This window comes from Mustela erminea, chromosome 7 (genome assembly GCF_009829155.1).
Source record: "Mustela erminea isolate mMusErm1 chromosome 7, mMusErm1.Pri, whole genome shotgun sequence".
In the NCBI taxonomy this organism is placed as follows: Eukaryota; Metazoa; Chordata; class Mammalia; order Carnivora; family Mustelidae; genus Mustela; species Mustela erminea.
In genome coordinates, this window is record NC_045620.1 from 3,645,631 (window position 1) to 3,789,809 (window position 144,179).

Consider the following 144,179-nt stretch of genomic DNA (forward strand, 5'->3'; position numbering starts at 1 on the left):
GCGATGTAGAGTTTATGTTCTGCCGCGTTCACCAGTTTAAAGAAATAGGTTGTTTTTTGTTTTTGTTTTTGTTTTTGTTTTTGTTTTTAACAGAGGAGGGAAAAAAGCTCCCTTCCTTCCCCAAAACAAGTGCCTGCTGTCAGTAGTGCCCGAGTACGGTGTGGGAACCCTGTAGTCTAGACCAGGAGGGCCAAGCAGGAACTCCTGGGAGTCTTTGAACAAAGGAGTTAAGGCCCATCATTTCCTCTTCTCCCAGTCCCTCTACAAAGCTTAGCCGGTCTGCAGTGACCTACTCAAAGTCCTGCTCCCACCCACCCTGAAAGGGCAGTGAAGCCCAGTGTGGGACCGGGAGGGCTCCGAAACGCGATCCACGGCCCGCCGCCACTGTGATCTGGCCACAAGGTGCCCAGCGCAGGGTGGGACACTTGGAAGGGAACCGTAACCCTTGTGTGATGGATGGGCCTGGCTGGCGGCAGGTTCTTCCGAGGCCCCTTCATGGAGGTCAGAGTTAGGGGCTTCGAGAGAATGGAGGCTCTGCAGGAAAGAGATGCTCTGAATCCCTTACAACAAACCCCGGGAGAAAGAACCAGGAAGGGCGTCAGGCGACAATGTCATGGGCAGGCATGAGCCCCAGGGAGGCCGCAGGCTGCGTTCGGATCCAGAACCAGACAGCTAGCACCGGTGCTCCAGAAATGGGGTCGGAGGCCCAGACAGTCTGGATGACACAGTTTTTCTGTAAACTCTTCCTTCCTCTGGGCGGAGCATGGAAAGCCTGGATCATGGCTGGGTGAAGCTCGGAGGCTGCTTCCCTGGGAGGAGGGGGTCTCTCCGCACTGGGACGAGGGAGCGCTCCCATTGCCCCCCAGCCTTGAGAAGAGAAGCGTCTACGCCAGTTTGGGATGGAGACTCTCCCCTTCGTGTCTGGGGTCAAGCGAGCTACAGCTGCGATCTCGCCTGGCCTTTGAAGAGGATCAGGCTGTTTTGGACCAGTTTCCCTGCCGAGGGGAGTTTTGATGTCAGATCCCAACAGTCAGAAAAATGAAGGCTTCCATTTAGCCTGGGCTTTGTTTGGAAAGAAATGCATTATTTAATGACATTTTAGAAAATATTTCAAATTAAAGGATTCCTGTGATGTTCAGACAGAATAAAGAGTAAATTGCCCTACAAGGGTTGTCAGTGACAGGAAACAAGATTATTTGCTTGCGAAGGTTTTTTTGTTTGTTTGTTTGCCTTCAATATTTATTCTGTATCAGTCTCTTAGATTTTCTTTAAAAAATCGGTCTTCAGATCCGTGTTTACACGGCTTCATCCAGGCAGGACCTCGGAATCATCCATCGATTTGATCAAATCAGTTTAAAAACCTAGCATATTTTATTGGACAATTGGTCTTGCTTGGTTTTTTGTTTTCCTGCATTGGCTAATTAAATTGATTTGAATTCAACCTTCTTCTGTGTCAGTGAGGGCTATACAATTGTCTCCTCTTACTGCCTGACACAGTGACCACCTAGACCACCGCTGCCCTCCTGCCCCAAAGTCCGTGTGTTTGGGGACGGAGAGCAGTGGGAGGATCCCTGGAAACTTGTTTCAGGGGATTAAGGGGGAAAAAAATCAATCAGCAAAGCAGGGGTCGTGGAATTAAAGGCAAAACCGAGGCAGATCGCCATCCGCTATAAGATTCCTTGAACTGGGGGCGCCTGGGTGGCTCAGTGGGTTAAAGCCTCTGCCTTCTGCTCAGCTCATGATCTCAGGGTCCTGGGCTTGAGCCTCGCATCGGGCTCTCTGCTCAGCGGGGAGCCTGCTTCCCTCCCCCGACCCCCTCTCTCTGCCTGCCTCTCTGCCTACTTGTGATGTCTGTCAAATGAATAAATAAAAAATCTTTTAAAAAGATTCCTTGAATTGGTTTTTGCCGTGGGTGCATTTCCACAACAGAGTTAGGAAGTTTGACACTTTTTCTGGGAAACACTGCGGGGAGAGGTCCACTGATGGCGGCCTCTTACCTCTGATGAGGTCTCCTAGACTCCGGGCCTTTGTTCTGCATCACAATAGAGTCGTGAATGAGATTTCATGGTTAGAAGGAGCCCGTTAGAAGGAGCCCAAGTCACCCAGGGAAGCAGGCCATGGATGGGTCTCTGGAGAAAATACTTTTACATAAACCAAACGGGAGGCCAGAGGTTGTCTAAATAAGCTTTGGAAAAAAATAATTCTGAAATAAGCTGGGACCAATTCTGTGGTATAATGGATGTTCAAAGCGGTCCAGATTCAACAGAGGAGAAGACAGCATCATCAGGGCGCCCGAAGTTAGCAGCTGGGAGGCCATGGGGCCTGCCCACAGGCCCGGTCCCCTCAGGCTGATGCGCGCCAAAGCCTCACCTTACAAGACCATTCTGGAGACTTTTCACACCTGCAAACCAAAGGAAAAAGAAACATCCATTCTAGTGACAGAACCCGATTAATTACAGGCTCCGCTATAAACATTCAGCTGTGTAACTTTGACAGAAAGCAAATTTGTCATCTCGAGGGGAATCTGACATTGTAAATAAATAATCGTGATTAGGATGATAAGCAAACTTCTACCCACTTGAAACCCCTTCATTATGGAGAGAGAGAAAGACAGAGACAGGGTGTACATTTGAGCAAGACAGGAGTGTTCAGCAAGAAATTAAATGAGTCCCCAACAGACCAGTGGGTGAGCAGTGGTGACAAGCTGCCTCGGGCGAGAGACACCGATTTATCTCCCAGAACCTTCCGGAATGTAAATGGATTGGATGGGCTTCAGCACCTGCCTTTGGAGACTCCGAGGCTCTTCGAACACTTAAGTAACGTGTTTTTTCGTTTCATTTCACCTAATCTTATTTTACCGTTTGGTGTTCTCGCCCGATCCATGGGGTACTTTTTCTAGAATTCTTCAGAACAAGGTATTCCAGGTGTGCCGGCCACGGTGGTTCTCAGTTGGGAGAGATTTGCCTCCCTGGGGGACACCTGGCAGCGTCCGGACTTTTGATTGCCACAGGTTTGTGGGGGAGGGACGTTGGCTACCGGCATGGGGTCAGTGAAGCCCAGGGATATCCTCCAGGGCACAGAGCAGCCCCTACCAAGAAGCCAACACGCCAGGGCTGGGAAACCTTGACCCAGCAGACCGCACATTTGAAAGCTCTCGGTGGGTTGGACGACAACCCTCACTGAGCAAGCATTCCTTTGCACACCAGGTTCCGCCTTTAGAAATCTAAGGACTCTTTAGATTGTAAGAGGCAAAACCCAGCTCGGACACAGAACAGGCAGAACAGGCTCTGGTGACTCCGGTCTCCGGCTGGAACCTTTCCTGGACTGAGCGCAGCGGGTGCCTTCGCGCGAACTCTGATCAGACAGACCAGCACGCCTGCAAACCACACGTCGGGGCACAGTCTCTGCTCCTGCTTTATCCTTCCGAAGCACCTGCCTGACGCAGGTAGAGCTTCTGTTTCTCGTCAGTGGAGGTGGAGGAGAAGGGAGCCCGCAGACCTTTGATTTTCTGCTGTCTTCCAGACTTCCCATAGAACTAGTTGGCATCTCTCTGGGGGTCTGGACTCTTTCCTAGAAAAGAATGGTGGAAATCAATGTAATTTACACACAGCTGGAGCTTACACACATGCCTTGTGCAACATAACGCCCCCTCGAGATGTTTTCTGTGCAGCCTTGTCTGTCCGCACAGATACTGAGAGCATCTGGTGAGTTCTGGGGCATTTGTAAATCCTAAGGGACAAAGCTGAGACTTGAGCTAAGCTAGGATCTCCCCCTCGCCCTCAGAAAAAAACAAAAAAACAAAAGAACTTGTCTTCCTCAGTATCCATTTTTCACTCATGGTCTCAAAATTGCCATGAGTTCTTTAACAATTAGGTCAATACGATTAAAGTGTTCTGACAGTTGCAAAGAACAAAAGGCAAATCACACCCAAGCCCATCACTGCTTCTTCCTCAACCCAAAACTTAAAAACTCTTTTTAAAATTGCCTGTTTTCTGGTGAAAGATGGAGACTGTCCCTCATTGTGTGTGGCTGACCGCTCAGAGGCAAGGAACTTGCACAGCGCCGTGTTTTCTTTATTTCCAGAGATGACCCCCGCATCTGTGTCCCCAGCATGTGGGGCAAAGTGACAGATGAGGTCCTTCCAGCCTATAATTTAAGACCCTCACATCTGTGTTGAATTTCCTATTTAAAAATACCTGTGATGTGTTTTGTATCTTTGAGTCTCACAGTGTTCTCAGATGGGGCTTTTGGAGGACTGGAACTTTCTCGTCTTTCTGTCTTCGTGTGCCCAAGGCCGATCGGCTAAACTCAGGGTGAACCTGAGGAGAAAGGCCAGCCAACTGCTTCGATTCCCCTGTCATGTACAAGGAGGCCATCAGCGGGCCACTTTGAAGGGAGTATTCTGAGGTTACATGGGAAGTTCGTAGAAGAGCCACCGCAAGTGTTCCTTTTGGCCACGAGGTTCTCCTGGGAGCTCTTCAGAAAGAATCTCCCCCTTCTCGCCACGGCTCACTGTCCCCACTACATGCTGAGCTGTGGCTCTGTGAGCCTCTGTCCCTTTGTCTGTTGGGCTCTTCATCCTGGGCCAGAGACGGCTGTGCTGATTCATACTCCGGTTTCCCACAGACCCCAGCTGCCGGCAGCCACAGCCCTAATTCGGAAGCCGTGGAGCAAACCAAAGTGAACAAAGCGTTATGGATTGGGGGTAGAGGCCCCTGTCCACACCCCAGACTTGGGGCCCGGGGGAGCAGGAATCGGGGCTGATTTACCTTTGTGTGAGACAGACACACATCCTGACAAAGGGAATATCCTCAATAGCTACTCGCTCAGTTCATCCATGTGTCTAGTCGTCGTGAACCTGCCATGGCCTGGGATTCTCCTCAGCTTCCCACAGGCATATCATCAGATCCTCAGAATGACCCTGGGTGACCAAGGTACATGATGGTGTGCAGGGTACTTCAGCTCTGTGGTCTTCTTCCCTCAAACCCACCACTGCAGTTGAATCACGAGGAAAACATCAAATGAACCCAAACAGAGGAACCTTCACAAAACCCCTGGCCGGTCCTCCACCAGCTGCCAAGGTCATCAAAGCCAACTGGCATGAACCAGAGGAGCCTAGGAAGGCCACCAGATGGCCAGTGGCATCCTGGGTTGTGGGACCTGCAAAGGACACTGGGAGAAAAGTGCCAAGATCGGAGTGAACCGTGTGGTTTAGTTACTCGTAATGCACCAGCATGGGCAGTGTTGTCTTAGGTGCGTCGTGGAAAAGTAAGATGTTAAAAATCGGGAAAACTGGGTGGAAGGTTTACAGGAATTTTTGTACTCCCTCTGCAGCTTTTCTGTAAGTCTAAAACAAGTTTAAAATTAAAAAGTTACTTAAATTAGAGAACTGGCTACAAAAACCTAACCCTTGACTGTAGGCACTATTAATCGCCCCAGTTGGATGGGCAAAGGTATCGTCTAGAGCGGTTACAAATCACCGTCTCCTAACCTGATCACCATTCTTGCAACTTCTCAGACCCTGCTCTGGGCTCCCGTTTATACCGCAGCTCCTGAGAATTAGATCATGGGAGGGCATCTCCAGGGGATAGTTTCTCTGCTTGGACGCATGAGCAACCCGACTCGCTCTGAGGGGAAGCCAGTGAACGCTTCTGCACGGTCTGGGCACTGGGGGCTCGTGCAGTAATTGGATCGTTCGAGCACTCCCAAGGAAAAACCCTGCAAGATTGATTTAGAGGGATGCTCCGAGACCTCCTCAGAAACTCTCTAAGTCTTAGATGTCTGAGTGGTTGAAAAATAGTTCCAATTCAGCAGGGCCCGGGCAGCAGGAAATCATCTGGAGTAACCTCTAACACCAGCAAGATACCAAACTTTCTGCCTCTCTGCGGAGTCAAAGGCCCACAGCTGCTTCCAATCAGGAAAAACAAACTTTCCAACTTGGAGCACCACACTCTTGCGCATTCGCATTGCCGGCGCCTCAAAGCCCTGCTCCCTCACCGCAGTGCAAGGGAGGAAACACGCACCCTTTCGAGATCCAGACCCAGCGAGCGTTCCCTTCCTCCCGCTCTCCTCGAGAGCACCAGCTGCTTTGCTGAGTTCCAGTGGCCTCCAGCAACCCCCGCAGGGATTTTCCGGAAGGCACTCTTTCTTCCAGGCTTTTCCATCTACCACTGGATTTCCAACAACCCACAGGCATGTAGACTGCAACGGAGCCTGCTGGTTCCACCTTCCCAGCCCCCACAGTCCCTTTCTCCCAGATGATCACGGGCAGGGCTATGTCCCCAAACATTAGCTCTTGTCCTCGGGCTTCTGAAAGAAGAGGTCCCCACCTCCCTCATCCAGGCCTGGCTTCATCACGGCTGCAGTGAATGGCTGGCTCCAGGAAGGGAACACAGACCCAGGGGGCTTGACCTAAACTGTGTCTCCAGCAACAGAGAGTCCTGAGTGCTCTCCGTCATGGAGAACTGCTCCTGGGTGGTGCTCCAGGTGGCGCGCACCCCTTTACCCTTCTCCGCACCCACGTTGGCCAATTAGTTATAGGACTACGTTACTTATGGTGCCACCTGACCCCTGAGAAAGTCACCATCAACCATCTGAGCTATAATCCTCTATTTTCTTCTACATCCAACTCGAACAGTGCTGCCTCTTGTTTTTTCCCACAAATGCAAGCATCCCATCAACACGGTTACACCCCTTCCTTTTCGGACTCGGTCACCCTTCTCTGTCATACTTGTCCGTCTACACCTTCATTCCAACGCCGTGGAAATCCACCAAATGCTTGTACTACGGTGTGCTTCACACTGACCAGCCGATGGGTGTGAAGTTGTTCCCACTCTGTCGCTGCTGCAAACAGCACTGCCTTCTCTCATAAAAATGTCTCGGGCGGCCTCGTAAACGGGTTTTGGGGGGGGCAAATGTCTAGCAGTGGACACATTACTTGAAAGGGAATGTGTGTAATGAGCACGCCAAGGGCTCCTCCGTGGCCGCCACCTGAGCAGAGGGCTCATCTTTAGGGAGCACGTTCTGGGTGTTGCTCTCCATGGTCTACATGCATCTCTCAGCATGTAGAATTTTTCTGTGCATTGAACCCTGAGCAGGAGCAGTTCCTACCCCCACTTCACAGATGAGAAAACTGAATTTTGGCAAACGTAAGGAATTTGCCTAAAATTGCATAACTGATACGCACACAGAAAGTGCGGATTTGACTGCAATCCTGCCCAGCTCTGGAGCCTGTGCCTGTCACCCTCCCCGCTCCCTCCCAGTGGCTGTGTGTCTTGGAACTGGGAACATTTTCCTAGTCTGCCCTGCTTCCTGAACTCTGTTAATGCCATTTCCACAATAATCGATTAGAAATCAGGGCGATCAGGGTGGGGTTGGATATGAAGTTCTCTTCATCTGGTTTGAATTATTATGAAATCAGGATTATGTTGGTATTTTTCATGCTACATCCCGGAGGAGAGTGATTATTTTCTCTTATTCATTTATTTTCTTTTTCTATCAGCTTCAGTGACTAAATCCACCTCAGTATAACCTTCCAGATCTTCCCAAAATTGCACCGGATGAGGCGGCTTTACTGTGTCCTCAGCAAGTCTGCTCCTCAGGGTGGGTTAGGCGGCCCCACAGGCAGAACGGTGCTTCCAAGGTCTTTATCTTTTGGCCTATTTTGCCCATAAACTGTTGGTTTCTGCAGGGAAAAAACATTTCTTCAACACCCCATCAACAAGCCCACATAAACTCTTCCACACACGGAATGCATCAGAAGGCAAATGGAAATCAAGTTGTCTTCTGGAGCTGGGGCCACCATGTTCCTCGGCTGCTGGTGGGGCATAACACTGTGGGAAACAGCAGAAGACTCTGTGGACAAACTAGCTTTACTGTCCTCTCACTCTTGCTTCCCTCCCCATGGCTTCCTCCAAAGACTTCACTTAGAATTTCTAGGCTGCTGAGTGCCAGGCCAGAAGGGTGGGTCTCAATGGAATGACTGTGGGGTCACTGCAGTCACCAGTGCCACTTTTGTGTAGCTCAGAGGAGGTGAGTCTGTTAGGGGTGGGGGGAAGTAGTGAGGAAAGGAAGGTTCTACAACTAGAAAGGATGGCCACCTCTCCAAACAACACCTTGTCTATTGGGATGGAGGCACTGACAAGTTCAGCAAAGGCATCAGGGACATAACATATAAAAAGTTCACCTTGTGTAAGGGAGTATCTCAATGTGGTTTTGATTTGAATCTCCCTGATGGCTAGTGATGATGAACATTTTTTCATGTGTCAGATAACCCTTTGTATGTCTTCATTGAGATACCACCTTACACCAGTTGGAATGGCCAAAATTAACAAGACAGTAAACAATGTGTGTTGGAGAGGATGTAGAAAGGGGAACCCTCTTACACTGTTGGTGGGAATGCAAGTTGGTTCAGCCACTTTGGAAAACAGTGTGGAGTTCCTTAAGAAATTAAAAATAGAGCTTCCCTATGACCCTGCAATTGCACTACTGGGTATTGACCCCAAAGATACAGATGTGGTGAAAAGAAGGGCCATCTGTACCCCAATGTTCATAGCAGCAATGGCCACGGTAACCAAACCGTGGAAAGAACCAACATGCTCTTCAATGGACAAATGGATAAGGAAGATGTGGTCCATATACACTGTGGAGTATGATGCCTCCATGATGAATACCCAACTTTTGTATCAACATGGACGGGACTGGAAGAGATTGTGCTGAGTGAAATAAGTCAAGCAGAGATGGTCAATTATCATATGGTCTCACTTACTTGTGGAGCATAAGGAATAACATGGAGGACATTGGGAGATGGAGAGGAGAAGGGAGTTGGGGGAAATTGGAGGGGGAGATGAACCATGAGAGGCTGTGGACTCTAAGAAACAATCTGAGGGTTTTAGAGGGGAGGGGGGTAAGAGGTTGGGTGAGCCTGGTGGTGGGCATTGAGGAGGGCATGTACTGCGTGGAGCACTGAGTGTAGTACATAAACAATGAATTCTGGTACATTGAAAAGAAAAAAAAAGGTTAAAAAAAAAAGTTCACCTTGTAAACCCGCATCCTTCCACCCTGGGAGTTAAAACTTGACCTTCTGAGGTATCAGCTAAGAAACCCAGCACATTCCTATGCATAAAGACAATAGAGCCATTTACAACGCCGGCCCTGGGAGTTGAGTCAACCTAGAAGAGTGGGCAGGGATAGGCAGATGGGGCCATCCTGGTAAATAAATACGAGTTAAAAGTGATGGGTGCGGTGAATGCCTCGCAACACGGATGGATCGTAACAACAAAGGACTTCATTTTAAAAATGAAGCGATAGGACAAGATATATAGATCATTTATGCACATTGGAAATACATGCACCCCCAAATTTATTCACGGTAACAGAAGTTAGAATAGCGGTTCCCTTGGGATGCAGGGTGGGGAGCGGCGGACCGGGAAGAGCACGGGAGAGGCTTCTGGGTGTCGGAGGCCGCCTTCACCTCGCTCCGGGAGCCGCGTCCGAGTTACAGACGGGCGCGGGAGTCCCCTGAGCGGTATACACTTCCGGCCTCGTGTTTATATGTGTGTGTGCACATAAAATAATGATACATATTTTGCGAATAATACAGACGAAATGATTAACACCTCTGAATGTTGGGCCGTGGAGTCCAAAGAAAGGGGAGTGGAGGGGGCTAAGTGAGGATGAGTGGCTGGATGGACGGAGGGTGGGGCTTGAGAGAGGATTGAGAGAGAGGGATGGATGTGCGGACGGACGGACGGACGGGTGGGCGGGTGGGATAAGCTGACCTACGGCCAGCTGGTGGGGAGGTATAATGTCATCGCTCTGGATCCGCCACAGTAGGTGCAAGTAGCAGACACCCGAAGCTGACGCCAGCTAGCTTCAGCATTGAACAAATTGATCAGAAGGACATAGGTGAGGCCATAGACCCAGGAAATCGGGCTCAGAAAGCAGGCCAGCCCAAAGGGAGCTGAGAAGCCACAGAGGGCTTGCGACAGAGACAACCCGAACGCCGGGTCTCGAGCAGGCAGGCTTGAATCATCCTGGAGACGTCATGTGTCTCCTTCAAGACTCAGAGTCCCGGCGGAGAGCATACGGCTAGCCAAGCGAGAGCATGAGCCAGAGCCAGAGTCGCATGGGCTGGGGAAAAGGAACCAGCACCTCCATTGTCTTGTTGTCCCTGTAGTGATGGAGGGAGGCCACACTACGGGGACACTCCGGGGACTTCCCCCAGAGAGAACGTGTGTTCCCACGCCAAGCAGCCGCTCTGGCCTCTCTGCTCTAACACAGCAGAAGAAGCGGGGAGGCGAGAAGAGCAGTTCTCCAGGTTCAGGCGTGAGGCCAGTTCCAGCCATTAAGACCAAGGGCACTTGGGGAACACGAAGGTCTGAGCAAGCCACTGGCTGGAGCAAAACCAGAGACAGGAGAGGGCCGAGGGAGGCTCAGCATGCGCGCCTCTGTGTGGGACTGTCAAACGTAGGGCGCCCGGCTGAGCAGCTGTGCCCAGACCTGCGGGACGCAGCGGGGGGACCCTGGGCTTTCCGCACTCCCAACCGGAAAAGCCCAGGAGAAGCAGGACGAGGTGGTCCCCACGGCAAAGGCTCCATCAAGTTAGCACTGGGAGAACACGACTCCGCCTGGACCACTCACTCCCCAAAGCGGGGCCCGGGTGCCGGGCCCAGAACTTTTGGTTCTGGAAAGCAAGTTCTGAAAAGTTTTGTTGAGTTTCAAGATACAATAAAAAACATGTTAACTATTAATGACTTCCTCCGCCCCACTCCCGCCCCGCCTTGCAGGCGCTTTGATTGGATCTGGAGTGTTTCTCCGTGATTTGGGGCAGGACAGGAACGCAGTAAACCGCGTCCTCTCCCGCCGGCTCCACCCAGGGCAGACTCTCCGTTCCGCGCAGCTATCAGAGGGAAATCCGTGGGGTATATGACAGGGCCTCGTAAATTGTAAAGTATTATGCAAATGTAAGTAAGATATCATTATTATCCGGGGTTGTGAAAGTCCCTTGTGGTATTGATGATTTTTTATATGACAAAGATCTATGCTTTTTCTGTGCTGAATTAATAATTCACTTATGCTAATAAAACAAAGAAATCCAGTTGCCAGTGTCTCAAAAACAATCTTATTTCTTCCCATGAATTCTAATGTGGCTGGGTTTCTTCCCTCTCACCTTTTTTTTTTTTTTTTCCTAACTGGCCAATGGAAACAGGTGAGTTGCAAAGTCTTTAGGGTGTTTTCAGCCAAAAAGAGCAAATGGTCTGTGGATGTAAAAAAAGGGGGGAGTGAGGAACATTCCTCCGCATTTGCTTAACCTCAGAGCTGCCAGGGCTCCGGGCCCCCTCTCAGGGGCAAGCCCTTTGATCAACGACCCACCTTTTTGGTCCAAGCATGAGAGACCCTCGCTGCTGTGACATTTTGCTCCTGCCCATAAACGTGCCTGCCTCCTTGGCCCTCCACGAATGTGTGCTGTGGGCAGGCCCCGCCACCAGGTAAACCACAGTGGGAGCGAGCTGCTCGGTCACTGAGGATGTCTAAAACTTTCTAGATGATCTGACAGACTCTTCCTCTGTGACTTCTGGTTCCTGGAGATGTTCTGGAAGGGATTCAGGTATTTCGGAGGTGGTCAGAATCTTACTATTTTCCAAAGCCTCCCGTCTTGAGATTCCAGTGGCCTCACTAAGCCCGCTTCTCTGGGCGCGGAGATGAACGGCTCTTCGGGGATGGGGGGGGATCATCCCTGCCGGAGAAGAATGTCACATGCTTCAGGGCTGTCCCAGTGCCCCCATTTCCCTGGAGCAACGAGCGTCAGGCATTGCTTTGTGCTCTCTGCCCCAAGGTGGTAGTGCAAAGTCCCTGGGGGCAGAGAGCTGGGTGTAAATGCCAGCTTGCTGCTTCGCTTGTGTGGCATCGGTGAGGCCTCGGTTTCCTCATCTGTAGAATGGGAATGAAAATAGCCTCCGTCCTGGAGGGTTGCAGTGAAAATCTAATGACTTCCCACCTTGGTGCCCATGGTGTGGTCTGGGTCCCCTAGACCCTTTCAAGGGTCAAACTCTATTTTAACAAAAAGCCTCAGGGGCGCCTGGGTGGCTCGGTTTGCGTCTATCTTTGGCTCAGGTCAGGATCTCAGGGTCCTGGGATGGAGCGCCCAGTCGGGCTCCCTGCTCAGCGGGGCGTCTGCTCTCCCTCTGCCCCTCCCTGCCACTGCTCACGCGCATGCTCTCTCTCTCAAATAAATAAATAAATTTTTTTTAAATTAAAAAAAAAAGAGGGACGCCTGGGTGGCTCAGCTGGTTAAGCGGCTGCCTTCGGCTCAGGTCATGATCCCAGCATCCTGGGATCGAGTCCCACATCGGGCTCCTTGCTCGGCAGGGAGCCTGCTTCTCCCTCTGCCTCTAGCCTGCCACTCTGTCTGCCTGTGCTTGCGCTCTGTATCTCTCTCTCTCTCTATAACAAATAAATAAAAAAATCTTTAAAAAAAAAAAAAAAAAAAAAAAAAGATAAACAAAACTCAGATTCTGTCAGGACCACACAGGGGAGATTACATGGAGAGTGATATTGCAACAGACTTTAAAAGTGATGTGCAAAAATGATGAATAATGCCCTTCTTTTCCCTAAATACCCTGGAAAATATCACTGGTTTCCATTAAAAAATACATAATGAGTTTATTACTGCTATTTTTAAATGAGTTAATAAATTATTCTGCATGTGTTCAGTGTTAATTTATAACACAATAAATATCGATTGCTATGCTATAATAGAGATTTTGTAACAACAGCTCTTTAGGGTTCTCCATCATGTTTAAGAGTGTCGAGGAATCCTGAGGCCAGAACTGCTAATACAAGTAAAGCTCTTGCCGAATGTCACCAGTCTGAGTGGGGCTTCCTACTGTCCTTGTTTTAGAGAAAGGCAAACTGAGGCACAGAAATTCAGAGAAGAGGCCGACTCTAGCCCAGGTCCGTCTGAGTCCAAAGACTGTGTGTGTGGCCCGACATTGAGTTTACTCCCCTGCGGTCCTCTGTGCTATCTAGTGACTAGTCGACTATGCCCCGCACGCGGCTGGCACTCTGGAAAGGCCCATCGAGTGAGTGAATCCGTGACTTGAGCCTCCCAGCTTACACTATACAACTGGACACATCTTGGCCACCACATGCCAGCGTGTGCAGGGGCTAAGACAGGTTTCCCCAGAGCAGGAACAAGCCGGTCTTAATCTCTGAGTCTTCGATGTCTCACAACGGTGGGCTTATAGGAGCTACTTGCTATGCAAATTGGCAAGCCCAGGTGACTGTTGGGGGTCTGTTCTCCAGGGAAGCAAAAGACTTGTTAAAGGAAACCAGTGTCCATACTAGCAATGAACCCCACCACAAAAATTGTGTGGTTTTGTCTCAATACCAGAGGAAATCTCTGGAAGCTTAACAAAAGAGGGCCTTCTAAACTTGGATGCTAAAGAATTTAGATTAATTCAGAAAAGACTTCTTGTCTGTCCCTCATTTTATCTTGACATTAGTGAACTCCTGAAATATCCCTGAAATTTAGACACAATCCACCTTTTGTCTCTCTGACTTTCAGGGTAGAAAATGGCTGAATGTATCCAGAGGTTTTTCTTATTCAAGGCAGATCTGAAATCGATTCAGGCCAGGGCCACCGCAAGGGCTTTGCAGCAAGGGCTTTGCAGTAAGGAAAGTAACATGTGCCTCGACAGAGGGCTGGCAAGGTGGGGCCCTTACAGATAGGGGTTTTCGCCCCCACAGTGCTCATCCCCAATACCCTAACTGCATCATTTTATGGGGTGGCGTGGTTCTGCTCACACGCACACACACACGGGCTGCAGCCCCCGCCACGTGAATTCCCCTCTCTGGTACACCAGGTAGTCATTTGAAATTCACATGTATGTAATTGGAAGCTACGTTTCCTCCCGCAGCGCAGGAAACCACCAAGCAGTGACCACAGTGGTGATTAATAATATAGCCTCCCCCACCCCACCCCCCAAGCTCCGAGGTTTAGGGTAGAAGTCAATTAGATTTCCACCTTTAAGCTCCCTGCTGCTCTAAAGCATATTATTTTATTCAATCTGTCAGTAATTTCCCACAATCTGGTTATAAAATCAAGGTACAATCTGTAGGGCTTTTTTTCCCTCCATCCATCCACCTATAGGTTCTTTCTCCCCCAGATGAAATAGTGATGAAACCTGCACAATGGGGCTCTGATCCTTGGTCATACGCAGCCCTCGCCTGTTCCCAACGCTGCGGGCTTCTCCTGGCAGAGGACTCTTACTTCTCCGGCCCTGTTCATGTCTTGTGGCAGGTGTGTCCCCCAGGAGGGGACTGCAGCTTTACTTTTTTGGCCACTTGTGAAAATTGAGTTTTCACAGCATGAGGGGTCTACAGACGGTTCTAATCCTTCCTGCTGAGCAGCGTTTAGCTTTGGGTCAGTGGCACAGGCCAAGGCAGGTACTGGGACAGCTGGGACAATAAGCCCATCTCTGTGACCCAGGGGCTCCATGCCGCCTTTAAGCCACCGGTGGTTTAAGAAGTTAAATGGTCTTCATTCTCAACAGCTTCCTTAATTAAAGACCAACATGCATGTCTGTTCCTCGGCTTCCAGCCCTGATGTGGGATCTGACACTCTGAAGACAGCGCATTTTGAAGTGCTTTTCCCTGGTGCGCTCCTTGGTGGACATGGACCACTTTTGTAAGTGCCAAATAAAAGATGACTCATCTACCCTGACCCAGGAATTGGTTTTTTAATTGGATGATCTCCATGGGGGAGACCTCAGCTACTAATTGAAAAGGTTAAGCTTTTCAAACTTTATGTTAAATAAGGACTCAGCCTGCCGAAGGCAATAAAGCGCCCGGGAGCTGGGGGGGTGCACGCCCCGAGACAAGCCTGAGCAAGACCACAAACTCTTACAGCCTGCTCTTCCTCAAGCCCAAAATAGGTTGTTTTTCAAATGCTTCTCCGCCATTCTCTCTGGCTGAAGAGAGAATGAGGGACAGAGAGGGAGCCCCAGACTCCGAACATGAGTCCCTTCTGGAATTGTATCATTTTCTAATTGATTTTGATTCTGCTCCTACATTAAGTCAGAAGAGAAACCTCTTATTCCGTGAGTCCCACAAGGCACAGCACTGGATGGCAGACATCTAGAATCTTCTGGATGTTAAAGTGACCTTTTCCTTTCATCTTTTCAACCAGATGAACACAAAAATTGCAAGGCGATTCCAGCCACCTACTCCTTCATTACAAGCTTTACGGACCGCAGTTCTCAAATCCCACGGTCGACTAACCCTCTAAGTATTTTGTGTTATAGCTTAGATAATCCCCTGTAGATGGTCTGTTGTGAAAAAGTGGCCAGGTTCAGTGGGATGACAAAAACCTAACTAGCTCTGTATGAAATTTTGCACGGCTCTGCACAGTGCCCCCTTGCGCCACATTGAAAGAAGCTGATTTAATCTTAGGTTCGCTCCCATTCTCAAAAACTATAAACTTCCTTGGCAGGACCGCCATTCTTATTTTAAACCAATTTCCAGCTTTCCGGTCCCAGAACTTCCCTAGCTCCCCAAACATGGTGTGAAATTTTAGGTTGTACTGTTCAGGATAAAAGCACACTGCTTAACTCTGTCCACTGACTCCTCAGATCCAGCCTCACCCAGCAGTGTCATAGCCACTCCCCTGTGGCCCACAGGCCACCCCTGTCTGCTCCTCTCCAGCTCCGCGCTCCTTTACCGGGAGCACCATCACCCTCATCCCAGGTCAGCCTTCTGGGTCCAGCCCAAAGGCTCCCCGAGTCTATTGGTTTCCCCAGATTATTTTTTTCTTTTCTCACCTGGCATAGTCCCTTGTTAGCATTTGTTAAGTTGTAAGTAAATAATATATAATACTTTGTTCAATGACATCTTCTCTACCAGGCTATGCTGGGCAGATGGCAGATGCTCAGTGCATATTTGTTAGATAGGAAGGAAGGACGGACGGACAGAAGGGAGAGGAGGGACAGGAGGGAGAGGAGTGGACGGGGGTGGGGGGAGGGGAGAGGAGGAGAGCAGGGAGGGGCCGGAGGGAGGATGGGCCTGGAGTGGAAGCGCACTGGAGTAGATCCTGCGATGTCCCAGCCCAAACCCCCCAGGGAAGGGCCAGAGGGCTGTCTCCAGGCAGCAGTGGTCCCTCCAAGGCCCACTTGGGCCACAGAGAGCTGCTTCCCCCAGGGGCACAGCCCCTCTCCAACGCACCCCATGGGTTGGCCAAGGCTGTCTTTGTATTAGAGCTCAGCCACCTCCCTCTGCCCCTTCTGGTCCCCTGTGCTACTTTACACAGCTGCCCGTCGTCCCAAGGGCCCTCCCAAACCAATCTCCAACACTGAGTTCTGTCTCAGAGTCTGTTTCCAGAGAAAGCCGATCTGAAACTCTCACAAACCTCTCCTTGCGAATGGATGCTCTCTTAGGAGGAGTCAGCCAGCCCCTAAATCTCGGGTTCCAGTGGGGGAAAATACTAGGTGCTACTCCCCAGCTATACCTCTAAGATGAGCCCTAACAGTTTTGGCAAAAACCTTAGAAGAATGGCCTTTCTGGACCCACCACTGGAATCAGCAATGAGGCATCCAGAAGTTTCTTTCACCTGATTGAAAGTGATTTTAAAAGTAGAAAAAGTCACAGAAAGTATAGCCTGGTGCCTGGCAACATACCAAATACCCAATAAATGTTTGTTGAAACAATGAAAGCTGCTTTTTTTCCTTATTCTCTGTCTCTCCCCTAAGAATTTAAAACCAGAAAAAGATAATAAGACTAACACATTCAGCCCATGCAGTTATTTTCTTCAAATCACTTGTTTTTAGCACAAAAGGGATAACTACTTGTGATGTATTTTTCCATTATTTTCTTTGTGCAGGAGGTTTTTAAATTAATTTATTCTCTCTCTGCATCAGGTTGTCTTATAATTGAAGATGTGAAGTGTTTGTCTTCCACAGGCTTTCTGGTGATGTCTTTCTGCTGTTAGCGTCTTCTTTGTCTACGCTCGTGATCCCTGCCAAATTGCCCATGGAGCAGCAGCTCAAGTACATAAATTATAAGACCACATAGGCGCTGCTAACATCGCTGAGTCTAATGTCTTAGGACAGAAGTTTCCTTTTTGCAAAATAAACACAATCAAACCTTGGTTAACTAGAACAATTAGGAAATGGGATAGTCCGGGTAATTTCATTATCTGGGTAATTTCCAGTTAACTAGGAATTGATCAGTATTTTCAAACCCTGATGCAGAGAATCTTTATAAATAATGTATTGCTCTTCTTTGCACTTTTAGCAAGGATGGTAGAACAAAGTGGAACATTTCAGAGGCAGAAGGTGACCGTGTCATGGCAAGAATGTTGGACTTCAGGGCTGAAGCCCAAGTGTTAGTCATGGCTAACTCTGACTCAAGCCAGGACAAAATCCTCTGGTTCTCAGTTTCCCCTAAAAAGAAGAAAGCTCAAGCCAACAAGCTGGCTCAGCTCAGTCAAATCCAAAAGCTTCCCGGTACCGACATCAGTATCCATACTCTTTCCTTCCTTTTGGCTCCGGAGACCATCTGAGAGTTTGGGCTGCATTCACCCTCACAGGAAAATCCAAGCTTTTGATCTAGAAATATTTCCTGAATGTCTACTCAATACTCCACCTGTTCACATGGATTTACCTTCTCATGTCCTGGTTCGTTCTTCTCAAGGAGGAATGCAGAGTAGAAAAAGCAAATGAGATTCAGAGTAATCGGAACCATAACCAACAGATGGCCTCCTGTGTGCAGACTCTGGAAGCACATCCTCATGCACCTGTGATGCTGTGGAAAGTGTGCTGGCCTGGGATGTGGCGCCTGGACTCTACTTCGGGTCCAGTGTCATCACCATTATGAGGAGCAAGCTGTTTGTGGGTCTCTCATGGACTGTAACCTCACCTGAGTCCCAGGCGCTCAGCTTAGTACGGTGGACTGGACGTTTTTGTGCGGGGCCGGCCCATGCCCACCACAAGAGATGCACCACAGGATGTCGAGCAGCATCCCTGGCCTTCACCGCAGCACCCCTCACCCCAAGCTGAGATATCAAAACTGTCTTCAGACACTGTCCAATGTTCCCCTCTTGTCCAAGAACCCTCTTTTGAGAACCACTGCCTTTAAGGGTGATCGCTTAACCTCTCCTGAGAAAAAGAATCCAGGACTCAGATCATCAAGAGGACTTTGATGGTTTCTGTCAAGGGAGTTAGGTCATAAACATGCTACCGTGGGATCCAAGAGGCATTCACCCCTAAGTGCTCAGGTCCCTGTATATCAGCATGAAGTCACCATGCCTGGGTCAGGATATGCCACGGACACTGAATCGACCAAGAAAGTAAGCACAAGACTCATGCGATCACTCTGCAATGCTCTCTGACCCATGTGAGAACTGAGGTGGCTGGCACAAAGTGGGACAGATCTTAATGTAGAGGACGACTTCTCCTGCTTTACTGAGGACAGGAAGAGAGAAATGTTTATTTGCCTTAAATGTTTTGAATTAGGGTGAGATAGACACTCTTTAATACCTCCTTAGCATCACCTCAGAGTATATTGTTTACATATTCATCTGTCTGGTTGGTTAATGGACACTCCCCCCTCCCAAATTAAAGCTCTACGGAGCCTGACTTTTTCAATCTTACATCCTCATATGCCTACTACATACTTAAGCACGTGGTAAATATCGGCTGAACAAACAGGATGGAGGACATCGTGGAAAGTGTTGGTACACTCTGAAATCAGTGGACAGAAACTTTGCTATACGCTTTTGTTCATCTCTGATAAGGAGCATCAGGGCTGGGCTGAATCACTCATCTGCGAGTCTCTCCTTCCTCTCCCTGTGGAGCAGTGAGCCACTTCCCAGGCTTACTTAACAAATGCGCGCTGGTACCCGCTGGGAGCCAGGCACTGCTCCAGCTGCTGAGGACACCCAGATGTAGACGCTGCGGGCTATGCTCCAAGGAGATCGCTCCTGGACTACGTATGTGGCCATCTCATTTCCTAGCTCACCAGCTCTGCTCCACTCATTCTTGAACAAGAGGACCTTTTGTGTAGGTCCTCCATGAATGGCCTCTACATGTGTGCAGGAATCCTTAGAGCAAACATGTCTGACTAGAACACTAGCATATAGGAAAAAAAAAAAAAAAAAAGCCTGGATAGCCAGGCTTTCATTTATAAGGGTGTTGGCACCTCATTTCTGCCAAATTACATCTCATTTCACACTACATACTCACAGAAGATGACCAGATCTGCACTGTGGCCAGAGATAGGACTATGTCACTCTGCTCCAGATGCTACACATATAAAACCACCAATTTCTTACAGGAATCTATTCACTCACGCATTTATGCAGAAAACCAATTCATGTACTTCTGGGAAGAAATCAATCATAAAGGGTGCTGAACTTGCCTCTGGGAGGGAGACTGAAAGCAGAGATGTCTGTCACAGCTGGAGACCAAGGTCCTAGATGCCACAGGGCAAGTCCTTCTGCAATTCACAGCCCAAAGATCAACAGGCTGTCACCAAGCAGGAGACTGGAAGCTGCTCTCCATGGTTCTTGGTGCAGCCAAATCCATTCACTTCAAATCCAGGAGTATGGAGACAGGTCCTTGAGCAGAAGCAGAATTGAGGATAGTCCTTGTGGTTGTGCATAGATCGCGAACTGTGCCTTCCTGTGTACCACGTGGTACTCACCAGCCACCAACCTATCAACCAACCCAGCAACCAAACACCAAAACAACAAAAAATGTACAAAAAATGTATCACAAGACATGATGTGACTATTCCTTTGCAGCTGAAGGATGCCATAATCCTTTGACTTGGAATGTCAATCACTCACCTATGAAGTTTGACTGATGAAAGTTATCTGACAAACCTACAGGTCTACTTCTGGTCACCAGTTCATTTGGCTTGGAGAAAAAATGGGGAGAGAGCTGTGCTTACCACGAACTAGAATAGCTAAAGAAATTAACAATGCATGGACCTTTCAGATTCACTCAATGCTCCCGCAACTGTGAGGGCTATACCACGGGCAGTGTAAAGATGGTATTTAACTGGTACATGGATGAGTAATTTTTAGTAGTTTCGTTTGTTACAGATCAGAAAATAAAACTATCAAATTCAGGCTGAGATTTCACAGATATTATTTAGGGTAATAATCACTTCTTTGAGACAGGGATGATAAAGAAGATGTAATACCCAAGCACACACGCGCGCACACAGTGGAATATTATCCAGTCATAAAAAAGAATGAAATCCTGCCATCCGTGACAACAGGGATGAACCTCGAGGGTATTATGCTAAGTGACATACACGAGACATAGAAAGACAAACACCATATGATTTCACTTAGATACAGAATCTAAAGAACAAAAACAGATAGATACTCTAAAATACAGAGAATAAACTGGTGGTTGCCAGAGAGGAAGTGGGTAGGGGGATGGGGGAAATAAGGGGATTGGGAGGTACAAACTGCCAGTTATAAAAGAGTAAGTCACAGAAGAAAAAAGGACAGCACAGGGAATACAGTCATTATTATAAAAATGTTGTGTGGTGACAGATGGTGACCACACTTAACATTGACAATTGTATAAAACTGTTGAATCACTATGTTGTATACCTAAATCTAATGTAACATTGCACGTCAACTGTATTTCAACAATAAAAATTTTCTTAAATAAAAGCATGTGGAAAACAAGATGAGTTAAACACAAGTATTAAGTAAATAATACACCCATATGTGGACACATATGGCAAAAAGCACTATGATGATTCCCAAATGATTGAAGTTTGGAAATAATGGGTTAATTTATTACTGTTAGAGTTTGATGAGTTAGCCAAAAAAGTCTCAGAGCCATCAATAAGTATATCTGTGCCTTCCATGTTTCCATTCGTACTTTTTCTCTCGAAGCATTGTGTCTCCATTGACTTAAAGGGCCTTTAAGATGTATAGATGTAGAAGACTAGTGTTGTATCGGTATGTAAAAGGACTCTACTTATTCTTGTGAAGAATACATGGACTATCTTCATAAGGAGGTACTGTTTTGAATTAAGAATTTTTTTCTATTGATGAATAATATTAAATATCAAAGAGACATCAATTCTAAGGGGGAAAAGTTTTGGATTATTGCACTGTGGATAGTGCCCTCATGTGGCTTCAAAACTTCGCTACATTTAAGAATTTAAAAACACGTTTTTAAGTTTTTAAGTTAAGAAGTCTAAAATATGGCAGACGATGACAAGTGAGATATGTGGGAAACGGAAAAAGCACAAGAAAATGTGGTAATTTGCCATTACCCAAGCTTTTTGTTGAGTGGAATGGGATACCAATATGGTGGACAGGATGTCTGGTTAACTGCTTGGGAGTAATCAGATATCATACTCATACAGGCTACTGCTTGTGATAGTTTGGGCTCAAATGTTAACAAATCACATAACACATTTTTCTTTTCAGTTTTATTTTTATCAAAACAAAATAATTTAACTATATAAAGAAGGAGATAAATTTCAACAAACATCCAAGGGCCAATAGCTTTCCTGATTATGAACAATCAAGAGAGGAAGTTCTGAACAGTTGACTGCATATAGGAGATGCTGAGTCATCCTCTAGGGCTCCAAGTGACAGAGATGGGCTATTTTTCCTGGCTCCTTTTCTTCCAATGGTGAAGCAATATGGTCAGACGTTCCTAGACTTCTTCACATCGAATGACATTATGTGCCCACATAAATACAAAAGCCATGGGTAAAGAGAACTGTACAGGTGCAAATCTAGCACACAAGATTTTCTGGGTCCTGACACCTATATTTACTGAGTTCTGAAAGATAAAGACAACGTAATTGTGCTTAAATATCAAGAAACGTAGTGTTTCAAAAGCCAAAGAGAACTCTGGGAATCACAACTGAAGTGAGGAAAAATACACAAATCTGTTTGCTGCAGTTGTAGACATCCGATCGCCACGGAGCCAGGCAGACCATTTTCTCCTCACCGTATTAAATTATGTCTGCGGAGTTGAACAGCAGCACATTCCAATAATGATGACAGTTTCCATAACTATAAAAATCTGCTGCACCAGGCAAATTTTGTGCAAAATGCAAATTTCTATGCTGGGGAAAAAATGAATAATGTGATCATTCTAAGTAATGAATGTAAATGCAAGGAAATACTTTTTGGCACAAGGCTGCAGCTCGTTTGTCTTTCATGCCAAGAACTGTGGTCACAATGCATTCTCACAAGGCTACTCTTCCCATATGAGCCTTAGAAGAGGGATTTTAGGAGGAGAAAGTGTAACCTGCCTGCAGTTACCCATCATGCTACTGGCAGGGTTTGATTGGAATCAGAGGCACCCCACCCATCTTTTTTTAATCTCTTGGCAAATGAACCGTAGGTTCTCTTGCGTTGTGAATCGAAGGGATATTCATTCATCCAGTCTCCAAGGTCATATATGCATAACAGAAGGGATACGCTCCATCATGCCTTACAACAAAGAGGATCCAGGCTGTCTGTTAAACACCATGTGATTTCAAAAGTCACTTAATAGTACAGGCTGCCAAGGAGGGAGGTAAAACCCCTTTCCTTCATGCATCTCTGACAAGGGATGTCTGGCCAGGTGTAGGTACGGCTGGAGAGATAAACCGGGTGGTGAGCCTTGAGTATAACGAGTCATGGCACCTGTATACCTAGCCCTGAGAGAACAGCAAAGAATTCAAAGTGCACTTGACTTTAGTCTACACCAGAAACCCTGAAGTGGAAGAAGCTGAGCACCAACCGCTTAAGACCCTCACCTGAAGGTACAATAACATTAGCAGCCCTCGGGAGAGAGGGGAGTCCATGATCTGTACACTCCAGTTTGCCTTGTTCTGAAATCAATTTGTTTTCCCTTCGCCACTACACAGTGAACACCTGAAGAGTAAAAACTGCAGCAATTATCAAGTAATAATATTTAAATTTTATTTTCAATAACACAAACTGGGTTGTAGACTGCTGATAAATGTAGCCCAGGGACTGCATTTCTCTTTAAGAAGCCCCACAGGAAAATTAAGATTTATAAAATCAGAGAGTATTTGTTGCTTTATAAAAGGATTCTTTTTTAAAAAAGAAAAATTATACCTTAGGATGATTTCCAATAGCCAATTTCCCTAGAGTCACTCAAAATACTTTGTTTTTTAAAAAAAAATCCATTGGAATATAGCTTTTCACAATTCATGCTGATATAAAGTGAGGCACCCTTGTAAACACGGCCACCCATTGCAAATGACCAGCTGACGGGATGGCTTAGCAACCTGCTTGCCCTGATAAGACACACATACAAGGAGTCAGAGAGATGGAATCAATGTTCTACCATACTGGATCCAGGCTGGGATGTGGCAGCCAGCAATGGTGGCTCTCAGAAGGACAGAACTTCCACCACCATCTGAAGGTCAGTGCTATTTGGAACTGTGACTTACTGATATAGATCAGCAATCTCACTGACAGCTTAGCAGCCACCAGGAAAAAAATATCTGGAAGATAATTTTCTTCCCCTAACCATGGCGTCTCCAGACAGAGTAGTCAATTCAGCCCACAGACATGCTGTCTTCCCCTCACATGGTAGTGTTCTGGGTTTGCTTTCAAGTTTTGAATTACGAGCCAAATGTATAAACTGGATGACCGTACCCCCAAAATCTGGAACTCTAAGGAAAAAGAAATCATATGGAGCTTCTCTGAGCTCATGTTCTTCATGGCAATACTTGGCTGAAGATGTTCATGCTTCAGCTCTCCATGGTCCCCCCTGAAATGTCTTGTGGGGGGCCCTCCCCATGGAGGCCACCTCAGAGTCCCCAAACCTCTGTAGGTAAACGAGAGGGAGTTCATCTGACAAGGACTGGAGCCTGGAGACACATCCAGCTCATCCGGTCCAACTCTGATTCTCAGCTGGAGAAACTGAGGTGCAGAGGGCTTGTGTCTTACCCATGAGTTCCCAGCTCAGTAAGGACACGGTAGGCTTTTTACTCTCCCTCCAAGACTCAGCCACTTTCCTAGACCTCCTCTCTCATTACAGGAGCATGGAACATTCAAAGGTAGATAATCACCACATCGCTTTTGTTTGGTTTAAGAAGCACACAAAGAACAAAACGTACACAAAGTGAATACCTAGCATCCTTTCCCCTCCCTTCTTACGTTTTCCTTGGCTGGGCTTGAAATCACCTGAATATTTATGAGTGCGTCTCATATACGCTAAGTCACCAGGGGAAGCTGGTCTTGTATTGAAGTTTCCTATGAATAACTCCACAATCAGAAAACTCACGTTGACAATACTTGAAACTTGCCCATCCTTAGTCCCAGGCAAGGACACGTTAAGTGTGTTCACGTGTGTGAGATACTGTGCATTGCTGCTGCTCCTGAAGGTTCAAGATGTCATATATACTTCATCACATCAAAAGCTAAGCCAAAAGAGCTTGGCTATAAATTTCAAATTGTACAAAATCATACCAAAAGCAAGTATAAAAATTTTTTTTGAAATGCAGCAGTGTAAATCTCTTTAAGTTTTTCCTCTCCCATTTAAGGAGAAGGAGAAGAACTCTTCGCTCACTGAGTTGGCTGACGTCGATCAGCTATTTTCTTCTGCACAGGGGCGCACTGGCTTGGAATACGGGGGAATTTTATCTGTACTGTTCTGACTTGCACAATACAGAGGCTGATTTAATTTGACAGCAAAGTAACACCAAGCCCCCAAAATAAAATTACTGAGATGTAAAACAGCGTCAAAACTCCAATTAGTTTTGTATCCTTGAAGCTTCTGGAGGAAATCTAAAAGGCTCCCGTCACGATGAGCAGGCATCAATTTAAGCTGAAGAGATTACTAAAATGTAACCCTCTAATTGAAATTGCTCAGAGCACAATATGACAGAAAGAATCAGAGAAAAATAACTGAATTTTTCCCCCTCAAAAAATGACTCATTACAGAGACTGTTCTATTAACTTTTAACACAGCGTTCCTTTGCAAGAGCTAAAAAACCAAGGGTTTCAGAGGTCTCAACAGAAAAAGCACCGGGCCCAAGAGCAGTGCATGCTTGTGTCGCTGGATCACATGTAAGCATTGACCACTGGCGGAACATTTAAGATAATCAGCATTTCACCAGATCATAGGCGTTTTGGAGTATATTTACAATTTCCCCTAAGGACGCAAGTTATTCTAACCAAACTGCAGTTTTAATGAATCTGGATTTTGTTTCCAGAATGAACAGATGTATCTTGATGCCCCATTCATACCCATTTCCTCTGCGAGCGACCCCGATCACCCACGTGTGCTTACCACCTCTGAAGCAAACCCTCAGCTCACTGACGGAGGAAGTCGGTCCACTTGACTCTACAGGTTCACTTGCACATCAACATGCAGACCGGCTGTCCTGGTTAACGCCACCTCATGGACGAGGCAGTGGGGAATGACGCAGAGGACGTGGCTGGGAGGCGAGTGCAATCTTTGTGCACCAAGCATTCCTGGACTGGGCTCCATTGCTCCCTTTGCCCTTCCTGGCACCTGGTATATCGCAAGGGGGCCGGGGGAATGCGGGCTGGAGTTGGCTGGGGATGCCTTGGAAAGATCCCCAATGGCTTTCCTCGTAGGGAGGTGCTTGGTGAACGAGTGTTCAGCTGTCCTGCCAGCCTGATAGCATCTGGGCTCCGACCCCAGGCTCAGAAGCTTCACATCTCTATCACTAACCGGTCCTCGTCGTCACTGCTAGAGTCACTGACCTCCACTCGAGTCTGCTTTCTCAGTCCTTCCAGACCCCTCCTCTTGACAGTCTTTGAAGGGACTTCGGGAGCGTCTCTGGGCTGCCCTGGGCTAGAAGTAACCACACGGTCCTTTAGAGCAGTTAATCCAGGGCCTCGACATTCCCCACCGTCTTTTCCTAAGGGAGGGCAGGGGGCTTTCCTCTCCCCACACCTGTACTGTCCCCTGGTAGGAAAAGACATCTTGTGTTCCCCTTCCTCTTGGTATGAACTAGCCAAGCCTGGTCCTAAAGCTGGTATTTCAAGATGAGTTTTTCCAGCTGACCCCAGCAAAACCAAACCTGAAATTCTTTGCCCAGATGAAGGTCTCCCTGGCAGTACTGGTGGCGACATGCCCTCCGCTCTAGCTTTTCTGTCTGGGGAGCTTCGTGTCAGGGCCTCCCCTGCAGCACTATGGTCTTGTGGCTCTGCACTGTGAATCCCCACGGCTGTGTGAGCTGCTCTCTCCCCCAGAGCACACATGGCACCCACAGAGGGAGCAACATCCTTGCAGGGGGAGGTTCCTTTGGACTCAGGGGAAGAAGGTTCTTGAGCATCTGAGAAAACGTATGGTTTCAGATCCATGGAGACTTGCTCCTGGGAGGGCAGAGGCTGGGGCTCCAGCAAGCCCGGGCTGAGACCTCCGCCTCGAGACAGGAGGCTGTCATTCTTAGCCGGGGCCACACAGGACTCGGAGTGCTCTGACAGTCGTGACCCAGCAGCAGTGTTCCGAGGGCAGCGGTCACCGTGCCCACCGGCAGCTGGAGAAATCGCCTGCAGAAAAAGTGCAAAGGAAAATAAATGGGGGAAGAAAGGTTAATTGGTACAAAACAAACAAGCAAACAAACAAAAACCTTGTGGTCAGAAACGTGGTTCTCAATGAAACTAGGTCTTGAGTTCTTAATGATTCTTTACCAAGCGTGAACTTCAACAGGATGCCCTCCATCAGTTCCCATTAGCGACTAACCGATGCATTAACTCGAGAAGAACCCCTTGTTGACACAAAATCAGTCACTGAGATTGCCAGGTGTTTTTATCTGGCTTTATGAAAAACCCAATCGCTCAATTATCCCCCTAGTTCCAAGCATCTGATGCTAGATTAGCATGCTCGTGCGGTAGACGTTACCTCAAACTTAAGTTTTTCCAGAGAAGCAGCTTCGAAGTGTGGTCTGGATTAGCATTTTTGTGCTTTTCAACCCACACCCAACCCCTCCACCCCCAATCCTGCCTGGCGGTGAAGCCATGTCACAGTGATGTCGGCACATGACAGCATCTCTGTCCTATTCAGGGACTAATTAAAAGCGTAGTCAGGATTTGAAGTGATCATCCCATGCACCGTGTCTGCAGGTGTTTGTGTACTCCTGGCGTTCATGTGCCGGCTGGTGGGGGGGGCTCTCTGCCTCCCAGGACACCAGCGACAGCAAGCGAGACCCACTAATCCAGACAACCCACGGGCAGAGAGCTCAGAACGTGGTCCCCACCTTCATGGTTACATGGTCTATTCCACTGCCAGCCCGTGAACTTGTGCTGGGAGAGAAGCTTCCCGACGTTCGTCTGGAGCCATCCTCCTCCTCCTCCTCCCTGTGCCCACAACCAGCAGGCGATCCTGAAGAGGCACGAGATGGCTCCTCCTGCAGATTCAGACCTAAAATGGGGAGGCATACTTACACACACCGAAACTGATAACATCAGCAAACAGGGGTTCCTTAGGACTCTGGCTTCCTGCGCAGCTCGGGGCTCGTTTACCAGAGTCCCCCACAATGTGCGCGGGAACACAGCTTACTTTGAACCACTTCACACAGCCTAATGAAACGTTTCCACTTTGGCTAAGAAATGGTAAAACCAATTCCCAAGGCAGAAAAATCCCTAAATCACATACATTTCAAAAAAAAAAAAAAAAAAAAAAAAAGGTCACCAGAATGTTTTTCAGCAGCACTATCTTCCTGGCCACGTTTAGGCCAGGTTAGGTTCATTTCAGGTTGGCGGGAATTCTCTGGTCACGCAACCAGGATGGAGGGTGGAAATTTCCGTCTCCATGGAAATGGGATTTTGTCTCCACTGGAGCATGGGGCAGCAGGAAGCCAGGTGGGTTTTGGTGTTGCTGTTGTTTGGTGGCAGTTACTGTGACCTGGGTGGGCAGAGGGCTCCGAAGAGGAGACCTTGACAGCATCTGCCACACAGCAGCATCCTCTACAGGGAGCAGCTGCTTCCCCTCCTGTCTCCCCTGCACGCACTCTCCTTCTGTCACAGGGGCCTGGGATACGGGTCAGAAGGACCACGGAATTGCAGAAAGGATGGATTCCATCATGAGATGAGATCAGAAAATATTCTAGAATGGCTGCACCACCAGAGAAAAGCATTAGATCCCCTTTCAAATTTGCTTTCCTTTTGATTAAAGTTACATATGCACAGACTTTCAAAAAGTCCAATACTTCTACTTATTAAGAAAAATAACAGTGCTTGCCCACCCACTCACCCTTACCCACTTTGGATTCTTTTGGTATTTACCTACTTCACTTTAATAATATGCTTACTGCAGTACTTCTTGGTTACTTTTTTTCAGTTTGGAGGAGAGTCTATGGCTTCCCATGAGGGAAGGCAAGCGTTCACCTCTTTCTCCAGCACTCCTGGATCCAGAACCTTCATTCCCCCACCACGACCTGCCACGTATGCACACTGCCCACTCCATCTCCTATCACAGTTACATAACTATGATGTCATAATGTCGTTTAGGAGAATATTCAGTGTTTACATGTCAGGACCATGTCTCTCACTGCTGAGCCATGTAATGTGGCGTGACTACACGGTCTTTCTGGCCAACACTGTTTCTCCTCAAGTGAACAGCTACCTTGTTTTTAAATTTTGCTTGGTTGTCCATAGGTCTACTACTAAAACCATCCTCCCGCCTCTTTCGCAATTGTCTGAGGTTTTCTTTCATTTCCTTAGAAATGAAAAAATCTCTTTTCATTAGAAACATCTCTTCAAATTCTCTGACCTGCCTGCAGAGGCCCACTGCTCCCTGGGCCGACTGTGTGGCTGTGCCCCCAGATCTCCTTCACCCCATTGTGGCGCTTCTCCTCACCTACTTGGCTCCTGGAGCCCCCCACTTGTTTCCTTGCTTTCCTAATGCAAAGCTTCCTGCGGCTTCGTGAGAAAGGGTGCATGAAATACAATTGTTCAGGCTTCAGTCTGCCACTTGTTGGGGTATAACATTCTGAATTAGAATTCATTTGCTTTCAGAACCAAAGACACCATTCTGTTGAGTTCTAGTTGTTAAGAAGTCTGGAGCCAACATGATTTATGATTCACGAACCTTTGGGCAAAACCTTTTTGTGTTTTGTCTCTCTGGAAACTCCTAGACTCTTCTTTGTTCAGTGTCTCCATGGTCCTGCGTCTATTTTCATTCATTGTCTGGGCATTCAGTGTGCCCTTTCAAACTGAATCATGTCCTTCAGTTTTGGGAAAACATGGTGCTGTTTCTTTGATATTTATTCTCCTGTTTTCTCTTTCCTCTCTTTCTAGAACCGCTCTTGGTAAGTTACTGGGCTTCCTTGTCTAATCCTCTTTTTCTTGTCTTTTCTCTCTTATATCCTACTTGTCTTTTTATTTTACTTCTGGAATTTTCTATTCCAACTCTTCATTTCCTATTTCTGCTATTAGGTTTTTTAATTTCTAAGAGCCTATTATTATTTCCTTCCTTAGAGCACCCTGTTGTTACCTCATGGCTCTAGTATCTTCCATTCTGTCTCTGGCAATATTGATAATGCTTTGTTGCCACTGCTGAAGTTTGGCTGAAGTTCTGGCTGAAGTTTGCCTCTCCCTACATGGTCTGTCTTCGAAGTTCCTTTTGTTCTCATTTGTTTTCACCTTTACCTTTCAGAGTAAAGCCTGCCTTGAGGTATCCATCAAGCAATCTCAAATTTCCACCCACATCTAGCAAACAGGCACTGCAAAACAGACTGTGAGCTCTTTACAGGGGCACTTGGTCCACTGGGGCCACCCTGCGGCGGGCAACCTGCTTGCCACATTTCATTGGGAAGCCCTGAAATAATTCTCTGGGCCTTCCACAAGGACTGGATGGCTTCTGTGTGAGGAGTCCTCCAATCTTCTGCCTGGAAAGTAAGACCTACTTCCTATATCTCGAGGGGTAGGTTACCAGATTAGCAAGTGCATTAATCCTGAACAAATCAAGTCTGAAAATCTATAGGAAAGTGCAACGGTTTGGGGAAGGAAGTAGTCATTTTTCCTTTAATACAATTTTCACTTGAGCACCTGCGCATCAACATAGACCCCGACTCTTGGTATTCCGTTCATCCGCTCATCAAACATGTCTTGGACCTGTTCAAGGAAGCAGGCGCCATGCTGCTCGGCCCCGAAGCACTGGAGAACAGGGTGTAGGAGTCCCGGCCCTCGAGAGCCTCTGCTTCAGTGGGGAAGACAGACGAAGGCCGGTCAACAGATCATATCATTTCCAGTCGTGCCAGGGGTGGAGGAGGAGACGAGCACACGGCGGGGCGATCGCAGGGGGGCTCTGAAGGAGACCGATGGTGAACAGGGAGGGGAGCACATCCCCATTACCACAGCAGGGCTCTCACCGAGAGCTGCAGTCAGTGGGGGGCGCAGGACAGGAGTGGTAGGCGGGTCACTACTGCCCATGACCGAAGAAGGTATCTCTGAAAAACCAGTATCTGGAATGAAACTTCTAGGTGAGAAAGAACCAGCCCAGGCTGGCCATTCCAGGTGACAGAGGAACAAACGCAGAGACCCTGAGGCGGGAAGGAGCCTGGGGTGGGGAACCAGTGGGAGGCCATCGTGAGGAGGGCAGTGAGCAGGAGCGACAGGAGACAAGACGAAGGTGGGGCAGCCAGGAGGGACCCAGACGCTGTTGGATGCGGGCAGCTGTGGAAAGGGGCTTAGACTTATCTCGCAGTCACTGTGAAGAAACCAGTTTCCAGTGGGGGGGTCCCCATCTTCTCAAGATGCATACTCGCCTGCTGCCCAGCCACCGGGGCTTCCCAGGGCAGTCCAGTGGCCAGATGACACAGTTAGCAAAGGCAGTGGATGTTGAAATGGAGAAAACACGTGGATTCCAGCTATATTTTCACTCCCCCCATGAAAAATCACCAAAAGATAATAACGATGATAAACGTTTCTCCAGCCCCCCTGCTCAACAAACGCAAGCACCTCAGTCTAAGTGGATTAAGCTGGGTCCCCACAGTGACAAAACAACCAGGCAATTCATTCAATTCAGTGAAGAAGGAAAACCAATTAGTATAGAGAAAATAATCAGATTGGCCAAATGTCTTCTCAGCAGGCTGTTTGGGTTTTGAAGCTTAACGGAAAGGCCATGTGCACATTTGACCAATACTTTCTGACTCATCTGAGAGCGTGAAGGGAGAAAATCCATTGATTTAATTTGCTTTTGACCTACAGTCTACAGAGAAAAGTGAGTTATCTTTAATAATAGTGAAAAATGCCCAAATAATGTCACTGAAGTGTGTTAAACTAATTTGGATTATTGAAGAAGGATGCTAACTCACTTTTAAATGAATGGCCCTTTTCAAAAAGTTAAGTGGCGCCCTGGCCAAATGGTAAAGCACAGAATGTGGTCCTGTTTGGGGCACAGCATCACTCCGTGAATCACTTCCTACATCTTCAGAAATGACGGAGTCTGCCTTCTTCACACAGTCTTCAGAAATTTAACCGCTCTCACACAATTACGTGAATCTTCTTAAGAAAGCACCTGTCATCTGAGCTCCGCGTGCCGTTCTGTTCTCCCCCTGATGAGAGGCTGTGCTTTTAATCATTTCCCTCAGAAATAATTGCCAAGCCACGTTGAGAGGAAGAGACTGCTTAAAACGTTGTAGCAAATTTAAATTTAGCCATCTTGAAAAGGCTACCAGAAACTGTAAAATAATTAGAGAGAAAATGGAGTGAAGCAGGCTGATGAAACTCACAGAACTATCGACCTCTTCAGAGCCAAGCCTCCTCCCACTGTCTCAATCCCTGGGCTTTATGGAAATGCTAATAAACATATTACTCAAATATCATTATCAATGATAATGCAAGTAAACGGATACATCTCCTTCGGTTGCCCCAATACACCAAAAACTCCATTAATCTGGAGAGCAGACTCTGAATTGTGTATGAGGAAGGGGTAAAATGAGTCCACTGTGTTGGGCTTCTAAGCAGGCGTGATCTCCATGACTATGAACTGATCTGAGATTGAACTGTTTAAGAGCATCGCTATCACAGAAGGACGCACAGTGTGTTGGTGAGAAAAATGTGCAGTGACTTAAGAAAGGCCAGGCAGAACTTTTCAAGTTCTGCCAGTATATTGGCAGATGTTTGCTCACTTATTCAGATGTTCACTGAACCCATTTTTCTGAGTCCCTATTTGTTGGGCCCATACACAAACCCATATCTGTAAGCCTAACTATCCAGTGAGCCCAGGTTTACCGAGCACAGAGTCCAGCCAATACTCGTGTCCAGAACCACGCCGAGCACAGGCAATGCATTCAGTGGCAGTCAAGGCAGACACCCTCATGCAAATTACCGTCTAACGGGGGAGAGATGCAGCCACCACAGTAGGACGCAGAAAATGCACCAAGCAAACATGGTAAACACCCTGAAGGGAAAAGTGGAAGGAGCCATGAGATGGTGAAAATGGGGCCCTGACCCCACCTAGACCTCTAGAGGACAGCGGAAGCCTACACACTGCAAGAATGTGTGGACGCTGCACCTGTGCAGGCTGCTTCTCTCTTCACCAAGTCTCAGCATTCATTCATGTTATTATTCAGCCAAAAATTTTTAGGCTCTGTTTCATGCCAGACATTGTACTAAAATATTTTTGCAAGTAGATTCATCCGCTTCCTCAATCATACTGCAAGCTTCATCGGTAGGGACTCTGTGGAAGGGTGACGGAAGACAGGACTTCCTCTTCTCAGGGAGAACCTGGGGGATGTCGGTCCTAATCAGAAGGTGATCATGAGCCAGCAGGAGGCAGCCTGAGACCCGAGTTCCACAGACCAGGGCCATGGGAGGGAGGACCACAAGGACACTTTCATCGGGGACAGTCTCAGTGTCTCTGTGCCACCCTAATGCAGTCTCGTGAGAGTTTGCCTCTAAGTAATCACAAACGAATCTTTTACTTCGGAAACTGCATTTCCTTACAGTTTTCATCTATTTTTTTTCGTGGGGGGAGGGTAGAGGGGCAGAAGGAGAGGGAGGGATGAACTTTAAGCAGACTCCACACCCAGCACAGAACCCAACGTAGGGCTCAACACAAGGACCCTGCGACCATGACCTGAGCTGAAATCAAGAGTCGGACACGTAACCAACTGAGCCACCCAGGCGCCCTCTTGTCCATATATTTGATGAAAGGCAATCAGTCAGGACAAGAATCCTTCTCACCTGGAAACTCTTCATCTAAATGGTGTTTAGTGCAAAGGGTGGTTTAAAATCTTGCTTTCACAGGGCGTCTGGGTGGCTCACAGTTAAGTGTCTACGTTTGGCTCAGGTCATGATCCTGGGGTCCTGGGATCGGGTCCCACATCAGGCTTCCTGCTCAGCAGTGAGGCTGCTTCTCCCTCTGCCTCTCTGTCTCTCATGAATAAATAAATAAAATCTTTAAAAAAAAAAAAAAAAAACTTCCTTTCAGTTGTAAGTTTTATCATGTCCAGACAGGAGTGTGACTTTAAGGCACACAGCAAAAATAGGATTAAAGAATCACATAAGGAAAAAAGATCATAAAAGAAATGCCATTTGGAACATTATAAATGCCAAGGCTGCACCTCGCCGATCTACTTCATGTATCGTTATTCCAGAATTTTCCTGTTGCTAAATGAGAACCGTCTACGCGAGCCTCTTCCCTAGGACATAACTGATACACCCGCAACATCCTCTCATCTTTTCTCAAGATTTACACCCTAGAATGAAGAAGGAATTATTCTGTTTCAGCAATTTCGGAGCACTAAGACTTAACTAATAGCTTTCGGGAAAGAATTAATACTTCTCTATTAATTCTAATCAGAGAAGACGTGGAGAAGTCATTACCCCCTGTCAGAGAGGGAGAGCGAAGGCACCGGGGGAGTAGGGCACTGCAGAGACCCCTCTCCAAACCCTCCTGTGTCTTCCTGACACTCGGACCACATTCCAGGGGGCACCCGGTTAGCTCCCGAGCTGCCACCATGAACTCACAAAAGGAAAGCACCGCCAAGCGACCGGTGAACAAAGGCAGAAGCCACCTTTATTCCAGGGACTTATTCAGCCTCTTCATACACTAGTTAGAAATTGTACCTTCTATGTATGTGTAATTAGGTAAAGCTTTTACTTCCGAAACCACCTGTAATGGCGGCGTCTCCACATTTCCGTTCCTGAGGTGAAAGGGATGCGTTCTGATCACTTTCTCCTCTCGGGTATTTTCTCCCAACTCAGTGCATGGGGCTGGTTTGAAACATCTCAGGGGTTTTAGAGCTCAACCGTGCACGGAATTCAACGCGTCTTCATAAAGTGAAACCCAGGCCCACGGAATCGGGACATAATGAAGATGACTTTACCTCAAACCCGGCCGAGGACAAGGGTTTTGTGATCCGTCTGCAGCAGTGGTTCTTAACCGGGGGTGATGTGTCGAGACTTCCCATGGTCATCCTGACTCGAGCGGGGCAGGCCCCTGGCATGTCATACGAGGAGGAGGCAGCCAGGGAGCCAGTGGCCAGGACGGGGCCCGACCCCCAGCTGCTGAGTCGCAGAACAGACGGCCCGCCTGAAACCAAGTCACCAACTCAAACGCTGTAGGGCTCAGGCAAAGAACATAAATGAGGGAGGCTGCCTGGGGCTAGGGACTGTGGTGAAGGGAAGGCATGCCCAGGCTCGAGGCCACAGGAGACCCCCAGGGCCACCAACTGCCACTGGCAAGGACCAGTTCGCCACATCTGTCCATTTTCCAAGAGAAACCAAAACACTGGATTCCATGTGTTTGTCAGCACCGATGATGAATTTTCACACAGCAACGCTGTGCTAACCAATGTGCCCACGGTCCGAATTCGGCCAAGGAGGGTCAGTCTGGGGCGCTCGCCAGTCACAAAGCTCTGGGGCGCCGACAGCAGTGGAGAGCCTGTACGCCTCACCCGGGCCTCATGCTTAACGGGAGCAAAGTTTCTTTTAAAAAATGCTGCTGAGTGCACTGTGGTGAGTGCTGTGAAGTGTGTAAACCTGGCGATTCACAGACCTGTACCCCTAGGGCTAAAAATACATTATATGTTTATAAAAAAAAAAAATTTTTTTTACAAATGCTGCTGAAAACTACGGAGGAGTAAACATGGTCTTGGAGAAGTACTTTGGGAGTACCTTACGCAGGGAAGTACATAACGAGAAACTACCAAACGGAGCCAAAACATTTCCTGCAGCAATAGTTGTGGTAGCAAAACAACAGCAACCGACCAAAACACCCATGGAAAAGGGCAGGGTTGAATTAAAAAACTGTGGTACAGCTATGTCAAGGGATTTTTATGCCATGATTAAAATGATCAATCAATCTCTAACCTAGGCCCAGAATTTTATACAAGACGGACGAAGAAGAGTCGCACACTTCTACAGATGGGATGGCTCTAGTTGTGAAAAAGGGGCCCGAAGTGTCTGTTCTGAGTTTTCTGCACGCAGAGGAAGGTGTGCGAGAACATGAGCGGAACCCTGGCAGCTGCAGAGGGCCCTAGCCTGGGGACCATCAAGCTCTCCTCAGATATGCCGATACTGCTTTCTTTGCTGCAACAAGCATGGTATTGCTTTCTTCATTTGAAAGAAAAATAATAGGCACTGGCCCTAAAATTCACACTGAACGGAATAAGGAAAAGCCCCCGGGGTGTGCCCGGCATGTTTGTGCAAAGCTACGGCTCAGGCCAATTCAGTCAGAACGCAAAACACCTGCTGACAGAGGGATCCAAAGACTCACACTCTGGTGTGTCATGAAGTTCTGCTTCTCGGGCAGAGAGCAGGGGAGACTCACCAAAGAAGAGAAAAATACATTTTTCCATATCTAACCAAATCTGGAGCATTTTTGAACTACCCTAATTTTTTTTTTTTTTGAGATTTCGCCTCTTCTGAGTAATCATTTTTCAATCTCTTTTTTTCAGAAACCACTTTTCTCTATGGTTCGAATTTCTCTTCTCTTTCTCTGATGAAAGGCAATCAGTTTGAGAACACTTCACTTACCATTTTCTCCCAAAAAAAACACATTTAGTGGAAAAAGTATGCTTAAAATCTTTTGGTAGGTTGAAACTTTAATCGCACTCAGACAATAAGAGAACGCTCTAAAATGAAGAGAGGACAAACTGTGGGGAAGAAAGAAAACTAAATGGAGAACAAAAAATAGCTAATATTATTTGAATTATTTAGTGCCAAAATTGAGTCAAGAGAATCCACTTTATGGACCATTACTTTCAAAGTTTCTTAACTCTAAATGAAACTGTAGAGAAAAAAAGTTCAGGCTTTAGAATATAATTGATGTGTTTAAGCAATTGTCTCATCATTTCTTAAGATTTACACCCTGGAGAAGGAGGTGTTATCCTGTTTCAGCAATTCTGTAAGCAATATTACTTAACTAATGGCTTTAGGAAAAGAATATCTCCCCATTAATTCTGACAGGAAAAATAATGGTACAGAGCCATTAGCTCTCGTCAGAGAGGCAGGGAGGGAGTTCGTGGATTTGGAACCCTGGAGCTCAGGCTGCCATTCGTGTTTCTCTTAGGAAAACACTTGGAGGTGATTTGTGACAGAGGGAGCAGGGCACGACCAACACCAAGGGAGCCCTACCACCCCCATTCCACTCATGGCAGACTAATAGAAGTTTAAAGGCTAAAAAGGAAAAAAAATGAAAATACTTAATTTCAGAGAATTACATCACTATGCTCACATAATATTTAGCTATTCTACCTCTTCAACACAATTAGGTAAACCTTTTATCTCAGAAAGTACCTGTCAGAGAAGTTCTCTTTACCTTTTCTGTTTTTTCAATGAAAGACAGCTGCTTTGATAACGTTAGCCTCAGAAGCATCTTCCCTAAACTATATTCGTGGGGGAAAAAAAAAAATCTAGTTAAAATATTTCAGTCACTTAAAAGTTTAGTTATGTGCATAATTCAAAGGAAGAGATTCCAGTGAGAAAGAAAGTAAATGAGACAAAGAGAAAGAATAGAGTGGCTCCCTCACCCTGGAATTAAATACAGGTTTATGGTCAATGACTGAAGTAGCTCAATTCTACCTAGTTGATGCAGCATGCATGTAGCTGAAGAGAAGAAAATTAGGACATAATTACACAATGACTGGTATTGTGATAAATACCACAAAGAACATGAGTTATGAATCATACCACAAGGACATCTAGTCTCGCTTGAGACTCAGGAGCAACCAGCCTACAGACCCACTAAAATGTCACCTCACAAAACCATCCAAGGAGCCAACATGATGAAGAAGGCTCAGCCTGGTTCTTCAGAGAGAACATGGCTGAAGGACCCATCAGAGGGACAGGAAAATACATTTACTGAAAACCTCACCACATGCCTGGGTATTTCCCTCTCCTAATGCAATTTTCTGAAAGTTTGTCTCTTCCAAGTAATCATATATTTTATTTCAGAAACTACTTTTCCTAGTAGTACTCATTTCTTTTTCGTTTCTTTGATAAAGGGCAATCAATTTCAGATTTTCCTCTTGGAGAGTTTTTCTTTCCCTAAAAGATGTTTAGTGGAAAGTCATGTTTAAAATCAATTCTTAAGTTAGAAGTTTATACCCAGACCAAAATCACGTACTTAAAATTTACAGAGCAAATGCAGACAATGAGGTGAAGAGGCAAAAAATACAATTACTGGAAATACCATTTGAAATCTATAATGCCAAGACTGAAATTAAGAGTATCTACTCTTTGAATTATTATTTTCAATGTTACTCATTACTAAATGAGTCTATGAAAGATAGTCCATTTCTCAAAATATAATTGAGGTATTTGAGAGAGCTCATTTTTCCTCAAGATTTGCATCCTTAAAAAGAAGAAATTGATCCATTTCAAGGATAATAGCTGGGAAGAAAGATCTTTCCTTTTCTACTTCATTAATCCTGATAAAGGGGAAAAATGGACTAATTTCAAACTAGAAACAAAGACAAGAAAGAAAATATTGGAGTTGGCGTCATCAATTCTGGTTTTCCAATATACCTTAGGAAAGAAAACATTCCCAGCCCAGTCTCTGTGGAAAGATAAATGGTCACGGAGAATCTAGCTCGTCCCTCAATTCTAAATTGTAGACTAATAAAACCAAATTTGATGACAAAACCAGGGAAAGAGGAGGAGGGAACACTCTTCTGTTTCCATGGCATGTTTGGGTACGCTACCTTGTGTGGCACAAAGGTCATTTCTTACTTCAGAACACCTGCCGGTGCGGTGCTCTTTGCTTTCTTGAGGAAAGGCAAGTGTTTGGAAAGCTGGAAACCCTCTCCACTCAGATACTTTTTCTAAACAACATTAGTGGAAGAGTCTGTTTAAAATATTCCAGTAATGTGAAGTCCTGTACACGGACAGAATTCAATAGCATTTCTCACATACTATCTGAGAGCAAGGGGACCGGGATAAAGGGAAAGAAGAGAGGTGACCCCTGCTCTTGAAAAACTTTCATACCAACGTTCACTCAAGAATGTGTGGTTTTCTTAATAATGGCAGAACCCCGGCTGGGTCAACTATGCCAGTCATTGAAATACTTGCAACTCGGCTTCATCTTTTCTCAAGACTTGAGAGAAACAGAACTCCTGTCCCTGCAACCCTTCAGCAACACGGCGAGCAGTGGTTTGGGAGCAAAAGCCTCGGCATAGTTTCTATGGATCCTGACATGAAAATACAGGGGGATGGTCCCAAGTTCTTTCAGACCCCAGTGGGTAATGATATTTCAAGAGTTGGGGCGCCTGGGTGGCTCAATGGGTTAAAGCCTCTGCCTTCGGCTCGGGTCATGATCCCAGGGTCCTGGGATCGAGCCCCATATTGGGCTCTCGCATTGGTGGTTCAGTGGTAGAATTCTCGCCTGCCCATATTGGGCTCTCTGCTCAGCGGGGAGCCTGCTTCCTCCTCTCTCTCTGCCTGCCTCTCTGCCTACTTGTGATCTCTGTCAAATAAATAAAATCTTTAAAAAAAAAAAAAAAAGTCACCTGTGCCCTGCTTGGGAAGACCATGGACACTTGGGACTCACAGGTTCCCTGTGCCTCAGAAGCTGAGACACGAGCAACAAAGCAGAAAGCAACAATAGGAAGACAGGGGCCAAATTCTCACAGGACTCTATGAAGTCACTCTTTTGTCCTCACACCAGTTTTAGAAATCCTCCCTTTTATGATGTGAAACTTGAAGTACCAAACTTTTTTTTTTTTTTAACTTCAGAAATTCTCTCCCACGTTCAGAATAGCGCCTCTGGCCTCCTCTGAACTTAACAAAAGCTCAGGTACGTGTGCAACCAAAAGCCTACCTGGAAATAGGGGTAAGACCACCAATGCAACAGGAAGGAAAGAAAGAGAATACACAAGAGAGAATACTGCCCCAGAAATCATTTTTAATCCCAACTAATCAAGAAATCAAATTTCCAGATTTCTTTTTTAAATAGACATTGATATAGTGGAACCATCTAGAAAGTCCAAACTTTGAGGCATTTTAAAAAACTTTACACCCTTCCTGAAGACTTCTACTCCACCGTCCCCCCTCCTAAAAAACTGTACGTCTGTTTTGCAGTTCTAAAGCAAAATAAGGGAAGGAAACCCATGGTCTGAGAGAAAATGGGAGGTGCCCTTCAACTTTTGTCTGGAAGAGACTGTAAACAACATCGTGCACCCAGAAATTCCACCCGGAGAAGGGGTGGAGAGTGGAGTGGGAGCTGAATCTTGAGGCGGATACACAGTTCTGCGCGATGGCCAAAAGGAGCTGAGGGGGTGCGGCAAGAATGGAATGTAAAACACTTGAAGCCGCTAGAGGGAGAGGGGACAATCGGGGGGAGCTTCTGCCTCGGAGCAGCTCCCAGAATGCTCCCCGGCAGTGGCCCTGGGCAGGCACAGGGTGGGGGCATTGGCACCCCTCACCATATAGCTGTCCACCTGCTCCTTTTCCTGAAGTAAAGACAGCTAAGATTGGTAAGATTCGCTCTCCAGAATCTTCTCCACATAGAAGGCACAGGGTCTGTTTAGAATGTGCACAGAATGAAATGAAAATTCAATTAAGCATGGAAAACGAGGGTCCGAGGAAAGTAGCCTTGGGTGTGTGTGTGGGGGGGTGGTATTGTCACTGAACAATCATTCAAGAAATCCTCTTGACTTGTCTTTAAAAATATGTTATTACTAAATTCAAATCAGAGAAAGAATACACAGCCTAAATTATCATGGAGTAAACTAACATAATGATTTTGAAATAAAGTAGTTTACACTGTTTCTGTGAATGCTGACAGGAAAATAATGAGAAAATTGCATGAACATCCATCAAAGAATGCAGGCTAGAAGCACCAGGAGCGGGTTCTGGTAGATTTGCTCACTCAGGCCCCTCATGAAAATTGAAAAAAGTCAGTGAGAAGAAGGCAGAAGACAAATGGCAAGTGGGCTCCAGCCCCAAAGGACGCCGGTATGCAGAGACAGAGAGCCCATGGCAGCCTGCCAGGGAGAAAGAGACGCGTGGATTATGATGTTCCACGCGCATCCTATCACTTCAAGGAGTTGCCGACTTCTCTGGGCAAGAGCAGCCTTCGCAACTTCTATCTCGAGAAATTATTAGTCTATTTTCACCTCAAATATTTCTCTCATACAGAGGAAAACAAGGCTATCCATTTTCCTTGCAAAATACCCTCCAATCTTGTATTCACCGTGAGCGGTTGCCAAGTACTCTTCATTATTATGAAAGTTCTCTCAGGGAGAGAAATCCATACCCAGCCTCTAATAAATTCAAGGGGGAGAGGACAAGAAGAGGTGAAATAGCATGAGGTAGATAATCAAATTTAAAATAGGTTCTACTGTAGAAATGTTACCCCGTACACAAGCTCGGAGTCCGCTGCCACCTATTCCTAGGGCTTCCCAGTACACCTTCTGAGCGCAGCTTTGATGCTTTCTGCCTCACGAATTTCAAAGAGAAGAGAAAATTAACCCCTTTCCTTCCATGATTTAGCTTTGCAAAAAAGGAAGTGAAGGTGGCAAAGTAATGGGGAAGGCCCGTCACTGTCCTCCTATCTGTCCTCTGGTTGGGGTACGCAGCTGGGAGGCCTCGGACCCTGAGGAGGAGGAGGAAAGCCTGTATATTTGAGCCAAGGACCCAGAAGCGAGCGCGACAGACATTCAGAGAAGCGAAGAGACCTAGAAGGATCAAAATGACTGACGACAGAAGGCTCCAGAGGGTCCGGAAGGCCAGGATGGAGCCGGCCTCCCACTCCTCTGACGAGGAACTCCAGTAAGAGTTCCACCACCCCGAAATCAACGCAGCCACCAGGCTTCCAGGCAGATGGGGCAGGAAGGACAGGAACCTCCAAACTGATGACGATTCAGAAGTGAAATCAGATTTGAAGGAAAAGTTGAAGGTAAATTTTGAATCACATGGAGACCCCCAGGGAGGCCTCCGCCAGAAAGAGTGCTCTGAGGATCTCGGGGAAGCGTTGCCAGATAAGATGGGGATGACCACTTAAATCTGAATCTCCGGTCAGCAAAGGATCATTTTTAGCATAAGTATGTCTTATGCCATGTTTGGGACATACTTATGCTGAAAAAATATACTCACTGTCTGAAATGTAACTTTAACTGGGTGCTCTGTATTTCCATTTGGCAACTCTGGCCACGAGCCACATGGAGCCTCTTCCCCTGAGCAACTCCAGGCACCACACGCTGTTACTCCGGGGATGGCTGCAGGCTCTGGATCGAGCAATTATTACCGAGCAAGAGATCTTGTGACAGGGCACACCACAAACATGCTGACAGTCCGATGGCCCCAACCAACCGCTCTTTTAAGATTTATTTATTTATTTATTTATTTGAGAGACAGCACATGCACATGAGTGGGGGGTGGGGAGGGGGTAAGAGGCAGAGGGAGAAGCAGACTCCTCGTTGAGTAGGAAGCCCAATGTGGAGGTTGATCCCAAGACCCAGGGATCATGATCTAAGCTGAAGGCAGATGCTTAACCAACTGATTCAGGCATCTCGGCCCCAACGGCTCTTGATGGAGAAACGGCTTATGCATCCGAAACACTCAGGAGCCAAGCCCACAGGCAAAGGCCAAAGCCCGGTCTGGCGTGGGGAGAGAGCCAACATCCCAGCCCTTCTCCCAATTTTCAGAATTTTTTCACACCACCACGAGAAAACAACCTTCAGTCTATTTGGGAAAATTATTAGTCTCTGTAATCTCATGATTTCTCCCATTCCTGTGTATCCAAGGATCCCAAGCCATTCATTTTCCTCCCTAGAAGTTCCCCTAACCCACACTCACTAGAAAAGCCATCGAGTAGAGTTGGTTATCAGGTTTTCTGGGTGACAGACCATGGCTGGCCTCTAACAAATGCCAGAGGGAAAGACAAGCAGAGCAGAAATGGCATGACGCAGGTAACGGCACCGGAAGGCACATTCGGCAGAAAGGCATTCTAGAGTTCCCAGCCAGTACCCAGGACTGGCAGGCACGACGACACTTTCGAGACAAGAGTCTTGTGCTCGTAACTTCTCCAGCAAGAGCTTTAACCCAGAGGAAGGGGAGAGAGAAAGAGCAAACTTCTTTTTCTTCTTTTTAAGCCAGTACAAACTTTGGCTCTTAGTGGTAAACTAGCCAATGGCATCTACTTCAGAAAAGAGCAGGAGGTCTTTCCTGTCAGGAACATCTTTTTCCCCAAGGGCAAAAGGCTCACAGGAAAACAAGCCCCATCCAGAGGAAGGGACTCTGTCCTCAAGGAGGGCTCCCTGAAGGGACAAACCGAGCACCCCAGAGAGACACCTGGGTATTCGTTTCCCTCCTACAGCTGCCAGAGGAGGGAGAAGGAAGCAAAAGGACCCACTGGAATGTCTGATCCAAGCGTTCGCTTTGGGGTTCATCACATGGTTACAGCAGAGAAAGGAGTGAGCTGCTTCATGAAAGCTTCCTGACGCTGCAGGGATCTGGGCAGGCCTGGAAGGAGGAATGAATTTACGAGGATTTCAAATAGACCCGGAAGGCCACAACACACAGACAAAAAGTACGGGACTGACCAACAGCCAGGCTGGAAAATCAGGATCCCATTCCCTTCCCGTCAGTTCAAGGCACTTTTAACCTCACTATGCAAAAACAGCCATCAAAAATTCTGTTTTTAAAAACTATTAGTCTGGGGCGCCTGGGTGGCTCAGTGAGTTGATCCTCTGCCTTCGGCTCGGGTCATGATCTCAAGGTCCTGGGATCGAGTCCCACATCGGGCTCTCTGCTCAGTGGGGAGCCTGCTTCTTCCTCTCTCTCTGCCTGCCTCTCTGCCTACCTGTGATTTCTCTGTGTGTCAAATAAATAAAAATCTTTAAAAAAAAAAAAAACTATTAGTCTGTTTACCTTGGAAATATTTCTCCCCAATATCTGAGGACCCAAGGCTATCCATTTTTCTCACTGAACATCACTCTACTTGCGCGCCTTACGCTCCCCAGAAGAGAATCGGATGTGCGCACTCCAGGATCAAGAAGGTCACTGAAGCCGAGAATGCTCTGCCCACCTGCTAATAAATTCAGAGAGCAGAAGTGGGAGCCCATGAAATAGCACAGGGTAAATAGTAAAACTTAAATCAGGTTTCAGTGTGGAAATGTACCTTATGGTTATTTTCTAGTTAATCTCTCTCCTCTGACTATAGGTCTTACGTATGTTTTCTCAGTGAGGATTCTAATGCAGTTCCTATCCAATATTTTCAAGGAAAATAAAAGTAATTTACTTTTCCAATAATGTCTGGGTTCAGGTAAAGACTATGTGAACTTGCGTCTCACAGAGCAGCTCCGGGTTATCCCTATTCCAGAAATCCTAATTACACCATGCATCATAGGAGACAGAATCTGGAATGGGGAGACTCTTGAGGGCAGAGGGCAGAGTCTGCAACCAAAGGAAACCCATGGAAAAATGGGGGAATGGGAGAGGGAAGCCAACTTCCTGCAGGTAAAAAGTTAAGGGTGGGCATAGGAGCCAGGTGACCTTGCAGGGGAGAGCTTGACAGACCTCAGCCCCTTGGTCAAGGTCAACATCAACTGCGGTGAGTCATGCCAAGAGCATGCACCCTTGATACGATGGGTCGAGAAGGTCACTTCACCCCTGGAGTCTTGCTCACCAAACTATCACCCCAATCTAATCATGGTGAAAACACCACAAACCCCAACAGAGGGACATCTGACAATATACCTAGCCAGTCCTCCTCTAAACTGTCATGGTCATCAAATTCAAGGAGGGTCTGGGACATTGTTACAGCCAAGGGGAGCCTAAGGAGACATGATGATAAAAGCCACGTGGTGCCTGGGTGGGATCCTGGGCTGGAAAAAGAACACAAGAAAAAAAAGTAGGGAAATCTGAATCAACTATATAACTTAGTTAATAATTCTTTACCCATAGCTAATATATCACTAATTATAACAAACATGCCATACTAATGTAAGGTGTTAAAAATGGGGAACTGGGGGTAGGCTATATGGGCATTCTCTGAATGATCTTTACAACTTTTCTGTAACTCTGAAACTATTCTAAAATAAAAGGTTGACTGGGGAAAAAAGGAAAGGCCAGTGTGCCAGGTGCTGTCTCCTGGGGCCAGAGCTCTGTGGCGGAGGGAGTGGTCTTCCCCTTCCATTGCTCTAGAGGTCTCAAGACTTAGACAAAAATCTGAGGTGCCTCTGGAAGCCCACATCCTCTCCCTTACTCTCCACGGCTTGTACAACTTGACGCGGCTCTTCTGACACGTGACCGTGAGGGCCTCCTTCCTCCCGGAAGAGACCTGAAGCAAACATACACCTTGCCCCCATTCTCCTGTCCAACCACCTTCCTCAGCAGAATTCCGGGTACTGTGCTGTCCAGACACACAGCCTCATCTGCAGACCTCATGGAAAGGAAAACGCAGGCTCTTGTTCCAAAGGACTGAGCTTTTCAAGCCTCCCAACAGAGCCCAGGTCCCAGTGTGGGGCCCTCTGAGTGCTCACATGGGTCACACACTGTGAGGGCTGTGGTAGGAGGCGTTCACAGCTTGCCATGAAGCTGTTCTTAGTACCATGAAGCTGTTGCACTGGCAACCCACAGAACAGCACCTGGAGGGCAGAAGAGGGAAGAATGGAATCTCATAAGGCCTGACGTGCATGGAAGTGAGGTGTGCCAGCTGGAGGAGCTACACCTCTGTGCCCTCTAACTCCCGAGGAACCCCGAGCACCCCCTCCAGCTGGAGGAACTGGACAGCCCGCAGTGGGAAAAGCCGTTCACAACCAGAGGTGGTCGCGAGGGCGGGATGGTGATCTGGGTTGTTTTCTCTCCTATTCTTTCCCAGAAGGTGGGAGTGGAGTGGAAAAGGGGGGCTGTTGGCTTTAGGGGCGGGCACGCATGCGCGTGCATACACACACACACACTCTCACACTCTCTCTCTCTCTCTCCTCCCGAGAGAGGGATTAACTCCTCAAGAGCTGGCACACAAGGACTATCGTTGTCAGTTTGGATCCTCAGGAACATTGGAAAGGGGCTTCGGAGAATCCCTCAAGCTATCACCCTGATTCCTGTCATGTCTTTGGGATAAAGCAGAGGAGTGGCTTAGGTCTGATAAATAAACCTCTCATCCAACCGCAGGGCCACACGGTACTTCAGGGATTACTGAACCAGAGGGATCTGGGTAGGGACAAGGCGGGGAGGGGGGTGCTCTTCTTCCTCTGAATGGATTGTTTTTGAAGCCTTGGCTTTGGTAGAATTTACCTTCATGGCTGTTTCCTGATCAGATTTGTGGTTTTTTGGTTTGGTTTGGTTTTTGTTTTGGTTGTTTGGCTCTCCTGTTGTCCAGTGTGCATCAGACTCCCCCTGAGTTAACGTGTCCTTGCTACATGCATGTCCCCCACCACAGCTGAGGGGCTCAAAGGCAAATGTCGGGGGAGACCCTGGGCCCATGGCAGCTCACTGAGACACCCACTGCCCATGCCGAGGGAGGAAGGAGGTGACAGCCAGTGAGTGATCCTGGCACCTCAGAGCTGTGAAGAAAGTCGTTGGCTCCCACCTCCGGTCTGTGCCTCAGTGTCCTCAACTATGTGATGGGCCGATTCTAGCCCTTCCTACAAGGGTGGTGGAGAGAATTCAATGAGCCGATAGCACATGCGCCACGCTCAGGCCTGGGATGTTGTGCCTCAAACGTGTGGGGCTGCTACGGCCTTAGCGCTGCCAATACCGTCACCTCTGTGACATTTTTGTACCATCTGACTCATGGCTTTGTGGCTTAGGCCCATCTCCCTCTGGCATAGTGACAGGACCTGGTCCTGATCGTAGATTTTTCCAGCACCTAAAACACTGTGAGTGACACATAACAGGTACTCCATAAACAACCTGTTACATGAACTCACCGAGTGAAAACTAGTCTTGACTCCAAACTCAAACCACACCCTGCTTTTCCACTTCATTCCTTGAGATCGCAAATACAAATTTGCATAGAGACTTCCCCCTCTGTTGTGACCGCAGATCCTGCGGGAGGCTCACCAAGGGTTAACGAGGTGTCTAGCAGCCTGCGGCGAGGGGGAGAGGTCCTACAGTGGACGCAGACCCCAGGGAGGACTCACAGTTGGACAGGCTTTCCAGAAAATCTCGTCTGATTAATTCACAGCAGTTCTTCCCTCCCACCCCCACAAGTGAGATCAATAATGATTTGACTCTGCTCTACTATTCTCACTGATTATAATCATATTTAAAAACCCTGATCATTTTCTTAAACTCCATTTAGTGTCAATTTGCATTCATCAAGGGTTTTTCTTTAAAGGGGTAGTGCTCTTTAACGGCTAAATCTGAATTTTGAAGGTGACAGGTCCAAAGTGTGAAGGGAGTTTGAAGAAAATGAAAGGTGCCCGTGTTTTTCAGCCATTTTCCCACAATGGGCCTCACCACGCGGGAAGGTTCTGCATCCTGGGTTATGAGCCAGCTTGAGCATCTCTCCTCCCAGTGACACGTGGTATTAACCTTCTTCGAGCGGGTATACGGGCGTACCCGTGAGCAGACCCTGGGCGGTTGGTAAGGGGCACAGAGAAGGAAGAGGGGACTATGTACAGACGATGCGATGCGCTTCTGCAGTGATGACGGGCTCACACCTTGTTCAGTGTCAGTAACAGCAAGGTGTTTCCACTACTGTGAGCTGCTACTGACGCTCACCATATAATTTGAGATTTCTTCAGTGGGCGACGGTGGGAAAGAGCAAGGACTGAATCGAAGTGACAGGGAGGAAACCAGACACCATCGGGTACAGTGCCTAGAACCTTGGGGACAAAGGAGGAAAACGTGTTCCCTGTTTTATGATCGGGGGCTGGGGGGAGACCATGCAAAAAGGTTTGGAAACAGAAGCATCTGAAAGTATACGCTCAGGAAAGAAAGGCACGTCCCCAAGCTTGTAAACATGCACATGGCTGTTTAGTAACAAGACTCTTGAGCGGGATCGCTCGCCTTCTGCAGATAAACAGACAAAAACATGCTCTTCTCTAACGAGCATTTCAAAGTTCTAGCTGTAATTTTTTTTCTTTTAACTCGACTTGTTACTGTGATCGAGAATGCAATCACGAACAAGATTTTACTCCTGCTTAGGGAGGCACATGGTCAGGGTACGGAGGGAAATCTAACCAAGGAAACAGAACATGGAAAATGGCATTACTGCATGAATGTTAACTGAAACTTCTCTTTACATGGAAAAGAGTTTTGGACGTTCAGCCTGTCTGTATCTCTAGCTCATGGGGCAGAGCATGTGAGATGCCTCCTTATTTCTGATCCCTTTTCTCAGTAACAAGAACCTACTTTCTAGGTGAGGTGCACTGTTGCTCTGCTTAAAAACTACATTTCTCAGTTTTTCTTGCAAATATGACCAGGTAATTAAGTTCTGGCCAAAGAGATATGAGAGGACATGATCCACAGAATTTGCAAGGCATGCCCTTAAGGGAGGGGTAGATACCTTCTCTTTTCTCTTTTCCCTTTTCTGTTAGCTGGAATGCAGACCTAATGGCAGGAGCTGGAGCAGCCATCCTATACCACAGCAGAAGGAAAACCTATGGCAAGGAGAGTAGAGCAACAAGACAGAAGGAACCTGGGTCTCCACAGCACCATGGAGCCACCAGACTAGACCAGACTACCTACACAGATGGTTGTCTCTGGGAGAAATAAACTATGTATCTTTTAAAATCATTGTTACTTTCAGTAGTGGTGAGAGAAGCTAAGGCTTTATTGTGCTAATACCATGGTAATGAAAAACACTACAGTGCAAAGGTCTAAACTTTGTCCACATACAACGTTGGTGAATCTGCCATGTCTGCTGACTGCAGGAAGTATTAAGCCTCCGTCATTTTGCCACATCTGCAAATTATCTGAACCAGGGGTGAGCAAACTATAGCCTGTAGGCCAATTTGGCCCACCACTTATTTTTATAAATAAAGTGTGATGGGAACACAGTTATGCCCACACGTCTATCTTGTGTCTACGGCTCCTTCTGTCCTATCACGCCAGAGTTGTGCAGTTGCAACAGGGCCTGCATGGCTAGCAAAATTTTTTTAAAATACAAAAATAAACTTACCTGGCCTTCTATAGAGAAAAGTTTGCAGACTCCCATCTATACTATTAATTACATAAAAAGGTATAATTAACACCCTTTTCCACTTAAACTAAATTAAAAAAAAAAAAAACTATATTACTGCCTCAGGGTGGGATGCTGGTATCACTCGGGCAGGCATTGCGGGCTGTCTCTCCACTATTATTCTCCATGCTCTCTTACCCACGGGACCCCAAAGCTGTTTGGGGCACCTCTACAACACTCTTTTCCTGGACTCCTTGTAGCCACGGGTGGCCTTGTGACCCAGACACCCGTAGACAACGAGATACAAGTAAGCACTGCTGGCAGCCCTCAAGAACGTTCCGGAGGCATTCCCCTTTGGGCTTTAGGCCCTTTCCCTGCCTGCAGCACAGTCTTAAGGTCTGCGGGCACTGCAGAGGTCACGCTACCCACAGAATAAAGGCACAGGGTGGCAGAAAAACAGAAGGATCCTGAGTCACTGGCAGCTCCCCGGCCAGCTAGACTAGCTCAGACCTCCTGTCCTTAGCCTACTTGTTGTATGAAAAAAATGAACCATTTTTTTCCAGAGCTCCTGACAATTGTGTTCTAAATTGCTACATGTGCTCTAAATAGAAGGTGGGGTTGGCAGATAACACAACACACACAAAACCAGCCTAATTCTTCACCATTTCCTGTGCCCACACCCTCTGCAATGTGATTTTTAAGGCCTTTCATGAGAGGTGGGGTCAATTTCTTCACCCTTAAATCTAGGCTGGTCTCATGATTCTCCTTGGCCAGTAGTCTACAACAGAGATAATATGCAGTCCTAAACCTAGGCCCCCAGAGATTGGTGTGAATCTCCTCGCTCTATTTCTCTCACTCTCACTCTCTCGGACATCAGTGCAGGTCGGGAGACATATTCTTTTCTTCACTCTCATTCCCCAGGCTGAAGCCCAACCAACTTTCAGGGATGCAAGTGAAGCCCTCCAATCTCCCAGCTGTTGCCCCAGCTCACCCCACAGACATGTGAGCGAATCTGGCAAGGCTGGACCAGGCAGGATCAGGTCAGCAGAATGCCCAGTTAACCCAAAACCTCACGGACAAGACTAAAACACTTACTGCTAGGAGCCACTGAATTTGGGGTCTTCTGTTACACAGCAGTAGCAAACTTCAGTCACAGCTAAACATATATTTGATGTAAGTTAGCTACTGCTGTACAGCAGACATATATATGGTCACCTCTGGTGTAAGCTATATACAGAAGTACCCTATGATCTAGCCATTGCACTCTTGGGTACTTACCCAAAGGATACAAAAATACAGATTCAAAGGGGCACAAGTACCGTGATGTTTACAGCAGCAGCATCTACAATAGCCAAATAAGAGAGAGAACCCAAATGTCCATCAACTGAAGAACAGATAAAGAAGTTGTGGGGTGTGTATGTACATATATACATAGCAGACTATTACTTGGCCATCAAAAAGAATGAAATCTCGCCACTTACAATGATGGGGATGGAGCAAGAGTATATATTATGCTAAGTGAAATAAGTCAGAGCAAGAAAATCACATATGAGTTCACTCATATGTGGAATTTAAGCAACAAGACAAACAGATGGGAAGGGGGAAAAGAAGGAGGGGAAAAAAAGAGAGGGAAATGAACTGTAAGAGACGCTTCATGACAGAGAACAAACCGAGGGCTGCTGGAGGGAGGTGGCTGGGGGGTGAGCTAGATGGTGATGGGCACCTGTCGGGATGAGCACCGGGTGTTGTGAGTGCCAAATCGCTGAATTCCACTCCAGAAACCAATATTGCACTGTATGTTAATTAAGTAAAATTAAAAGTTTTTTTTTAAAAGATGTGTAATCAAGTGAAAAAAATAAGATGCATGTGTGTATTTATGATTGACAGCCATATTTTTTGATAACTAGAATTCTTTCAGAATAGGTCTTTATAAATCACAGAGGTCAACACACTACATGTCAGGGCTTCCAGTGACAGCTAGTGAGGTCTGGAAAGAGCAGCACAGTAGTTCATGACCTGGAACAAGGGGTTGGACCGCCTACATTCCTGCTGTTCGTCGTCGTTACCACCACCACCAAGTCAGTTACTACCTCTGGGTCAATTTCCTCATCTGCCAGATGAGGATAATTACAGCACCTCTGCTTCTGTCCAGAAGCTTCCAGGAGATGATAAAATGGCTCAGAATAATGACTAGTCCAATGATAAGTGCCCCAATGATACAAGCTACGATTATTCCTGTGGTGATTATCAGATAACGTAAGATTCTACGAGCAAATCACAATGGGACCAAGCACTGGGCAGAACCAGAGTCTGGGAATAGAGATGTTCACACTAAAGAATCCTAAAAAGTGAGTGGTTCTTCTCAATGGCGCGTGGGAAGCTAGAGTTTCCGCGAATGTCCCTCTCTGACTGACTGATCACTCAGATGCTGGGTCTTCTTCTGTACCTGTTTATACTGAAATACTGTGCTTTCAGAAGGTCACGTCCAAGTCAGGCAAGACCCGCTGGTCCCACCTCAGCCACTGCTGAGCGTGTAGAAGGCATGGTACATGGAGGATTGCTCAGGCCTGACTAGCAGAGGTTGCCCCAGCTCGTCCTTCAGAAAAGATGGAGCCACTTTATGATCACATCCTTACAAAATCTCCTACTGTATGAGGAACTCCCCAGTTACTTCATGTTGAGTTACAAAATACAGTTTAGGAAGGTGCACTGGCCTCACACCATGCCGGCCCCTAGTGGGCCGGGTCACTGACAGGAGCACTAATAAAACTGGTGCTGAAAAAGGCCACGGGGAGGGCGGAACGTTAACATAAATCTAGTTATTCTTGGGCACTTAGGACTTGGTTATAAGCACTGGATATTGTTGCAGATAAGTCTCTTGAAGATTGCCTTAAAAAGCAAAACAGGCCCTGTTGACCCATGGAAGCCGCATATGCACATGGACCAGTAGAAACTAAAGCAGCCCCAGCGCTGTGACAGCATCGAGCTCCAATTCCAGAAGCACTGAGTCTCAAGTGGCCCAGATGAAAGTGCAGGTGTTGCGCTCTGGAAACTCCTGTCTGACTCTGGCAGGTGGCCCTTGTGGTGACAAGAGGCCACACAAAGATGCGTGCCACAATCCTGGCTAGAATGGCTCATGCGATGGGAACAGGAGACACAAGACAGCTAAGTTAATAGTTTATGTCACGGATGGTTTATGTCCATATTGAGTATGGGAAGGAGAAATTGCCTGCTTCATCTACATCTTTACTTATTATATTTCAGGTTAGCTCCCAAACACCTTTCAATCTTTGTGTTGAGAAAACAGGGAGGCCCGACATTAGGAAGTGAATGGTGGGGAGCCGCAACACACGGTGTGCGGGTGACTGCTATCTTGGGTTCTTGTGAAAGTGATTTCTGGAGAGGGTGCTCCTGGGAGAAACCCGACAGGAGCTGGAGAAACAAGAAGTCAGACAGCAGTGTGACTTCTGAGAAGTCTAGCCTCTGCCTGAGCCCACAGGGAGGTCTGCAGTGTGTCCCAGTTGGGGGGGCAAGGGCTGCGCAGCCCGACCCCCACTCAGGCAACGCCCTGTGCTTGCGGACGGTAAGATGGTCCCATCGGCCAAGGGCAATCCTTTGCAGAAGGGCCCAGAGAAGAGCAGGAAGCAGCATGTGGCGATGGGCGGGTGCCTGGCCTGAAGGGGAACCTGGGCAGGCCACCAACAGCACCTGCCGCCACCGCCGCCCACAGTAACTTGCAGCACCCTGCATGGAGAACAAAGCTAACCTCTCGGCTCTGACCTCCCACACCAAGGAAGCGAGAGAAGCTACGATAAACATCTGAGTTCGTTCTGAGTTCAGCAGCGGGTTCGTCCATCTTCACCATCCTTTGGGAACATCCTTTTCCAAAAGAAGTCAGCTGGCTCATGATCACCTCTCCATCTCCAGCTACGGGCATGTTCTGCCCATCTGCCCAAACAGAAGCTTCCGGGCCAGGTGCACGACCCCAACCTCCCTGAATCAGAGTCAATGCTGGGGTTTCAGCCCGAGTGCTCTTTTTCTACCACAGGCGCTAAGTGGGGAAGATAAAAGCTAAGGCCCCTGGGAGTCGCAAATGGAATGAAATGGGATAAAAGCAACCCAGAGGAAAGCCAACTCCAATAGGAAGATGGGAGAATCAGAGCCCAGGTGACATTGCTGGAGTCCCAGTCAGGACTGCTGAGGGCTCTGCGTTACGTGAGCGAGCCACATCTTCCTGGTGCTTAAAACCTTTCTGAGTTGGGATTTCAGTTATTACCAAGAATCTCGACCCATCCTCAAACGTCCTCTGACTTGTACAGACTTCCTCCCCCCTTCCTTGTGCCCCAGAGGATGAGAGGGGCAGATGCCATGATACCCACTGACCCTGAACACCCTCTTAACCACATTAAAGGTGGGATTACAGAGTTCCTTCCCGTTACCTAATGACAGATCTAAAATTCAGACCTTGATTGTCTGCTACCAGCCCCTGGAAAACCATCTAATGTGTTTGCCTAAGAGCTGCAATCATGACTTTGATGAAAGAAGCCAGTCTTTTTTATAAGGAGACATTTCCAACAGACATTGATTAATCTAGTTTCCCATTCTTCTAAGCAAAATAATAGAGAAATCATCATTTTCTTCCTTATCTAACTACACAGATGACTGCTTCGTGACTCCTCAAATTTATTGAGTGGCAAAACTGGAAGCAAAGAAGAAATATGTCCTGTGTCCTCAGAAGCATCGAGAACCTCAAGACGTCAGGACCAAAGCAAGCAGGGTGACGCCAGTGGACGCACATCCAAGCAGAGGCAGGGACAGGCAAACACATCAGGAAGAGCCTCTTCTTCCTCCAGGAGGCTCTGGAGCAAATCAGGCTAAGCAGGTCTTCTTAGCATTAATGCAGAGTTACTTAGAACTCACTAAAAACGCTCCCCATTTCTTAATTTAAAAAAAAAAACTTATGCATTGATTGAGAATGAAATGTTACTTAAATGAATCCAAATTAGTTGAAATTAAAGACAACACAGACTTCAAAAGGCAGAGTGGATCAAGATTATTAAGTGAAAATACATGTGCCCTCTCCCCTGAGCAGTGCGCGGCGGTCTACAGAGTAGAAAGCACAGGGAGCCCTGCAGACACAGGAAGCAGTTTTAAAAGGAAAATAATTGTTTTCATATTAAAACATACAAAACCGATTTCTTTTGAACCACTAATGTGTGGATTTTTAAGAATCAATAACATATTACATTTAATCCAGTTGAATGAAGATGAATGGGAATGCTTGTCCTTGGTTCTCAGTAGTGTTCATGAGAATGCTTTTTGGAATCGCCGTTAGCATGCAATTTCTGTTATTTTCTCTGTTCAACTTGGAAAAGCTTGAAAGTCTCAACACTTTACGAGACAGCTGGAACACAGTGAAGTATGCTTGATATGCCCTTCAAGAAACAATGTCAAATGCGCAGTAGCTGCTCAGTAAACAGCCCCAAGCGTGTGGATGCCCAAGTTGAGAGAGATGCCTCAGCCAGGACCGGGCCAGGTATGAGAGCCGTCAGACTTGTCACGACGACAGGGCAGCAAGCGTGCGTGGGCAACAAGCGCCATCCTCGGGGCGGAAGGGCATGGAATCGGGAAGGGACATAGGAAAGCCAGAAGGGGCAGCCCCTATGTTCTCTTCTCATGGTGCAGGGGAGTGTCACCCCCTTGAACTTGGGAGAAGCCAGCCTGGGAACAGATGCCACTGACGGAAGCCAAGCAACAAGGTGTGTGGGCTGGCAAAAAGCGCGCACCTGTTGTAAGGAGAGCGAGAAGTCTCCAGGGACAAGGATGAGGTCACACCATCACATTTCCACAGAGGCTACCGAAGAATTCCTCATGGTCTTGAACTCACAGTGGGTGCTGTCTGTATCCTCCCAGGGGAGCGGAGTGGGCCCACTTTCCCAAAAATCATTTGCCCCATAGTAGCGTGAGCACACTGGGTTCGGCGCTTGGCTCGAGTGCCCCAGATGCTCCGGGTGCGAGATGGCAGCCAGCACCCTCCCTTCCTCCCCGCTCCCTGCTCCTCCTGAGGCAGCCTCTAAGGTAAAGGCTGCAAACTACCTGAGTGCATGTGGGTCCAGATCAGTGTGTACGTGTGTGTTTGAGTGTAAATTCATCACCATCGTGTAAAAATTGGGAGAGTTTCTTTAATGGAAAATTCTGTGTCTCTGGCTTCTCTATGAAGACAGATTAGTAACAATGAGCTGGCAAGCTCACCATGCAGCTCCATTTTAAATCATATCTGATTAAATTATAAATTATAATTATTAAATTTTAAATTATATATATATGATATAAATGGTAACTCAACAGCAAGCAGTTACTGCTATTATAAGCCTCACGTTATGGATGGTAAACCAAGATGGGGAGAAGCAAAGACTCTCCCCAGAGACCAGACAAGGGAGGGCGGGGACCACCAGATGCAAGCCAGGTTGTCTCCACCCCCGGCCCCACGTTGCCTCCCAATTACTCTGGCACCAAGGGGAGGCACCGTGGCCCCCGCCGGGCAGGCTGCTGCAGCCTCTCCTCTCCTGCATCTCTTGTTTTAAAAGGTTTGCTATTAACATTTTTGCATGTGCTTTTTAAAAAAACGTGGCCAACTCTGAAAGAGAGCTGGGGTGTTTCCTAGTTGGGGAGGATTGAAACGTCTCCTACTTGGCACAGAGAGCTTCAGAGGTCCTGCTCAATACACAAAGACAGGGAGCTTGAGTTCGTGGCGGAATCCTGGATTCCACATCACATGCCTCAGGACAGTCCCCAAACCCCGAAGAGGTGCTTGAGCGCCCCGTGCAGTCCCTCCCGACTCTCACCCATCTTCTCTGGCTCCCCCTTTCTGCCCCTCTCCGACTCTCCTGTTCTCAGCTGGGGCTTCTGCCTCCTCTCGTCTGGCAATCATGTTTGTTCTTGCACACGCAGGCAGCATTTAAGTACAAGCAACAGAATCACACAGAAGAGCCAGGGTCTTCCTGCTCTGACAATGGCGGAAGTCCTTCTCCAGCAGGGGTCCAGCCGGTTTCCAGAAGCACCAGGACTCCCTGTCTCTAAAACCCTCCTCTCCCTTTCTCTGGCTGCAGCCTTACACATTAGTTCAGCCACGTAAATTCCTAGGAGCATGAAACAAATCTGTGGTGAGGGGCCCCCTGGTATACAGAGCAGCCCCCCATGTGCCCAGCACCCCCCCCTGCCCCCACCCCGGGTAAAGCCAGGTCCAATGCACGTCCAGACCCAGGCCTGGCCGAGATCGGGCACCCGGGCAGAAGCAGGCTGCAAACGTGTGCTGTGTCTGCCTGTCCTCACAGACCGGCGCTAGGGGGCTCCCTTGAAGTTTGGAAGACAGTTTCACATCAAATAAAGAGTCGTGCTTCGCTTCTTCCGGGTAATAAATTTGCAGAGCTTGTTTTTTAACCCCCACCAGAGGTTAAAACAGTTTCATAAAAAGTTTTGGTAAATTCATGGGTAACTTTGGAGGTTATACGAGGTTGTTGCCAAAGGAAAAAAAAAAAAAAGAGAGGGAGAAAAAGAAAAAACACAGCCTTTCTCTCTGCTCATGAAAGAACCCAAATGACAGAGCCCGAGAGGGCGGACAGGAGGGGGGCTTTGGGCTTTCTTGTTCCTTCTAGAAGGGTCCACGCAAAGACGTGGTGCCCACCGCCCCCTAATGCCAATCAGGGGGGGCCTGGGGGGCTGGGGGGAAGCAGAGGCAGGAGATGAGCTGAGCTCATCCTGCACCAGGGCTCTCAGACTGCCGCGAGCCCCTGCAGCCCAGATTGCCCATCCAAGGCTGTCTGTGCTGCCTTCCTGATTTTTCCACTGCTCTCACCCACACTCTGGGGCAAGGGCTGGTCGGGGCTTTTGCACCCATTTCTTCCTGCCAGGTAGTCAGGAGTAAAGCAAAAGTTCCAGTCCCTGAGTAGGGGGTTAAAAAGAATGAGAACTTTATAGGATTCATAAGAAATCAAAAGAGACAAGAGGAGGCAGAAGGAAAACAGCGCAGTTAAGGGAGGGGGCGTCGCACATTAACTATGATTCAGAGACTCAAATGCTCTGAGTTCATTTTTCAATCTGCCTTTAGCTAGGGGGAAAAAAATAAGGAAATTATAGAAAATTGAGAAACAAACATCTCCGAGAGTGCTTTGCACCCGGGGGTGCTTAATGAACACTTAATAATTTCAAATGCAAGTACTTAGAAAAATGGTTTTTGTCCATTCCCGGCACGCCAGGTGCCTTGTAGCAGAAAAGGGAGAGCTGACAATGACTGGAAATGATCACTAATGTCTACGTGGAGGGTACAACAATTACTTTTTCGTGTCTCTGAAGTTAAGGAAATAAACAAGCCAAAATTTTTAGAGTTTTAGCAAAGGAAAAACCTTGGAGCTCAACTTGCATTTCTTGTCCTCAATGTTTGAATTCAGGCAGGCCTCCTAATTGGGATGGAGGATGGCCACAATACCCCCCTCCCGACCCCACGGGGTCATAGTGAAAATGAGATGAGGAAAAACCCTTGGAGGAAACTCTCCAAATGCTCAGGCAGAGGGCAATGCTTGTTGCTGGAGCAGATTTCCTGTGCTCCCTGCCAGCATCCAATGTTGGGGTGAGGGCCAGTGTGGATGCGCGTCTTCAGAGGAAGGCGGTGCCCCTAAGCAGAGCTGGGGGTTGCCAGGGAGATGGGGTGGGGCTGGGTCACAGAGGGTTATTCGGATCCTTCTTGCTTTTCTACCTTCAAAGGGTCTCACCTGAGACAGGGAGGGCACCTGTGCAACCATGTGTCATAAAGTGCCCCCAAACAGCTCCCCAATAACAATGAAATTCACCAGCCATGGACTCATGGGACTTGTAGATGTCTTCTCCAGACCTGGGGTGGAAATTCAGCACACAGCCTCCCATTGTCAGCCATGAAAGCCACAACGCCGACAGAGTCCTCTATGGTTGACAAAACACCCTTCTACTCACCAACACACATAGCTTGAGCCTTTCAACAGCTCCCTGGGCAGATTCCCAGACCAGTTTCATGGGGTTTTCAGGGGTCAGGTGAAACGAATCAGTGCAGGTGAACACTTCTGAGATCTATCTAACACCCCCATTTTGACAGATGAGGAACTGAAGCAAAGAGAAGGGATGGCCCTTGCCCAAGAATGCAGTAAGAGGAAAAGTCAGGATTTGAACAAATTCTTCTGACTCCAAAACCAAAATTTCTTCCCTACACCAGTCTTGTCCTAAAAAAGGCTAAGAGGAGGGTACTGGGATTATTGGCTTTCTAAGGTCTTTTGTACAAATCAGCTGGGTAAGATGAGATGTCCAGCATACAAGGATACCTGTAAATATAAATGTAATAAAAACAGAACTGTGCTCTCAAATTCTAGCTGGATTTGCAACCTAACCTCTCTGTTTAACAGGGAGATTAATAAAGAGTTGGTTAGCAGGCATTAAGTAGTAGCATCAAAACAAGACATTCTCTGTGATATAATCAAGAGACTTAGAGGGGAATTAAGAAGAGAATTACCTTCTCATTATGACTGATGTATTTTAATGTTACTGTATGTATCACAGGATCACTCCTCCTCTAGGCTCACCTAGAGGTGCTGATGCCACCATTCTGCCTCAACTTACCACTAACACCTTAGTTAGAATTACTCCTAGAGGAGTAATCCTCCTAGAGGATCACCTGTCTCCAAACCTACCCCCTCCTGAAGAGAAGGTATGATGTGGAAGTGGGAAGAGAAAGACCCAACGAGGTGAGTTCTGAATCCTTGGTAATTCTGCATGCCAGCTGGAGGTCTGCTGAACATAATGCCAGAGATCGTCACTTGTCACTTCTCATTCTGTCTCATCCTCTGACTCTATCTGCCTACTGGCTTCAGCATTTCACACAGAAAATTCTAGAACAAAACTCAGATCTTCTTTTGTGGGATCTGCTAAGAAGGGGCTCTTCCAACTCAAGGTTGAGAATGGTTTCCAGAAGGTCCTTCAAAAGCAGGACAGTTTTCATTTCAGATTTGGGATTGAAGGTATGTCTTTCTCTCTCTCAAACTCTCAAGATAAACATACGTCTATCTTTCAAATGCCCGTATTTCAACTTCTCCTTAAATGACTGTATCATCCTGCCCTCCCACCTCCTCAACTGAACCAGCCATGAGTGCACGTTCTCACCTTCCGTTGGCACAGAAATCAGAATTCAGAATGTATCGCTCCATTCCTACAGGAATCTATTAGTGACTGCCAAGGGAAACACTTAGCATTTTAGATAACTAAGTAAATAGTAGTTAAGTGCTGTGCGCCTCCATTTCCAGCAGTTTAGTGTATATGGCAAAATTTCTTTATGATCCAAGGAGGAAAAGACGGATGACAGAGAAGGGCTGCCTTCGGGCCGGCCGCGTGCTGCCATCACTCCACTCGCGGTGGGGGCCCAGGTGGAGGGGCCTTCGGGGGGCGGGGTCAGAAGCATGGCGGCCCCCCCTCATTATGTTCCTGTTTATGCTAGCCTACTCTCCCTTCTCACTCCAGCCGGCCTTGTCAGAGTCCCTCATTTGGCAGCTTAATCATATCAGCGCGCTTACCGCACTGCATCTGTAATGACTTGTTTACCAGTCTGTGCCGGCTCCCTCTGCCAGACCGGGCTCTCCCTAAGGACAAGGGCCGCGTCATGTTCTTCTATGCCTCTCTTCCTGCTCCCACACACTGCCTGGCACAGAGCAGGCCCCAGTAATTGCATGTGAACCTCAGGCTGTATGACTCTAGTCTGTGCCACAAAGGCGTCCCCGTCCACCAAACAGTCCCTAAGCTCCTTGAGAAGAGGGCCCACGTCATCTTCCCCCTCGGCGCTCTCAAGGGGCAAAAGGGGACTCAACTCGTCACATGTGTGTGCTGAACTGCATGAGCCCAGGAGTAAGAGGTAATCTGGACATCCGTGCTCTTTACCTGCCTTGTCCCCTCCTCTTTGGGGAGACCAGCTCTCCTTGACCCTTAACTGCCGTGGCAAAGGAGGCCCCTGCCAGTCCCTCCAAACAAGGTCAGGTATGCGATCCAGACCTGGCCACTCAAATCCCTAGTGACTAACTCAGGAGAGACACATGGCCCCATTCGGGCCAGCAAAATTCAGCCTGGGAACTTGGGCAAGGAGCTGGGCAGAGTGTGAACGGGCTGGGAAGTCCCAGGGGAGCTACAGCTGACAACTAAGAGGACAGAGGGGCCAAGCGACGGAGAGAAACATCATCCTGATGGCATCACCCACACCTCTGAACCTGGCCAAGCCTGCAGCCATCGTCTTACACGAGAAGGGTTTTGCTCGGGCCAGTTTCAATGGAGTCCCTTTTCCCTACACCCAGAGCCCTTCCTGCCACCACATGCAGAGTGGAGAGCTCCACCTCCAGTGGCAACATTTCCGAATAAGACAACCAGGGTGTCTGTTTGGGAATAATAAAAGCTTGCAGAGAGAAACATTGCTATCATATTGGCAGACGCAGTTCTGTGAGCCTTCTCATTTTATCCTGGGAGTCTGGGCTGTGGCCCCAAATCCCACACTAAATCCGAAAGGACTGAGAAATCCATCTCTCTGCCTTCTGTTTATAATGCAGAGCAAAGATGCTGCTCAGCCTCTCTCTAAAGCCCTCACATATGACTGTTTGCTCTCCTGAGCTCCCGGGCGGCCTGAGCTCTCTGGGAGGGAGCTGGGCGACACTCAGGGCTCAGCAGCCGGCAGATCGATTCATCCCTCCTGCAAACTGCTCACCGGGTCTAATGAATTGGCTAGGCACAGAGAAGGCCTGCATGGCTCTGTGTCCTCCACAGTGACAGAGCTCTCTCAAAGCAGACTAAGATGTCGTGCCTTGACTGAGGAACAAATCTATTAATATTGGGAGAGAACATCAAACTGTACTGGTGGACCTAAAGTCTGGTCAAGAGAGACTCACTTCCCTGCGATTTAAAAGAAAAGAAAACAAAAACAAAAACAGTCTTGTGATTCCTCCAAGTTTTTTCCCTACTGGGTAAGGCCAGCCTTCCACATGGTCCATCTGGGGAGTGGTCCCAAGTGAGCTGCCGGGTGGGGCAGGAAGGCCACGCTGTCCACGGGCACCGGAGGCAGTATCTTTTAGCCATCAGAGGAACTTTTTTAAAAAGTTGGAGAAGATCAAGGAAAAGAAGATGTACTTTGAAATGCTACAACTGGGAATGTAAACAGAGAAGCAATCTGGAGAGATCTATCAGAAATGTGCAACCCAGCACCCAGAGACCCAGCCATCCCTCTACTTGGGTCTCCCTATAGAAAACCCCCCGCTCAGGCCAAGAAGTTTGAACAGCCGGTCCCAGGAGCAGGATGCAACAGTGAAAGGCTGGCAATGCCAGACTCCCCCTGATTAGCACGGCTCCATAACTCAGAGCCCTCCCACACAGAGAGGCTCTGTCCCTATCTGCAAGGTTGAGATAGGTCTCTGTGTATTTATTAACAGTGTGGAAAACTATGAAATGTGGTTGAGTAAAACAAGCAGCGAGTTGCACAATGAGACATACATGTGGCTGTTAAGCACACATGCACGTGGCTGTTAAGCACACACGCACGCACACGCACAGATAACCATCTGGCAGATGCACTCCAAACAGCCGTTTTATCTGAGGGGGTGCTGGGAATGGCGAGGGGGGGAGGTGGTCAAAGCGAGCATTAGCCTTATCTACTGTACTCTGAAGCGTTAAAGGAAGTATCATTCATGCTTACACACATAATTAAAAATTAATAATTCACTATTTTATACCTCTAGGTGGAGCATCAATTTTCCCAAGATCTTTTTAAACACAAATGTGCCCAGCCTGTCTCCAGGGCCTTCCAATCAGTCTCCTGGGGACCACGCCATCTGCCACAATCCCTGCTCCACTCTGCGCCCAGAGTGATCTTTTCAACGCCTCCAGTGACAGTCTCCCCGCTGCCCTCCTCCTTGTACCCAAACCCTTCAGCAGGTCTCTGTCTTCCTCAGAAGCAAGATCAACGCCCCACCCGAATGTCTGCAAAGGCCCAAAGAGTACCTGGCCTCTCCTGCATCCTCTGATGGCACCTGGGCTCCCAAGCCTTTCTCACCACCCCCTTCCTCAGTAGAAGCCTCTGGGGCGCTGTGTGGGAATCAGATATACAGAGTCTGAAGTTGCCTGGGAGACCACTGGCAGGCCCTGCCCACCCCTAAGGAGGCAGAGAAGGACAGGAGGGTCCGTGCAGGTCATCCCATGGCCTCGGCAGCTGACTCTGGTGAATGCAGAGTTTAAATCTATACAGGTCAAGCAAGGCCTTATAAAAGTTAAGGAAACATTAGGTTAGGACAACACAAGCTGAGGGAGGTCCTTCCTTTGGTCAAGGAAAGGGTGTGGCAGCCACCAAAGTCCCAGGGAGAGGAGATTCCCAGCTTCAAGTTAAATAAAACTGCATCACACAGTGAGAGAGCCGTGCCCTTGGAATCCCTCTCATCAAGGGAAAGAAGAAAGTCTCAACTGGGTGCTAATGGACCTCTAATGCCCCTCAAGACTTCACACTCTCTTGCCAGCAGAGGGGGGCCTTCCGAGGGCTCCTGGCCTTCTGTCCACAGCAGACTGCAGCGGGAATCTATTTACCATGGAACATTAGAGTGTTTTTACCCTGTGGCACTCTCTTAATGCCAGGTGATGTTGGCTTTCCATTATCCGTGCGCAGAAATAGTTTCTCTTTAAAATAAATGTATTTGCGTTTTTGGTGAATGAGTTTAAAGGATAAGATGAGCAAACATTCACACAAGTGACATGCAGACGCAACATTTCTAGAGGTGACACGTGAATTATGTGAATGCAGAGAACACTGCTGACCACCAGCTTTATCACGCCAGGGCCCCAGGCAAGCTGCTGACGCCTCTCTGGATCTCTGTTTCTCCAGTTGCAAAGGACATAAAGAGTCCCTTATCACTAGCTTGCTGGGAGAGTTTCTAGAATCTCACTGAAACACAGCCCTGAACTTCATCATGTTCAGTGTTTCAAGCCATGCCGGCTGCAGGAAATTGCAAAACCATAAACATGGTATAGTTCTTATGGTTCAAAACATCCCCCTCAATCGGTAGGACTTCAGACCTGTCATCCGGGCAGAGGGCCGTGCTCGGCTCCCCTCAGTGTTCCAGGTTTAGTCTGTGCACCAGCACAAGTGTACGGCTGCCAATGTGCCTGACGAAACCCGAATAATTAACCTCAGCCACATCCATGTTCCCCATTCAGCTCTGCAAAATGCATTTCTAAGGAAATACATAAGCGCGCTCTTTATACCATGGAATGTTTTAATGTATCCCAGCATCAGAGTAAATAGAACAGGTCTCAATTAATGGAGCAGGTCCTTTTAACACAAAGGGTTTCAAAAATAAAAAAATAAAAACTGGTATGTCATCGACTAGAGAGAAAGGGATATGCATATAAACATGAAAACAGGGCAAACCTAATGAGATTCTTTTTTGCAGCCCAGGGTCAATAACGGTGATATTAGGAAACCGCTAATAGGGTTGCATGCTCATGGGTTTTAAGCTCCCGGAGACCAGAAAGTCCCACTTGAAATGCAAAGAGAATTCAATAATGTTGTGTTCATCTCCACTGCGCCCCCCATTTTGAAAAGAAAAGTATTCATTTCAGAGCAGTGACCTCATCAGGAGAAACACACTGGGAACTGAGTAACCACAACAAAAGAGAATCAGTAGCTGCTTTTGCTCAGGTGGTGTCATCTACTTTATATGGATGTGTGGGTTTTTCTATTGCTTTTCTAATGGAAAAATAACCTTCCAGTGCGAGCTGTGCACACACATGTGCACACACATGCACACGCACACACACACGTGCGCCTGCACACACACACATCTGCACAAATCCTCTTCTTAGATGAGACCCCAACTTGTGAAGTAAACAATAAAGAAACCACTGTCATGACAACGGTTGGTGGTGAACTGCCCCTTACAGCAGAAGAGACGGTCTCTGGCTGACCTACACCAGCTGGTTCACACTGGTGCGGAGCAGCTGCCAACCAGAGAACCGCCCCCAAGCGCTAAGCCAGCACCAGATGAGAAACACCAGCGTCCCACCGCACATTCCGACACTCTGAACTCTTTAAGACGCTGCTCCCCACACCGCCCAGAAGACACAACTCCAGTATCTTAATCCCACCACAACAAGCCAGTCCCTCAAGATGCTGGAGCGGTTTGAGAGGCTTAATGCTAAATCCAAATGGCGCACACTGTGCAGCAAAGCAAGGACACTGGAAAGTTCCTCATTCCCCTCCTTAGAGGGAGCGTTTGTTGTTGATCTTCAAACAGCTGGGACAGACAGAATGCCTCTTTTCCTTACTTCTTTTACTCAGTGGTCCTCAAACATCTTGTGCATGAGTATTTCTGCTCAGAGCTACAGACACTGAGTGCACTCTTGCAACCAAGTTATAGGATTTTTGAAGATAGCGCTGCCCACAGATTGTTTCGACTGAAGTGCGGGCTTAGGCAAATGCCCCACTCAAGGTTTGGTCCCACCATTGTGTAAGAGAGGACCCCAGGTTAAGAGACATCAGAGTGAGCATCCTCAGGTTCAAAGTCACCGTATGTACCTCTCCAGGGCTTCCATCGGTATACCTGAGGTGGCATTAGACAGACAGATGATCCTTAAGGTTGAAGACGGTAGTGCCACAAAACTGAGCCCAGCAAAGGTAGGGGAACATGGAAGTTTCATTTTAGATGAAAAAGTTTCTTTTATGAAGAAAATAAAGATAAGGTTTCTTTTATGCTGCTTCGCTCCCTGCCATCCAAACCACACACCCACTGGACTCCTGTTGCTGACAATGCTCCAAAATACAACCAGAGATGAAGTCTACCAGCTGCCTGCCCCTTCCTTCATTCTCCAAGAAGCCTTGGGGGTTGATTTTGCTCATCCTTTCAACTGGGCTGAGGTTCAGGGCAACTCCCTTCTGTTTGTTCAGTTGCTCATTCCATAAATGCTTGCTAAGAACCTGACAACATGCTAGGCATGGGTGCAAAGGCAAAGATGACCCATCAGCTTGGCAAATAGGGCCCTTATTCACCAAGATGAGTAAGCTTCCCCAGTGGCAGCCGGGAAAGGCCACTGGGGAAAGGCCACCTAAAAGGAATCCATTCACCATGGGGACCAAAACTCACACAGTAAATAGTAGGAACTCTATTAAGGACTCTGAGAATTTATCTTGAAATCGAAAGTTGTGAAAGTAAGCTGATAAACCAACAAAGATAAAATAAAAATAAGCCCTCACGGCAAACTGTGAGCTAATTGTTGAAATCAATGAAGGTTAATCCAGTGCTGATGGGGACAAAACCATAGAGCAGTTTTACGAGCTGTTCTTCAATCTACATTTACGCTCACATAAAGATTAAGAGGGACCTCCCCTCCCCAATATTATATGGCCTCCTCAATTCTCCCAAGGGACTTCTCCTAACTCTCCAACATGTACCTCACTCCCTTGGAATTAGCCTCCTTGGAGTTCTCCTGTCCATTTGTCAACTAGTCAGATTCTGTCACTGAGTTTCCATCAAGGCAGTGGTCACTTCCATCAACTTCATGAAATTCTATGGCCTGAGCATGATTTGTGGTTTCACTTGGCAATCAATTTATATCATGAAAATTAATCTGAAGGGCAGGAATGAAAGCTATGCTAAGAAGAGAGAGACACACAGAGAAAGTGGTACTTTAAAGGAGTCTGAATTTATAAGCAGTCAGTTTACTGGAGAATGTTCTCATCCTCTGACAATCATCGCCTCCCCAGGCAGCCTGTGACTGGGGTGTCCCATAAAGAAAGTTTAGATTATAATGTTTTCCCTCAAATCGCTGTATGCTCTTCTTGGGATATTCAATGACTTAGTATCTTAAAAAGCATCTTTTTATGAATCCCTTCGATGAGGAACCTTGAGCTTCTGAGATTAAAACCACCTAACGCCATGCCTCTCCGGCGATCCTGAGGTGCACAGGAACGAGGAAGGCAGTGCTCCGAAACAGCAACACCCCTGACAATGGACAGTCACCATTGCTGCTAGGAATTCATCGCTACTTGTTATTTCAAGAGAGATTTCCAGCTTCCCTGGCCCTCCTGCTGGAAACATGGAAGGCACGGACCACTGGATTCAGGTTTAAAAACAGACTCAGTTCTCAGGAGAGTCTCAAAGACTCCAATCACTCTAAAATCTTATAAATTAGGTCTTTATCCTTCCTAAGTTCTCTGGCCTTCTGCTTGCAGATGACTTCACTGCCAAGCCATCTGTCAACTGCAGTGATTAGTACCCAGCTATCAGAATAGTTTAAAGAAATGGGAAATTAAGCATCCTTTTAAAAAATATTTCTCAGAAACATCCTCTTCCTCTCATCTTTATACACTGTTGACAGGAAGAGTCACCAACACTGAAGAAGACAAAGAACCGGTTATGACAGTTTCTTTCAGCCCCCGACACAAGTATTCATGCCTACTTATTTGAAGAGATGTTTCTGATTCTAGTTGACTTATAAGGATCAGGGCTAAAGGTTTTCCCTATCTTTTAATTGGGAAGTTCCCCCCAAAGACCATTCTCAATTTCTTTGCTGCATTTCGTCAAGTTCCCTCAAACTTACAGCCCCTCAGGTCACCCAAAATAGATGATTCTATCGTTGTCCCGCCGTGGGAAACAGGACCTCCTGCCGTACACACACCCCGCAAAAACATATCCACAGCCACATGCACTCACAGGCACATCCCTGCACAGGCACGCGCACACACACACACATACACATACACGGACACGGCGAGGCCAGCTCCCTCACTCAGAAGCCAGCACTGATCTCTCCATGCAGGACCTGCCGGGTCAAAGGATAAAAGAAAGTTGTTTGTAGATGGTGGGTGACCAAGGCCCGCTGTTCGGTTCCTCTGAAGTAGCGGCACTCTGTCTTCGAACACCCAGCTCTCAGAGTGCCTGTCACTCAAATGTGAAGTACTGGTAGGGGCAAGCAGTGGCAATAAACTCCCCAGCCCCTTTGATTTCCAGGAGGTATTTATTTTAATGCACTCTACCACCCCCCGACTTGGTGTCCATCATGACCTGTCCACCCTGGGCTGGCCGGTTGGGTAAACCAGCCAGCCCTATTCCCACTCGGACGCTTCAATAAGGGACAGGGAGTGATTAATACTCCACGGGCCAATGCTCAGCCCACATCCTGCAGGCTCACACCTGCTCTTAATGGACATCCTCCATGTTCTTCCTAATTACGGGGGAGGGAGCCCTTTGAAAATGGGCACCAGTGACCCAGACCTCTGGCTCAATCCGCTTCTCAAATAATAAACACGAAAGCAGAGACATTTGTCACCACTTGGGCTATTGCTGGGGCATTATAATACCCCCGTGTGGGGCCACATCCCAGGGGACGTTTGAACTATGGATGGCCTCTCCTTTCTCAGCTCCACGTTCAGACTGTGTTTCTGACTTGTTTGTTTGGGTCTGTTTTTCATCCACATTCACCATGCCCCAGTTTGCTGTGAGGCTTTGGTAGGAAAAGCTGCCGTTGAGATGGGAGGTAGATAGAAGAGGGATTTCTCCCAACGTGGAAGGGGTCTCCAGGTGCCCTCCATCAGTCCATATGGGTGGGAGCAGGACCACCCCCGAGGCTGAGAGAAACTTTCAAAGGGAAGAAGGGGGTGCAAAGGACAGTGACAGGTCAGAGGCTTCCCGCTTGGTGTCTCTGCTTACGTGGGGGTCCCCAGTCCATGAGCACACGGGGCACCTGTCCACATTAGGAAGAAGAGGAGAGAGAAGCCAGGGCTGACATCCCCATAGTCAGAGGGCAAGGCCGGACACACCAGTGGGAACTAAACTGCAGGCCCCGGGGGCACAATCCACACAGGCAGACCTGCAGGGCTCGCCTGCGCCCTACCCCGTCTGTCCCTGGGCTTCTCCCTAAAGAGAAGCTAATGGGTTCTCTACCCCAACACAACGGTCCTGGTGCTGAAGCTACTCTTAAAACTCTTCCCCCAAATCTGGAACATGTCCTGCTGGTGGTGGGCCGGGTGATTCTTAATGGCTGTGTATTGGTTTGGTTCGAACAGAACTTTCCTACCCAAACTGCGTATACTCAGTAAGAGCACAACGTGCCTCATCAAACCCTGAATGTCCACGTGTGCTGTGGCTATTCTCACTTGGAAACGTGTTTTTAGGTCACTTCTGTTGGTTCGCAGTGGGGGGAAATCGTAAGAGTGGTACAGTGATTGAACTGTGACCCCAAAATGGTATGTCCAAGTCCCAGTTTGCATCACCTGTGGCTGTGGCCTTACTTGGACAAAGAGTCTTCACAGGTGTCATTACATTGAGACTGGAAGTGAGAGCAGCCTGGATTTGGGATCAGCCCTAAGTCCGATGACAAGTATACTTACAAGGAAAAAGGAGGAGGAAATTTGATCCACAGAAATACACAGAGAAGTCCACGTGCAGAAGGAGGCAGACGCTGGAGAAATGCAGCCATGAGCCAGGGGACAGCCGGAGCTGCCAAAAGCTGGAAGTGGCTGGAAGGCTCCTTCCCTAAAGCCTCTGGAGAGAGTGTGAGACAACTGGCCTCCGTAACTGTGAGAAAACTAATTTTTGTTGTTTTAAACCACCGAGTTGGTAGCAATTTCTCCCACAGCTGTAGGAACTAGTACAGGTGGTAGCCAGGTGGGGCACCGGCTTCAATGGCTGTCCCCTGTCCCACCGGCCCCGGCGCACTGGCACATCTGGGCTCCAGCCGCCCTATCCAGAGTCTGCATTCTTGCCCCTGAGCCCCTACTCACCACTCCCCATCCAGCAAGCCTCTGTTCTGTTCTCCCTACATCTGCATTTATAGATGAAGCCCTATGTCTCTCGAGAAAACCCCCCCTTTCGGTCCCTCCCTCAACACTGACCTCATCCTCTGCCAACAACAGAAACACGTCTATGCCGTGTGCCCCACACTCGTTTGGCACGCGGCACCCGCCTGTCTTTATGCAGGTGTGCTTATCGTGCTCAGCAGATCGCCATAATCAGCATCCATCATCTGCTGTGGAGTCGCACGGCGCCTACTGCATACAGCCGCGCGCCCGACACGCACACTGGCAGCTAAATGACCTGCCGTGTTATCCCCCATGTGGCTGAGCGAAGGGGGACGAGCAGGTCCACCAGCCCATCAGGCTTCTCCCTGCAGCCCAGAGGATCATCTCTCTCCTCCTCAGTGCACAGCACAGCCTTCAGAATACACACATGGCAGCTGCCGCGAGCTTCCAGCAGCAGCCTGACTTAGCCCCCTTTGAGGCGCTGGGAAGAGAGCTGCTGGGAAGGTTCTGCCACTTGGGACAAGCGGCAGCGTGCCAGTGGGTTCTGTTGGAGGGGGCGGGGGTCACCCAAGCAAGCCCTTGGGCAGTTCCCTCGGCTGTACCCATCTGAGAAGAGTAGTCCTGAAGTTGAGAATGTGGCCCGGAAGCGAAGGAAGGACCAGCGGGGCTCTGCGGGGCCTTCGCGCTCCCCCCGCTCCCCCCACCGTCTAAACCTCCGTTGTCCGATGCTCTTCCTGGCCAACCTCCAGAGCAAATACTTACCTTGATTTAAATTCTCACTGAGAAACAAAAGACAAACCCCTGTCCTTGCCTACGGGAGAGGGTTTGGGGGATGGTGGGGAGGGGGAGCGAGGAAGAGCCATCTGCCGGCAGGGGGCACTGGAGCTACACAAAGTTGGAGGGGGAGGTGCCCCAGCCAACTGTCCCCAGGGACCCAAACCTCAGCCATCAGACACAGCCCAGGGTCAGCCCTGGAGCCAAACAGACAATAATCAGCCACAAAAGGATGGTAATTCAGTCACAGCTGGCCAGATGGGACCCTGTAGCCTTTCCACAGAAGCTCTCTATCCCCCCCACCCCAGGCTAAAGCTGGGCCCATGGCTGCTGGGGCGGAGGAGAACCGGAGCGGAGAACAAAGGTCCGGAGAAGTGCAGTGATTTGCCCTGGTTGCCCAGTGATTACAGCTGAAAATAGTCCTTTTTCCAGGAAGCGCTCTGCATTAGTTCATCCTTGATTTATTTCTGAGCATGACAAAACATGCACCTCTGACGCCTTCCATGTAAGCAATGTTCCCTGCAGCTCCCACACGCGCTGGCTGCTCCTCTTCCTATTCCAACACTGACTCTCAAGCCCCCCACTGACCCACTGCAGCCTCGAAATGGCCCTGTGGAAAGAATCAAGTGAACTTCCTTTTTAAAGACAGGGGAACATGGAGGCACCTAGAGTTCTGACTCACGTTCCTGAGGTCCTGGAGGAGATCTGTACCCAGCACCGGGCCCAGCACATGTGGCCAGGACTGAAGGACATACCCTGACTTCTCCATATTCTTGCCCAGTATGCCCCCCCGCCCCCAGTTTGGGGTCACACTGACTGTCCCACAGATGTCCCACCTTTGCCAGCATACCTTCAGGCTCCTGGAGCCAGAACAGCCGGCTCCCACCCGTCCTGCACACCCAGCCTCTGCAAGGAGCCCGGCCCTCTGGTGTGCCCAGTTTGGATTCACCTCCAAAGAGAACATTACCTGCCATTTCTGAAGAAGGCTGCCTGCAGGTCCCACGTGGGTCCAGCCCCTCGAGTGGGGAGGGGTGGCGGCCTCTTCTCAGCACCCTGGGTGGCCTGCGCAGTCCACTCCCTCTCAGCTGAACGCGGCTCTGTAAAAAACTGCCTTTGTACCTGTGGGACAGAGAAGCACATGTGCTGTATAGCCTTCCCTGAGCACATGTGCCCAGAAGCCCATACACACAAGCATTCACAAAGGCAACACTCGGACAATAAACCCTCAGGTCAGCCTAGAAACCCCTATCCTTTCCACCCTCCTTTCCCCTCTAGGACAGGGAGACAAGAGCAGGACCTAACTCGAGAGGCCGCTGGAGGGACGACATGAGACGCTGCACAGGAAGGGCTTTCCGAGCCGCCTTGTGCAGAGCGCGTGCTTACTAAAGGCCAGTGGCTGTAATGAAATCCTGAGCCATATGGTCCTGACTACATACAAACACGCGGCTCTGTACAACTTCCGACAATGACAGGAATGTTCTATGATCTGCACTGACCACGTGCGGCTGTGGAGCATTTGAAATGCAGTGTTTGAAATGCAGAGGAAGTGAGTTTTACTTTATTTCATTTTAATGAATTTAAATAGCCACATGTGCCCGTTGACTACTGTACTGGACACTGCAGGCTTAGAGGGCCTTTGAAAAAATGGGCATTGTACACTTTCCATCTGGAGAGGAACTTCCAGATCAGACCACTTGATCTAATCTCTGAAATGTACTCCCATCCCGGTGGGACAGCGCGGCGAAGTTGAGAAAGAAAATACTGGAGCTTATATTTATATTTATATTTGTTTTCTTCCAGACCTTCTTGAATCTATTGCTGTATGCCCTTTATAATATACATAACACATCAGTAGAGTAGAACGTGTGTATAATTTAAGTAAGCAATTATGCATGTATTAGGATGTGCAACCAGACATATAACCAGAAACAGACCCACACGCTGCTCCAGGGCCGCCGCAGAGCAGGGCCTGTGAGCCCTGAAACACTTAAGGCCCCTTCACCAACTGGAGCTAGGACCCTGGGTCCAGCGCTCTGTACTGGTTTGTGACAGGCCACCATCAGCTCTTGGAAGAGACCTTCGCGCTGCTTCTCTATGCCCCATGAAGCCACCAGGACGCCCTTTCTTTTCCAAGCCTCAGCTTACACGAGTTCTACTCCCAGACACTCTTCAGCCTGTGGGGGAAGGTGAGGCCACCTGCTCGGCCATTTTCCTTTCTCATTTGTCTGAGCCACCGCCAGCCTCTAGCTGCAGTCCCCTAATCACCAGGGCTGCTCACAGAATTTTAAATAAGATCTGCAGGATGCTGTATTCTCTTAGGTGCTGGTTTTTACAGCATCAAAACAATGAGAAAGTGATTTTTTGTTCATCTTTTCTGGAGTCGGTGTTCCGGAGAGGCTCCAGTCACATGACCCAGCTGCCTCCCTGGCCTTGGGCAGGAGCTGTCATTCCCCAGGGGTGCCTGCCTTATTCTTTGAAGCAGTCGTCCCTGCTTGTCAAGTCCACAGGTTCCTGAAAGAGTTATCTGCGCCTGGGTAGGGAGCTAATCACAAGCCCCAGAACCAGTCAGGGCTCCTGCTGGGCCTGGGCGGAGAGTGATTTGGAAGTGTAGAGACAGAGGGAGGAAGGAGGGTAGGGGGTGGGGGTTACAGGGAGAATTCCTCTCTATGTGCTGCCAGGTCACCTTTACTCCGAGTCAGTGGGTGACTGCCACAAGCTTGCAGGTGTTAAGAATGGCACAGTTTGAACTGCTGGGAGGTTTTGCTTTTGGAAAATGGCCTAGTGAGGGACTCTGCTCAATGAAAACCACCAGGAGACTGCGGGAGAGCCCCGGCCCCTGAACTCAGGTCTCAGGAAGGTGGAATCTGGGCCCTTTAGCCCTTGAGGGAGCCCTAGAGGATCCTAACCTAGCTTCAAAGCAGCATTCTGTTGAGTCATGGGCAGGGCCTGTTGCTCCCTCTCCTGGGTTCTCTCAGAGCATCCTATACACCACCCCTTCCTCTGGGCAGGAACACACAGGTGTGGCAGAGGAGGCTAGCTTGTCACCACCACGAGACAAACAAGGCCTCCGGTACTTTGGCAGATGTCATGAAGACCCCTCTCAACAGCCTTCACCCGGCTACACGTTATATCCCAGAGGCTCAAGGGTTAGCTGCTAGTGATTCACATCTACCCCCTTCTCAAGAGGACTGCCCTTGGCTGATTGGAGCCATCTTGCCTGAAGAGGCCTGGGGAAGCGTGCACTCACCCCAGGAAGGGCCCTTAGCCCCTGACCAACAGCTGCAGAAGGTGACAGCTCAGCCCCTTTCTCTCTGAGCAGGACAATGTCTGGTGCACCTCATACTCCAGACCTTCCCACAGGATCAGGTAGGACAGCCAAACCCCCGTGTGTTTTTTTCGCTCCCGAGAGCCCGCCCTCTCAGGTCGCCTGCCCGGGAATGCCCATCTCAGGCTCTGCTTCTGGGGAGCCTGACCCCAGACACATGATTCAAGTGTGTACTCTCCTCTGAGTCCTTTGGCCTATCTTCCCCAGAGACTCTCGCTCAAATATGTCGACAACATCCTTAAATATGCAAGGATCCTTATAAATACATGGTGTCGCTTTTGTGCGGGACGTAGTCCTACAGAGCCATTCTTCCTCTCACTGTGGTTTTACCGGAGGTTACCGTTCCCGTCCACCTAGGTTTCTGTGTTTGTGTCTACTGAACTGTGAGCTGATCTACAGAGTGGCTCCCAGGATCTTTAATAAACTGCCACTTACAGTCCAGATTTTAAATGTAACTCCTACACTCGGAGTACCCCCTGTGCTCTCGGTCTCTCTCCAGAGCTCTTGCTTTAAGAGCCTGCATTGCTGACACTTACGTAAGACCAGCACAATCGTTTTGTTGATAGGCCTCATGAAAAACTGATCAGAAAAATAGCCTTCTTACCCCACATCAGCTCCAGCAGACACCAGTGACTGGCTGGCCACGGTCAAGAACTCAGGAGACACTGGTTTTAACTAGAGTTCAGTGAGAAGCTCTCAAAAGGAGGCAGAGTGAAGTTTTTGTCCTGTATCTTGAGGCCGACAGAAGCCACCGGCCACCCTGCCTCCTCCAGCCGCTCCTCCCCACCCCACACACTTTCCCTGCTCCTTTCATCAGCCAAGTCTGCGGGAAGGAAGGTGGATCCAAGGAGAGAGTGAGGTCCCTTCACACATGCTCGCTGTGGGGGGAAAAGAACGTGTGCTGTCATACCATTCCTCCCATTGGATCCTACAGGAAATAAAAAAGCAAAAGGAAGCAGAGTGGAGGCCTGCAGACCTTCTGCATGCCGCTAAGCAGGATGCAGGACTGTGGCCAAAGCCTCTGGCGCCTTGGTGAATGTGACAAACGTCTCAGCCAGGTGTGGCGGCCACCACCATATCTCTTACGCGTATCTCCACCTCACCTCAGAGACTGCGCTGTCGCCTCTGAGAGCGCTACTTCCCTGAACAGGTAAACTGTGTCATGACGTGACATTAGCAGCAACTGCAGAGGATACAGAAGATACAGTACATATACAACAGAATACTGCTCAGCCTTTTAAAAAAATTAAAAAAATTTAAAAAAAAAAAAAAGGAAAAGAAAAGGAAATCTTGCCATTTGCTGCACACAGATGAACTCCGGATAGAATAAGCCCGCTACAGAAGGACAAGCGCATCATCACTTGAGTCACGACTGAAGTGAGCGGACACGTACCTCAGACAGACAAACATCCACTCTAGAGGGAAAGATTTTATTCTCAGGGCCCGGTTTTCTCTCTCTCCCCCACTTTCAATGACAAACATATACTTTAGGGTTTCCAGCGCGCACTTCTCCATGTGACCCCCAACCTCTTCCTCACTCATTCTGGCCCACTCGGGACCTCACAACCCATTGTTCCGTTTGTCAGAAGCGTCCCCCGAACAAGCGTCGCACGCTTCGTACAGCACGCTGCGCAGTTACAAATTCATCAATAAAATCCAATTCAATGGTCCAGCGCTTGCTCTGGGCACAGCAGAGCCGTAGTCTGTGGGCGCTCTGAATCTCTCTGCCTCTAGTTTATGTCAGGGCAATTAGGCATCCAAGTATGAATTTTCTACGTTTTTCCATTTCCCCTCTAAAAATGGATCCTGCATTTTCTAATCCCTCTCCTTTAGCTCATGTACTTTCACTAATGAAAACAGCCATTTTCATTACAGTGTGGTATTTAGAGTTGGCAACAAATGAAAAGACAAATAAAATCAAGTGGAGGGCCCAGAAATAAACTCCAGGTATAAATGGGAAGGTAAAATACAGCAAATAAGAAAGAAAAAAAGGTAAATTAATCCAGAGCTCTGCAAGTTCTCTGTATAAAGGTCCAGAAATAAATATTTTTCAGGCCACACACCATCTCTACCCCATATTCTTTTATTTATACACACACACACACACGTGTGTGTGTGTGTGCGCGTGCGCATGCGCTTTTAAAAATGTCACAACCTGTCTAGCTCACAAGGGTATATAAAACAGGTCAAAAGTCAAATCTGACTCACAGCCCATAGTTTTCCATATGGACAAAGGTAAAACTAAATCCTTCCTTACATTAATATCCACAGAACATAAGGGAATACATTTTTGTGTTTTTGACACTGGGAGACTAGGAATGATGAAAGATCTCTTAGACAAGACCAAAAAGTAATAATCATAAAGGAAAAGGCAGCTCCACTTGAATACAACTAAATATACACCTTCTTGATGATGTAAAGAAGTCCACTTCCAACAGTACAGCTGACCAGTTACTCTGGTTGTCTACCACTATACTCCTATATTAAAAACAAATAAAAACGCAGATTAAAACATAAAAATGTTCAATACTTCTACATAAATCTATTGATGTTCTGATTAGAAAGTGAAATATATTTAACATCAAAAACCAAATGAAAACTGAAACCTGAAAAGGTAAGAGGGTTTTCATTTTGAGAGGATTTCCCACATCAAGTGAGCTTGATCTTCCACTTCTATGGTCTGGTGGGGTGCGAGGAGCAGGATTCAAACCCAGAATCCAACCTAGGTCCAAATCAAGTGAAAGACCCAACCTCTAATCCTGCAAAAGCTAAGACCTCAGAGGGACCCTCAATAGATAGGTGAATTAGAAATACTATACCCGACCCTCACCGCCTTCCCAGGGAACCCTGAAAAACTCCAATCTTATCACTAAGTAAAGAGGGCAAAAGTCTCTTCTGTTAATTTTATAACAATAAGACAATCTTCTCATAGGTTTGTAATCTGAATTCACACTGCACATAACATGAAAAAGCCAAAAAGTAACAATTTTATTTAAAGTAGTGCCCAGTGCATGCGCTCAGGCACCTAGTAGAAGCAAAACAAATCATTACTGGAGAAACCCACCTCCACCCTAAGTCTCAAAGTCCAAAAATCTCAGCTCACCATCAAAAATCCGAAAACAAACAAGGAAATGAGTTACTACAAAGTGAGAGCTAATGATACATAAAACAGAGTCAGATGTGCCATGACTCCCTATGTTGGTATTATCAGATGTAAGTGTGTTTTTAGAAAACGTTGAGAATAAGAGTAAAGATCACAGAAACTCTGAAAAACAATCCCAAAATTCATACGCAACCACAAGAAACTCCAATAAACCAAGGCAATCCTGAGCAAGAGCAACAGAGCAGACCGTATTATATTTACTGATTTTAAAATATATTTCAATACTATAGTAATAAAAATATTATGGTACTGGCATAAAAACAGACGTATCAACTAATGGGACAGAAAAGAGAGCAACAGAAGCCAGAAATAAACCCACTCATTTACTATAAACTGATTTTCAACAAGAGAAACAAGAATACACAATGAGAAAACATTGAGAAAACTGGATATTCACATGCAAAGCAATGAAACTGGACCCTTATTTTATACTACACACAAAAATCAAATCAAAATCGTTTAAAGACTTAAACATAAGATATGAAACTGTAAAACTCTTAAAAGAAAACACAGGGGGAAAGCTTCTCAGTATTGGCCTTGGCGGTGATTTCTTGAATATGACACCAAAGGCAACAAAAGCAAAAATAAACAGCTGGGACCACATCAAACCAAAAAGCTTCTGCATGGTGAAGGAAACCATCAACAAAATGAAAAGTCAGCCCACAGACTGAGAGAAAATACCTGCAAATCATTTATCTGATAAGAGGTTAATGCCCAAAGTATCTGAGGAACTCATGTAACTAAACAGCGGGGGGGGGGGGGGGGGGGGGGGGGGGCAGGTAGGGAAGAAACAAACAAAAAAACCAACTTTAAAAAAATGGGGAAAAGACCTGAGTAGAACTTCCTCCATAGAAGTCATAGAAATGGCTAACAGACACATGAAAAGGTACTTGACATCACTGATCATCAGGGAAACGCACAAAAAAACCACAGTGAAAGATCACCTCACACCTGTGAGGATGGCTATTATCAAAAAATAAAAATAAAAGATAATAGTATTGACAAGAATGTGGTGAAAAAGGAATCCTTGTCATGTGTTGGTGGGAATGTACATTAGTATGCCCTCTATTAGTATTTCCTCTATGGAAAACAGTATGGAGGTTCCTCAAAAAATTAAAAATTGAACTACCTTATGATCCAGCAATCACACTCTTGGGTATATACCCTAACAAACTGAAATTAGGATATCAAAGAGATAACTGCACACCCATATTCAATGCAGCATTGTTTACAATAGCCAAGATATGGAATCAACCCAAATGTCCATCAATCAATGAATGGATGGATAAAGAAGATACGGTATATATACAACAGAATATTACTAAGCCTTTAAAAAAAAAAAAAAAAAAGGAAATCTTGCCATTTGCTGCAACATAGATAACTTTGGAACAGAATAAGCCAGCTACAGAAAAACAAAGACTACATGACCCCAGTGATAGCAGAGATCTGACACAGTCAAACTCATAAAAACAGAAAGGAGAATGGTGGTTGCCAGGGACCAGAGGAAGGGGGAATCGGGAGGTGTTGATCAAAGGGTACAAAGTTTCACTTGTGCAAAATGAATGAATCCTAGAGAACTACTGGACACCATAGTGCACATAGTTAACAATGCAGTATTGTGTACTTACAAATTCAAGAGGGTAGATCTTCTGTCAATTTTCTGTTTTTAAAAAAAGGAAGAAGCTTCTAGAAATTAAGGTAAGTTTAGGACATCATATGTGAGGATGGTTTCATGGATGTTTTCATATCTTCAAACTCATCAAGATGTATATATTAAACTTGTAGAGCTTTTGTGTATGTCAATCATAACTCAATAAAGAAAAGAAGACTAAAGAGCAAGAGACTATAAAAATGATCAAGCAGATCTGAAAAATAATTAAGTGGAACTTTTTGGAAATAAAGCACAATATACATAAACAATCAAATTTAACACTCGATAAATCAGTAATAGGAGGGTAACTGGGGGAGGGTGCAATTAAGAAGCCACTGCCGGGGCGCCTGGGTGGCTCAGTGGGTTAAAGCCTCTGCCTTCGGCTCAGATCATGATCCCAGGGTCCTGGGATCGAGCCCCACATTCGGCTCTCTGCTCAGCGGAGAGCCTGCTTCCTCCTCTCTTTCTGCCTGCTTCTCTGCCTACTTGTGATCTCCATCTGTCAAATAAATAAATTAAAAAAAAAAAAAAAAAAAAGAAGCCACTGCCACTGTCCAGGGTCTTTTTCTCCTGAACAAGACGGTTTAACAGTAACTGCATTTATTCTCCCAAAGAAAAAACGAGGCAAATATATAAAACAATGGTTTTCAGGACAGGAGACATCATGTAATGAAAGCAATGATCCCCTGAGAGTAAAGAAATGGATGAGGCAGATCCTGTAACTGCTCAGCTTCCTGGTGAAGGGATTTCCCAGGTCCATCACCATCCGTGGATAAGACTATACTCTCCTTTGAACCCTTCGGGGCAAATCAACTGACCAAATACAAGGGGCCTATTTCTGTACTGTCCATTCTGTGCCATGGACCTATTCGTCTACTTTGATGCAAATACCATTCTGTCTTCGATATTTTAGCTTTATAGTAAGTCTTAAAGTCAGGCTATGTAACCAAGACAGTGTGGTGTTTGCATCAAAACCAAGACATGGACAAAGGGCACAGACACAATTATATGTCCGCACACAAACACGGGAACTTCCATCTATACCACTCAATACAGAAAAATTAGGTGAAAATGTATCATAGGCTGGAATGTTAAACCTAAGAGTATAAAACTTCAGAAGAAAACCTAGGAGAGAAACCTCTGTGGCCACGAGTTAGGCAAAGATGTTGTGGTGATGACACCAAAAGCACAATCCAAAGAAAAGAATAATGACTGGACTTCACCAAAATTAAAAATATATGTTCTTTGGGGCACCTGGGTGGCTCAGTGGGTTAAAGTCTCTGCTTTCCTCTCAGTTCATGATCCCAGAGTCCTGGGATTGAGCCCCACATCGGGCTCTCTGCTGGGTGGGGAGCCTGCTTCCTATCCCCCTCTCTCTGCCTGCCTCTCTGCCTACTTGTGATCTGTCTGTCAAATAAATAAATGGGATCATTAAAAAAAAAAAAAACCGGAATGTATAAGGAATCCTCAAAACTCCAAAATAAGAAAACAACCCATTTTTATAATGGCCAAAAGAGTCGAGACGATACTTCACCGAAGCAGATACAGGAAAGGCAAATAAGCACATGAAGAGCTGCGTCATCCCATGAGTCATGAAGGAAGTACAAATTCCAGCCTGCGGGACACCACTACACACCTATGAGGATGCCTGAAGGAAAAAGAACAGCCACGCCAAGTCTCGGCAAGGCTGCAGAGAGGCCGAGAGCCTCACGCAGAGCTCGTAGGAGTGTGAGATGATACTGCCGCCTGGGAAAGAGTCTGGCATCCACTACACTGTCCGGACGCTGCACTCTTATTTGCTCAAGAGAATTTGAAGTATATACCCGTACATTTCAGAGTCGGCTCCTTTGTCTCTTTTCTTCTGTCTGTTCATTTTGGGTGGGGGATGGGTGAAGCAGGTGAAGCAGGAGAGAGCGCACTTCTCGTCATGAGCCCCGAGAAACGTACAGAATGGCTGAATCACTGTATGGACACCTGATGCTAATAACACTGTATGTTAATTATACTTGAACAGCAACCAAAAAAACCAACTCAGAATTTTAGAAAATAAAGGATATATCCATGCAAAGACTTGCATATGGATATTTATAGTAGTTTTTACTTGCAACAGCCCCAATCTGAAACAAACCATTAATGTCTGCCAACAAGTCAATGTATAAACAAATTATGACATATCCACCCAATGGCTTACTACCGAGCAACAAAAAGGAATGAATGACTGGGGCGCCTGGCTGGCTCAGTTAGTTCAGCATGTGACTCTCAATATTGGCTCAGTTCATCATCTCAGGGTGGTAAGATCGAGCCTGGTGTTAGGCTCTACACTCACTGGGAAGTCGGCTTCACTCTTCCTCCCTCTCCTTCTGCCCCTCCTCACACTCGCATACTCTCTAAAATAAATAAATAAGTCTTAAAAAAAAAAGGGCGGGGGGGAATGAATTATTGATACATGCAACATGATGAACCTCAAAATAACCATGCTGAGTGAAAAAAAAGCCAGAATGCCCCACCCCAAAAAAGAGTATATATTGTGTGATTCCATTTCTATAAAATTCTAGAAAAAGGGAACTACTCTAAAGTTACAGAAAGCACATGAGAGGCTCCCTGGGGATGGCAGGAGGGAGGACACATGGAAATCTGAGGGATTTTTGACACATGACCTTGATGCTGTTATTGGTTCACAGGTGTGTACATACATCCAAACCTATTAAATGGTATACTTTAAATACGCATAACACTATAATTCAGTATACTTTAACAGAGCTTTAAAAAGAATAACTCAGGAGGTTGAGAAAATTAGTAAAATTTTAAAGATAGACCTGAACAAAGTATCTAGATTTTAGCAGAGAAAGACAAAGTTATTGAAAATAGAGATTAAGACACATAAAAGAGAAGATCTAAGGTACATTACTTCAGTGTTCCAGAAAGAGAAGACCGAGAATGGGATACAGACAATGTTTGAAGAATGATGGCTGAGAATTTTCTAGGTAGAAATCAATCCACAAATCATAAAAGCCCCATGGATTCCTAATGGAATAAATAATGGCAACATACACCTGGACACATCAAAGTAAAACTATGGAACACCAAAGATTAAAAGAATATCTTAAAACTAGCCAGAGATAAGAGACCTTCAAAAGACAGATGAGTACACTAATAGCCGAATTTTCCACCACAAAATAGAAGCCAAATGACAGTGTGGTAATAGCTTTGATGTGTGGAGAGAAAGTAACTGTCAGCCTAAGGTCGTATACCCAGCAAAACATTTTTCAACAACAAGGAAGAAATCAATGTATTTTCAGACTAATGAGAGTGGAGATTTTTCTTCTTTTACAGAAGTTCTTAAAAAAAATATGCTTCAGACAGAAAAAAACAATCTCAGAAGTAAGATCTGATATTAAAAAAGAATGAAGAGATAACACATTTGCAATTATGTGGGTAAAAAACATACAGAAATGGGCTTAAAAAGAGAAAAGAACAGATTTGGGAAAATATCTACAGTGTGTGTAATGGCAAAGCACATACACAAACCTAGAACATATACTGAAACCTACAAATTCTGGATGGGCACAGCATACAAATATGCTAATAACAAACCTTAGTAGAAATACGGGAGCAGGGCGAATTCTCACTCACAGCTGGAGGAAAACAAAAAGTGACCCGTCAGCTCCCAAGAGCCATTCAGAAATGACATGTAAAGTTGAAGATGTGATTACCTTGTAACCCAGCAATTCCACTTTCGGGTCTAGCACTGAGAAAACCTCTTGCATTGAGCCTAAGGAGGCATATATGTATATACATTCATTCACTGCAAATCAGCAAAAAAAAGAAAGAAAGAAAGAAAGAAAGAAAGAAAGAAAGAAAGAAAGGAAGGAATTGGAGACAATTTCAATGCCCATAAATAGGGGAATGGACAATAAAATGTGTTATACTCATGGGAAGGAGACCGCTATGGCACCTATAATCAATGAATTTGACCAACATGCCTCGATCTTCAAAATCATGATACTGAATTTAAAAGTCAAACTGAAGAATGATTAATTCCGTATGATATTTATACACGTGCTTTAAGGACTCAAAACAATTGTATATGTTATTAGTGTGTACACCGAATTGCAAATTATGAAAACACAGATTGAATCCGTGCCAAATATGTAAAACTACCTAACATTTATGTATACGTGTATATATATAGGCTATATGTATAATATAAATATATACTTCAAATATAAAATATAAAGTAATATTTTATTTCATTTTTTTAAAGGCTCAGAAACAAATAAAACAAAATGTTAATATTTACTCATTCTGGATCATTACCCAGGAGTCTGTTGCATATTTTCTGAACTGTTCTGCATTTTTAAACGTTTCTCAAAACAAGAAGTAAAACAACAGATACTCAGCAACACGGGTTTCAGCACATGCGCTAGAGCTAAGGCCTGCAGAGAATCTCTGCTGCAGTATTTCATTTTCTGGTGAATGTGAAGACAACTGAAGTGAAATGGGAACGTGAGTAAGAAAACAGGCCTCTTTATCGAGAACACACGGATGGATAAATGACAGAGAGATGCACGCATACACCGTACATATGGGAGTGCGGAGACAGATAAATTGATGTGTACAAGTGCATATACATCATACACATGTGGGGAGACAGACGGACAGGTAGATGGCGTGGAATAATGCCTCCACCCTCAAAGGTGTCTGTGTGCTAATCCCCAGAGCTGTGCCTATGTGACGTGCCCGGCAAAAGGGACTTCGTGAATGTGACTAAGGACACAGTCCCCAAGATGATAAGGGATCCTGGATTATCCAGGTAAACCTAAACTAACCCCATGAGTCCTTCAAAATGAAAGAAGAGGCAGAAGATAGGGTCTGAGAAGTGAGACTAAACAAGAAGGAGCAGACCTCAAGTGTGAAGGGGACCCAGCCTGCCCTTGGTGGTGGTCTGTGACACAGAAGCGCAGCTGATGGCCAGGAACGGAATCCTGCCAACCACCCAAATGAGCAGGAAACGGATTCCCCACTGGGGCCTCCAGAGGGAATGCAGCCCTGCCGACACTCTGATTTTGTCAGGTGAGACCAATACTGAATTCTGATCTACAGAACTATAAAATAATAAACTAGTGTTCAAAACAAAATTTACACGAAACTAGTAATTTGTTACAGCAGCAGTTACTCTGTTACAATAGAAAACTAATTAGTGGGATGGTCCACATGTAGGTGGGAGAGTAGATACACATGAAGACGGAGGGAGGGTAGATGAGAGACCCTTCATCAAAAGTTTTCCTGTTTGGTTATCTGCAAAATAAGTACACGGTAAACAAATCCTGTTACTATTAACGTCTGTTATAAACTAGCCAGAAGTTACTATGTGAGAAATGGACGGATTTCAACATACTAAGGAGGAAAAATAAGTTGTGCAAATGGCCTCCTGAACAGTGAACTCAAAACTCCTTTAGACCAGGCACTACCTCTCAGCATTTTCCCGATATTGCCCCTCAGACTGGGCATCAAACCCCTGTTTCTGAAGAAGGACTAAAATATGACAGAAACGGAGAGGGCACTTCTCCAAGAAGCTCTATCATCCAACCAGAAAATGAACTGAGTTTGAGACCTCGTGTGAGTCCAAAAAAATCGGTCATCTCCTTTATCAAACCTTTGCATCCCAAAGGCTATCAAACCAGTGATAGTTTGATAGAAGGCTTAGTAAGAAATTTGCCATTAAAGGGAACTCTTTTCTTATAAGCCCAGCATCACATTCCCTTCTGAACACCTCTCCAGAGAGGTGTATCCTTCATTAAAAGGAGAAGTCTTAGCAACCACTCACCATGAGTGGTATGATGGAAGACACCGGGTCAGAAAACTCAGACTGCAGCCCTAAGTGAAGGCCTTCTCACCCATTAGCTGGCTGAGCCAGGGAAAGCCATTTCTGGCAGACATACCCTAGAATTACCTAATCCTCTCGAGTGTGGTGTGACTTGCTCCTAACAAAATATGGCAAAGGGAAAGGTATTTTTGCTGATGCAATTAAAGTTTCTAATCAACAGAGAGATTATGTTAGGTGGGCCTGACCTAATCAGGCAAGCCCTTCAGAGGAAGATCTGGAGCTCAGACTTAAGGCAGCAGAGGCACATTCTGTCTCCATTGTTGGTGCTGATGAAGCAAGCTACCATGAACTCTGTGCCTCAAAAAAACAAACTCTGCCAAAACGCTGGGAAGGTAATGAAACCAGATAGTGGGAGGGAGAACACGGAGGTTCAGGGGTCAGAGAGGTCCCACCGTGATAGTGCTGTCTTTGCTGAGACAAGGGAAGGCCAGCCAGAGGGGAGCTGTGCAGGAGGAGGCACAGGATCTGCACGTGCCAAGACTGGAGCTGGAAGCTCCAGCAAGCTGGAAAGAACTCAAAGGACAGTCACAGGCCGGTAAAGGCACAAATGATGGCTCATTCGTGGTCGCCCAATAAATGCTTGATAGACATAAACACCTCAACAGCCTCATCCTCATCCAGGACTCAGACTTCTCCTTTTTCTACCCCTGTGCCCTCTCCTACCTTCCCACCCGTGGGCCCTTGCCTAGAAGCTCGCTGATGGAGGAGGCAGTATTTTGGCTCCCACAAAACCAGATGTTAAGACTATGATTTGCGGGCACCTGGGTGGCTCAGTGGGTTAAGCCGCTGCCTTCAGCTCAGGACATGATCTCAGGGTCCTGGGATCGAGTCCCGCATCGGGCTCTCTGCTCAGCAGGGAGCCTGCTTCCTCCTCTCTCTCTCTCTCTCTCTGCCTACTTGTGATCTCTGTCAAATAAATAAATAAAATCTTTAAAAAAAAAAAAAAAGACTATGATTTGCAAACTCAAATGTAACACAACAGGAAGAGGTGGGGACCGAAGCAAGGTGCAGAGCACAGGCACGCTCAGTGGGGGCGGCCACTACTCAGTTCCCGCTAGCTGCCGCCATGCAAGAAGACAGGACAAGCCTCTCCAGAGCTCCAAATACTTCAAGACAAGCTAGAAATTCAGTTTTTTATGTGAAATCTCTTGGTATTTATTTGGCTACTAAGAGTCAAAACTTTTAAGTATGGCCAACCATAACGAGATTCTCACCCAGGCTGCGTTTGGTCCAGGAGGTGTTGCAGACATCTCTCCAGGCCTCCCAGAGAATCAACCTGGCGCCACCAGCTTGGTATGGGGATGCTTTCCCTGTGGCCTCCACATGTGGCACCTGGCACCTAGCAGGTGCATGGCGACAATCTGTTGTATTAGCTAAACTGAAGCCTTGGGAAGATGGAAGGAATCAATGAGGCACTCAACATTAGTCCCTCACCCCACATCTCCTTGGACCACGACTGAGGCCCAGAAGCAGGCTTGGCAGCTGTCACTCCATGCAATTTAGTGCTTCTTCCACATCGGTCCAATGTGTGAGATACTGACGGGGCACAAGGTCACCTGCCAACGTCCCTGTACTCCCTGAATCCATGAGCAGCTACTCTGGCCAGCATCCATTCCATCTGAGGAGCCATCCCTCCCCTACTCTACATGGCTCAGGGGTTTGTGGTAGGGCTGGATATCCCTGTCACAGGCAGTGACCCTTCTTTCGCTCAGCTTTGAACAGCTAGGCTCCTTTTGGGAAGGATGCAATGTGGTTTGGGGTAGCACAAAGAACAGCTCCTGCAAGAGTGTTCCCCAGGGGCCGGCACCCTGAGCATCACCTGGGAGCCTGTTAGAAATGCAGGGTCTCGGGCCCCATCTCAGATCTGAGGAACGTGTCTCAGCATCAAAAGAAAACCCAGGTGACTCTTGTGCCTGTCGCAGGCTGGGGAGCGCAGAGCACAGATAGCAGGATAGCAAGCTGCTATCTGCCATAGGGGCTCTGAGGTAAGACTTGCTGATTCAGGGGTGGTGGGTGGCTCAGTCGGTTAAGCATCTATCTTCGGCTCAGGTCACGATCCCAGGGTCCTGGGATGGAGCCTCCTATCGGGCTCGCTGCTCAGCAAGGAGCCTCCTTCTCCCTCTCCCTCTGCTGCTTCCCCCTGCTTGTACATGCTCATGCTCTCGCGCTCTCTCTCTGGAATAAATAAAATAAAATCTTTTAAAAATAAAATAAAATGAAAGACCTGCTGATTCACATCAGGGTGCTTGGAGAGGCCGCCCGATCTGTCTGTGTCTCAAGATCCTCAGGGGAAAAATGGCAGCGGGGGCGGGGGCGGTGACCACAGTCACACAGTGCCCAGCACATAGCAAGCCCTCAGTGATACCAGCTCTGGACATGCGGTCCTGCAGACAACTGAAACAGGCAGAGGCCTCATCTCAAAGCCTGTCCAGACGGCACATCATCTCTAGCCATGGAGGTTCTGAGCAGCTGTAGGGAAGAATCAGGAATCTGCACTGCTTCTTGAAGAATATCTCAGCTTTGGGTCAAATACCAACAATGAGGGAAGAAGGCAGGCAGGTTCCAGGAAGAAGAGAGTAGGAGGCTGAGATGTGGAGGGGGAATTCAGGAAAGCATTAGGGCTCTGGGCTCAGAGTGCAAATTCAAAAACAGGAGATGCGGAGGCAGCACGAAGTCACCCTGAGCAGGCCCAGAGGCCACAGGAACACCAGATCCAACAGCTTCTCTGGTGGCACAGAGGAGTGGAGCCTCATGAAAAAGTGGCCTTCCCCCTTCATCCCTAGGGGCAAGACCGTCAGTGATTAAAGAGTGGGGCCAGTAAAACCTGTGCGTCCCATCTGTTGTCTGGACATGCTGCGCGTGCACGCGTCACAGAGAGAAGTCTGGAAGAGAGCGCCCTGCACACCAGCAGCACCCCCAGGGCAGAGGCAGTACCAGGGTGCTTTAGCATCTCCTCCTCGCTAGCCTCTCTTTACAAACTCCTCTGCAAAGGACACGTACCGCTCGCATAAATAAAAAAGCAGTACAAGCTGTAAATAACTAACGCACTCTCTCCTCAGGACTTAAATGGGTGTGTGGGTGTGTTTCGACTCCGTTATTTCCAAAATTTACTGGATCCCTGGCCTTGGAGAGGCACCCCCAGAAAGCACACAGTCAGGCTGGGGGTCTGCTGTGCGGATGGACTGATGGGGAACCTCCATGAACCTCCTTTCCCCATGAACCTCCAGACCCTCACTGCCACACAGACGTTTCTGGAACCCCTGTGAAGGCTTCCCGGGTTAGCAAATCACCCCGATAGCTCCGGAGAGACAGAGCTTGCCACGCCCCCTACCTTCTGGAGCAGACGCTCAGCTTCCGTTTGCCGTTTCCCCGAAACATCTTCGCCTTCCTCCACAGCAGTCCTTTCTTCCCTTCAGGCTCAGACACCCGCTCCTGGGACACTATCCCTGAGGCCACCGGGCAGGAGAGCTGAAAACACCAGACATGTTGGCATCATATTGCTCAAAGCCCTGTGGTGTGAACTGGAGGCCCAGGGAACACCACGGCCAGGTCTCCCCCCAGCCCCCAACCCCACCTGCCTTTTGGAGGAAGGAGGGCCCAACTGGGTCTCAGCCCACCCTACCCCCTCATCTGAGCCTCAGCACATCTTTATTAACCACCACTCTTGGAATGAGGAAGTGCCTGCGAGGCTCTGGAATCCTGGCCCTGCCAGTGTTGCCCACGGTTACATCAGAACAGAACCTCTTCAGCTGCCCTGGCCTGAGACTTCCCAGAGCAGCATAGTCCAGACACATAGATTTGTGCTCGAAGTGGGACCACAAACTTACCACTAATCACCAAGTGATAGCTCCAGAGCACTCAGCCCCTTTCCTGTTAGCCACTCCCAGGGAACTTGGACATTAAGTTGAATCTGATCATAGTAATTGTTTCCTAAATTCCTGATACAATAGCTCTCTTTCTCTCTCTCTGTTGCTCGCTCTCTCTTTTTTAACTTTATTTTTAAGTAATCTCTACACCTGATGTGGGGCTCGAACTCACAACCTGAGATCAAGGGTCCCATGCTCTACCACCTGAGCCAGCCAGGCACCTCAATAATTCTCTCCTTTTAAGAGATGGTGTTCTACCTGCAGTGTATCTCTCAGTAACAATTTCCAGCTTATAATCCTGGGCAGTGTTTCATTTCACTCTTCGCTGCTGTTACCAGGATGCTCAGAGTTAAATTTAATGTCTAATGATGAAAAGTATCTCATCTTGGATCTCAGTACAATAATTCTCTCATTTGAAATGCGTCTTCTCATTATTTTGTTTTGTGTTACATTTTTGGCCTTTATCCCACCCTGCCATGAATGTGGCAGCCCCGCCTTCCCTCAGGAGCAGGCTGAGAAGACCGTATCACAAAGAGCAGGCGTCCCCAGGGTGGCTTCATGCCTCCTAAGGACTCCATCATTCGAGCTCTGTGTGCCAAGCACATTCCCCCAGCCCTGGGCCCCCAGGCAAAGGAGGATGTTACCTTTGACGTCTGGACCTGCCCTCCTTCTCCCAGGCCTGTCTTCATCCATCCTCCCACTGTCCTGCTCACGGGCCGGGTGTCTGGACCCTTGGCCTGGGTGCTGCCACCAAGGAAGTGCAGTGCCAAGTACACAGAAGCAGCCTTTTCCTTCTGCTCTGTGGGCAGAGGCAGGCTTCGGCTCAAGCAACACCATGTGAGTCGGGGCTCGGCCCTCAATGACGGGAAAGGGCCGTGGGCCCTGAAACTCCGCTGGGTCTCTGAGTGGGTACACGAGGCCAGCTCCGGCCAGCTGGGGGGGGTGGAGGCCGCGAGGAAGGAGCAGCAGGAACTGAGCCCAGCCAGGGGTCCTGAAGGAGGGTCTTCCGGGACATTCTCTGTAGGTCCCCCCAACTCCCTGAGTGCGCAGGGACTCGGGACACCCCCAGATGGCCTGGCGCCCACTGCGGTGCTGCCCATGCAGAGGTGACAGGTGTCAGGGGGCCCACTCTGCCGGGTGGCACACACTGGGGTGGGCAGAAAGGAGGCGGTCTCCCTGGGGGTGCCGGCAGATGAGCCAGGGGACTGCCCCCCTGCTGGGGTGCCAGTGTCCAAGTCTCCTTTCTCCTCTCCCTGTTCCCCTTTTCTCCTGCCCCATGGCCTAGAGCAGCTGGGGTCCTCCTTGAAGCTGTGTGCCCCACTGGTGGCCATGCCTGAGGCTGGGCAGGGAGGCAGGCGGGTCCCCAGCCCTGACCCAACAAAGGACACCAGTTCCTCAGGCCGCCTGCTCCTGCACGCAGGGTCCTGGCCTTCTCCCAGCCTCGCGGTGACAGAAGGCGGTGGGCAGGTCTCTCCCTGAGGCAACTTGAGGAGGTACTTGGGGGGGAAGGCAGTGTCTGCCAGAGCAGTGAGGACACCAGATGCCACGTGGGAATGATGCCCAAGGGACGTGGCTGCAGGACACGGCAAGATCTCTTCCCCCAGCTCCGCCTGCCTCTGGGCCACAGAAGGAGTAGCAGAGGCGGCGCCAGAAAGCTCCAACGGCCTACCTGGCTGCCCAGCCCTGGCCCTCGCCATGCCATCAGCACTCTCACGTAGCTCCCCTGGCTTATCCCCAGGGTCACTGTCCTGGTTCTGAGACGGTGGGGAGGCGGCCTGCATGGGGCCACCTGGGGCCTCTCTTTCTGTTCCCAGAGGCTCTGAATGCTCCTGGCAGCTCAGCTTCTCCACCTTCAGCTTCTTCCTCTCTGAGGGGAGCTTGTCCTCTGAGGGCTGGGGTTCCCCAGAGCTACCACTGGGCCGCCTCGGCACAGTTTGGGTCCACTGACAGGGCTCCTTCTTGTCCCCACCACGAAGGGTGCCTCCTTCCAGCTTAGGGTCTGGCAAAACCAGCTTGGGAGTCTCTCTATCACCTCCCCTGAGGGGACCAGGTACTGGTGGCAGCTGACACCCCAGCTCCAGCCTCCTGCTTGGAGAAAGGAGGGGGCTCTTGCCACCTGAACAGGAGGCTTCTGTGCAGCGGACGGTGGGAGGAGACATGGCGCTGTTCACCCGAGGCTGGTCACTGCTTCCCGCTTGGGCTACCATCGCCCTCTGCTTGGGGGGTTCCATCACTAAGAAGCCCTCCGGGGCCAGTGGATTTTGGCAAGGCCCTGGTTTGGCCCCCGCAGATGTGTCTCCATGACCAGGGCTCCTCCCGTCCTGGGACGGTACTGTGCCCTCATTCCCTGCTACCTCTTCCTGGAGAGGAAGGTCCAGCTCTGTCCCACTACCCACGGTCATCTCCCTGGCCTTCTTGCCTCCATGGCAGCTGGTTTTCATTTTCTGGTAGATTCTCTTGAACGTCTCATTCCCATACACCTGCCACTTGTCCTGGGAGAACATCTTCAGCTTCCTCTGGCTGCATTTCTTACTGGCTGCTCTGCCCTTGCTGGCTGCCCCCTCCCCAGCAGCAGCTCTGTTTCCATCCGGGTCCTCTGCAGGCACCAGGCTGTCTCCAGAAGGGGGACAGGGCAGGTCCTCCACGGCAACCTGTCTCACCAGGGCCCGGGGGTGGCCACTGGGGACATCCACCAGTCGGGAGGGGGCAGGCCTGGGGCTCAGAGGCTTCTGCCTCCTGGGGCAGGCATCCTGGTGGTCCGGGGGCTCCTGCCATGTCCTGGTGCCCTCGACAAAAGGCAGTGAGTTGCTCCTGGTGACGGGCACACATGCCACAGTGGTGGAGAGCTGAGTGGGGACCGAGTGAAAGAAGAGCGGCCGCACCTTGTCTGGGGGGGTGAAGGCAGAATGGGCCGAGGTGAGGGCAGCAGGCTTCCTCCGGCCAGGCTGCAGCGCCCGGATATCAAAGTGGAAGGAATCTTTGTAGGTGTAGGGCATGGGCAGGTCGATACTGCCTTGCTTGCACAGGACTGTCTTGCGGGGCCGCACGTTGTCCAGCTGGGAATCGTCCACCACAGCCTGATTGTGGGAGATGAGCCAGGAGATGCGCTCCTCTAGCTTCTTCTTCTCCAGCTGCAGGCCGGGTCCCCCAGACCCCAGTGCCACCTCCCCGTCGGACTCAGCCCTATGCTCCAACAGGCCGCGCGGGGGGCTTCCAGGGGCCGGCGGCTGCTCTGCACTATCCGAGCGGGACAAGTAGCCCGAGTCAGTGCTCTCACACTTCCGCAGCCGGCCCTCTGAGGCCTTAGTGTCCCAGGGCTTCTCTGAAGACGTGGCTGCCTGCTGCTGCTGTAGGGAGCACAGCCGGCCGGCGGTCGGGGACGTCTGCTCTGGCAGCTTCCACCTTGGTTGGGAGCCAGGCAGGGCGAGCCCAGGGGAGGCTGTGTGGGCAGAGATCACAGGGGTCTCTCTGTCAGCAAATGTGGACCCTGGACAGGGAACAGCTTCCAACTTCAGACCCAGGGTCTTGGCAACAGAAGACAGGCGCATGGCAGGCACCGGGCAGTGCCCAGCACCCTGGGTGCCTGGAGAAAGGGGTCTCTCTGATCGGGCCCCATCACCCACTCTCTGGCTGCTGCCGTCCCCCAGGCCTTCTGCTCTGGAGCTCTCTCCAGCCTTGTCCCCCTCCTCCAGGAGGCTGCCCCCACCTCCGTCAGACTCTGAGGACAGTCGAGAGTGGTTGAGGTGGGTCTGGGTGCGTCTGTGCTTATACAGGTTGCTCTGGGTCTTAAAGGCAATGCCACAGATGGCACATGGAAAGGGCCTCTCACCGGTGTGGGACCGGATGTGCTTCTCCAAAACACTGGGCTTCAGGCAATCCCGGCCACAGTGTGGGCAAAGGTACTTGCCGGCATTCCGTACCTTGCCCGGGCTCCCCAGCGTGGGCCCCAGTCCTGGCGACAGGACAGGCAGAGTGCCCACGATGTTCACGGTGAGAGCCGGGCACACGAGTGCCGGCTTCCCCACCTGGGCAGGGCCAGGTCCTTCAGGCCGCAGCAGGGGGCTGAGAAGAAAGGGTGCGCCGCCCCCATCCAAGCTGCGTGTGGCTAGGGGGGCACGTGGCTGGAGGCCCCCCGGAGGCACTGTGTGGTACAATGGGAGGGGCAAGGCCTTCAGGAACACTGTAGGGGCCAGACCCTGCTCCGGGGGCAGAACGACAGGGCTCAGGGTCAGGTGAGGTGAGACCTGCCCACCGGGGGCTCCTGCGTGTCCAGGAGCCGTCGCTGGCTGGTCCCTGGCAGGCGAGGCAGGGGAAGTGAGTCCTGGCACCTCCATCCTGCGTCATCTGGGTGGTTCAGGATGCCTGGCGACCTGCGGGCAACAACCACACTTTACCGCGGGCACCTCTCTTCTCTCATCATGTAGTAAACCCTTCCCGGCCCCCATCTGGCATTTTATCACCCCACTGGAGCCTGGTAACAATCCCCCCACAGAAGGGGTTATCCTCACATTGTTTAAGGGGAGACAGAGGCTCAGAGAGAAGAGAATTGACATGCACCTAATACACAGCAAAGCAGGGTCTGGACCCAGGTCTGTCTGAATCCTGCCTCTCCTTCCACATGCCTTACAGGTACTCTTGACCCTTGCCCTCTACACACTGTAGGCTTGCTACTGTCATCCCCCAACACCCAGCACAATGGTCTGTGCAGAGGGGACACTTAGAAAGTGTGCTGCCCTCATGAAAAAGAAAAGTCGTGTAGCCTAGCAAGGTCCTCAATGTGATTCCATGCTGGGACTCGGTTTCCATATCTGTAAAATGGGCAATCAGCACCTCCCTAGGACCTTTTCACTCGGAGTTCTTGGCTTCTGCTGTTGGGTGAAGGCAATAAGGAAGAAAACTGACCTGAAGGGAAGCCTAACAGATTCAGCATTCTTTAGTATACACACATCCCAATCTTGCACAGGTCATGCTTATACTGAAAATTATGTACTATTTACCTGAAATCCACATGCAATGGCAGCCTGTATTTTATCTGGTTAACCCACTAGGACAAGGAGCACTTCCTGAAACTCAGGATCACAGTTGGGTCTCTGCTCAAAGGTGGGGCTTCCAAAACCCCTCCAGAGCCAACTGGGACACAATCAATTCCCTCTCAGCCAGAGGGAAGAGCTGGACAATGTGAGGCAAGGCAGCAAGAGAGACCTAGCCATGTTCCTCAAACCATGGGAGGGAAAGACAAATACAACAGCAAGAGACAGGACAGGCCCATGGTTGCAGGAATGGGGGTCTCCAGGTGCTTCCTACTCAGATATCCGTTCCCTAAGAGCTCCATAAGCACGCTTTGATTGTCCCCCAGCTCAGCTCCTTCAGAAAACCAATACATACAGCAGCTTTTTACTGCAAGCTGGGTAAGGTAGGAGTAATGGCAGGAGGGAACCGGCTCCTATTGGTTCATACCAGCTCACGCTGGCTCATGAGAGCTGATTTTCCAGAATTTTGCAAGCCAGTTGTTAAACATAGCCATAATTAAGAGTTTAATTATATAAACTTGTAAGTTATATTAAAAACAAAGGTATACAACTGGATATTCACATGGGAAGAATGAAGTTGAAATCCCTATCTCACTTCATATACAAAAATTAACTCAAAATCGATCAAAGACCTAAATGGAAGAGCTAAAACTACAAAACTCTTAGAAGAAAATATAGAAGTAAATCTTCATGACCTTGGGTTTGTTAATGAATTCTTAGATATGACATCAAAAGCACAAGCAATTTTAAAAAATTTTTTACATCAAAAACTAATGACGTACTGTAAGATGACTAACATAATAAAAATAATTTTTTAAAAAGTAGAAAGAAAATATAACCGAAGGTTACAATGTTAAATGTGTACCTCTGAAGTGAAATTCTTATATTGAAAGCCTAAAAAATAAAAATAAAAACCTGGCACTGTTAACACATTTAAATGTATCTTTAAGAAAAATAACTATATAAATAGCATTTTGTGTGATTTTATACTAACTTTTTAAATCTAATTTTATACCAACTTTTATTTTTTTGAAGATTTTATTTATTTATTTATTTACTTACTTACTTACTTATTATTTGACAGACAAGAGAAGGGAGAGCGGCAGGCAGAGGGAGAAGCAGACTCCCCACTGAGGAAGGAGCCTGATGTGGGGCTGGATCCCAGGACCCTGGGATCATAACCTGAGCTGAAGGTACTGGCACAACACGAATGTACCTGAATGCTGCCAAGATGTCCCCTTTAAAAGAGTTAAAATGTTGAGTTTGATGCTATGTGAATTTTACCTCAATAACAAAGGTTCTAAATACTCAGAGCTCATCACTTGCTAATTATTCTATTTCATCTTCCCATTACCGGTGCTCTGGGGGCCCTTGATGCTGACTGTGTCGGCATGACGGAAATGCCATGTGATGGTGCGGCACTCCGCATCCCAGTATCGTCCTGACTTCGGGTTCAGTGATGGCACACTCATAGCCTGGGACTGGCCACAGTGAGGGGTATCACACCACAGAAATCAGCAAATGCCACAAGCCAGTCCTTTTTTAATCCTGAAACCAGCTCTCCCAGTCTCTGTCCCTCACAGATCTAACCAACGTTATGAATCTCATGCCGCCATGCCACCTGCCTCAAAACATTGGACGGGTTATAATTTTTTAAGGGAAGATTTAAAGACAAAAATATTTAGAGATCAGAAGAGAGTACTGGAATTCCTCAGAGCTGACTGACATCAAGGAAAGACAACAACTTATCCCAAGGCACTGTGTCCTTTCTACTAGCTAAAGAATTTCGAGATGCTTCCCAGAGGAGCCATCGGACTGAGTTCCTGTCCCTGCTCACTGCTGGTGGAAATCCCTCAGATCCAGATCCCTCCTCTCTGAGAGCAGGTCACTTGGGCAGAGCTACAGGGAGCCCTCCTGACACAGTCTGTGGGAACACTGAGCATGGCAGCAGACATGGAGCAAGCGCTCCACTTATTTGGGTTTCCAAAGTACACCATGATATTTTGAACTACTCACTAGTGAATTCTCCCCAGCCCTCTCTTCTCTCCTACCCTGCTGCTTCCCCCATCAGTCTGCAGACCCCAGTTATTGTTTCTGGGAAGAGATGCTGTCTCATGCTGGGCTCCCCCAAAAATGATGTCATCACAAGGATTCTATTTGGAAGGTGATCCCAGAAAACACTCATAAGGGGGAGAGAGAGATGAGAGGAGGGAAGCTACAAAGTGTGTGTCGTGGGGCAGGTAGAAATTGATCCCGAGGGGGAATGATGAGAGACCACACAGAACACGCATCTCACTGACCCCACCCAGGAAAGGAGCTGTCATACGCCAAGAGCCCTCCTGAGAGCAGTGCGATGTTGGAGGTGCAGCTGGCCACGGGCACACAGCAGGCAGCTCTGGGGATCCCATCAGGCCCGAAGTGTTGCCCGAAGCTGGCTCCTACAAGTGCAGGGAGAGATGGGTAGGCCTCCCACTGGAGTTGCTATGGCAGAAACAGAGTAAAGTTTCCGGATTCCAGAGCCTAAACCCCAAGGAGGAAAGCCATTTCCCAGTCCTCAGTTATGATGGTCCCTGAGCTGGGAGACGGCAGAAAGAGGAGAAGTGGCAGGCGAAGGAGGAGACCTGTCAGTTGGCTTCAGGGGGAGTTGGGTGGAGGGGTGACCTGGACCCCACTCGCTGGGGGAATCAGGTGAGGGGCCAGGACAGAGCAAAAACAGCCCACTGTGCACATCCAGGCAAGCAGGACTGAGGAAGCCTACAGGGCTCCCACACCCCCAAGTGAATACCAGAGTCCCAGAGAAACTCCAGTTGGTCCTGGCGGTCCTGCTTGGGGAGCTAAGGACTGAGCACATGCCCCCTGAAATCAGCCCACCCTTGCGGGAAGGAGAAAAGCAGCCCAGAGTGCCTCAGGGAAGCAAGGGGCTTCAAAGCAGAAATTCCAGAAAGAGTGCTACATTTCTGACACACCTGCCATGATGATTATTTTGCTCTCCCTGAAGCCTGTTCTGTGATCACCGCAAAACCGACGCCTTTTAGGAGCAGCTGATCCCTGCCGGCAAGATAATGAGCCAACTAACACCTTCCTCCAGGGAGATGGTACTTTTCTCAGGGAAGAATCAAAGGGCCGCCACTAATTTTTCTCACTCTGAATCGAGGCAGTAGCAGGTCCTATTATCCCCACTGGCCTAATAGGGAAACTGAAGCACAAGGTGGAGAAGGCAGGCATGTCAGGCAAGGCTCGGGGAAGACCACGTGGTTGGCAAGACTCACTCGAGGCACTCACCTTCTTGCCATCCTGAGGGTCCACGTGCGGAGAGCGTGAAGCACCCCTCGCCTCCTCCATTCTGCCACATGTGCAGACCCGCACCTCCTCTGAGCTCCCCAAGCTCATAATACTCGTTGGGATGAGTGTGCAGCTTTACAGGCAGGTAAATGGAGAGGCATCAGAAAGTTATAGGAAAGTGACTATTTCCAAAGCTCCCTTTTTTTTTTTCTTTTTTTTTTTTCTTTTTTTTTTTCAAAAACAACCCATAAAGGGGCCTAGGGAAAGAAAGAGCATGGAAATGCCACAAACAGGTTCTAAAAATGCATGTCTGCGGCCATGAAAGAGAAGGCTTTGGAGAAACGTACCCAAGGTGTTAAACACATTGAACTTTTCAGGAAGAATCTGGCGCTGAGTGCACTGTTTTAGCTACAAGTTTCCCAAGCCACCGTCTGTCACCTGCTGTGCCGTGTGGGGACCTCTCACACCCTTACTTCCTCCCCATCCTTGGGTAACTGGGCTTTGCTGGAATACTTACTTTTTTCTTTTTTTAAGTTTTTCTCTCTCGCTCCTTTTTTTTTTTTTTTTTTAAAGTTTGTTTATTTATTTGAGTGATCTTTACACCCAATGTGGGGCTTGAACTCATGACCCTGAGATCAAGAGCTGCATGCTCTTCCAACTGAGCCAGCCAGGTGCCCCTGGAATATGGTCACTTTAAAAGGGAGCTGTGTGCACGAGAGTGTGAATGGGCTCGGTGCAACTAAACTGCACACTTAAAAACTGTTGCAATGATAAACTATATGTTGTGTGTATCTTACAACTTTCAAAACGTAGGAAAAAAAAAAAGGTATGGGATGGATGGGTTGCTGTATCATTACCCAATAAGCCAAAACCTTACACTCACACAAAAACCTGCCCAGGGACGTTTGTAGCAGCTTTCATCAGTAATTGCTAAAACTTGGGAGCAACCAAAATGGTGGATGGAGAAGCTGTGGTCCGTCCAGACAGCTCAGTATCACCCAGCACTAGAACCAAATGAGCCATGAAGCTGTGAGAAGGTCTGGACGAACCTTCAGTGCGTACGACTAAGTGGAAGAAGCAAGGCTGAAAAGACTACATCCTGTATGATTCCAGCTACATGACTTTCTGGAAAAGGCAAAACTAGGAGGTAATTCCAAGATGAGTGGCTGCAGGGTTTGATGGAAGGGAAGAAGGGATGAGCAGGTGGGACGCAGAGGATGCTCAGGGCAGTGAGTGATTCTGTCTAAGACTGTAATGGCAGACACGCGCCATTATACACTTGTCCAAACCCACACAATGCAGAACACCAAGAGGAATCCTAATGTCAACTCTGAACTTCAGTTAATAATTACGTATTAAGGGGCACCTGGGTGGCTCAGTCATTTGGCTCAGGTCATGATCTGAGGGTCCAGGGATCGAGCCCTGCACTGGGCTCTCGGCTCAGTGGGGAGCCTGCTTCCCCTTCTCCCTCTGCCTGCCTCTCTGCCTACTTGCGGTCTCTCTCTCTCTGTCAAATAAATAAATAAAAGCTTTAAAAAAATAAAAATAATGACGTATTAATACTGGCTCATCAACTGTAACAACATCCCCCACTAATGCAAGGTGTTAAACACAGGCCAAAGCAGACGGAGGCTCGGGTGAGTGCTACCTGGGGGCTCTCCGTACCCTCCCTTCATTTCTCCATACACCTAAAACCGTCCTTAAAAAACAAAGTCTATTAATTTTTAAAATTAAAAAAAATCAGAACAATGTTTTAAAAGACACATGAAAAGACGCTTATCCTTAAAGCCAAGAACCGCAAGGTGTATATATATGATGCCCTGTTTTACCTATCAGAGTAAATTAAATGAATATATTCTTGTAATAATTGGAGGAAAAAAGAGATTATTTTTCCTTAGAACTATTATTAAAATATGCAACCGTCTTTTTAAACGTGTATCTGTGGGGACCTCAGATGATCTAGCACAACCGAGTGGTATGGTCCCATGCTGTGGGGAATCATCTCCAATTTAAGATCTTGACCTGGGCCACCTTCAGCTAGACCCTCCAGATCAATCAGAGGCTCTTCCCTGTGCCTTCCCTCAGGGATAGCCATGGCTCCCTGGGCCTCTGGTGAAGACTGGCAGGTCAGAGCGGGAGGGCGGAGAGCCGGGACGGGGCTGGTTCCGAGGGAGCGCCTTCCCTCTGCTGAAAGCCCAACGTTCGTCAGGCAGCATCTCTGGTCAGCTATCCTTGGGGCCCACGGGCCCTGGTTGAAGACCCATCTCCCAGACTCAAATTCCAGTTCCGACACTTACCCCGCTGTGTGGCTGCAGCAAGTTCCTTTCTCTTTAGGCTTCTCATTCGTAAAACGGGGATAAACAAGGAGGGTAAGAGAGAGACTCCCCACAGGCTCGTAAGACAGCGTAAGCACCAAAGGGGAACAACCTGCTGACAGTTACTGACATTTCTTTTTTCCTTTTCCAAGTTAATCAGTTTCACTTTGGTCAGCCCGAGGCATCTAGCAGCCGAAAGAGAGGATTTCTACAGGCTGGCAGCAGGCATAGCTGGGCCTTACCCAGTGCCTGCCACGTGTCGGTCAGCAGCCCCAGTGCCTTCCAGGGGCGAGCCGCCCCGTACACACCAGGCTCCCGCTTCGGAAGGCACCGCTGGGCTTCCAGGGGAGCGGGAGGCTGCGGGAAGGAGAGACTTGCCCAAGGGCAAGCTGCTGGGGAGCGTGCTCCCTCATGAAGAAGGGAGACGGACAGAGAAACCTGTAAGTAAGCTTCAGCTTCCCACTTGCACAATAGATTTCTGGTCAGACGTTAATCTTGAGAGCAGATACTATTGTTAAGGGCGAAAGGTTTTTCCCAATTACTTTCTCTCTTCATTTGACGTTTTGAGTTCCAAGACAAGAGGACCTGCACCTGGAAGGAAGTGGTCCCTGTGTCTGTGTAAGGCAGAGGAGGACACAGAGGCATACACAGACAGGCAACGTGAAGACCATGCAACCAGACAGAGACAGAGGGGTGCGGCCGCAAGCCAAGGGGCCCCTGGAGCCACCAGAAGAGGCAAGAGATGGGAAGGAGCCTCCCAAAAGCCTACAGAGCAAGCCCCGCCCTGCCCACACCTGGATTTCAGACTTCCAACCTCCAGACCGTGGGAGACCACACCGCCATTGTTTCAAACCTCCCAGTGTTGCAGGGGGACTTGGTTATAGCAGCCCCAGGACACTCATGTGGGAAACAGAAGAAAATGCTCCAATTGCTGGCTCTGGAAGATGATGAAGGGGTCCCAGGCCCAGAAGAGGAAGGCAAGCAGGACAGGAGAAGGTGTAAGGCTGGGCAATCCCGGGCTATCCCCCACTCTGTTGAAGCCCTCTGTAAGGAGATGGCCAGAGCCAGGCAAGGCTGGGCAGAGGGAGACCCCTGGGGCTAAGCCATCCGGAGCTGCCACAGGTCCTCCTGGAGGCTGAACAGGGTCTGGCTTGAGGCTTCCTACGTGATAGGAAGAAGAGCTCTGTTAACAAAACCCCAGAACAGGCCGAGTAGACCACCAGATGCCATCTTGGAGATGCTGTGGGTGAAGGAGCAGGACATTTCTTCTAATTCACTCTGCAGAGAAGTTAGAGAGAGGGGCTTGGGAGGCAGGCTGCAAACCTCACCCCGCACTTATTCGGATGATCTGCACAACCTCCCTGTGACTCAGTTTCCTCACTGTAAAATGGGGAAACAGTAATACTGTTATACAGTGATACCACCCCACAGGGTGGTGAGAGTTATGTGGCTTGGAAGTGTGCCTGGCCTAAAGTGCCAGCTCAAGAAAGTCGGTAAACACGTACTAACTTTCCTCTTGCCTCCTGCTAGCCAGGAACAGGGCCTTAGAGAAGAGCCACTTAGCCGCAGGCAAAGGACAGGAGCGCTCTGCTCTATGTGTGTCCGAGCCGCAGAGTGAGTGCTCTTTCTCCGTGCCATGCAGTTCTCAGAATCATTACACTTAATGGCTGTATATTATTAAGCACTGGTCTGGATGGGCCAGCACATAGTAGGTATTCAGTAAATAAACTGTTGAATGAGGGCAGCGTTAGAGAAGAGGATAAAGAAATGGCTTAGCTTGGATGGGGAGCTGTGGCAGATTCAGTGCCCCATCCAGTGACTGCCCACCCTCTCCCCTTAAGAAAGAAGTCAACCATAATCAGGGCCGAATGAAAGCAGAGGACACTCCCAGGTCCCGCGTCCCCACAGAGTCAGGAGTGAGGGGGAGGTGAGGCTCGTGCCCAGACACTCCAGTGTAACGAGAGTCCTCACCTGACACGAGCCAAGCCATGCTGCCCCCGTCTCTCCCCTCTCAGAACAAAGGTTCCTACAGCGGGGAGGTTGAGCAACAGTGAAACGAATCATTTCAATCTCTTGGCAGCGCCCGTCGCCGACTGCACCAGCAGAGAGCAGGGTAAAAGGAGCGGACCGGAAGCCCGCCTGGTTCTCACTCCATGAGCACCACCGCTGAGCGCGACCGCGGCGCCGGCGGTATGTCTAACGCCCCATGCCCTGGACAGACAAGTCCCCGGCCACACGGGGTGCTCAAACAAGGAAACAAGATAAGCTTGAACACCAAAGGAAAAACTGACCGAGTCTGAGGTACTGAGAAATACTGTTGGCAGGTTGCAAAAACCGGCTCAATCCCTCACTCCTCACTGTTTCCACAGCCTTTGCAAGGGGTCTTTGCTGCTCTTCCCATTAAGATCCGGAGACGACTTCTCGACCCCTCGACTCCGGGTAACAGAGCGGCATTTGCGATCATGAGCTGGTTCCAAGCCTGGCACTCAAAACCCTCCATCTGCCTCCGCTCTGCTTCAGCCGTGAGAACAAGCCCCAGCGAGCCGCCTGGGGGACAAGAGCCCGCGTGGAGCCAAGACAAGCCTTCCGAGGGAGGCCGCCTCAGTCCAGCCAGGCCCCAACAGAGCTAGTTGCTGCCCACAGACGCCTGAGTGATCCCAGCCAGGATAAGACCCACTCAAATGAGCCCGGCCTCAGATTCTGACCCACAGCATCATAAGCTCAGCAAACGGTTGTCTTTTTAAGCCACTATGTTTGGGGATGTTTGTCAGGTAGCAAGAGCTAACTGAATAGTATGATAGCAACATGGTGCCCACCTGAGGAATTCTGAGGGTAATATTGACCAGCGGTGATTTTTGCCTTACCACATCCCTCACAGGCTGTGACTCCACAATAAGCCACTTTCCCTGGGATTCGCTGCTGGGACAGACAACTGCATCAGCGGTGAAAGGGGTCAGAACTAATTAGTTCCTCTGGCAGTGGCACAGTACTTTGTCTTCAAATATCGAAAGGTCTTGACATAGAGTTTCTTCAGTTTCCCTTTTCCCACCATTGGTCACCCTCCCAGGCCAACTGAGGTTTGATGATGGCCTCCGTGTCTGATCTTTGCTCTCTGTTTTCTCCCCCACTTCTCTGAAGGGCCCCCACAGCTCATAAATTAGCATTTTAACCTACAGCAAGATTATCTTCCACTGGTTAAGGCAAGTACTCGCATGCTTTTCGACATCCATTTGAGATCAACACTGGTTGTTGGAATGCAAAAGCAACAGCTAGGAGAGAGGCCACAGGACACAAAGGAGAGTTCTCCCTGGCTGAGAGAGCTGACGGCAGGGATATCCCACTCTCTTCGGCTTAGAAAATACTATATATTCTGCCCCACTTGGTCTCATCAGCTGGACATTGTGCCAAAATGATGGGGGTGTTCTCATTCACAAACTCGGTTTATTTAGTAAAATATTTCAAACAAAAAGCAATAGACTCTATTAGCACTGCTCAGGATGACATCAAATAGAGGAGTCCAGCTTAGTTTTCATGTATTAAAAATTCATTTTTTGATCCATTCAAGTGTTTATGGAGCATTTACTCTGGGTCAGGTGCTATTTCATGTGTTGGCTTCCCTTATGATACAGCAGTACACAGAGAGCTGAGAGAATTTTTTAAAATAAATTATATAATGCATCAGAAAATAAGTGTTACAGAAAAAGGTAGAGCATGGTAGGGAAAGGTAGGAGTGAGGCGGGGGAAGAGGCAGGCAAGGAGGAAGGGCTACCATTTGAAATGGGATGGGTCAGCTAAGCCTCACCTAGAAGGTGATGTCTAAACAAACATAGGAAGCTACTGATGGAGTGAGCCACAGGGGTATCTGGGGGAAGAGGGTTTCAGACAGCAGGAATAGCAGTACCAAGGCACTGAGGTGGGAATGTGTTTGGCATGCTTGAGACACGATACCCTAAACGAAAAGGAAAATTCATTCACAGATACCAACCTGCCCAACTTTATTTTGTGATTTTCTCAGGGACAGTCCATTACCCTGGATCTTTGTTTCCTCAGCTGCCAAGCGGGAAGAAAAAAGTCTAGGTACAAAGTGACCTACAACTGTAGGTATAGAGGGACCCTTCTCAGTTAAATGACAAGAGGCTTGTCCCTATCACCCCTGTCACTATTACTTTCCTCTAAGGCAGATGGAGAAAGCACAGCTTAGAGCTGTCTCATTGGCCAAGAGATGGGGAGAACTGTCCTCCAGGGGCACTTCCCTTTATCCACAGAACACGAGTTCAAAGGTCACCTTTGCTAGATGTCGTGCATCCCAACACCAGTTCTCTGTATCACGGGCCTGATCACACTGGAGGCTTATCATGACCCCCTGCAGCTCAGAACCCATAAAATAAATGGTACATTAACACAATTTATGATCACCTGGCAGGCTATAAATAGATTTGTGTGTTTACGGTATGAAACATAATTCAGAATACGGTATTGGAGATAGTTACTGTTTTCTATAATTATATTAATTAGGCAGGAAAACTGCGAACAGATGTAGTGCTGAATTCAAAGCAGAATAGGAAAGAGGGTTCCAAATGTTGATCAGATTCAGAAGATTACAAGAGTTAACCCCTACCTATTCAACTGGCCACTTTGGGAATGTCCCATACAGGCAGGCATTCTCTGTACATACACACCTTGTGTGCACTGCGTGCAATGCACAACTACATGCAATGCACAGATCCACCTTACAGGGGGCTGGGGGCTCTACTCATTAAAGGCACAAAGATGATCTCTGGCTGACAGGCGATGGTATTCCTCAAACTTCTCCATCTTTTGGCAATTCCAGCCTGCACCAAACTTTTTCAATTAAGCTACAATTTACATACGGTACTATCTACCTTTTTAGTATACGGCTTTATGAATTGTGATAAGTAGATACAGCTGTGTAGCCACCAACAGAACGGAGATACAGAAGAATACATCCTCCTCCTCCCAATTACCCCACATCTCTTCTGATCAGACCCTTCCCTTCCCCTAGCCTGGCAACCACAGATCTATTTCTGGCCCTTTTGGTTTACCTTTTCCAGATGGGATAAAAATGGAATTTATATTTTTCTAGTAACTTTTCTAGTTGGACTTCTTTCACTCACCATAATGCCTCTGAGATGCACCCAAGTGGTTGCATGTTTCATTAGTTCATCCTGGTTATTGCCGGGTAGTATTCCAATATGTGGGTGCGCCACAGTTTGTTTATTTACTTTCCCCACCTGTTGGGTGGGGTCTGAGGAAACCCAAGGTTGCGGGGTCAGGACATTCACCACTGTCTAACAGCAAGGAGACCATCCCTGCCCATGGTGGCAGTGGAAGCCATATGGGGAGCACTAACAAGGCATCGTATGTTTTCCAGGCACGGCTATCTCCCAGGGAGATATCAGTGATGGCCCAGTGGGGAGCGAAACCACCCCCTCCCCAAGGACCAACGAGAAGCTCCTCCTTGGGGGATGAGACAGGGTGATCAACCTGGCCTTCTCTCCACCCGCTTCTCCTGCTGAGCAGTATCCAAGAAAGCCAGCTAAAACTGAAGGTTGAATCAATCCAGGCTCATATAACACAGCACCAAAAAAGTCCACATTTCAACCAAAACTCATTTGTCATACCAAGAAACAGGAAGAAACTGACTGGAAAAAAAAAAAAAATCCACAGATGCTAACACCAAGATGTAAAAAATGTTGGAATTACCTGACACAGATTTTTAGATCAGCTATCATAAAAATGTTTCAATGAACACTTATGAATATGCTTGAAACAAATTAAAAAAAATAGAAAGTTTTGGGGTACCTGGGTGGCTCAGTGGGTTAAAGCCTCTGCCCTTGGCTCAGGTCATGATCCCAGGGTCCTGGGATCGAGCTCCGCATTGGGCTCTCTGCTCAGCAGGAAGCCTGCTTCCTCCTCTCTGTATCTGCCCGCCTCTCTGCCTACTTGTGATCTCTGTCAAATAAATAAAATCTTTAAAAAAAAAAAATAGAAAGTTTCAACAAAGAAGAAGAGGAGGAGGAGGAAAAGAACCAAATGGAAATCTTAAAACTGAAATGCTCTCTAACAAAAATTTTAAAAACTCAATGGATGGGCTCAAGAGCAGAATGGAAAGAACCGAAAAAAGAATCAATGTATTTGAAGATAAAGTAATAGAAATTCCTTGTCTGAACTATAGAGAGAAAACAGGCTTAAAAAATGAACAGAGGGCGCCTGGGTGGCTCAGTGGGTTAAGCCGCTGCCTTCGGCTCAGGTCATGATCTCAGGAGTCCTGGGATCGAGTCCCGCATCGGGCTCTCTGCTGAGCAGAGAGCCTGCTTCCCTCTCTCTCTCTCTCTGGCTGCCTCTCCGTCTACTTGTGATTTCTCTCTGTCAAATTAATAAATAAAATCTTTAAAAAAAAAAAATGAACAGAGCCTCAGGAACCTGTGGAACTAACAAAAAGTGTAACATTCATGTCATCAGAGTCCTGGCAGGGAAAATAAAAGGTGACTGAGCTCAAACAGTATTTAAATAATGCTGAAAACTTCAATTTCACAAAAGACCTAAAACTTACAGATTCAAGAAGATAGTGAACCCCAAACTAGATAAAACCAAAGAAATCCTCACCAACATACATCAGAGTCAAACTTCCAAACTCTATAGACAAAGAAAAAAAGTCTTGAAAACAATGAAAAAGAAATGACACCTTACCTAAAGGGGAGAAACCATTCTAATGACAGCAAATTTCTCATCAGAAACTTGGAAGGCCAGAAGGAAATGGTACATTTTGAAAGGGCTAAAATAAAGGAGCTGTCAACCCAAATTCTATATCCAGAAAAAAAAATCCTCCTTGAATAAAGGTGAAATCAAAACATTATCAAATAAAAGAGAACCAAGAGAATTTGTCACCAGCAGACCTACTCTAGAGGAAGAGCCGAAGGAAGTTCTCCAAACAGAAAGGAAATAATAAAGTAGGAAACTTGGAACATCAAGAAGGAAAAACAGTAACAGAGTAAAAATACAGGTAAATACAGGTAATATTAGTATGCCTATAAAAATACCTATATTTTTTTAAAGATTTTATTTATTTATTTGACAGAGAGAGATCACAAGTAGGCAGAGAGGCAGGCAGAGAGAGAGAGGAGGAAGCAGGCTCCCCGCCGAGCAGAGAGCCCGATGTGGGGTTCAATCCCAGGACCCTGAGATCATGACCCAAGCCGAAGGCAGAAGCTTTAACCCACTGAGCCACCCAGGCGCCCCCAAAATACCTATTTTTATACCTATAAAAATATACGAAAATTCTCAATTTCCTTTATAATTCTTTAAATGATGACTGATGGTTGAAACAGGAAGAGCAGCCTGATGCGGCTCTAAACACAAGCAGAATATTTAAGATAACCATAAATGGGGGAGGGTAAATGGAGAAAAAGTTGTTACACTTCATTCCCAATGGTAAAATAATGACATGAGGGGACTCTGATGAACTACATGTCTACGATGTCATACAGAGAGCAACCTCATACTCAATATGGGGATATCCGATGGAGTCAGGCCACAGGCCACAGGCCACAAACATGATCTCTCTGAAACTGTACAGCCTAAGACCAGAGATGATGTGTCTGTAGCCTTCTTGACAGAGAAACTAGGGCCCCAGGAGTCAGAGCACCACCCATCTGTGGCTGGGGGTCTACACAAGGGGCTGCTCCCTCAGCAAGACCTACTTCCCACCACACAGCCCATGAGCTCTGAAGAGCTCTGTCCCTACTGGTGTCCAAACTCCCAGTATACAAACACATCTCCTGCTTCCTGCCTGCCCTCCAGGGTATTTACCTACTGTTTACCCAGCAACACCAGACAAGCTCTAATCTGGTTAACCTGGTTAACTCCTCTGCTGTTCAATGGCAAAACCACAGCTTCCCCATTGAGGTCCAAATCACTTCCAAGTATGCCCTTTCTTGGATAATCTCTCTACCCTACGGTACCACAGAGAGTTTCTTATATCTTAGAGTTGGTCTTTTATTACAGTTCATTGTTCTTATGTTAAACTTCTGGAGTGTCAACTACTGTGGTTTCTGTCTCCTGATTAGACATAGATTACTACAGAATTCCAGGAGTGGTCCCAGGACGCAGACCCCTAAAGATGGGATCTTGGGACTGATCTGGTCATGCACCTGGACTTGAGTGTGATGGTAAGTTCCTTGCCAATAAGAAATGTGCTGCTGGTAACCCCTGACATGCAGTGGCGTCACAATTAATCAAGCTATCATCTGTGGTTGACTGTGATTAAGTGCCAACTGGAGCAAGTTCCTCGGGAGCTCGAGTGCCTTCTGCTCTTGCCACGTGGTGGTAATGATGACTACAAAGGCTGTGGTGTGGGATGAATGTTTCTAAGTGCCCCTGAGTGCTTATGGAGAGAAAACGACAAGCTCAGGTCTGGTAACTCCTACCTCAAGTCATGGTCTGAAAAGCAGACAGCCTCCATGACAGCCCTAAAAAAATCCCTTCTTTCTCATAGCCACAGGGCTGGCATTGCTGAAAATCAAACACAAAACATAATGGTGTAAGTTGCTGAATTAAAATGGCAGCTGAATTCACAGTCTTGCCAAGTTTCTCATATGAAAATTAGGCCATTAATGGGGGGGAGAAGATTCTTGAAACGTGGAATAAGGACATCTTACTGGACCTCAAGAAATTGACAATGTTGACATCTGGGTCATCCTGAGTCCCTCTTAGCAGCAGCAACAGATTTCCCTCCAATGTCCAAGACCTGTCTCCATCAGTTTAAAAAGCCTTGTGATACCCTCACTTGGGGCAGACACCTTGAAAAGGGATGCCCCTTCTTCTCTGAACCCAGCCTATCACCCCCTGTTGCCAGAAGACCCCTAACAAGAATCATGTCTCAGCATGACTGGGTGGACAGGTATACACTGTGACCCTGGAGGAAACAGCTTATCTACCAAAAGAGCTGGAGGCCTTTGCCAATACAAAGTCACAGAAACATGGGGAATATATATGTGGGAATGGATTCTCAGGACATTGAGAAATACATTAGTGAGGGGCCACTTGGGTCTCTGAAAACCTTTGTGGTTGCTATTTTTACAAGCCAAGCATGATTGTAGGGGATGCCACCCTTGGGATAGGCTCCTTGATTTCAATGTGATGTCTGAATCCCAGTATAGCAAAGGCCAAGTGGCAGAACTTAATTGTCAAAGGCAAAGTAGGCATGTCAACCACACAGCAGGGGGACATGTCAGTAGTCAGAATTCTTTGGGCCTCAGAGATCTTTAGAAGTGGTTGCCTGATCCTTGTGTCCCTAAGAGCGAAAAAGGTGGAGGTGCCTGGGTGGCTCAGTCAGTTAAGCACCTGCCTTCGGCTCAGGTCATGATCCCAGAGTCCTGGGATCAAGCCCTGTATTGGGCTCCCTGCTCAGCAGAGAGCCAGCTTCTCCCTCTTCCTCTGCCTGCCACTCTACCTGCTTGTGCTCCCTTGCTATCTCTCTGTCAGATAAATAAATAAAATCTTTAAAAAAAAAAAAAGTGAAAAAGACAGTCAGCCTGCTAGGACATTGCTTGGTCTACATGGCAAGAAACACTCTGTGGTAGTAAACAATCTGACTCAAGTCACCAAATGGACAATCATGACCTTGTATCCAGTTTTCAGATCTAAGTCAGTTCATAGGTCAGAGGTCCCTGAAGGACAGGGGTGCCAGGTCCCTGAAAGAGGAGCCCCTGCTTTCGCCACAAAGACACACTCGATCTTCCTTCTAGTCTTCCCCAGAGGGACCTTTAGCCACATACTAGAGTGACAGTAACTAGAGGAAAAACTAAATACTCAAACTTTTTAGGGAATACTACCTAATCCAAGGGTAAAGAACACATAGCAGCTGAGGTCCTGCCCTGAGGGCAAGAAAACTCTGGAACGGACCACAGCCTCATGGCCACCTGCAGAAAGGACAACAAGAAGAGCTTTGTGTGGGGTCTCTGTGCGCGCTGTACCGAAGGGTCTGTCTACATAGAGTGATCATCCTCTACTTCTTTCTTCTCCTTCATACTTTTAGATTTTATGCATGAGTTATTATTGGAGATTAACTTTACAACTTGGTCTTTAGGGAAGAGAACATTCAGGAAGCCCTTGACTTACTCCGGGTAGTAATTAATATATCCTGTGATGGATATAATGACTGTTTACTCTTATTTTGAAAGAGTTAAAACTTCTTCAATTGCAGGAAGGAAAGATGTATCTCGTTAGGCAGAAATACAGAGTTGTTTCATTGTGTTAAGGAAGTCCCAATATGTACATGGAAGCTGAGTGGCCCCAGGGGTAGGCCATGTCAGTTATGAATTTATTGCCTGTCAGTACCAAATGTACCCTTCGACATATGCTATACGATAAACAGTGCAATTCCTTTAAGATTTTAAAGAGGGCACAATGTTAAGGGACATTCCAGGAAGAAGAGGCTTCCTACAATTTTTAGCAGGGGCCAAGGAGAGGGTCAGCGGTGTGGGTGCAAGGACATCTGCCAGAGCCCGCCCTGCCGGTCCCCACACACACGCCCCTGCGATCCTGCAGCCTCAGCCTGACACTGAGCTGTCCGCACCCCCACGCGCAGAAATCAAAGCCTGCCTATGGCTGGAGAGTCACACGGTTGTGCAGCTCCTTCTGTATCCTGTGCGCAGCCCTCCAGTGGCTGCGGTGTCCACAGACAACCACTCCACCTCCCACCCATGCAGCCCATTAGCTCCAAAGTCCTCTGTCCCCACTGGTGTCCAGATGCCCAATGTACACCCATGTCTCCTATTGTCCGTCACCTGCTGATGGCCTACGATCCGGAATGTGGCCTATTGTTCACCCAGCAACTCCAGGCAAGCTCCAGTCTGGCTATAACAGCCAGCTTCTCTGCTGTTCGAGATCCAAGCCATAGCCTCTCCGATAAGGTAGGAACCTCTTCCAAGTTTGTCCTTCCTCTCAATCCTAAAGTACCCTACAAAATTTCCTTACATATTATAGTCACTCTCAACAAAGGATATTACTTCTTGTTTTAACTTTATCTTGTATAACCTGTGTAATTTCTACTTCCTGCCAGGACCCAGATGCCATACCTGGAAAGACCATCTCCCAGACTGTAACACAAACCTTAGTAAGAACTGAAATCATACAGTGTTTTCTGCCCAGAATAAAATCAAACTGGACGTCAATAACAGAAAGGTAACGGGAAAATCTCCCAACACTTGGAAAGAATCAGCATACCACTAAGCAACCCAGGTGTTTAAAGACGAAGCATCAAGGGTAGCAACAATAACACCACCACCGAATGAGTGGTGCCTCTCAGAATTTGTGGGGAGCAGCTAGCACAGTGCTCAGAGGGAAATGGAGAGCACTAAAGGCTTGCATTAAGAGAACCACAAAGCAAAAATCTAAGCTCCTACTTCAAGTACCTAGTGAAAGAAAAGCATCGTAAGCCCACAGCAAGCAGAAAGAAAGACATAATAACAAAAAAGGAAAGCAATCAATAAAGTTGGAAGAGAAAAATAATAAAGTCAATGAAAGAAAAAGCTTGTTCTTTCAGAAGATCAATAAAATTGATCTTCAAAATCTCTGTGAATACTGAGAAAGGAAAAACGAGGGAAGACATCCATTAGTAGTATCAGGAAAGAAGCAGGGATATCACTACAGACCCTGTGGATACCAAATGGATAAAAAGGGAATTCTGTGAATAAACATGATACTCAGATAAATCTGATAACCTAGATAAAATGGAAAAATTCCTCAAAAAAGCACAAACTACCACAAGTTGCCAAATACGAAAGAGATCATTTGTATACCACTCTATTAAATAGACAGAATTTGTAATTTTAAAGCTCCCAAAAAAGAAATCTCCAGACGCTGATGGTTTCACTGAAGAATTCTACATAATGTTTAAAAAAGAATCAACACATTGGGGTGCCTGGGTGGCTCAGTTGGTTAAGCGTCTGCCTTTGGCTCAGGTCATGATCCCAGGGTCCTGGATCAAGTCCCGTATCCGGCTCCCTGCTCATTGGGACGCCTGCTTCTCCCTCTCCCACTTCCCCTGCTTGTGTTCCCTCTCTTGCTCTGTCTGTCCCTGTCAAATAAATAAAATCTTTATAGAAAGAAAGAAAAGAATCAACACCAACCTCTTGCAGAAAACAGAAGAGGAGGGAAGACTTCCTAACTAATTTTATGAATCTACACATTATCATGACACCAAAGCAACAGCACAAAACAGAAAACTACAGAGCAACATCCCGCATGGATACCGAGGCAGAGTCCTTCACAAAAATATTAGCAGACTCTACAGTATAATTCTTCACGGCCAAGAGTTCCAAGGATGTACTAATGGGATCCACCACATTAACACAGTAAAGGAGGAAAATCATATGATCACACCAATTGATGTAGAAAAAGCTTTCAGTGGAAGTCAAAACCTACACATGATAAAATCTCTCAGAACACAGAAAATAGAGGGAAAGTTTCTCAACGTGATGAGGAGCATCTACAAAACATCTATAGCTGAGGGGTGCCTAGGTGGCTCAGTGGGGGCCTTCAGCTCGGGTAGTGATCCCAGGGTCCTGGGATCCAGACCCGCATCGCGCTTTCTGCTCAGCAGGGAGCCTGCTTCCCTCTCTCTCTCTGCCTGCTTCTCTGCCTACTAGTGATCTCCGTCTGTCAAATAAATAAAATCTTTAAAAAAAATCTATAGCTGATACTACACTTAATGGCAAAAAGCTGAAATACTTCCTCCTTAAGATCAGGAACAAGACAAAGACGTCTCTCTTATCACTCTCATTCAACACAGTACTGGAAGTTCCAGCCAGTACGATAAAGCAAGAAAGGGAATCAAAGACCTATGGATAGGAAAGGAAGAAACAAAACTGCCCCTTTTTGCAGATGATGTGATTGTCTATGTAGAAAATTTCAAGAAATCTACAAAAAAAAATTCCTAGAACTAATAAATTCATCAAAGTCACATGATACAAGTTCAACATATAAAAGTTAATTCTACTTTCATAACTAGTAACGAACTGGAAGCCAAAGCTTAAAATACAATGCCACTTAAAATCACTCAAAAATGGAATACATCTAATGAAACCTGTGCAGGACCTATCTGCTGAAAAGTACAAGGCACTAATGGAAAAACTGAAAGAAGGTCTAAATGCAGAAGGAGACACTGTGTCCACAGAGTGGAAAACTGACCTTAGTAAAGATGTTCGTTCTCACCAGACTGACGTGCAGGCTCAAGTCCGTTCCTATCAAAATCCCAGTAAGACTTTTTATGGGCATAGACAAGACTATTCTAAAATTTATATAGAAAGGTAAAAGAACTGGAATAACTCAGTTTTGAAAATGGATAATAAAACGGAAATGATCAGATCAGTCTACATGATTTGAAAATGTATTACACATGGCACCTGCGTGGCTCCATTGGTTGAGCCTTGGGCTTAGGTTGTGATCCCAGACTTCCAGGATCAAGTCCCGCATCGGGATCCCAGCTCCTTGGGGAGTCAGCTTCTCCCTCTGACCTTCTCTCTCATGCTCCCTCTCACTCATTCTCTCTCAGATAAATGAATAAAATCTTTTTAAAAATTTTCTTAAAAAAAAAAAAAAGAAAAGAAAATGTATTACACAGCCACAGAACCAAGACTGTGCTGTATTCGCAGAGGAACAGACACGCAGATCAACAGAACAGAATTTTCTTAAAAAAACAGAATTAGACCCACGTGAACATACCCAACTGATTGTGAACAAATGTTCAAAGGCAATTCAGCGGAGGGAGTATGTAACTTTTTCAACAACGGACATGTATAGGTACAAAAAATAAACTCAGCCTCAACCTCACCCCTTTTGTAGACAAAAATTAACTCAAAATGTGAAACGGGCTTGAATATAAAATGTAAAACCAGAAAGCTCTAGGAAAAAACACTGGAGAAAATCTTCAGGCTCTAGGGCACAGGAGAGAGTTTTCAGGGGCCCCTGGGTGGCTCCGTTGGTTAAGTGTCTGCCTTCGGTTTGGGTCATGATCCCAGAGTCCTGGGATCAGACCCCACATCAGACTCCCTGCGTCTGCTTCTTCCTCTCTCTCTGTCCCTCCTCCCGTTTGTGTTCTTTCTGTCTAAAAAAAAAAAGAAAAAAAAAGTTTTCAGACCTGAGCTAAAGATGAAAAATCGCTGCTGTGTGAAAGCCCCTATTCAGAAGACAGTGAATAGAGTCCTGCAGACTCACGGGCTCCTGAGATGCTCAACACTGTCAGCCATCAGGGAAATGCCAACTAAAACCATGGTGAGGTATCACTGCACACCTATCAGAATGGCAAAAACAAAGCACAGTGACACCACAAGACACAGGGGCGGATGTGCATTCACCAGACACATTGGTGGTGTGAGTGTGGAAAAGTACAGTCATTCTGGAAAAGAACTGGGCAGTTTCAAAAAAAAAAAAAATTAAAGATACAACTACCACTCAATCCAGGGACTGCACTTCTGGGCATTCACCCCAGAGAAAGGATAGGTTCTGTCCACACAAAAGCCTGTACACAAATGTTCTTAGCAGCTTTATAAGAACCAAAACCTAGAATCAGCCCAGATGTCCTTCAACAGACCAATGTTTAAACCAACTGTGGTACATCCACATCATAGAATACTAATTGGCAATAAGAAGGGCTAAACTCAGGGGGAAAAAAAAAAAAAAGAAGGGCTAAATTACTAATACGTAGAACTGGGATGACTTTCCAGAGAATTATGCTGCGCAAGGAAAGTTAATCCTAAAGACTACACGCTGTGTGGTCCTACCCATATAACATTCCTGAAGTGACAAATTCTAGAACTGGAGGATACACTGGTGGTTACTAGGAGTTAGGAGGAGGAGGGCAGGAGAAAAGTGAGCAAGACCATGAGGGAGGGACACTTCTGATGATGGAAATGATCTGCAATTTGACCTTCCCAACGTCAATATCCTAATTGTGATCTGCAAAACGTTACCATGGGTGGGGGAGGGGGGACTGGATAAAAGCTACAAGGGATCTTTCTGAATATTTCTTACAACCACATGCAAATCTACAATTATCGCAAAACAAAAGGCTTATTTATTAAAATAATAAACAGTAAATAAATAAATAACTGAAATAGGAACCACCCTGCCAGTGTGTGAATCAATGTATTTAATGCAGCGCCCATAGTTTCCCTAAACTAAAACCATGTCCCTAGCCTGGAGTTCCACAAGGCTCCCCTTAGAGAAACGGCCTCAACGGGCATCATTTTCCTTGACATGGTCTTCTTTGTACCAACCCCTTTTCCTTATGTATTCCTATATTTGAAGCCCACAGGACATCACCACCATATATGGAAAGCTCCGCCATGGCTACGACTACCGAGTGGTCATCATGAAACCACAGCTAAAGCAATGAAGGTCTGCAAAGACCACGCTCACTTGGTTGCAAGCCAAAGCAGAAAAAAGGCTACCTCCCAATGCCCCAAACGGGCCCTGCAGAAACTCCCCCGACAGTGCGGTCATCCCAGGGCCACTCAGCCACCATCACAGCACCACACCCTGAAGGGCCGCGTGGGTGCTGGAATTCCCAGACTCCAGAGACAACCGCTGTCTTCGAGTCTGCTGCCCCTGACAAGCTCTGTGACTTTGACTAAGCCACCCAACTGCTCTGCACCGAGCACTCTGGATATGAGGAGGGGGGCTCATGTCCACTTTTTCAAAGAACTGGAAACACAGTGGATGTGATTGGTGTGTGCAGAGCAGGTGCCTCACGTGTTGGGATCTTCCCTCTTAATCAAACAGAACTCCCCCAGCTCCCTTCTGGAAGCTTGGTTCTCTGCATACATGTTCACAATTTCTACAAGGAAAGAAGTCTCTGGCCGGTACCCGTTTGCCTTTTGTGGTGGCCTCATTTCCCACAGGCCACCCCGCAGTGATCATTAGGTTCTTCTGGATGACTCGGATCACATGGCCCCCCTCCTCCGTGACCACACCCCTCCCTCAATTTCTCAGCTGAAGTGCAACTAAGGAAGCCCGTCTTCATCCTTTGTGTCCTCAGGATCTTCCCACAGTCCCCAAGATGGCTGCAGAACCTCCACGCTCCCTCGAACTGACATTAGCCTTGTGGTCCAAAATGCCTGCTCTTATCTGGGGCAGTAGAATTAGGCACATTATTTTAAACTGGCCCTGACGTTGATTCTGCTTTTCCCAGCCAGCCGACGCTATCATTTTTCTAGCTCGCATCCTGTCCCTCACTGCATTTTGGCAGATAACATCTCTGGTTTCATTCTCACAGAAAGATTTGCTACGGGAACAGAGAGGCATGTTACCTCTCAGAGCACGGTTCCATGGCTTATCTGACAGACCCTGCAGCTCTCAGCTATTTTGGACACTGGGAAGCCAAGTATGTGTGTAAATACGTGGTCCAGGGTCCATGGTCCCTTGTAAATCTCATTGAAAAATGCTACCCTTGGGTGATCAGCAGAAGCACTATAAATAGGCTCTGTATCAAATAGCTTTTTAGAATCTACTGTACATTTAGTTTTGCACACTCTCAGGCTAACATAACTAGTATTTCTAAACAATTCACACCTTCATTTTAATTAGGTCTATCACTAGAAAAAACTGCTTACAAAGCCACAGATTTCCTATAGCTTGTTTTCATGTTTAGTCAAACGTGGATCGTAGACCTGGTTTCTGACAGCCATTATGAATTGCAGTAAATATTTTGACAAAAGCAACAGTGCTGTTAAGCACACAAGAGAATTACTGAACTGGGTCAGACCCAGTTTTATGCGATATTTCTTTTCAACTGCATGCTTAAAGATAAATATATCATTAAGAACACAGGCTTAAAGAAAGCTTGTTTTTTTTTTTAAGCTGACATCTTCTACATGCTTATCTCAGGGGACATGTTACATACCTTTATGAAGCTTGATGATTTTCAGTCAATGATGCTCCAACTCAAATACAAATGACCTGGCCAGAGACTGAGAAGACAGCCATAGTTCCCGAAGAAACCTGTGGGCTGCCCTCCTCCCTCAGGACGAGGGGGCTCATGCACCCTTCTGCTCCTCTGTGTAGGGAGTCTGCGACTCTTCCCCGAGAAGGTGTCTGAGGCGTCTTCCACCATCCCAACTCCGCAGGCAGAATCTCAAAGCACAGAGAGATGTTCTCTGCATCTTAGAAAATAAAACAAAAGAGGATGGCTCCCCCATTGCTTGGCCTTTGAGTCAACTCCATGTTGAACTAGAAAAGCACCATTCTGAGCAGCATGGAGGAGACTCAACCAGAGACGAAACCCGGGCTGGCTCCGAAATAGGAAGTACCTGATTTTCTATACATTACTTAATGTCACAGTAGCAGCCCTTAGAAAACAGGAAGAGACCGACACAGATGGAGGGAAAAAAAAAACAAAGCCACAGCTCATATCTAGTAATTGTGATTATTGATCTAACGACCCATAAACAGAGGCTGCCCCCTGGAAATGAGGGTGTGTGGTCCCGTGCATCACAGGGGAGATTTTTCCGGGCAGGTTGGTAAGAAACAGAGCCAGTGTGGTCCTCCTCCTGGCTGTGGGGTTGGAAAGAGCAACTGCACAGCCTCCACATGCACACCTGGAGCTTCCCAAGGGCCCAGAATGAGCATTTCCACTGCAGGTGACGATGGCGGGAGACCTCACAAGGATCTCTGCGGTGCTGTCTCCACTTACAACTTGATATTTTGTTCAACCTGGAACTGTCCGCGTTCATTTTTACTTGTGACACAGTGCAGTGAACTATGATCCCAGTGACTGCATTTTGGGCGTCCCTTAAGCTGTGCACCCATGCTGAGTCCTCCTCTCTCCCCACAACTTTGAAAGGAGCAAACACGACAGTGAGAGAGGATGAAAAACACAGCTGTTCCAAGAGGTGGAGGCCGAGAGCAAAATGGGCACGCTGCTGGAAAGAAGTGCACTCAAGAGAGGGACCAGGCTGGCCAGATGTGCTCTGGACAGGTGCACTGGGGCATGTGCCCTCCTGTAGGCTGGCGTCCCATTGCTCTGAATGCAGCAGTTCTCACTGGGAGACCGAAGCTTCCTCGCCCCACTTTGCCATCAGTCATGCCCAGCTGGTCACATGCCCAGCTGGTCAAGTATCTAAGACTCGTGTTCAGCTAGGTTGGGGTTTGGGGGCGGATTTCATCTGGCTGAGTGATCTGGGCTTTGGAAGAACCAAATGATGCAGATCAATGTGGCTTCCACTCCCCACCCCCTGGCATTAGGAAGCAGGCACCTCACTGGCTCCAGAGGCCACAGGGAGCGCGCAGCTGAAGACAGGAAAGTGACTGATGCAGAACCAGCTCTGATTCGACCAGTCCGTGTGAGCGAGATGGAACCCAGTTGGCATGTGTGGTACAGCCACACCTCAGTGTCCCCTCCCCTCCCCCAAACCCCCAACTCGGGCCCCGATATCTCCCGAACCCAGCAGCCAGGAGTAAATACCTGCCTGGCTCTGACTAGTCTGGTCTGGTTTGTTGGGGCCTGTACCTCTTCTGTCATTAAATATTGTCAGAAACACCCTTAGCCACAACAGACGTACAAACAAAACTTTGCCAGAGCCCAGAGGAAGAAGGTTTCAGGAGCCTGGAGGCTCCTGGAGGAAATGACAGATGAGCTGGGCACTGCCACATGTGGAGGAGTTTGATGGGCAGGAGTGGCAGCAAAAGGCAAGCTGGGAAGGCCGGAAAGTTCATGAAGGCCAAAGACTTTCACATGTTCCACTGCCCCAACAGGGAGAGGGCCACAGGCAACTGGATGACAGGGGCATGGGGGATACTGGAAACACAAGCCAGCACGAGTCAACAAGACATCATGGTGAAGACATGGTGAAGACAAGGGCCTTGCCAGCCATGAGGTAGGGCCCTAGCAGCTTGAGTGCTTTGGAAAGGAGGGACCAAAGCAGAAAGGGGTGAGGGTCCCTGGGGCACTGCCACCCCCATTCTCTGAGGGGCCTGACTCAGATGCATCCCTAGGCTTAGCCAAGAAGGTCCTCAAGGACAAATTCGTCTCTATGTCCTAAAAGGACTTTGATTTGCCTTTTTTCTCCAAAGTTACAGTCTGAACACTCCTCATTAAGATAAATTAACAAAGTTTCCTGTACAAGAGCTAAAACATTGATTAAAAACAGTAATAGGAAAAAAAAAAACCACCTTTTGGAGTTGATCGAAAATAAGTATGTCAACAATGAACAGATAAACATCCAAACATCCATACGAGGGACAGACCATCATTAGGCAACAGAAAGGAAATGAAGTCCTGACCCCTGCTATCACACAGACAACCCTTGAAAACGTCACACTAAGTGAGAGAAGTCAGACACACAAGGACTCATGTTGTGGCCTTCCATCTCTAGTAAGTGTCCAGAACAGACAACCCCACGGGGCAGAAAGTGGATTTGTGGTCGCCATGGGCGGGGAGAGTTGGGGGAAGGGCTGCTAATGGGTTCAAGGTTTATTTGGGGGTGCTGAAAATGTTCTGGAACTAGATCACAGTGGTGACTGCACAACTGTGTGAATATATTAAAAACCACTCAACTGCACACTTTCAGGGGATGGGTTTCATTGTGTGCAATTCCTACCGCAATGTAACAATAATCACTCCCGGGTCGAGTTCTTGAGTAGAATGACCCAACTCTCCAGAGTGGGTACAGACAGCCGGTGGGCTTGGCATTGACAATAGTCACCAAAAAAAGAAAAGAAACGTAATTTCCAAAGAATGGTGAACTTGCTCTCCCCAGCCTTTTACCCCCAAGGAAACAAACAGAAAAGATCACTTCTTTGCCAGGAGCAAGTTTTATCTGGCAACACCACAGTCTTCCAGGACTGTGCTTGGGACAAAGCTAGCTTGGCAGCTACAAGCAGCAGCAGCAACAACAGAACCAGGAGAGACACCAGACACCCCGGGGGTCCCATTGAGCCCAGGCAGGAAGAATCACACACACACATTCCTACTGAGAACCCGCAGCTAGAAGCAGAATGCCCCCCTGCCTCTGGGGTTCGGCTTCAGGACCTTCCCCAGTCCCCGAGTGTGCCATCCCACAGCTGAAAGAAGAAGGGGAGGCACTGGCTGTAGTCGGCCCCCCCGCCACCTCGGACTGCTTGGGGACTCACCCAGCCTCACCAGCAAGCAGGGCACAAAGAAGTCATTCCCACTGCTGCCTGGGTCAAGTCAAGAGCAGCTGCCAGACTGGTCCTCCAGTGCTGCCCTTCTATCTCAACATGTGCCACCTGCCTTTCCCTGCCCCACCTCCGCTGGCCCTCTGCAAAGCACTGAATGGACACTGAACAGTGCCTACCTAGCACCGTGTCACAGTCCCAAAAGTATGGACCAAATAAATGAACATTTGTTTGTCTGAAGCCAGTACATGAAGAACCGAGGCCACACAAAGCCAAGCAAGACAAATACCACCCCTTCTTCTCTGCAGACTCTCCCAAGATGGACTCACACAGCCCATCTCCTGTTCTGCGCGTGCTGCCCTTCTTGGGCCGCGTGCCCCGTGTGTCGCCAGCACTTCCTCTCTGCCAGGCCCTTGCACACGCCCAGCTGCACAGCCCACATGGCAGAGGCAGCCCTCAAGCAGCGTCTGCTGAAGGCCGAGCCCTATCAAACCCCTTGTTCCCTGGGACAAACCCAGACCTTGCACCAAGAGCCTTCCTTACAAAAACATACAAACCAGGCGGGACCTGCTTGACGTGGAAGCCAGAGGCTGGCCTCTCCAGGGGGCAGGGGGCAGCGGGACAGGCAGCTCTGGGCTCTACAACGAGTTGCCTTGGGGACATGCGTACTCGGATTTGCATTCAAGCCCAGTAGTCTCGGGGTTCAGCTCCCCTCCACATCCTCCACACGCTGTCCTCACTGTCAGAAGCGGTTTGTAATCACAATCCATGCGGGCTGGGAAATGAGGTGTACCTGTCGAGCCCTTCACAAAGGAGCACTCCACAGATGTGCGACCTCGTGCTGACGGCTGCTGTTCTCATTTCTGTGCAGATAGAAAAGGGCCCCCCCCGAAGGGTAATTGCGCGAGTGCCCCCATGCAATTATCTGTCTGCACGTCCTTGGGGCCAGTTAAACAATGTTTTTATTTAAAACATGATGCATCCAGCCAGTTTTTGATTATCCATGGTAATGGGGGTCAAGGATCAGCTGAATAATTGAAATGGAAACTTGATTCCCACCGAGAGTTTCCCTCTCCCCCACCTCCTTCCTTCCTTCCGCAGAGGAGAGAGGCGCTGGGGGACTGTGGAAGGGGCGCGGGGCTGGCGGCCGCATCCCAGCCCTGGCCAGGACTTTGTGACTGGCTTTCTGGGGGACGTGGACCAACGCCCTTCCCTTCAGGGGGGTTGTGACGGGAAGGGGCTGGACCACAGCGTCCCTCAGCACCAAGCTGTGTGGCACCTTTATTTATAGTTACGACAGATTTCTTCAAACTGACTTGCTTTTACCACCACTTATTGTGTCCCAAACAGTATCATTACTGTAATAATACTAATGGACGTGGGCCTCAAATTATTTTTGTGATGTCCATTAAAATAACTCCCTAAGCATTATGCTTTTTTAAAAAGAGTCTTTTGAAAGATACCAGGCAGAACATCTCTCAGATGATGTCCTTGTGACTCACATGCCAGCTTCCCCCAAACTGTCCTGATGCAACGGAGGCTATTTGGGAATAAATGCCTCCCTTCCCTGACCCGTTCCGGAACAGCTCCCATCACGCTGATGCAGAGGGCTCCATCAGGCTGACTCCCGCCTCGCACCGGCTGTGACTGCGGCGGCGGGGAAAGGTACAAAGCCTCCCAGAGCCCATTACACCCGATGTTCTCCTGCCGTAATTGCCAGCTGCCACTCATTTCCCCAGACCATCGCCCCTGGCTGCCTGAGTGACAGACGAAAAGCGAGGGAAAGGCAGGGCGTTTGTTTCCTACAAACTGTATCCCTGTTTAGGAAGATGTGATGTGGCTCTTGAGCACTCGGCTATCAGACTTTTAATCACAGAGTGTAAAAATGAAATCATTTCCAGCACCTGAAGTGATCTTGCTGGCGTCACCCACTGTTTTTGTAGATTAATTTTTTAGAGCAGAAAGAAAACCCTTACATATCAGCTGTAACAAGAAAAACTGGTTTCTCTACCCCCCAACACTTCAAAAAGTTCCTTATGTAAGGATTTTATCTTTTATTTTCACTTTTTTTAAAGGTCCAGATGGGGAACAAAATGGCAGGGTTAAGACCCCACCACACCCCACCACTTGGGAGACTGGTCAATCAGTGTCTTTTGGATGTATTCACAAAAACAATATGTTTAAACATTTCAATAAACAGATTAAAACACAGATTTGTATATTAGCCTCTGCCAGCTGCCTTTCCAAGCCAAGAATCCTTTTGTCCTTATGAAACCAAATGATGATTATTCCTCGAATCCAAGGCCTGGCCTGAGAGACCCTGGACCTTCCTGGAGATTCAGTCTTCTCTTCCTTTTGGGGGCCTCTGATCTCAAGTTCTGGCTTTATTTCCCACTGTCCTAGCCTCTGGGTGTGTTCTTACTGTAAGTTCCCCTGAAGCATTTTTGGAAGGAAGTAAGGCTCGAGTTGTAAGTCACCCAGTTTCCCTCCAAAGCCAAAATCCAGAGTCCCATCCACAACCAGAGGAAAGAGCTGGCATGACCTCAAAAGCATGCTTCCAGCAGCACAGAGACCTCCAGCCCCCAGCAGGAGTTGCACTTAGGTGCTGGGAATTTCAGGGGCTTTGGCTGAGCAGCAGGGAAAACACACAGCTCATCCATACCTTCCTCAGACTGCCCATCACTCCCTACCCCCAGGAGAGCTTTCTCAGCACATCTCTCAAGATCAGCCTCTGCAGATGAAGTCTCCCGATGTGGGAGACTTTGCCCCTTCACTCAGGGTCCCCAACACATCTCTTAGCATTCCCAGTGGATGAGCACTGCCTGGAATTCAGAGAAAGCTGCTCCAAGGACCATGTAACCCAGCAATGTAAAGTGCAGGTACACATGTCCCCGCCCCTCCTGGCACCCACGGCTACTTGGTCACAGCACTCTTCCCCACAGAGCTAGGCATCAGAAGCTTCTTTATCTGGACCTCTAGGAAACATCCCCAGTGAGATTCTGTACTTGAGCTAAAACCAATCAGCCACCTCCGCATTGTAAAGATCACAGAAGGGGGACCAGAACCCACCTCTCACCAGAGCCGACGCCATTCCCCGCAACACCAAACGACGGCTGCCACTATTTTTTGTCATCGTGTTACCTGCACTTACATGTAGCTGCAGACACACGTCCAGGTATGTGTCCCCAGCCTTGCCTGTTTTCCTAACCTGCTTGGTCCAGGCTGTCCCTTCACTTCCCACTGGCTTGAGAGGATTCTGTCTTCACTAAACAACTCTTCACTCTTTCATGTGATACATAATCAAGATAATTGAAAGAAATTAAGGACAAAGTCCAAATAGGCAGACACTAACCCCAAAAAAAGCAATGAAAAAAGAAGACATTACCCCTCCCAGATGTCTGGGAACTTGCATTCAATAGGTACATATTCACCAAATACTGCTTGAGTACCAACCAGGTTCCAAACTCTAGGTCAAAGCATCAGGAAGAATAAGACAGACAAAGTCCTTGCCCTCACGAGGCTGACATTCTAGTGAGAGACATCATCATAACTACGAAAACACATCAATGAGTGGAGTAAGCTCAGACAGAAATGAGTGCGATGACAGCAGAAAACTCCAGTGGTTTGACGAGGAGTGAGGGAAAGGGAGGAGGAACACGTCCGGGAAGGGGCCCGAAACAGAAGGAGGATTCAGCCATGAGGAAACATGAGGGCACTGGGTTCCAGACAGAGGGAGGCCCCGGGGCAAGCACCCCCTTAGCAGGTTAAGACCAGCAGAAAGCTAAGGGCACGCAGGGCAACAGCAAAGAGGAGAGTGCAGGGAGTCAGGCGACAGGGTGGGCAGACGACTGACGGTGCAGAGCTTTTTAGGCCACAGGAGAAACTGTACTCTTAAGAAGCATCAGACAAGGTGTGGAGCTTGAGAGAGCAACTGACAGAAACAGCAGGGTCAGAACAAAGGTAGGAATTTTTCAGAGACTCCACATGACAGAAAGTAAATGGAAAAAGAAAGAAGACATTTTACAAGTGCTGCTGTGGGTCATGGTTCGACCTCCCGGGGCTGAAAAAATCCAAACAAAGAAGCACGCACTATCCAATCACTTACTGTTTTCTGCCCCGGACCTGATGCTCATGGAATTGCTCTGACAAGAGACCACACAAGTGTCCATTCTAAAGGCATCTGCCGTGCATCCTGTGGGATCAAGCAGGAGGTGTGACTATGCGTGTGTGCATCTTTAAAGAAGTCTCCGCGCTGGACGCCTGTTTCCCTATCCCTGAGTGGGAAGAATGGGTCCAGGCTATTCAAATGTTCCTTCCTCTATAAGACATGACCCAACTGGCTCAGGCTGCGGGGACCCCCACCCCTCCGGGGTCCCATGGCAGCGGGCACGTCCTTCCTTGCACACTCAGCATGGCATGCTATCATGATCAGTTTACACATCACTCTCTCTCACTAGATGACGCACTCCTCGACAACAGGGACAAGAGTTTAACTCTGTCGGCCTAGCCCCAAGTAGGTGTTTGGTAAGCAACTGTTGAGCAAGACCCCCCAGCTGTGAGGGGAGACCCGGTGCGGCCCGTGGCTTTTTCAAAGGAGCTCGCTGCAGCACGAAGCAGCAGGGCAGGACATCCCTCTCTGAGGCTGCGCTGGCCCAGGCATCTTCCCACAGAGTCCCCGTCCCTCTGCAGGGACACCCCACCTCTGACTTGCCCTTCACGGGGCATGCTAGTGGGCCCTTGGGACCACCAAACATGTCCGTCCAGTCTCCCAATCAGGTCTTGGCCCTTGGGAGACCCAAGCTGTCTGGGTCGCATCCAGCACAATTAAGCTCTTCACCTTGGGGGCCTCTCTCAGTGGAGCAATCCGCTCCTCCTGCCAAGCCTTCTGCTCCCCGGGAAGTCCAGCCCATGCAGACGTGCCCGGCCCGGCGAGGAGCGCCACACAGAAATCAGCCCTGACCTCCTCCAGAGTCGGCAGCGGGTCTGGAGCATGTTTGATATCTTGTGGGCTCCTTCCTGTTCTCCTTGGGTCCGACTGCACAGAATTTGGCTCCAAGGGGAAAAACTGAGAGTGCGTGGGCTAGCAGCCAACACACGTGTTCTCCCCAGGAAGGTGGTGGGGAGGCCAAGGGAGGGGGGACTCAGGAACAGGGTCTGCATGACACGCTGCTCCCGGGGCAAGCTGTGAGCCGCTCAGCAGGTTGGGGATGACAATGGTGGCCAAGCAGGATTTTGGTCAGACTGGCTTCAGTCGGTGAAAGCCATTCCCTACCTTCACCCTGGCTCCTGACAGATCCACACCCCGACAAGCCACAGCCAGAGGGATGGTTCCCAAACACAGTTACATCCACCACCTCACACTGGTGACAAGCCCTTAGTGCCCACTGTTCTTGGAACTTCAGCGATCGGCTCTGCCTTCATGATCCACAGGCACCGGCCTCCACCACGTCCCTAGCTCCTCCCCGAGCCTCTCATCTGATCTCTGCATCCCAGCCCTGCTGGCCACGCAGCCCCTCACAGTCCAGCCCATGTCGCTGCCCCTGCTAACCCTTCAGCTCTCAGCCAGTTCCTGGCTCCTTGGGGTGGGGGTGGGGGGCAGGGGCTGCTGGGATGCCCGCTCCCTAACCAAGCCAGAACACCGCGTTCAGCACAGTTATAGCAAAACATCACATGCTAAATGACGCAAACCCCACAGGCCGGGACCCTTCTGCTTTGTCACCAGTTGCAAGGCTGTTGCCCTGCACGAGTGAGTCAACGGACAAATCATCCACTCAAACTGGACAGCTCAGACCAGCCCCCACCCCGCACTCCTGCTCACACCGCTCCCTCAGCCTGGCGCTCCCACAACTTACTGCTCATCAACGTAGATCCAAATGCTGCCTCCCCGACAATGGCCTCGGGGTCCAGAGCTGGAAGCAGTCCCGTCAGCAGCACATATTCTGTGGCACTCTGGGGGGTATCTTTAACCCCCCCCCACTATAATGAATTTAGCTTGGTTTCCTGAGTTCTAGGACCATCAAAGGTGAGAGCGACACATTCCATACTACTGCATCCCAGTGGCACCTGGGGGGGCCCCAGCAATGACTCATAACAGCAGAAACTTCTTGGGCGAGAGACCAGCCACGCCTCCAAGCCATGGTGTGAGGTAGGCAGCCCTCATGCACACCATTTCACAGGTGAGGAAAAGGAGGCTCACACAGGTGAGGCAACTTGACCCAAATACTCAGCCAGGCATCAGCAAAGACACCCTTTAGACCCAGACTACCGGTGCCACCCATGCGTAGCCCTGAAACCAAGCTCCCCTCGCTCAGCCCACAAGAGACAGCAAGAGGCAATGCACTCCCCATCAGGACCTCCTGCGCTCAGAGCCCAACCTGGAGAACACCGCCCAGCATGAGGTGTTCAGACGGCACCAACGTCTGAGGCCAACCACACCGACACTGCCGCACCGATCCCAAACTACCTCAGTTCTACCGGTGCAGATCTCCATAAAGAGTTTTTCAAGACAGTGCTCCCCCGTCAGAGAGTTCATGCCCAGGACCCAGGTCCAGAGACCGCCTTGTATTCAGCGAGCAGAGGTTCACCCGACCGGGCAGCAGAGCCCGAGAGCCAGTGGCACCGGGGGCTGAGCTTGGCTGGGTGTCTCGGCCACTGTGGGCAAGCTACTTTACCTTCCAAAGCCTCTGTGTGTCCACCTGTCGGTCAGGCAGGGACAATCACCACACAGGCACCTTCAGGAGAATGAGGTACAAGGTGCTCACCAGAAGACAGGTAGACCTCCAAGCCTCAGCCAACGTCAACAGCGGCATCACCGTCGGGACCCTTCTCATCAGTCATCTCTGGGGCCGGCCGCCTCATCAGGGGGGTGCCCAGGGAAAGGGGCTTTCTCCTGTCTCGGGAGGTCATGCCAGGAGACAGGAGCCATGCAGCCTGCCAGGTGTGCACAGCTCGAGGTGGCAAGTCACGCACACGTCAACATGCTCCTCCAGCCTCACACGTCCACCTCCATGCCAGCCCCCTCGCATCCTCAGCCACACCGAGAGAACACGTGTGTGTGCACTTGCTCACGCGCACACACACACACCTCCTGTCCCAGCCCACGTGCACCCTGGGAACGTGGACCTCGCCAGGGGTCCAACAGGGCTCAGCCAGGTACACCTGCCCTACCAGAAAGCCAGGCTGGCAGGAGCTGTGCTTACAGGGGTCCCATCAGATAGGTGAGCCTGTGAGGGGGCAAGGTGTATTTGCATATAATTTGCATGCACTGACACAGCCTTCCCATCTCTGCACAGAGCACTTCCAAGCTAACCTGTTATTACCGCTCCTCCAAAGCCTGGTTTTTCTCAGCACTCGTGCTGCTTACCACCCACTGCCAGAAAGTACTATGCAGTGAGACGGGCCAAGAGCTGACTCTGAGCACTGGGCACCCACCCCGGGCCTCAGTTTCTCCCCTGAATGACAAATAACAGCCTACACCTCCACCAGGCAGACCCAAGAAGACCTTCCTGCACAGGAAGTGCCAGCATGTGCCTGCAGCTGGCCGCTTTCCTGCTCTTGAGATCAGAAAGCAAGTCTGGGTGGAGTAGATGGTCCAACACTCTGCCAAGATGTTTTCTGAGCCTCAAATGGTGGATTCCCTGTGCTGTGGCTACCAGTTGTAGCAAATACATAAAAATGCAGGACACCTAGTTAAATCTCAACAAAATGTTAGCATAAGCATGGCCTGTGTAACATTAGGGACACATACCAAAAACGCATCTGTTGCACACCTGGAATTTTCTTTTTTTTAAGATTTTTGATTTATTTGACAGACAGAGATGACAAGCAGACAGAGAAGCAGGCAGGGGGCGGTGGGAAGCAGGCTTTTTGCTAAGCAGAAAGCCCGATGTGGGGCTCGATCCCAGGACCCTGGGATCATGACCTGAGCCGAAGGCAGAGGCTTAATCCACTGAGCAACCCAGGGGCCCCTGAAATTTTCATTTTAACTGGGGGTCCTGTATTTTATCTGACAACCCTACCTGGGACTCGAGGACTCGAGGTTACTAATTATCTGTCCACTCACTGCGTTTACCTACACCCAGAGAACATGGACTTTGTTTCCTAAATGTCCAGCTTCCGAAGTCAGGGAGAACAGAGGTTACATGGGAGGTGAACTGAGAACTGCTGACGGGAGGCGGGAAAAGAGAGGGGAGGGACATGTATTTCCTAATTTAGTTAAAAATCTACAATCTGTTCCTCTTTGGTCTCTGTGAGGAGCCCGGTGGTTATCACTGTGAACGTGAGGCCACATTTCCTGTGGCGAAGGGTACATGTGTTTGCATCAACAGGGCCCGTTTCTAGGGCTCCTCTCAGGATGTGAGGCCCATGGCAGGTCGCAGAGGAAGAGGGAGGGCCTGTGGGCAGGGGCTGCTTGGGAGGGAGGCTCTTACTCTGGGGGCTCCCTTGAGAGAACCTGCCCCCCATGGGATAAAAGTCTCCTCCCCCTAGCCCTTTGCCCAACTTCCCCACCACATGCCAGTGGACTAGGACCCTCTGCAGACACAGAGGTGATCCAGCACCTAATTTCCACTCAGGGGTTCACCTTAGCAGGAAGGGACAGTGCTGAGGGAGTCCCATCTTTCACTGGGATTTGCCATCAAATGCAGAAGGCCTGAGCACGAAATGTGCATGGAGAACATGGTCCCTGTACTCAGGATGTTGCAGTCTGACCCTCTAACGTGCTGAGCTCGAGCTTTTCCTGTTCTTCTAGAATGGGCAGAGTGCCACGGAAGTACCACCTAGTGACACTACAATCAGCATGTGCCGCACACGGGAGTGGCAATTTTCGAGATTTTTTTTTTTTTAGAGGAAAGTGTTAATTTACAGTCAGATCAATGGAAATACTATAGAGTGCCATGCCAATTTTTCATATTTTTAAATAAAACACTAAAAATAAAATTTCAAACTTTCAGCTTCCTCCTTCTTAAAGCATTGATGGAAAGCAAGCCATCCTCAGAGACACAGGGCCACTGCAAGGACTGAATAAAGAAATGCAGGTAAAGCCTCTCCCCGGAACAGAGCCAGGCAAAAGTAGGCCCTTCTCTACCTGGGCCTCTGATCACTGCTGAGACTGGACGCAAGGATTAAGATCTCTTCATCTGATCGTGTATATGAGACCTCCCTGTGCATAAAGGAATCATGAAGTAAACAAAGAACTCTCTGGGCTTTGGGCACCAGAGGAAGATTTCATCTGATTTTCGAACGGCAGCCTCTGGTCAGGTGTCAGGGCAAAAGTCTGAAGGCCACCGCCTAAGACAGGCACTCATGTTCTACATCTGCGGCCACAGATGTGGCCGGCCTAAAATGGGCCAGAGATCCTCATTACCAATAGAGAGACCATTCACTGGCTCCTCTTCTGTGACCTCTTGCCATGGCTGAACACAGGTGTTCCCAGCCCATAATAATCCAACTGTGCCTGCTGAGGTGCCAGGCCAGAGGCGCCCAAGTGAAAGACATGGTCAGCAGTGTTCAAAGAGCATGGTGTAGTGAGGAGGGCAGACGCCCATAACTGAGACAGGTGGGCTCAGGACCCTTGAATCAGCTGTCTGGGTGGATGACCCAAGGTCAGTGCTTATTTATACCCTCTGACCCTTCTTCTCAAGAAGTTCAGAAACTCAGGGGTGGCATTGCTTCTTCAGGACTGAAGACCAGTCTGGCCAGTGCTCATCTACATTCTGGTTCTCCACTCAACAGAGAGGCCAGCCATGGGCCCTGGCAACTCTCCCAGCCTACTATGAAGACTGTCTGCGCGCCCGACTTGGACGGGCCAAGAAGAAGCGATTTGTAAACTAAAGGAGGACTATACTCAGATCTTGAGAAACGGCACTGAACAATTAGCAGTGACTCAATCTGACTCTAGGACAGCAAGAGAATACTGTGAATAACGGATGGGAGTAAAAGGCACGTCTCTTTAGGGGCCGCAACGTATTCACGCTTTTTTAACTAACTTAATAATTGTCGCAAATGTATAGAAACAGTAGTCCCAACAGCTCGACTACCTTTGCCTTCCACTTCTTGCTCGTGCTCAAGCTGGCTGCTGTCCTGTTGCCACCTCGGAAGGCAAGGTGCCATGCTCATGGTAACTCCTACATTTAAACCACTCTTCAGATTTACAGCCTCGGCTCTGAAACACGAACAGGCTTTCTCAGGGTAATTAGCCTCACACACTATTTCAGCCAACATGTGATCAACCTAGCCCCATAATTAGTTCCTGCTAAAATATTACACTTTGTCTAAATTACATTGGAATATGTTCCTCAGTTATGAAATCTACTTTGTCAAAATTAGCCTCGTTTGGAGATTGAGGGCCTCACTCTTCTTCTTCGTGGTGGTGGAGTTGCCCCCAAAGCCATTTTTGTTTATCCAAGCCATGATCCAACATCTTTTTTTTTTTTTTTTTCCAATTTCAGCTTGTACAGCCTTTCCTTTTTGAAAAACAAAGCATAGCAATCACAATTCTCCCTTGGCCAGTGGCCAGATATCCAAGGGCTGGAGCCAGGAGATTAACGGATACACCCAGAGAGGGCAAGGTCAGAGAGCAGAACATCTTGGACACGTGTGTGTCAGGGACAGACTTGTAGGACCACAGAGCACCCCTACACGAGGGCCAGCCCCTCCCAGTTTGAATGACATGCGAAGGCCCTTCCAAACCAGTGGATGAAACATGCCTGTGACACTAATTAATGCCAGGCAAAATGTAACAGCAGATCTTGGAAACTAAAAATAGACCTATTCCAACTGATTCATCCCCTGACTGCACAGAATTCGGAGGTTTCTGTATCTGTTTCTCTTCTGCATGTATGTTAGATTATGGCCTCTTTTCTCTCCCTCCATCTTTGTTGTTCTTCTTTTATGGCTCTCCTTCTTGTTGAGGTTTAAACCTTCCAGAAGAGATGCGCCCACTTGGCTACCCTCCGACCCACAAACATGCTTAATAAGCAAGGAAGTCATTTCTTTTCCTGGCTCACATGGTTGGGAGCTATGTAATTTGTACTTAATATTTTCCATGCGGATGTTTCTGCCTGTTGCATCACACACAGAACTCTATAGCTGCGTTTCCGATTACGGTCCCTTCTATTTTAAACTTTGTTGATTTCTACTGGGAAGGAAGCCTATTTCATACAGATTAGCTGGACAGCTGGGTCTGATTGCTTCTGATGACTGGGCACGGGGCCACTGGGGAAACAGGTTTCCCGAAGCCCCTTGGATGGAGCCCCGCTCCATACAGCCTCAAAAGAACAGGTCGGCGCTCCCTTCAGGGAGGAAGGGTCCTCCGCCCCCGGTGGAAATCAACAGGTCAAGCCAGAGGCAGGATCGGACCTCGTTCCACATCTCAGGCTTAGGAGGCTGCGCTGGAAGGTGGAGGAGGGGGATCCGAAGCCCCTGGCTCAACAGCTCTGGCGGGGACCTGCGTGGGGGCTCGTGTCAGAGAGAACGACGTGTGCTTGGAAGGAAGCATCCATCACGCTTGCCTGAGAGAATCACTCGGGCGGCAACAGACAAGGCTCAGTGATTAAGGTCCCTTCGTCCGGCCTTGCATCCCAGACCTCCAGGTGCATAAAGAAATCACAAAGACCTCTCTCACCTTCAGTGCTCAGTCCACAGGCAGGTGGGGGCTGCCGCGCTCTCCCGAAAGCCGGTGGCTCCGATGAGGCAGGAGCATCCTCCCTGCTCGTCCCATCTCTGCCTTGCTTCTCTTTATGCCTTCTCTAGAGAACACCGAGTGCTGGAAATTTAAAAAAAAAAAAAAAAAAAAAGGTGGTGTGTGTGGAGGGTGGTGGGTGTCGGGGTGCCGGGGCGCCGGGGCGGAGGGGCGCAGGGGGACGCCGGGGGAAGGTGTGCAGCCTGCCCTGGTGTGGGTTCGGGTGTAATGGCCGACGCGGGTGATACGGTCTGCCTGCCGAGGCTCAGTGCCACTGCAGCTCCGTGTGTGGGCGGCGGCAGCTCCACGGCTGGGTTTCCAACCATTACACTGAACATTTGCAAACAGATAAAAAAACAAACCACCCGGCACCAGTGGAAACTGCCGTCTTCCCCCTGCCTGCGCTCTGGCCCTCGCCGCGCGCGGGTCGAGGGTCGGAGGGCGCCCCGGGGGGGGGGGGGCACGGCCCTGCGTCCCCCCGCCCCGGCCCCGGTCCCGCCGCCACCCCACCCGCTCCCGCGGCCGCCGGCGTGCGCGGGGGCGTCGGACCATGGACACCCCACCGCCCTGGGGGCGCCCGGGTCCCCGGGAGAGTCTCCCTTCCGCACCGCCTCGCCCGGACCCCGGCCCCGGAGCCGTCAAACGAGGCGGCGTGGGGCTTCGCGCGTGGGGCCTCGGGCTCCGGCCGCCTCCGGCCCCTGCCAGTCTCCAAGCTACCTGAGAGCCGCAGACGGGGACGGCGACGCGGCTCCCAGCTGGGCGACCCTCTCCTCACGGAAGGTCCCGAGAACGCGCGGCGCCACGGAGCCCGCGAAGAGACAGCGGGTGCCCTGGTCAAGTGACTTCGGTAACCGCTGTATCCGGCGTCGCTCTCAGAGAGTCACACAGCGCGTCAGCCAGTCAAGGCTCTGAGAAGTCCTGCGTTTCTCTCGTTTAACCCGGCGTTTCCACAGCGTGCAAGACCTCAGCCCACAGATCGCCGAGGGCCTGACCAGCGCCGCCGTCGCTCACACCACGCAGGCGCACGCACGCTGCGCACGGCGCGCACGCACGCTGCGCACGCCACGCACGCACGCGCCCTCGCGCCCTCGCGCCCGCTCACTTCCTCCCAGGAACCTCCGCGGGCACTCCCACGGCTGCCCCACGCGGTGAGGCTGAGGCCGCGGTTCCGGTTCCGGCGGGACGGGAAACGCAGGGGCGCGGACGACTCCCTGGGGCTGCGGGCGCCCAGCCCGGTGGGTCCGCTCCTGGCTCCTTCCTCCCAGAGGCACAGCCCACGGCCGCCCGCCTGGGAGATCACGGGGCGCCGTGGGGCACCCGCCAGCAGCAGCCTGAGAGCCCCCTGCCCGCTGACCCTGCCGCGCCGTGCAGAAAACGGCCGGGCTGTGCTCTCCTCGGCTGCGTGATGCTTGGCTGGCGGAAGAACGGAGCGGGAAACGCGTCGCCTCCAGAAGGTACAGGTGCCGGACAGAGGCTTTCTTGTTGGAAATGGCCGGTGGGCCAGGCCGGGGCGTGGAGGAGGGCACAGGAGAAGAAATGATGGTGCGCTCCGCTGCACTGGGGGGCTGCTGTGGCCCATCAGTGCCAGGAGCTGCCAGCCCCATGGCCCCCCATCGTTGGGATCTGGGCAAGGCCTTGGAGCCCCAGCCTCCTCATCTAAAAACCGTTTTTAACCAAGGGGGATTTTGACCACTGGGGGACATTTGGCAATGTCTGGGGACATTTTGGGTTGTCAGAACGAGGGGTGAGTGCTCTCGGCATCCAGTAGGTAGCATCCAGGGTAGGGCTGAACATCCAGAGATGCACGGCGAGGTCCCCAAAGGAGAATGATCGAGCCCCGGTGTCAACAGGGCAGCGGAAACTGGGAACCCAGTCCAGGTGGACCCTCCAGGCCCCCTCGATGGGGCTCAAATGAGATACCACATGGGGTTCTGACTAAACCAGAAGGCAATTACAGTATGTTCGGTGAGAAGGAGACTTCCATATCATTTAGACGGCATTTAATTTCTTATTGAGCAACAAGATGGAAACAGATGGAAAGTCGAGTAAAAGCTCTCTGCTTCAGGCCAAGATGAGAGAAAGGCTGCCTGCCTTGCAAACACTCCAAATTGCACGATTTTAAAAAAATAAATAAATAAGAAATGCCTCCTCTTGCTTAAGTACATCAGAGAACTTGAACTCTGTGTGAACAAAGTGAAATGAGTGTAGAAAGGCTTTAAAAAGCTTGCAAGCACTTCGAAGGATAATCATTGACAATTAGAGCATTTTATAGAATCCATTAAAGAGGCTTTAAACAAAGCTGAAATTATTTGTTGACCTTTCCTCTGAAGGAGGGTAACAGTCTTGCTGACAGCACTAATGTGTCCAGCCTGGTTGGAAGTTTTCTTTTAAAGAAATCCTCAGCCAAGCTTACAGTACATGGCAGATTATTAGAGATCAACAAAAAGAGAAAGTGAAATTAAAGTTCAGACTCCTGTTCCAGCTCACGTCCCAGCCTCAAAAAGAAAAGCTGACCGTGCCTCACTATGCACCCCCATTCAGTGGGAACCTGAGGCCTTAGAAATGATTTTCTCTTGGCCAGTAGTGAAGACCCACGTGGGTGTGAACTCAGGAGAGGCAGGTAGGGCCAGGCCTGCTATGATGGGAGCAAAGGAAGACAGGCTGTGTGTACAATCAGTGCAGAAACCAGCACTCTTACAAAGAGGCTTTCGAGGAAGGAATGACAAGCCAAGTTTCTGACGTGGACAGTGCACGGGGCCCACACTAGCCAGTTACATCAGCTTCCTCTAGGAGCCAAAACAGCAAGGCCTGGCTCTTAGGTTTGACTTTCCTGTGCCTTCCTCATTCACCTATCCACTCTAGCCAGGACAAGCAATAGCTGCACATCTGAGAACTTCCTGTGCCCGCATTTCACTTGGCCTAGGAACAAAATAGTGAAGAAAAAGCAAAGGACAGCCTTTGCCTTCATAGTGCTCATAGTCAGATGGAGTAAAAAGACAAAAATCAAAGAATTATGAAAAAGGCACATCCAATTCATTCACTTAGTCATTGGCTGAGAATTGGAACCTCTACTTTATACTAAGCACAATTCAAGGAGGAAAAAATTGTGCAAGCAAATTATTATTAACAATGAAAACAACAATTTTATGAAACTCTGTGTGAAGACTGATGCTTATCAGGAGCTCTAAAGCTGAGGCCACCTCTCTTTGTCAAAAAGGGATGGGAGGGACCAGGTGTTAAAGACCTACCAATCTAGGCTGGGTTAGCTGGAAGGAGTAGCTTCCCATTTGGTGATGCATCATTAGACAACTCCAGATTCTGTGCTATCCAAAGCCATCTCACACTCCACAATTTCTGTGAACTGTAAGCTTTGGATCAACAAAATGTCCCTTAAATGTGGAGGTATTGTTGAAGAAGAAGAGGACCCAAACCATCCCAATCATGGACTTGAGGTCTTAACCAAGGGAGGTTCAGAACCTAGGACAGCTCTGGAATGCCTGGCTGTCCAGTTCTCCACCCTTACCTAGGCGCTGCCGGGCCAGAGGAGGCACACCAGTGCTTCCCACCATGGGAAAAAGTTTCTCTGCACTTCAGTGTCTACTGTTTTTTGTATTCCTCGCTCCCTCATGTCTTTACTTTTTCATAGCTTCTGTCCTATTCCCACTGCCAATTCCTGACTCTTTCCACCTGACACTCAAATATGCCAAGAGGGGACCTGGTTCACTTTGTTTATACAGGGCCACACAGCTGATCAGAGCTTGCCCTTTGGGTTTACCCAGGAGTCACAAGCCACCTTACAGATGACTGCTAAAGAGTGAACCAGCTACCTCTGAGCCAGACCTAGACAAGGGACTGAGTTTCTCCAAAGGGCAAAGCCAGCGTTCTATGGAGGCCTCCCTCCCAATACAGTGGTGTTAGGAGATGAGAGTCTGGACCAGTCTGGTGGTCCACGAGGTCATTTCACGTGACTTACAGATGAATATTTTAAATTGTCATAGTTATATTTTTATTCTAATGTAACAGTACAAAAGATCAAACTCATGTGTTTCCTTTTTCAATAAATTTTAATAGCCAATTTTTTTAAATATCAATTTTATTGAAAGAGTTATATGTAAATCTAGATGAACTAGGATAATTGATTTTGAAAAAGATGAAGAAAGTCAGAGGAATCACACTATCTAATTTTAAGACTTATTATATAGCTACACTAATCAAGACTGTGGTATTGACAGAGATAAACACATAGATCAATAGAACAGAATTAAAAACCCAGAAATAGACCCACACAAATATGCTCGACTGATTCTGGCAAAGGTGCAAAAGCAATTTAATGAAGGAAGGATGATCTTTTCAACAAATGATGCTGGGGCAATTGGACGTCTTAGGCAAAAAGAAAAGAAAAAAATCTATGCTAAATCTCACACCTTATACAAAAAGTAACTTGGAATGGATAGTAGATTTAAATACCAAAAGTAGAACCATGAAACTTCCAGAAGAATATATGGGAGAAAAGCCTTTGGACCTCAGGTTAAGGCAAAAAGTTCTTAGATTTGACACCAAAAATGCAACCCACGAAGAAAAAAATATATTTTTTTAATTAAAATTAAATCTTCTGAAAAAATTAAATCTTCTGCTCTTCAAAAGACTCTGGATGATAAAAAAAAAAAAAAGTTTTTTTGAACAAACGGTATTGAAATAACTAGACATCCAAATGCAAAAAAAAAGAATCTGGGGACCCGGGGTGGCTCAGTCAGCTAAGCATCTGCCTTTGGCTCAGATCATGATCCTGGGGTCCTGGGATTGAGCCCCACATTGGGCTCCCTGCTCAACAAAGAGTCTGCATCTCCTTCTCCTTCTCCCTGCTCCCTCTCTCTGTGTCTCCCTCTCTCTCTCAAATAATAAAAATAAACTAAAAAAAAAAGAATCTAGACACAGACCTTACACTCTTCACAAAAATTAACTCAAAATAAATCACTGACCTAAATGCAAAATACAAAACTATAAAACTCCAGGAAGATAACCTCGGAGAACAACTAGGTGACCTTGAGTTTGGCAATAATCTTGTAGATACAATACCAAAGTCACCATCCATGAAAGAAATAACCAATCAGCTACAACTCATTAAAATTAAAACTTATTTTTAATTAAAAGCTATTGCTCTGTTAAAGACAATGTCAAGGGAATGAGAAAACAAGCTACACATGGGGAGAAAATAGACATCCAAAACATAAAGAGTTCTTAAAACTCAATAATAAGGAAACACCCCAAGTGCCTGGGTGGCTCAGTCAGTTAGGTGTCCAACTCTTGATCTCAGCTCAGGTCTTGATTTCAGGGTCGTAAGTTCAAGTCCCTGGGTTGGGCTCCTTGCGAGATGTAGAGCTTACCTTGAAGACAAAGAAAAGAAAAGAGCCCAGTTAAAAAGTGATCTAAAGACCTTAATACACACCTCACCAAAGAAGATCCATAGGCAGCAAGTATGCATATTAAGAGATGCCTAACATCATATGTCAATAGGTAATTGAAAATTAAAAACAAGATGCTACCGTGTAAGCCTTAGAATGCCTGAAACCTGGAACACTGACAACTCCAAATGCTGATGAGGGTGTGGAGCAACAGGAACTCTTGTACTTTGCTGGTGGGAATGCAAAATGGTACAGCCACTCTGCAAGACAGTTTGGCAGTTTCTTACGAAATTAAACATACTCTTACAAATAATCCAGTAATCACACTCCTTGGTATTTATGCAAAGGAGTTGAAAACTTTATGTGTGCAAAAAAACCTGCACACAGATGTTTATAGCAGCTTTATTCATGATTGCTAAAATTTGGCAGCAACCAAAATGTCCTTCAGTAAGTAAATGAATAAATGAACTATAGTATATCCAGACAACGATTATATCCAAACAATGGGAATATTATTCAGTGCTAACAAGAAATGAGCTTCAAGCCATGAAAAGGTTATCCACTGTTTGATTCCAGTGATATGATACTCTGGAAATGGCAAAACTATAAAGACAATGAAAAACTGTAGAGGCTGCCACAGATGAGAGGGCAGGGGTGAGTAGGTGGAGCACAGAGGACTTTAGGACAGTGAAAATACTCCTTTTCTTTTTTAAAAAATATTTTATTTATTTATTTGACAGGCAGAGATTACAAGTAGGCAGAGAGGCAGGCAGAGAGAGAGAGGAGGAAGCAAGCTCCCCACTGAGCAGAGAGCCCAACGTGGGGCTCGATCCCAGGACCCTGGGATCATGACCTGAGCCGAAGGTAGAGGCTTTAACCCACTGAGCCACCCAGGCACCCCATGAAAATACTCTTGATGCTATACTGATGGATGCATTTTATTATACATTTGTCCAAGCCAGTAAAATGCACAACACCAAGAATGACCTTATTGTAAGTTATATACTTTAAGTGATGATGCTGTATCGAAGATGGTTCATCTGAACCTTAAACCACTCTTAAAAATTGTCTTTGTTTTTAAAACATGGAAAAAGTATTTGCAAATCATATGTTGGTTAAAAGACCAGTATCTAGATGTAGTAAAGAACTTTCAAATGTAAAAGTAAATAACTCTCAAAACTGAATGATAAAAAAAAGATCAATGTAAAAAATGGGCATCCAACATGAACAGACACTCCACCAAGAGGACAAGCAGATGGTCAAAAAGCACATGAGAAGATGCTCAACACCGTCTGGGAATGCAGACTAAAACCATCACTGCATACCTACCCCAATAGCTAAAATAAAAAACACCAACAGTACCAAATACTGGCAAAGATTTAAGTAAAATAGATCACCCCCATCTGATCACCCATGTAAGAAATTGGACACTCTGAAAAATACCCTGGCTGTTTCTAATGAAATTCAATATACGCTTATTAGACAGCTTGGCGATTGCATTTTTGGGTGTTTCTCCCTGAGAAATGAAAACTCATTTTCACATATCTGCCTATGCATGTTTATAGGTGCTTTATTAACAATAGCCAACGACTGGGAACTACCCAAATGTCCTTTAATAAACTCATGTATCTACACCATGGGATACTATTAAGAAAAAAGAAAAAAAAACCTACTGATACACACAACTGGGATGAATCTCAAAGGCATTGTGCCAAGGTGGAAAAAAGTCAGTCTTATGCACTATATGATTAATTTATGTAAATGCTCTCAAAATGACAAAATCATGGAGATGGAGAACTTATCAGTAGTTGCTGGGGGCTTAGGGACAGACAGTGAAGTGAGATAGTGAAGGGGCAGCACAGGCAGCTGTATCTTAGTAACATCCACACAGGTTAAAATTGCACAAACCTACACACAGGTGCACACACACACACACACACACACACACGAGTGCACATGAACACTGGTAAAGTCTGAATGAGGTCTACAACATAATTAATTGCATTGTACGATGTCCCTTTCCTACTTGTGATATCGTACCAGAGTTATTAAGATCTTGCCATTGAAATGATGAAAAGTCAACAGCACCTCTCTCCACTATTTTTGAGTCTGTAATTATTGAAAAAAAGGTTTCAAAAGAAAAAAATTACTAATTACATTCTAGTATAAGTAATTCATGAATTCAGCAGGAAAATTGAGGTATCAACACAGACACACCCAAGGTTCGGGGATGGACCTTCCTCTGGTGCCAGCGGCCCTGGTCCCACCCACAGGCAGACATCCAGTGGAGGTCAGAAGCAGGGCTCTAGCTCGTCTCCATTCAGGGCTGGGCAAATTTAAAATCACAGTGGCCTCTAAGTCCAAATGAGCCAACTTTCTAAATGGCCAGAGGCCTTCTTTAAACCCAACTGAAATTGAATTGAATGACACAGCAGATGTCTTTGTGATAAGAGCAGCCTCAGACAGAAATACCACATTTCATCAACTCTAAGACACACAATTGCAAGAAGCACCATTATTTTTTGTTCCGCTATGAAAGAAAAATAAGCTGCCAATTAAACCATGACACAATGCTTTCTTATCGCTTAGAATTTTTAATTTTACTTATTGAAAGAGTTCTTTGAGACTTAATTAGACAGATTTTTATCACATATTACTATTGTGCATACATAAAAATGAAAATACAAGGGAAATAAATTGGTTGTTATTCCTCAAACTTCTTTATACTGAGTCCAACTCTTCTGAATCACTTTTCAACTCAGACTCATCAATGTCTGGGTTTTTTCCACACTCTCTCCTCCTCGGTGCGTTCATCCGTAGCACTGATGATGTCGCATAAAAGGTTTTAAAAGGGGATTAAAAGTCATAAGCATGGGGCTTCAACAGACTCTAAAGTTATATACATTTTTTCTGCCTCGCTTCCCACTTCAGCAATGTCACTAAACAGGAATGATTTGCTCAAATCCTTCACTCCATCCCTACAACTACGACATTCATAGAGGTTACAAGAGGGCTCACGGTCCAAATCAGGATCTTCTGATATACTGACACTGCTCAGGTCTGTATCAGTTACATGTGTTTGCTGCAGAAGGGAGTGTCAGGCTTGGGTGCTGGGCTTCTTCAGGTTTGTGCCACGCACAGACAACTTGACTGTGTCATGGCCTTCATGACACACTCTGGACCGTAAGATCCATTCTAATTTCAGAAACAGCGTTCCTGTAAAAAATGTTCATCTTAGAAATAATGAAAAGCAGTAAGTGGATAAATAAAATAATGTCGAATGGCCTTAACTGTGATGAAGAAAATGAAGCAGGAAAATATCAAGAATGGCTATGAGGGAGCTGGCCAAAGAACCTTTCTGAGGCCAGCATATCTGAAAAGAGTTTGAAAAATAAGAAGCCATGGACCAAAGGAAAATCAGGAGGAAGTGTCCCAGACTGTATCAACATGAGAAGTTAGATTATGCTGCAAAACAAAAGAGCCCCCAGGTCTCATTACATAAAACAATAACGGTTTGTTTCTAATTTATACTTCTTGTGCGTATGCGGGTAGACTGAAGTTATCTTTCTCATTTTAAGACCCAAGGTTGATGGAGAAGCCACTGTCTGGAATTCTCCAGTTGCCATGGCAAAGAGAAAGGAAGGGGGTAAATTCCACACAGGTTGTGAAATCTGCTACCCACAACCGACACATGTCCATCTGCCCACGTTGCTTTAGTGAAATCAAATGACTAGGACTGTTTAGCTTCCAGGGGACAGGGAGTAGAGCACAGTCTACCGTGTGTCTGTGAGAAGAGCCAGTCAGATTTAGGGAACAGCAACGATGATGAGCACACGAGCAGAGAAGGGCAAGCACAGAGAACATGGTGGTAGGGATGGAGGCGAGAAAGGAAGAAGGTCAGTGTCACTGGAGAAGGGTGGAAAGGGGGACAAGGGGCAGAAGAAGACAGCACCCACCATGAAGAGTGGAGAGACCTGTCCTAGAGCCCAGCCATGCTCTGGAAATCGCAGCTTCATCCTATGACCTCAAATGCCTGTAGACAGAACTAAGCAACTAATTGTATAATGAGGTGGTTCAGTTACACCTAATTTCCACAAATGCTTTGGTTGAGCAAACACTGTAACGCCAGAATGTGGTTTTCAGTCATTTAATTAGTCTTCCAAAATGCTCCAAAATCGGTTAATCACAGTTTTAAAATAATACAGGTAGTGTGTCCTTAAATACTTTATTGAGTCTCAGCATTAATCCTCCAATTAAATATGTTGAGTAATTGATACATATTTAACACCTGGCACTTGGAATTTTGAAAATAACGCATTTGTGAAAGCAGGTAGCCAAGGCGTAATGTCCAGCGGGCCTCAACAGTTTTATTTGGGATGCCTGGGGATGGAGGGGCCTGGCTCTCAGAACTGGGGGTGTGTGCAGAGATGAAGCAAGCATAAAAACAAAGGGCCTGGGGCTTGGTGCAGTGTCAGAGCCTATCTTAGAATAACACAGCCACAGCCAGGGGCACCTATGGGCAGGCCGCTCCACCCCGTATTGGGTGACTGCAGATGCTCCATGAGCACTGTTCCTATCTGTCTGGAGACTTCGCCAGGATGTGGCCATGTTGGTGATGCTGCTGAAAACCAAAGGTTGCAAACCACAGATGGACTGTATCCTCACAACCTGACTCAACACAGGAATACCTGCCCAGCCTCTGCCTGACTACTAGGAACTAAAGGAAACATCAAGGGGGTGGGTAGCTGATGGAAATAGCAGCTTTGGCATCTGCGTAAAGTCTGAGGAACCAAGAGAACCTAAAAAGGCTGAGTTTGAGGTTGACCACCCCTTACAGCCCAGAGATACTAGGTAGCATCTCTTCACTCCCAGTTCTCCATTTCAGCTTTGCCAGTGAACAAAAATAAAGAGGAAATCATCCCATCTAATAGAAAAATGTAGTGGAAAACACAAGATATTTTTATCTTCATTGATTCACTCCAAAAAAGGGTTTATTGGGAACATATGAAAGGCATATTAGCATGTATGACATGTCAACAATCTGGATATTACCATCTTGGGATGAAAGCTTTCACTTTGGGGACGCCTGGGTGGCTCAGTGGGTTAAAGCCTCTGCCTTCAGCTCAGGTCATGATCCCAGGGTCCTGGGATCGAGCCCTGCATCTGGCTCTCTGTTCAGGAGGGAGCCTGCTTCCCTTCCTCTCTCTCTGCATGCCTCTCTGCCTACTTGTGATCTCTGTCGAATAAATAAATAAAATCTTAAAAAAAAAAAAAGGAAGTTTGCACTTTGATAATAGAGATCCAAAAATTACAGTGGCATAAGCAAGATAGATGTTTGTTTTTCTGCTGTGTAACAGTCCTGACACAGGCAGTCCAGGGATGAATGGCAGATGCACAGTGTCAGAGACACAGGCTTCTTCTAACTGGATGGTCCGCCTCCCTGGCAGATGTCCTGCCCACACAATCCAGGATGGCTCACCACCTCTTTTCTTGATGGACCAAGGGGTGGAGGTGGGTACACCCCTCCCCTGTAAAAGCTTGACATGGAAAGTGTATAACTCATTTCCCTTTGCGGTTCTTTGGCCAGAAGTTAGTCATAAGGTCATTTCTAGCTGCAAGAGATGATAGAAAGTTTCATTTTTATCTGGGCGACCAGGTGTTCAGCTATGAGACAGAAAGGAACAGAGATGAAAGAGGACAGCTTGTCAGCCGCGGCGTGTCGCCCTCCAGGAGTCTGGAGGCTGCTGGGGGAAGAAAAGCATATGGTCAGATTCCAACATTTCATCCCAGAACGGGCCAAACACCTATTGAGATGGAAGCTCACAGGACAGGGTGGTTTGGGGACCAAACTCAAGAGGGAGCTACAGTATCTACCGCAAATGATAGTTAACAGGCTTAGCATCAGCTCAGGAGTGCGGAGCAAGGCAGGGTGGTAGAAGGTGGTCTGGGTTCCGGGGTCACACCATAGAGCCTGCCCCACCACTTAGTTCCTTGGTGACGGTGAAGGCAGAATTCTAAAGCTCTCTCCCAAGAGTCCCAGCTGCCGTTATTCAATCAAACACAAGCTAGGTACAGTTGCAGACAACGTTGGCAAATGGCATGAAGATTGCTAAATCAGCTGAGACTCTAAAAGGATTCTGGGGACACCTGGGTGGCTCAGTCGGTTAAGCGTCCAACTCCTGATTTTTGACTCAGGTCATGATCTCAGAGTCCTGGGATCCAGCCTGGTGCCGGGCTCCCCAGTCACCCAGGAGTCTGCTTGGCCCCCTGCCCCCAGCCCTCTCCCCTGCTCGTGCTTGAGCTCTCTCGTGCACACACTCTCTCTCAAGTAAATTTTTTTTTAATTAATAAAATAATAATAGTATTCTGGATTATCTAGGTGAAGCCAATGTAATCACACAAGCCCTTCAAGGCAGAAAAGGAAGGCGGAGGTTCAGGGGAAGAAGATGATGGGCGATAAAGCAGCAGGGAGGGAAAAGCGGTCTGAAACAGGAGAGGGGCTCAACCACCAGACCTGGCATGAAGGAGGCCTTGAGCCAGAGGGCGTGGGTGGCCTCCAGAAGCTGAGGATGTCCCCCAAGCCCCAGTGAGTAAGAACAGGACCTCAGTCCTACACCCATGTGGAACTGAATTCTGCCAACCACCTGAAATGAGCCCAAAAGTGGGATCTTCCCCAGACCCCCCAGACAAGAACACAGCCCTGCCGAACCCTGGATTTCAGCATCCTGGGACTTGGTGCAGGGGACCAGCTGAGCCCAACAGACTGTGAGACGTTAACCGCTTGCAGCTTTAAGCTTTAAGTGCAGCATGTGGTCATTCACTATGGCAGCAATAGGAAACAAAGCCAGTGACCTTGGGCAAGTCCCTTCCCTACAGCTTGTTTTCCTCATGGGTCCACAAGAAGAATAGCAGTCATTCCTGAGAGCCGATAGGAGGCTAGAAGAAGGCCGTACAGACCTTTGATGGAAGAGACACTCAAGACACGCTCCTGCTACACCACGGGGTGGTTGTTATTTTCACCTCGGGGATCCCAAGGCCATGGAGACACAGAGGGAGGCAGGCACTTAACACACACAGTCTTACTCAATGCCTACCACTAACCCATAAGGCGGTGACTTTCATTGGTCCCATTTGCAGAAGAGGACACTAAGCACAAAGTGTCAAGGTGACCCAGCCAGTAAGAAACAAAGCGGAGACCCCACCCAAGCCACAGAGTTCTAGAGCTCGGAGACGAGGGAGCCAGGTGCTCCCATCTCAGCCCCACTGCACGGGTGAGCAAAGAGAAGCTGGGAGCCAGTCTGTAGGGAGTCGGGATCCACAAGAACAGCAGGGCTTGGGTTCAAACACAGCTGACCACCTGCCTTCCAGGCATGGCCCACGGTGGAGCTAATGGTTTTTCGCTCATCCTTCCTGGATTACAGGGAAGCCTAGGTTCTTGCTGTCCAGCTTCCAAGAGCAGGCTGCCTGAAGAAAAGGGTCACAACTTTCATCCATTTAAAGGCCAACAGAGAGAAAGGTAGACTAAAAGCCTAAGAGTGTTCCTCCATTATTCAACAATCACTGGGCTCCTTCTGGATGCCAGGCACTGTTCTTGGCACTGGGCTACCTCACTGAGCAAGCTGGGCACAGTACCTATAAGGGGGTTAGGACAAGAAACAAGTAAATAACCAAATGAACAAATCTGAGCGTTGTGGGAAGAGAGGGAAGCCCTTCAGGCTTGGGTCTGTTGGCTCCTGGTACCACTACCCTCTGTCCACTGTTTGGTAAGATGCTGGGCGGCACGGTTCATGTTGGAGGAGTCTGGGGTAGTCCCCAGTACCACCGAGAAGCTGGCATAGAGCTAAGTCAGAGACATGCCCAAGGCATCTCTGGGAACCAAGGAGGAGATTCTGGGCTTCGACCTGTCCCCGTATCAGGGCCCTGATCGTCCCTGCTGATTGCCAGTGAGCCACACGTCATGGAATTGACTATCTAAACTTCAGACCAAGAACAAGCACAGTGGAAGTCAAGCAGAGCCTAAAGGAGGAGGAGGAGGCATGAGGTCTCCACCCAGGGGTGGCCCTGGGCACTAGTCTGCCTCCCCTCTCTGAGCCTCATTTTCCAAGCTCTCGATGAAAGAGCAAAGCGAGATGAGCCCTCAAGTCTCCAGCTGCCAGCCTCCCTCACTCACTCGCCCAGCCTTGGTCTGCCCCTGCTGTGCACCCAGCCCTGCATTCATAGCTATAAATTGATGCTTTCAGTTCCCTCTTCCTGCTTGGCAGCCGTCAAACGGAGCCACACATAAGGGCCACCTGGACAGCCTATGGGCAGGGCTGTCTGGTTCCGCACGGAGGCTCCTGTGCAGATCTGTGGTAGTATACGTTGCTTTAAATCATCTTAAAAATTGACTTTGGGCAAGAGCTTGACAAGCGAGGTGTGTTTTCCTACTGGAAAAACAAACACAGCAACAGCCCAAAGCGACCCCACAGAAGTCATGTGGGGGCAGAGGTTGAATAGGCCCTAACACATCAGTTGAGAAGTTCCCAGCTGCGGTCAGCAGCATAAGGGGCCCCGTCAGGCCCGGGGAACCTCAGCAGAGTAGAACCGCCACCCGGCAGGGTTTTCGCCTGGATCGCCGGGACCCACAAGGCGGGGGAAGTAGCCTGGCCCCCCCAAGGGGCTCACCTTCCTCCAGTCGAGGCACACTTGAGGTGAAGTGGAGCATTCGCCGAGGATTTGAGTGAATTCACCAGTTTAGCAGTCCAGTGGCTTACCAATAAGTATGAAAGGAACCAAGAGTCCAAAGTTGGCAAAGATAGTTCCAGAAAGTATGCAAATGTCCACAGAGCAGATGAAAAGACGCTTCACCTGGAGAAAAACATCAAGAGAAAAGCTTGTAAAAATGAGCTCACAACAAGGTCAAATATTGCGACCGTGGGTTGCCAAGGGTGACGGAGACAGGTCATCTCCTACCCTGCTGACTCCTCCTCCAAAGGTCAGCTTTTTAGGGGAGTCCCGCTGGGCACAATTGGCACAGTGATTAATCATCGAGGAATTTTCTGCCCAACAGCATGATCAGACGAATTCACAGCACGTGTGTATGAGGTGGTTTGTCCAAGCCAGAAAATGCTCCCAACTGTAACAAAACAAAATACTTAAATCCCCCAAAAAAGACCCTTGGCCAGCTAAATTAAGGGACATTCACACAATGAAATGCAGTGCAGTCATTTTAAATGCTGATATAACTTTCCATTTTTTGACTTAGAAAGATGTCTTTATCGCTTTCTTGGGGAGAGAACAGCCGGTTACAGAGCAGCGCACTGTGGTCTTCCCACGTGGG

The 144,179-nt window shown here is 48.0% G+C and overlaps 1 protein-coding gene and 1 long non-coding RNA gene across 11 annotated transcripts; one reads left to right on the forward strand and one right to left on the reverse strand.

Annotated features, from left to right (window-relative positions):
* Positions 1-21,444: 21,444 nt before the first annotated feature.
* ZNF831 (zinc finger protein 831) lies at positions 21,445-114,954 on the reverse strand. Of its 10 annotated transcripts, none has more exons than XR_004287385.1 (10): positions 114,546-114,954; positions 97,604-97,806; positions 95,307-95,439; positions 87,639-91,364; positions 86,460-86,596; positions 70,070-70,221; positions 32,310-32,381; positions 27,235-27,398; positions 25,296-26,527; positions 21,445-22,107 (listed from the first exon to the last, which is right to left on the reverse strand). XR_004287385.1 is itself a non-coding variant. In XM_032350186.1 (9 exons), the coding sequence occupies exons 4-9, from the start codon at positions 91,326-91,328 to the stop codon at positions 25,685-25,687; spliced, it is 5,058 nt and encodes a 1,685-aa protein (XP_032206077.1). In that variant the 5' UTR covers positions 91,329-91,364; positions 95,307-95,439; positions 97,604-97,806; positions 114,546-114,954; the 3' UTR covers positions 23,175-25,684. The 10 variants fall into 10 exon arrangements, 5 of the variants coding, with proteins under 5 accessions (XP_032206077.1, XP_032206078.1, XP_032206080.1 ...); XR_004287384.1 differs by having other exon boundaries at positions 21,445-22,622; XR_004287383.1 differs by having other exon boundaries at positions 21,445-22,903.
* LOC116594729 lies at positions 57,328-62,237 on the forward strand. Its single transcript, XR_004287388.1, has 3 exons — positions 57,328-57,669; positions 58,080-58,537; positions 61,283-62,237. It is a non-coding gene; the product is annotated as an uncharacterized LOC116594729 (long non-coding RNA).
* Positions 114,955-144,179: the final 29,225 nt, after the last annotated feature.

Excerpts from the sequence above, each read along its gene's own strand:
- ZNF831 (XM_032350188.1), bottom strand. The coding sequence starts at position 91,328 with ATGGAGGTGCCAGGACTCACTTCCCCTGCCTCGCCTGCCAGGGACCAG. Across the intron at positions 27,399-32,309 it reads CATCTCTCCCCCGTTAGACG|GTCTGAATCTGCAGGAGGAG; the intron begins GTAATTTGCATG and ends TCCCCATTTTAG. Across the intron at positions 26,528-27,234 it reads TAGACCATGTAACCATGAAG|GCGATTTCTCCAGCTGCCGG; the intron begins GTGGGGACCACG and ends CTTTTTCTGCAG.